This window comes from Mustela lutreola, chromosome 1 (genome assembly GCF_030435805.1).
Source record: "Mustela lutreola isolate mMusLut2 chromosome 1, mMusLut2.pri, whole genome shotgun sequence".
In the NCBI taxonomy this organism is placed as follows: Eukaryota; Metazoa; Chordata; class Mammalia; order Carnivora; family Mustelidae; genus Mustela; species Mustela lutreola.
In genome coordinates, this window is record NC_081290.1 from 29,706,526 (window position 1) to 29,850,704 (window position 144,179).

A 144,179-nucleotide genomic window follows, 5' to 3' on the forward strand; every position below is an offset into this window, starting at 1 on the left:
ATATTATGTATATACATATATACATTTTTTATGAGAAGTTTCTTAAAAATACAAATTTCAGGATTTTACCTACTGAATCTCTGAATCAGATTGTACAGAATTTCTATTTTTAGATCTCCACTAGGTTCTTCTGTTAAATAGGCAGGTTTGGAAATATGGTTCAAAATTAGTAAATCCTATGTTACTTTTCAATGTTTTTATAAAGGCACAAGATTATCTAACATGTTCTTTACGTTAAGCTTCTAATGCTTTTAATGCAAAAAATTGATGATGATAAATTTATTTCTAAAGACCATGGCAGTAAATTCCATGCCTTTATAACAATTTTAAACATTTGTTCTGGGCAGAATAATTTATAGATGCCTTTAACAATAAGAAGGAAGAAACCATTACCAAGTGAAATACTGACTTTAAATAACTAATAATATAGTAATAAAATAAAATATAATTTTCAGAGACTAATGCACAGATGTTCATAATTTTTTGATGGGAAAATATCACTGATATTAATACTATAAAGACCTTTAAGAATCAGCACTATTAATCAAATATTAAATATTAGAGAAATATTTAACATATGCATATATGTTTGGAAATTTGTTCCTTCCCATCTACTCTACTTATAAAATATTTTAATATAAATTTGTTTCTATATTCTTTGCTTTATAATTTGCTTCATAAATTAATTTTTCATTCTCCTGGACTATGCCACCTCCCTGTATATCCAGACAAATATATTCCCCTTTTTTACCCATGAAATTTGACACAATTTCCCTTATAAACTTTCAAGTCTTGTTTTGCTTAAAAAAAAAAATGCAGTATACACGATTCTGAAAGGCTCAACTTGCATCAAATCCTTGTACCATCACTAGTTCTGATGAGAAATCTCTCCTCATATTAACCCTTACATATCCTATCCTATATACCTGTCTGTGACAAGCCTCCAATTCTTAATTGTGTCCTTATTACTTAAATATTGTTCTCATTTCTATAGTATTTACCCTTTTTGATTCAACAGGTACAGTGTGCCCACTATAGCCAGATATTAGGAATATAAAGACAAAAAAGAGAGTCTCTGCCATAGAGATTTTACCATTTAGTGACAAACAACATAATATAAAATAACTGCTATAAATGGAACACAAATACAGTGTAGAAGTACAGAAAAATAGATGTAGATATCTGATGATGATTGCTATGTCATGTGAGATCTGCCCATAAAGATTTTACTTCAATACTGTGAATCAACACATTAGACCTTATTTATTTTCAAGTATTCTTAGAGACTGTAATTTGGACCTTTAACTTTTGCTAAAAATGAGTCAGCCCTTTGTAGAATTTTGTGGTTAGGACCAAAATGACGAGGTCATCAGGCATAGCAATAGAGAAAGGGAAAACTGTAAACTGGGGTGTTTTTCACAACCTCCCACTTTGACAACTCAGCTAGCTTGCAAAAAAAAAATGGCATCCTTGGAAAGGTCCTATTTAATCAACTTATTCCCAGGCCGCTAGTTAAAGCCCTTGGGAAATGGTACCATACCGGGGACTGAGTATTAGTATCTATTATTAAAAAGCTGGGAAATTGTTTAGACGCCTGGGTGGCTCAGTCAGTTCAGTGTCTGCCTTTATCTCAGATATGATCCCAGGGTCCTGCTCAGGAGGGAGTCTGCTTCTCCGCTGCTCCTTCCCCAGCTCTCTCTCTCTCTCTCTCTCTCAAATAAATAAGTAAAATGGATATTAAGGAGGACATGGATTATATGGAGCACTGGATGTTTTACGCAAACAATGAATCATGGAACACTATATCAAAAACTAATGATGTACTGTATGGGGACTAACATAATAAAAAAAGTAAAAAAAAAAAAAGCTGGAAAACTGTAAGTCAGACTATATTTGTTGAATCTATGCTGTTGGTATTAGGCATAACATTCATCCCTGCTGCCATGTTCACTTTATGTTAGAGACAGTCTGTAAGGACCAGGGTGTTTGGGGAAAGAGGCTGAAAGCCAGACAACATATCATCTTGTTCATGTGATAATAAACATCTTATTCTGCTGCAACTACTCCTTTCTGAGCATTCATAGATGGATGAAAAAATATCTTGATATTCTGTGCTCATTCAGAGACATCTACCCAGATAGCTCTTCCATTTCTTCTTTGTCACTATTTTTCCAATGTGTTCCTTCCAATCTCTGATTTTAATCACAACCTATGAATCAGTGTGGGTTCTGCCTCTTACCATCTCTCATTCTAAGGAGAAGAAAAAAAAAAATCAACAGAACAGGTGTACTACTCCTAAATTCTGCCTGCTGGGAGATCTTTTCTTCCCCACTTTATTTGGAGGCACCATGAAGTGAAATGATGGAGCTACTGTTTTCTACTTTGGGGTGCTTCTAGTCAATCCTAGAGAGTCACTTGTAAATAAGGCTTGATTTTTCCTTTGTCACTTACTAGTCATAGGAAACTCCTAATGGGGTTCTAAGGATAATAATCGAGAGAGAGGGGTAATGGAGCTGGATTATGGGCTGTAGATGTCTAAGCCATTTGCTCATGTGACTTAATCTATGGCTTCAGGTTTCACTCAAGTCTGATCTCATGTGCGTTGCTTTCATTTGATGATAGACTTCTGTCCATGCCCAACAATCCAATTGGTGAAGGGTAGCTCAGGTTGTATTATAACTAGGTGGCTCATGGGAAGTGCTCATTCTCTGCTACAGACCAGTAGCAAGTCAGAGTCTACTTCTATCTAAAACAAGATAATGATCTGAAGAGAACGGCATTGCTTTGCTCTAAAATCTTAAAAGTCTACTTTGTGATGCACTAAGAAGAGTTTTTCCATCAGTACCATACACTATCCCTATCTGCTACCATCATTTTGAACATAATTAGATTTGTAGTATCCTTTGGCCCAAGTAGTAAAGCAGCTTATGCAATAATCTAAACTTACTGCTGAATTTTCTCTTTTCTGAGTGCTGATAAAAAATTATAAAAACCCTAATAAAGAACAAACTTTAAGTTTACCTGGCAAATGGGTTGGACTAATAAACCTGAATAAGGAATATGTTGCCTCCAAAATCCAGAGACATTCTCTTCTTTCTTTAATAATAGGAAGAACTTGACACAGCAAATTTACTTTCACCTCCAAAGGGATATCAGAACATGTCCAGGACATTGAAATGCCAGAAATTTCATTTATGTTGTAAGGCCCTTAATTTTTGTCGAATCCTTTATCACCTTCAGTTAGCCTGTGTCTCATTAAGGTGTTTAGAATAGTTCCTTCTTTTTTTACCAGGTCCAGTCATTATGGTGTCATCTATGTAATGGAACAGTATGTTGTCTTATACAATAAAAAAAAAAACTGTTTTTTTGAAGTGCCTTTAGACTAGATGATATCCTCAGGACAGTTGTTAGATTCAGTCCTGAGGTACCTCAGCAACAGTGTATTGCTGACCCTCTGCTAAAAGTCAGAAAATTATATGTTATATATTGTAAATAATATATAATATAATATATTATATATATGTATATATATAATTTTATTATATATACATATATAATAATATAATATAATAATATATATTGTAAATAATGTATATAAATATTATATGTTATATAATGTTTTCACCAATAAAATATCTGCTAAATACCACCTGTCAGGAGATGGAATAATTACCTACTTAGGTATTTTATAATCCACTGTTATTCTTTCACATCTGTCTACCTTTGACATAAGCCATCTAGACAAACTGAATATGTGTGTCTTAAGAAGCACTACTCCTTCACCTTTTAAGTCCTTGATGTGGTAGAAGTGTGGTATTACATCTTATTATGTTGGTAGATAAAGGTAGTTCTATGGCCTTTACTTGTTTTTTTCTCTACTAGCCAAGGAACTAATCTGGTTTTCTGCCAGTCGCTGGGTCCGTGCTCATAACCATGTATTTTATAGCTGGGACAAAATCACATGATGAGTTTAGGTGCACACAGGCCTACTATGGTAACCAAACCGTACATTCAGTTATCTCTATAGATGTCTGTTTACTGGACTACATTACATTTTGGATTTCCAGGAATTGCTTGTCAGTTAGAACTAGGGCCTTAGAGCCTCACTGTCTAGATAGGCAACTTCTACGATACATAGTCACTTTGATAAATGTTGGCCACATTTCTTGGAGGAAGGCTAAGAGGTAGATTTACAGAATAAGTTTTTGTCTGTGTGGTCTTAACCTTTTTCAAGGAATCCAATATCCCCTTTATTAAGAGACTCTGGGTCCAGAAAACTGTCTCAAGAGTAAAAATAGGTTGAGGGGCTTGGACTATCTTGTGGAAACCAAATGATATCTCTCTTCAGCAGACCTAATGTTTTTCTGACTATACAAATCAATAAGATTCTATAGACTGACCATCTGCTTTAGTCCTAAAGATACCATGATCAGTTGACTAACAACAAGGACCTCTACAGATCAAACCATAATGATTACTGTACTGCCTATACTTTCCATTTTTGTAACCATACCAACTTTAATTCTAGTGATTAAGTGTTGTCACTCAGTTCCTGCTGTCCTGGGGTTTTATCATACCCACTGAATATGGGGAATCCTGGAATTCCATTATCCCCATTGGATTTTGGGAATCCAGTTCAATGGCACCATTTGCCACTGTCATCCCCGGCCTACAGGTAATAGCTACCCCAGAATTTTTCTTGGCTGCTGGAGATTCCTTGAGGAATACATTAAGGCTAAGAAAGTGTCCTTGGACAAACTGAGGTGCATAGATTAGAGTTGGTGAGTGGGACAAATCCATGCTAACAACCATTTCTTCCCAAAACTTTGGATACCTATTTTTCAGTATCAAAAATACTGTAACATCATCATTCCTTACCTTTTGGTAAAAGGCTTAATCAACCTTTAAAGCAAACTGCTACAAATACTCTCAGACCCTTGTTTAGCATATTGATGCAAAATCTTTGCTTAGTACATGGGCTCATTTAACACATTTTGACAATCCAACATTATAATCCTTCCACCATAATCCAAAAAACTTAGAACTTATACTTATAAAGACTCCCCAGATTTATGTCAATAAAATAATCCTTTTGGCATGCATGGCACCTCATCACACAGCTAAGAGGAGACTTGAGGGTTGTACATGGTTTTCCAGTATTTACTTGTAGTTGTTATGTTTTTTGCTGAACCAAGGACTATAGTGAGACAATATATGGGGGAAATAAGCATTTGAAGGACCTCTGGACCTTAATGGCCATAAGAAACTATATTATTTTTTAGCTGCTAGTCAAAACGACACAAATAGACAAAATGTGGTCTATAAACTGGATGTTAAGGGAGTTAGGTATTGGATAAGGCCATTCAAAGATGTTCTGGGGCTACTATTTCAATGCCAGTCCTGCCAGCAAGGCATTTCTTAAAAATAAAATATGTTAGACTCTATGAGTAATTGATATAATAAAGCTCCATCAAGACCTTTAGGTTTTTCATTAAATGTCAGGCTTTGATGAATCTCCAAGGGCTGGATCTCTTTCCTGTCAGTGTCTCATATCCTGAACAGGACTATATTCCTTTGAAACATGGCTGCTTGAGGGTCATTCTTCAAAACTCTTTTCCACCTTTGACATTTTTATGGGCTGGCCCTTTAAAATAAAATATGAAAGGTTTTCACAATAATGATGCCCTAGTATGTAGTCACTGAAATAACAGTGTTGGTTAACCCGAGAGGGGAGAGGTGTCTTGGCAGACATAGGGATGATTTCCTTCAAAGCTGAGATCATGACTTATTGGTCATCTAAAAGGCGATACCACATAGCAGGTCAGACACATGGACTCTGGAACCTGAACCTCTAGATTTAAATCTCTGCTCTACCTCTTACTTGTTACGTGATGTGGGGAAGTAAATCTCTAGTGTTTAGTTTCACCACTACAAAGGAATTGTAGTAGTAAATGTCTCCCAGGATTGTTATAGGCTTTCAATAAGTTAAGATATCTAAATAATTTAAGATATCCAATGTTTAGAGAAATACGGGACTGTATCATTTTTAGCTCTTGATATCTTGTACTTCTTTGTCATGTCTTCTTTATTTACCATAATTTTGTATTAATCATCAAATAATAATAATAATAATATCAACAACAAATATTTCTATATTATTTAATGATTTACAAAGAGTAATACTAAAGTTATTTTTTTAACCTTCATATCTATTTTGGTAGGAGTAATTGTCATCTCTATTTTCCAACTAAGAAACCTTAGGTTAGTGAAATAACTGAGAGATGTCATGGCTTGCCAAAAATCACAAAAAATAATGTAGACAGGATTTAAATTCATGTCACCTAATTTTACATTTCATCTTTTTGCAAATATAACTTAATTATGTGATTGGTGATGTTTACAAGATTTATTGATGTAATTCCAACTTTCATGTACTTCCATTCCTTCCTTCCTTCATTTCTTCAGAAAATAGCTCTGATGAGGCAGTATACCAGATAATTGGGGACAGTGAGCAAAAAGAGGAAGAGATAAAATTTTTTGTTATCAAGGAGTGACAGCCTAAATAACAGAAAAAATTAAACAGATGTTTATGGAAAATATGTTTAAAAATGAAGATATATGCAATTTACATTATAGGAAGCTCAACAAAATACTAGCTCCATGAGGGCATGAAACTGATTTGTTTATTACGGCATCTTTAGTACATAGAAGAATGCTCGAAACCCTAGTGCTTAGTGACTATTTCTTAAATCAAATAAATCAGTGAATTATAAAATATAGCAAGTGAAGGAAAGAAGGAAAAGTACTGAGGAAAGAAAGGAAAAGTACCGAGGGAAGGAAAAAAAGGGAAGGAAAAGTACTGCGTGCTATTGGATGGCATAATGGAGGACTTAATTTAAATAGGGGAACTAGGGCTTGCTTGAAAATGTACCAGTTAAGCTGACTGAAAAGAGGACAATAATCAGTTGAAGGGTGAAGGGTGAATGGTGTGATCCAGGTATGGGTAAATCACCTGCAAACCCCAAAGATATCAATGACTCACAACAATGAAAAAACCAAAAAAGGGTCGTTCTGACTGGAACACTTTGAAGAAAGGATAGGGGTACTAAATGGAGTAGGGGAGAAAGGGAAGGACCAGAAGCTAGAGGTTCTCAAAGGCCATAATGCAAATATTACAGTTTTATCCAACACTAGGAAATCACTGAATTATTTGCACAGAACATAATCAATTTATACCAACTGGTGATTATATAAAAAATAAATCAGAGGTTGGTATGATTGGAAATGGAAGATGTTTTAGTAGTCCAAGTAAAAGAGGATGGCTGCTTGGATTAATTGGCAGTAGAAATAGAAGAAGTTGGAAAATGGTAATAACAATTGCAATAATTAAGATTAACTTAAGGCTTACTGTGTGCCCATCCCAGTTCTAAGAGTTTTATATAAGTTGACTAATTTCATTTTTTATGCAATCTTGTGGGAACTCATGGAGGCTTAAGTGGGTAGAAGAATAAATGAAACAAGATGGGATTGGGAGGGAGACAAACCATAAGTGACTCTTAATCTCACAAAACAAACTGAGGGTTGCCGGGGGGAGGGGGTTGGGGAGAAGGGGGTGGGATTATGGACATTGGGGAGGGTATGTGATTTGGTGAGTGCTGTGAAGTGTGTAAACCTGGTGATTCACAGACCTGGGGATAAAAATATATGTATATAAAAAATATATGTTTATAAAAATGAATAAGATTCTTGTTTTTACACAATTAATAGTAGACAAACTTTTTTAAAAAATATTTTACTTACTTGACACAGAGAGAGAGATCACAAGTGGGCAGAGAGAGAGGAGGAAGCAGGCTCCCTGCTGAGCTGAGAGCCTGATGCAGGGCTCGATCCCAGGACCCCGAGATCACAACCTGACCTGAAGGCAGCAGCTTAACCAACTGAGCCACTCAGGCACCCCAATAGTAGACAATCTTAAGTTTGAACAAGGACCTTCTTATTTATGAGACTGTGAGTCACTGCAATCTATTTACACTGAATAGACTGGAGATAAGATCTGGAAAGAGTTCATAATATATTAGATGATGTGTATATCTAGAAAAACTGTGAGGTTTCAGTTTGACTAGTTGGATATACGTGTCTGAAGCCCAGTAAAAATTCCAGACTTACAATGTGATTTGAAGGGAATCATTTCCTTTTTTATTTTTTTAAAGACCATTTATTTATTTATTTATTTATTTGCTTGTTTGTTTGTTTGTTTGTTTTAGAGAGAGTGGGGAGGGGCAGACAGTGAGGGAAAGAAAAAATCTCAAGCAGACTCCCTGTTATGCACAGAGCCTGATGTGGGACTTGATCTCACAACCCTGAGATTATAACTTGAGCTGAAATTGAGTCAGGTGCTTAAAAAACTGTTTAACCAAGTGCCACTTTCCTTTTTTAAAAGTTATATATAGATATAGATATAAATATAAATATAGATATAGATACAGAGCTCGGGAAATAGATGAGTTTGCTGCATGTGAGAGTGTGACGCAAAAAGAAGTTGAACTGATATTTGAGCAACGTTGAGACCAGATAGAACAAACATGTAAAGATGTAAAGAATGTGAAGATATGTAAAGAAGCTTAAAAACAGTTAGCTAAAGATGCATGAGAAAATCCAGGAAAGCATGGTACCATGACATGTATGAGTGTTTTAAGAAGGAGGAAATGGCCCACTGGATCAAATGCTGATGAAAGATCATACAAGCTGACTAAGCAGAACATCTACTGGATCCAGCAAAATAGAGGTATTGGTGTCATGAGGGCAGAAGGCAGACCATAGAGTTTGGTGAGTGATGAATGTTGAAGAAGTAGGGAAGGATGGCTATTAATGGGAGAAAGTGATAACCATGGAAGACAGAGTGGGAAATGACATGGTTAATATGTATAGATGCATATTTTAATGTTATACATGAGCATATTTGCATATGAGTGGGGAAATCAGATAGAATGGAAAATATGGAAGAAACAAGAAAAAGTAGAGATAACCAGCAACGGAAAGCCGTATTAAGAAATTATAATACAGGGGTGCCTGGGTGGCTCAGTGGGTTAAAGCCTCTGCCTTTAGCTCAAGTCATGATCTCAGGATCCTGGGATTGAGCCCTGCATCGGGCTCTCTGCTCAGCAGGGAGCCTGCTTCCCCACCACCCCACCCCCCGCCACCGTGTGCCTCTCTGCTTACTTGTGATCTCTGTCAAATAAATAAATAAGATCTTTATTAAAAAATTACAATACAGAACCAAACAAAAAAAATGGGACGGACTTAGGGTTAGAAGCTATAGATCCATTGCCATCTGCCACCAAGGATCAGCTTCTGAACTCCCTCTCTTGGCTGCATTTCAGAGGCCACATACAGGATTCAGAAGGTTGAACAGATTGACAAGAGTCGGTGCCTTCAGTCTTGAAATCTCTTTGTGCTGGCTCTCTCTTCTGTTTGATTCAAGTAATAACTTGATTATATAAATAAAGATGACTTGATTTGTTAATTTTGATCATATTGATCTATAAATAGAAGTAATTATTTCTCATCGTACCATGGGAAGAAATAAATTAAGCAACAAAATCTAGATTTCTTCTACTTAGAGATGAGCACTTGAGACTGATGGTGTTGAAGAAAGATCCTGTAAGGGCTCCAGAAATATATAAAAAGGATTAAAGCCATTAATGTGTTTATTCATTTGATTTTACATTGAATACTTATTTTTTCTGCAGATACTTATTGTCTATTACTTGCTAGCCACTGATTTGGACAAAGGGGGTGATGAAAATAAATGAAATCTCTGCCTTCATTGTGTTGCACTCTAGGGAGAGAAAGGTGAAGATACACATATTGTAATATGAGGTCTGATAAGCACTATGACTCTCTTTAGTACAAAATTTAAAAGCACAAAACTTAAGGTTTGGATCGCAATCCAGATACTTGCCAAAAAATGGTATTATAATCTATGTTACCCATATTAAGTTGTTGCTTTAAGTAAATAGAGGACTATATGCACATGTAATTTAGAACTGTTAAGTATAATCCTGCTGATACATAGTAAACATTCAGTAGAATTTAACTATTAATATAGGACAGGCTAGTATGGAGTGAATAATCAATAAGGGCTTTGGGGGAAAAGATGAGCCCTAAATTTAACCAGGAAGAATAAAAACCAGGCAAAGGAGGAGCATCTGACAAGACAAAACAAGTATGATACTGAGGAATAAATTTAGGAACCTGTTATTGTCTTGACTGAAGTACAAGTGCTCTGGGAGAACTAGAACAGAATGCTAGTGTCTTCTTGTTTTGGAGAAACCAGGTATCATGATAACGTTGAGGGTGGGGTGAGAACAAGTGTCCCCCAACACTCTCCACTCCCCCTATTAGACTATAGCTACTAGAAATAACTACTTGATGACAAGCATTTTGCTTAGAGCTGGAGTAATGAATTAGATTTGAAACCTACTTTCAGTGAGTTAACCACAATGACCTTTTAAAAATTTTTGTATAAACATATAATGTATTATTTGCCCCAGGGGCACAGGTCTGTGAATCACTAGGTTTACACATTTCACAGCACTCACCATAGCACATACCCTCTCCAATATCCATAACTCAGCCACCCTATCCCTACTCCGCCACCCCCCAGCAGCCCTGTTTGTTTTGTGAGATTAAAAGTCTTTTATGGTTTGTCTCCCTCCCCATCCCATCTTGTTTCATTTTTTTCCTTCCCTACTCCCCACAACCCTCTGCCCTGCCTCTCAAATTCCTCATATCAGGGAGATCATATGATAATTGTCTTTATCTGATTGACTTATTTCCCTCTGCACAATACGCTCTAGGTCCATCCATGCCATTGCAAATGGCAAGATTTCATTTCTTTTGATGGCTGCATAGTATTCCATTGTATATGTAAATACCACATCTTCTTTACCCATTGACATTTTTTAGTAATTTCTAATATACATGTACTGTTTAAAGTGATCCCATATATTAATCCATTTAATCCTTAAAACAAGTCTGTCAGTTAAATATAATTCTTTTTTTAAAAGATTTTTATTTATTTATTTGACACACACACACAGGTCCCAAGTAGGCAAGGAGGCAGGCAGAGAGAGAGGGGGTAGCAGGCTCCCCACTGAGCAGAGAGCCTGATGTGGGGCTCAATCCCAGGACCCTGAGATCATGATCTGAGCTGAAGGCAGAGGCTTAACCCACTGAACCACCTAGGTGCCCCTATCAGCTAAATATAATTCTTATTTCCTTTCTATAAGTGAAGAAACTGAGGCACAAAGTTGTAAATCTTGTTCACCAATTTATCCTTAAGGTCAGGCATCATAATGTCTGAATGTCAGAATTTTTCAATGCATATTTTTAACAAATAAATTAATAATGGCCAGATGAATCATGTCGAAACCTGACTTTTTGGGGGCCAGGGTTGCACATACATAATCAGGTCACTGTCTCACTGGTTATATTATGAGATTATTATAGGACAATGATTCTCAAACTTTCTGATGCCTGATGACTTCCAGAGGTTCTTCCTGAAAATCTTAATTCATTAAGTCTGGACAGAAGCCCATGACTCTGTATTTTTAATAGGGAATCTCAAACACTTTATTCTAAGATAATACCTGAACAAATTCTGGAAGACAGAAATTTCCTGTGCACCATGAGCTGATAGTCATTGCAGCTAGATACAAAATGAGTGATGGTGGTTGTAGCTCACACTACCAAAGGAAGGAGGAGGGGAATTGTGACTTCAAAGACGGTGTAAAGGAATCATCAACTACAGTGGCATCTGGTTACCTATCTCCTTCATACATACTTCAGGGCTTCTCAACTTCATTTCATCTACAATTTGAACTTTGTTACAATTTTAATTCTTTGTTGTAGGACAGCTTTCTTTTGAACTTTAGACTGTGTAGCAGCAACTCTGGACTCTACTCCTGGATGCCAATAGCTTACAACACACCCCCCAATTTGTGACAATGGAAAATATCTCCAGATACTGATAAATAGCTCATGGGGTCAAATGACTGAAGTTGGAAATGACTGCCACAGTGGAAGACAGAGATCTTTCTGCAGTTCCTCACCTATAGCAATTTCTGGCCTCAGAAAGTGGAATTGTGCATGACACCTGATCTGTTTTTTCTTGAGTATTATCTTGTGAGATACTATGCTTGTTTGATTAAGTATAGTATACTTACTCGGCTTTTTCTGGGACTCACAATATATGTCACCTCTCCAATCTGGTTTATTAAAATCAAATGAAACAGAATATTAGGGCCAAGACATGGCTGATATTCAAAATAATTATTCTTTCTTCGGATTCGGGAGGGCCCAGATCCCTTTTACTCAGTTTATGGGGAATTATAATTAACAATAGCAGCAGAATTGGGTCAGTTTTCCAGAAGATATATATTATAGAAAGGAAATTAAAAAAATCAAAGAGATAGAAATAGATAAAATTGCTTGAAAGAAAGGAGTGAGATAAATTTGAAAATATTTCAGCATAAAACTGTAAAAAATCTAGAGTTTGGAAAATACAGGAAATTTCCCAGTCTGGAAATTACTCCAGGCCTTTATCTTCTGTAAGAGTAAATAGGCAACGTGTAATCATGCAAGGGTATATCCTTCACCCTTCCTTCATTAATTTCACTTAACTGTTCTCAGCTTCTTTCAGTTATATATAAGAACAATAAGAGTGAAACCTTGTTAAGAATTTTTGATGGCACTTCCTGGGATGCCTGGGTGGCTCAGTTGGTTAAGCAGCTGCCTTCGGCTCAGGTCATGATCCCAGCGTCCTGGGATCGAGTCCCGCATCGGGCTCCTTGCTCCGCAGGGAGCCTGCTTCTCCCTCTGACTCTGCCTTCCACTCTGTCTGCCTGTGCTCACTCTCACTCTCTCTCTCTTACAAATAAATAAATAAAATCTTAAAAAAAAAAAGAATTTTTGATGGAAGAACTATCGACTACTATTGTATAACACTATGCAGTATCATATCCCCATTAAAATATGCAAAATTCTTACCTAATCTTAGCATAATGCAAAGAGTAACAAGGCAAGTGTTTGCTATTCACTACATACCTCTAGTGAATTAATTTCTAGTTCCCTGGCTAATCAGATCAGTGAATTAGTGTGGGCATCCAATGAAACAGTTAAATAACTATACAAAGCACATTCCTAATTAAAGCAGAAAAAGAAAGTCTACTCAGATTTATATTGACTTCAACTTTTAACTAAATTTATTCACCTCAGAATCTATTATAATGAAACTTTTTTGTTAAATAAATTATTTGGTATGGGTTACCTTGACTAACATGCTTTGTTGAAAAGAATAATGCTGCCTAATTAATGTTTAGTAGGAGAAGAAAACAAGGAGGTCAATACTATTTTCAGAGACTAAAAAGATGGAGAGTTAGTCAGAGAGGAGAGAAAAGCCCGGCACTGCACCGTTATTCTGGGCCAGGAAATATCTGTAACCTTGTTACTGCCATCCAGTTCCTTTAAGTGATTTCAGAAGATAAGGTAGCAACAGTTACCCTACGCTTATGCACAAACACTGTTTCTTCTGCCCTGAATTATTTGCCTGGAGACAAATACTCTCTTTTTATCTGCCTGCTCACCCTGAAACTGGTCAATTGCAAGGGGTTGTGGGGTAACTAATAAGACAACCAAAGACCTCACCTCCAGGTGGCTTCAGTGGGAAGCAGGGATTGAGGAAGGCATAAAGGCAGAAGATGGCTGGGCAGAGACAGCCTGTTTCTACAACCAGCACCACCACTGTCTTGCCTCTACAGTTGTTCAGGCTGCCAGAGGCTTCTGGTTGCCATGGCAACTGTTGGGCTCTGCTGCAAACTCAAAGCAGAGCCTCTGAAGTTAGGTACCAAACACGGGAGCTCAACAAACGGGAAGGCAACTGGAGAGGGAGCAGAGAGCAAGGATTACCCATGTAAGAGGTCTCAGCTCCTGTGGCTAAGAGGACCATTTTAAAATAGAATTTTTCTTTATGTTTCTGTAAAATGAGATAGTTCTTGCCAGGCATTATTCCGGAGCATGATTTAGTGCCCTGAGAGAGGAGACTGCCAATCTTTTCACTCATAAAGGCAGCGGGAGGGGGGTGGAAACGTGATTATCAGGAATGCACCGAGCCCGCTCATTCATTCATTCAATTAGATATTCAGCATCTCCTGAGAGCTCATTTGTGCCGGGCACTGTGCCAGGTACCGGGACTGCAAAGCGAAATGAGACAACGCCCAACACTCACAACTAACAACGAAAATTAACAAAAATTAGCAGAACCATCGTGAGCTGGGGGAAACAGATTAGGTACTGTGTAAGCTTGCCACGCGTCTCTCTGGGAAGGCAGACTCCGAATTCAAACGCGGGAGAAAAAGAGGCAGGGACCCCCGAAATAGTGGCAGGCAGGAGGGAAGGCCAGGGGGGAGAAGGAAGCTTCTTTCCCCAGGGAGGGAATCTGTCAAGGCCACGCAAACGTTTCTCTGAGGCTGAGAGAGAGAAGAGGTTTGTTTTTCTTTTGGGAAAAACGGAGCCCTTTTCCCCACTGGGCTCGATTTCTAGTAGGAGAAGCCCCGCCTCTTTGGGCCGTAGATTGGTCCAACTCTTTTTCAGATAATTTATGCCAGCATCCTCTGTGTCTGATTGGTTCCCCGGCTCAATTCCGCTGGGAGTCGCATCCTACCTGGCTGGGAGGTGTACTGCCGAGCCACACTCATCCCCACCGTACTCTCCTGGCTGGTGCTGAGGTGGAGAAAAAGTCCTCTCTTGGAGAACTGAGCGGCCAAAGCGATCCTGATGGGTTCTTGGAAAGCTTTTCTCTTCTCTCCCTTTCTTCTGTGGAGTCAAAGTAGAGTGGTGAGGCTCATGTTCTTGTTACTGACCCTGCATCTGGGAAACTGGTGAGTAAATTCAAGGACTTAAAACTATTCTTTGGGATCAACCCCCTTCCCCCTCATTTCTTTCTTTTTTGGAAATCATTCTAAGTTAAGTAATTTGCATTTCTCTGGGCACAAGCGCAATATTTTACCATCGTTTTATTTTCTGGTTAGATACACTTATTTTCAGATAGGATGAGATGAGCCTGTGTGTGAAAGCATAGGAGGCAGTTCAGTTTTGGATTTGTTTTGTTTTGCTTTGGCTTGTTTGACTTGACACAGTGGAAACTAGTAAAGGTTCAGTTCCTAGGATGGGGAGTAGAAATGATTTTGGTACTAAATTTAGTCAATGAATGTCATTGATGAACTTTCTGGATAATTCTGCATTTTAAAGAGAAAGTTATTTTAGAGACTTGTTACACAACATGGTATGTATGATGCTTTTCTATAAGTAAATATTGATTTTTCCCTTTATTATTATTATTATTTTGCTCTTCTGGAAAAACCGAAAGTTACATTTGGAGAGAGATTATAAATATGGTTTAAAAACCAGGGTTAAGAGGGTGTTATATTTATGTTAGAGATGACATGTTTATTTTATTGAGCTATCTGAATAATTTTTGAATGTGAGTGTGTGTGTGTGTGTGTGTGTGTGTGTGTGTAAGTGTGTTTGACAGAGAAAGAGAGAGAGACAAAGAGAGAGACATTAGCAACCCCAAGCCTCCAGTTTAACAGGAACAGGATCTGGGCTCCTTTGGCTGTAATATCTTCCAATAAAACTTTGAAATCATTCTGACAGAAAAATAAAATTCCCAGGTATTGCACCTGGATATAAGAGTAGTGGTTGAAAGGAGTTAAAATATATTAAGACACAGACTCTATTATGGTCTTGGACATACTATTCATATCATGTAACTGTGTTTTATATGAATGCACATTTAACATTATATTATTGTATTATGTGATACTGTTTAGAACTCGAGTAAAACGCAATCACTATGCAGATGGAAACATGTCTTTATAACTAGTTGCATCATTACTAAAACAAAATTATTATGATTAATTTTACTACATAGCTAGAGTGAATATTTATCAGCAGATAGAACAACTATATCTTCTCTCCAAAAACAGAAAATGGATTAAAGTATGCTAAGCAATATTAGACTTGCCAGAAAATGTTTTACATATGATTTTTTAAAGTATTACAGTTTTAGTTTATTTACCTTTCTCCCTAGAAACTTAAATTCATTCTGCATGGACACAAACATACTACTGACTAATTATTTCTTGCATATAAGTCATATCATAATCACTTATTTCTTTGAATATAATGTCAAATTATAGAAGATATTTTGGCTGATCATGTGTCAGTGTTTTCATGCATCTTCATAATATTACAAATGAATCTGTATTCTCATAAGTAAAAACAGATTTACCCAGTGGGTTTCTGAAATAACAACCTGTATGCTCCTTTGCCATTATAACTGCAAGTTTCCCTTGGAACCTAATAGACAAGCTGATCACTGAAATATCTAAAACAAACCATTTAAAGAAATAATAAAGTCATAACATCTTTTGGTTTTGAGGATATTTACATTACAATTTCATAATTGGCTCCAGAACTCTCTTCAAGCTGTTCAGAGGTAGTTATGTAGTATAGCTGACACAGATGGGTTCTGGAAGTCTGGAGACATGATCTGTGTCAAGACTCCTTACCCTCTTTAAACATTTAATTCATCTAGAAAATGAAAGGCAATAGATCATTTGTGATTTCTACAAGTTTTCATTATCAATATGTTTTAGATTTGAACTAAAACATAAAACAACTCAATGGTTGCTCTATTGGTTTTTCTTTGCAGTTTTAAAGAGTAAAATTCTAATTAGAATTTCATGTACTTTTTTTTTTTAACCATATGGAAGAGTCCATGAGAGAGAAGTGTTATGCAGTTAAAATAGATAAATAATTGATTTTTATCATAATAGTTTAAGTAATTTGGAATATTCTGGCCAATCAATAAAAGAATATTCAAAAATAAATTTATATGTTTCTGTTATAATTAGCTGTCAGAGCCTCCATGATGAGAGTTTATATCTTCACTTTAAAGTAGTTACAGGTGTGGTGAAGTTCTTACCCTATTAATATTTAGCTGGAGATAACTGGTGTCAACATGGATAAGCCAGTTACATTTATATTTTCATCTCCCTTTCTCCTTGTTTGGAAGGGCCTTTCTTTTAAACTAATCATAAATGGTTCTGTATATGAGACTTCTGTTTTCTTATGTTGGTTTCTAAAATAAATCTTCAAAGTCACCTATTTGGGAATTTACCAAACTGAAATTTGTTATTTCTTATATTTAATCAGAGACAATAGCTTGTTTCCTCACTAGTTTCCATCAAATGCATAGAGGAGAGACACTATTGATTTTTATATTGCTGAAGTATGAAAGCCTATCCTATTGTTGTAACTGAAAGCTGTACTCATGGTTCCTGTGTTTCATTCTCTGTGAGGCTCCATGGCATCTTGAGAAGTTGGTTAAAATTTCTTAGCTAGATTTGGAAAAATCTAATTCTAATCAGATTTTTAAGGAGAGTTGAAAAAGTGCTTAGAGGCTTTAGTTGTTCTAAGAAGTAATTTATGATAAGCTTTGACTAAGCAGTTATATTTGAGAGAGCCCAGGGAAAATAACTTGTTTTTTTCCAAACAATTTCATGAGTCAATAATTGTACAATTTAACAGTCAGTTGCCCAAATGAAAATATTCAAATACACTTCCTTTATAAAATGTATTATTTTCAAGTAATTTCAATAATGTATTTTGTGGAGGTGGTAGTGAATGATTTTTCTTTAGGCATTTAGAGTTTTGACTTAATTTTCTAATAAAACACTGATGCAAACTTGAGGACAAAATTACTGAGTAATGATGTTCCATGACAATAAAATATTCAAAGAACCAAGGGACAAAATTCTTTTGGAACTAAAATGCAAATACTATAATAGAAAAATCCCCTGTGTATATAGTCTTTTAGCTATATCCCTCTTCTATTTTGTTTCATTATATACTATCAGACATACCTCTGCCTAAGCAATAAAAGCAGATGTTAGACTTTTCATTCAATCATGAAATAGGCTAATCTAATATTTTATAGTTATATAAAGGTGATTAGAATTTGTCTAAGAAAATATTAATGATGGCAGGGTCCCAAAGGAGAGGAGACAAGCAAGGTGGAAAAGTGGGGAAAAAAGGCTCTTGAGATGTTATCAAAATATGATAAATGACTATCATGAGAGAAAGAGGAAAGGTGGGCATAAATTAAATGTATGGGCCTCAGGAGGATAATTCACATATACACCAGGTACCACTTGAGAATCCTGGACTTGGCCATTAGAATGTAAATTCTGGTTTTAGCTCCACCATTTCCCACTAGGGTGATTTCAGGAAAATCTTTGAGGCAGAGAGTTCTCATTTGTGAAAATGGAAATGACATTCTCCTTTCCAGCTTGTTTCAAGACCAAGAGAGAAAATTTGTGCCAAGTACATAGCACTTAAAATTTTAACTGAAAAGATATAACAACAGATATTCTGAGAATTACAGTGATTCTAGTATTATTTATACTGGTTAAAATTGTCTCAATTACAGTAAAGTCCTTGAATCCTTATGCATTATTAGACACGTTTTAGATTCCAGAGAGATCATTCATTCTTTTAATCAACAAATATTTCTTGAATACCTGTTACAAGCCATACACAGTGCAACACGCTGGGTTTACAGTGGTGAATAGACTAGACATGAGTACTACCTATATGTCATTTATACTCACTGCCAAGGCCTAGATTATGGTATTACTCAAACCAAAACATCTTGTCGTCACAGTAAGGAAACATACACTCAGAACTCCAAGGTTGAACAGAACTGTCTGCTGTTAGAAAAGATCTCAATCAAGGAAAGAAAATTAGAGAGCCATGAGATTTCTCATCACAGTACCAGAAGACTATGGGGGAAATGTTTCCAAAATTATAAAGATAAATGTTCAACCTAGAACGTTATACTTAGTTAAGTAACCAGTCAAGTATGTAGAGATAATATTGCTTAAATACTGTTCTCCCCATTTTGCAGATGGGAAAGCTGGGGCACAGCAATTTTTAGGAACTCGCTGAACATCTTATTGCTGCTAAATGCTGAATCCGAGACTCAAGTCCATGTGTTTTATGCCCAGAGCCTGCATTCTTTCACACTTCTCAGATTACAAATGCAATATAAGTTACAGCAAATAGCATGACTCTGGATGAATGAGAAAAAAATGAAAAGAGGGATGTTAAGAATAAGGAAAGGAAAGAACAGACGATGTCATTGGTAGAAGCATAGTAAGCATAAAAATCTACTGTGTACCTATCACATAATCTGGAATATTATATGTAGTGCTAAATTAATTATTTTAGGAAAAACTTCAACAAAGTGGAACACTTGATCTAAAAAGAATATCATAGGTTAAAGAGTTAAAAGGAATAATTTGGAATTCAGAGAATTTTTTTTGAGGACTCAGATAGCAACTTATTTTTAAAGATGCTATATAAAATCATGGTTGAATTTATTACACATAGGTATAGCAAACAAACCATAAGTGAATAGGGAAAGCTATGGGGAGGCAGATTTTCTTTCAACACTAAAGGCCTCTAACAAAATAATGGATGTCTTATCACTAGACTTCTTCAAGCAGAAGCTTGTTAGAGTTCTTGTACTCTGTCGGAGGCAGATGAAATTTATGTCTCTTTCTATTTTTAAATATCTCAGAATCTAATTCTATTTGTACTAAAATAGTTTAACCAACTGAAGCCTCATGTTTCAGGAAATAGTCTTAGCTATTAATTCACTCAGTAAACATTTATTGAGCATTAGCATTCATTCAACAAATTTACTCAGTGCCTACTGTGTGTTAAGCAGAGTTCTAACAACTGGAGATGCAGTGGTAAGTAAGACAGAATCGTTTCCTAATAGTGTTTGTGTCCTGAATACGGGGCATATATGTAAGAATATATGCTAGATGCACAGGACAAAGAAGACAGAGTCCCTGTCTCCAGAGAATCTGAACTCTAGTAGTTTATGTTGGTTATAAAATGCTATATTTGCTACTCAGAATTCTAGATGAGCTATAATGGGGACATCAAGGAAGCAGGCATCAGTTGCTACTCTGGGGAAAGACTGAATTCTGTCAGCTGTCTTGTATTAGTGAAGGAGAGACAGATAGATTGGAAAGAGAGAGAACATTACTAGTCTGTGGCCAGCAGTATAGTCTCACAGTTTAATAGGTCTTTTAAAATTGAAAACTGTATTCCTACATCTTCTGAGAGATCCTTTACTCTGGTCATCTAACCTGTGGCATTAAAATAGCAACATCCTGGGTGCCTGGTAGCTCAGTTGGTTGGCTGTCTGCTTTTGGTTCCAGTCATGATCTTGGTGTCCCAGAGATCCAGTTCTCCATGGGGCTCCCTGCTCAGTGGGGGGGGGGGGGGGGTCTGCTTCTCTCTCTGCCCCTCACTCCATGTTCTCTCTCTCGTATGCTCATTCTCTCTGAAATAAATAAATAAAATATCAAAAAATAAATAAATAAAATAGCAACATCCTGTTGTAGTCTGTATCATTTAGTTTAATAGTGAACTTCCAAACTGTAGGAATCCATTTCCTCCCGGATAAAATGTATTTTGAGATTTAAAATTTCTCCTTATTTTTAGACAAAAACATTGAGTAACACAGTAGTAGAGATTGTGCTAGGCATTAAGGAGAGAGAAGCACTCTAACCTGCAACTACCTGGGCATTTCAGAAAGTCTATGATTGGAATATAGTTAATCTAATATAAATAGTTTAATATTTGATCATACCATTTAATATGGTATGATCAGGTGATTTGGTTCTCCAGGTAGCTTTAAGACTGCTAGAATCAGATTCTGGACAAGTTAATATTGGAGTAGATTTCTAGGACTGTTACTTGTGGTTGCACAGTTTGTGAATTGCTTAACCACAGGGACATTACTCAACTCTCACTCATCCTAGTTATGTATAATTATCAAAATAATCTTCCAACACAGGAAGAAGAGTGTTTGGTGTAAAGATTGGCTTTTCCACAAAATAGCCATATTGACTAGAACAAAGTAACCGTATTGGCTAGATTAAATTTAAGTGTTACTCTGACATATATGTTCTATAAACTAATTTGTGGTTCTGTGCAGGTGGTTTATGAGTGTATGTTTGTGTCTGTCATTTCCTTAGTAAGAGTTCTTTTTGAAAAACCTTCAAACTGTCACACCTGGAATGACTAGAAAGATAGTTTTGCTGTTTTTGTTCTATGCATTTGGATTCTCTTCTTTTTAAGTGAATGGGTCTGAAGGTATCCTTATGTCAATGAAAATATTTTAATCTCTCATTTTGTAATCCCAAGACTTAGAATAAAAGCATATTTTTCTGCATTCAAAGGAACTAATTGCCATTTCCTTCTTCAACTTAATTTTAAGATCTTTTAATATGTGTTCTAATTTAATCAGCCTCCACTTTACAAAGTTTTTAGCCCACTTATAGAATTTATCTGATGCATAAGAACATCGAAGGCTTAGAGAATATGAATGTCATGAAGAATTATATTGTTTCTAAGACTAATTTCTGTTCTGTCAAGATCTATATATATAAATTGGAACAATAGAGAATTCAGTGTTTATTTTAATATATTTTCAACCCAGTTGTCATTTTTAATAGACTTAATGAAAATTATGGTTTATTTTCTCTTCTCTAAAATATGTGTTTTTTTTTTTTTTTAATTCTGGCAGGACAAATTTCACCTAACAATTCCCTTTTTCATTAATTTCTGTAAACTCCCTTATTGATTCTTGTACTTAGTTATAATGATTTTAACCTCTAATGTCTGAACTATGGGATTCAAATTAAAACTTCATTAATTCTATAAGCTAATTTGGGGAAAATATATTAACAATCTTGTTTAATAGCCAAAATGTTTACTTTGCCTTTTTTTCTGTTTTTTTATTCTTCATTTATTTTTCACATAAAACTTGTACCTACCTTACTACATTTCCTCTTAGTAATTGTATAAGCCATATTGTTACTGTGAAAAAAAATTTGTTTTTATTTATGAGAGATTGGTTCTGGTTTCAGAAAGGTACTTTCTTTTTTTAATTAATTTTATATTAGATTACCTATAATAATAAATTCTCCTATTAAGGCCAACAGTTACAGTTTTTAGTTATTTATTTCCTTGATTCACTGTAATTTTAGCTGCAAATAGCAAGATGAGATCTAATATTCTTTCCATTTATTCAATGAATATTTTTATTGGACACCTACTATGTGTTAGGCATTGGGCTATGTACTAATGATACCACACTGAAAACCTTAACCCTTGTCTTCGAAGAGCTTAGAGAAGGTCATAAATAAATAAGGTAGTTAATTAAGATACAATGTGATCAGTTTCATGGGAGAGGTAAGCCCTGGACATTTCGGAAACACAAGGTGGAACACATTTACTTAATATTCGGGGCTAGGCTCCCTCTACCTTCCTCAAATTTCCTAAGTATTCACCTCTATGTGTGTTAACTGATGGATCCTATATTCCACTGTGTTAAAAAAAAAAAAAAAATCATCCAATTGAGTGGACTATCATTTCACCTCTCTAAAACTCTGAAAGTTCAGATCTATAATCCTGTCATACTTTTACTTCTTTTGTTTCCCTACTAACTTTTACAAATAATAAAAATGATTCAGAGCTACAACTATAGAAAAAAGGTCTGTACAAAAGAATTTAGCAGCTAGAAATTAAAGGAAAAAAGAAAACAAAATTCTCTTTTTTATTCTTTACTGTGTTTTTCTCAACTTTTAATTTCAGATCTAAAATCAATAGCTCTAACTACTCTTTAAAAGCTAGCTCCTGTAGGCTTTGGCATTAGGGTATCTTCTACTCAGAAACATTAAAAGGGGTATGTTTCTCTTCTAGAACCTGTAGCTTGACTTATGCTTATAGAAACATATCTGGTATTTATAAATAAATACTAATCTTCTATGAGCAACAGCTCATAAATGAGGCCTGGCTTTGGAGTTTCTTCTCCATCATTTAAACAGATGAATGGAAGAGTTTTCCCCAGGTGTCAGAACCAGGACATTTGCAGTCACCTCTATATGAACTATATAAAGTTTGGCTATATAATTTATCTTCCAAATGAGGCCATTTTGTGAGTGAAAGAGGGTGCTATTATTGTTCTAGGACAACAGGTGTAAACCAAAGCCATCCTGGGCAAACCCTGATGAATGTCAAGCTTTTTTTTTATGAAAGATAGTTTATATTAATTGATTGACTTGCTCTATAGACTTATATGATTTTTCTCTAGCTATAAAGATGAATTTTCTTCATAATTATATGGTATAACATACCTTGTTTTACTTAGCCTGTGTTTGTTATTATTAGTTAAAAACGTTTGCTTGTTTTATTAAGAAGAGTAATACGTTCATTAAAGTAATTTTTCACATACAATAACTTATATAAATAGATTGATTTGTGTCATGTCTTAAAATAGCTTAGGCAAAAAAAGACAAACCAACATTGGTGTAGGTGACTCAAAAATTTTCTTTAGTAAATAATTAGTGCTGTCCGTTAAAAAAGCGTGAGAAGCAGAAATGTTGAAGAAGCAGATGCCAAGATGAGTTAGACGTGGAAGAGATTTTTCAGAGAAATGCTGTGTAAGATAAATAGGAGGAAGTGGAAGTAAGCTGAGATGGGCCTCAGATAGTAGTGGTCTGACAGCTCTCGGGTGACTGGGGGGTAGGGAGAGCAGTTTGTGTCAGAGGAGTCTCAGACTCCTGGGCACTTCCAATAAAGTGTTGACCAGGCCAGTGAGAGTTATCTAACAGGAGTTGTCCTTTAGAGAAGCCCCTACCTAGTCCTGCAGGAATGGACAGGTCCTAGGACTGCTTCTATGTTCAGTTATTGCTTCTATGTTCCGTTATTGCTGAAAGCTGCTGGGGGAAACTTGGGTCTGGTGCCCATGCAGTTCGGGTCTGGAAAGTTTGCAGCTGGGATATCAGTTAACTCTGTTCCCATGGAAGAAGTAAGTAGCGAATTTTCAGGGCTGTCACTGTTGTTTTCTTAGCAGAGCATCAAGCTCTGCTTCTCTCCATAAAAGGCTCTATTTAATTATTTAATTTTATGATTAAAAATGTATTTCAGGGGTGCCTGGGTGGCTCAGTCATTAGGCGTCTGCCTTTGGGCTCAGGTCATGATCTCAGAATCCTGGGATCAAGGCCCTCATCGGGCTCTCTGCTCAGCGAGGAGCTGCTTCTCCCTCTCCCACTCCCCCTGCTTGTGTTCCCTCTCTCACTGCATCTCTCTCTGTCCAATAAACAAATAAAAGCTTAAAAAAAAAATGTATTTCAAAATACTATCTGATTTATAAGAAAAGCCAACTCATTTTTAGGTAGACATTAATGACAAATTACCTCCTTTTCATGTACTTATATTATAAAATTCTACAAAAAGATTCTAACACATATTAACATATAGACAAAATTCAATTTTCTGCAGCTCTGCTAGTGTAGAATTCTTAGTGTACTCATTATGCCACTTTTCCATTAAATCTTCAGCCATTTTACATATAGGTTTTGGTAAAAATAAATTGTTGTATGTTATTTTTCATATAACATTAAAATATGAAAATAATTTTCTATTTTTGTAGACTATTCACAAAGTCAGTTAAACATACATCCATAAATCATAGGGTTACACAATTATTTACTTAAACATACTTTTAGTATTTAAAATTTGTGCTATCATAAATAATACTGTGATAAACATCTTTGCATATGATGGTTTTCTTCTTTTTTTTTTTTAGGATTTTATTTATTTATTTGACAGAAATGGACATAGCAAGAGAGGAAACACAAGCAGGGGGGGTGGGAGAGGGAGAAGGAGGCTTCCTGTTGAGCAGGGAGCCAGATGCAGGACTCCAGGACTCTATCCCAGGACCCTGGGATCTTGACGTGAGCCTAAGGCAGATGCTTAATGACTGAGCCACCAAGGCATCCCGCATATGATAGTTTTTCTCTATCATTTGTTTAAATAGTTTTCTCCTTTATTAGAAAATAAGGTAATTTAGATCAGGAATACAACTTGGTCTTTGCGGTACATGATATTACCCTTATAAATGAATTAAAACATTGGATTGAAAGTTAAACACACATGTTATTAAGTCTTTTTCATCAGAGAATGTGTGTGTGATTCCCCCAAATTATTATTCCAACCTTTTGGAATTCAAGGATGGAGATTAGCATCCTATCCACGCACAATCCAAATGTACTAATTACCTACCGTAAGTGTTGCTGTATTCTTATGAATTAGAAAACTCACAGTCCAAGTCCAACCACCTGGATTTTTTATTAAAGATAAAATGAGATGATACTGTGGAAACTCCCTCCCCCCCCAAAAAAAAAATGTGAGAGAGAGAAAACAGCCTTCAAATTAAGTTAATTTTCTCTGTTCTGTTATTTAATAAGGTATATCCTGGAAACCCTATACATCTATTTTTTCTCATCTGTAAATTAGAAATATTAATTTTTATTTCATGGGATTATTCTAGATTAAATGAAATAAAATGTGGAAAGAATGTAGCACACAATTCCTGACACATGGTAAGAAATTAATGGTGCCATATAAGCACTCAGCTTTTGTTAGTAACAATAAAAAAAATCAATCTTTAAAATAACAGTTATTAAAATTTTATACTCAGGGGTCTAAATGCATTTCCATTAATTGTAAAATTAAAATTTTTCAAGTTATTTAAAAGAAATCCTTGAGCATGAGTCAAGAAAGGTCTCAGTGTTACATAAGAATCATACTTCTTTCCCCCAAATGAATGGCCACTCAATGTATATAAACATTACAAGAGTCCTCCAGCCTGTAAAAGATATTAAGACATCAGATAAACTATGTGAATTATTTTTAAATTATAACAAGTACTTTTTCATTACCCAAAATAATACCAATAAGATCTTAATGTAATTAATGAATATTCTGAAGGTAATTTAGAAAGCTTGGAGGGAAGATGCAGAAAAAATTAACTATAATGAGATTTCTTTTCTATTTTTACCAAAAATGAGGACAGTTAGCTTTGTGGTAGCACTGAGATTCTCATCTTAACCTCTGAGCTAGCTGGGGAAAGGGGAATATAAATCACTATGAGCATGCGCTTTTGGATTATCAGGATGTTGTTACTGTTAAAAAATAGAAAAAGCTTTTTATTTTTTTTTTCCCCTGGAAACTTCCATTTAACTACAATCATGTTTCAAAGAAAGATCACTGCTTATATGTGCACTGGCCTGCCTCTAACCACCAGATGTTTCATTCTATAAAACTGGGATTTAAAGCTAAATGGATGCTCTAAAATTTGGGCTGTTGCCAGTGACTTAGCAATTCTAATTAGATAAGATAACTTTCCTGGAGGACATTCCAGCAGGGACTCTTTATACTTCAGTATTTTCAGTGCTTTCGTTTATGAATGAATGCATGTATGTGTATGTATGTATTTTATTATAGGAAATAAATTATTTTAAATAAATCATATAGCTATATTTCTATACTATATATTTTTTAAAGTTAAATATGGCAGGACAATTAATGTAAATAAGCTCTTCATTAAAAACCTGTTAACTTAATGTACCATAAGTGTTCACACATGAATTTAGGTTGTGTACTGTGGTAGTACACTACCCTCGAATCTCAGCAGCTTATGACCCTGAGTGCTGATTTCTCATTCAGGCTACATGTCCCTTATGGGTCAACTGTGGCTCTGTCCATGTTGTCTTCACTCTGGGAGTGAAGTAATGGTGAAATCTTTATGTAGGCTGGTCTTTTGGCAGAAGCACAAGAATGATACGGTGAACTGTGCACTGCCATTAAACCTTCTGATTAGTAGTGATGCATGTCACACATACTCATTAGCCAAAGCAAATCACAGGGCCACACCTGAGTTCAACAGAACAGGGAAATATAATCCTCCACAGCAAGGAAGGAACATTTCAGGTCACATGACCAAGTCAGAAGTCAGTAGAGTGAAAAGTATAATTCTCTGACAAGAAGGAGAGAAGAAATATTGAGAATAATAGCCCACCCCACTATCTGCTGATAATAACTATCCATAGAATTCTATGGAGAAAAATGAGGTAGCAAATACTTTAAGGTAAAGATGTAATTTATAATATTAATTTGTACTCCTTAAGGATAAAAGTGTGGATTTGCAATATATGTATATACCAAATCGTTCTGCTGTAAATCTTAAATTTATAGTATAATATATGCCAATTATATCTTAATAAAACTGGACATTTTTTAAAAAGATTTAATTTACTTAGAGAGAGAGAGCGCGTGCATGTGGGTAGAGGTAGGGGCAGAAGGAGAGGAAGAGAACTATCATGCTTAGCGAAATAAGTCAAGCGGAGAAAGACAACTATCATAACATCTCTCTGATATGAGGAAGTGGAGATGCAATATGGGGGGTTAAGGGGGTAGGAGAAGAATAAATGAAACAAGATGGGATTGGGAGAAAGACAAATCATAAGTGACTCTTAATCTCACAAAACAAACTGAGGGTTGCTGGGGGGAGGGGGGTTGGGAGAAGGGGGGGTGAGGTTATGGACATTGGGGAGGGTATGTGCTATGGTGAGTGCTGTGAAGTGTGTAAACCTGGTGATTCACAGACCTGGGGATAAAAATATATTATATGTTTATAAAAAATAACATATGTATTTATATAATAACATATATATATATAACATATATATATAATTTTTACCCCAGGGGATAAAAATATATTATATGTTTATAAAAAATAAAAAAAAATTAAAATTAAAAAAAAAAAAAAAAGATACTCCCCTCTAAGCTGGGAGCCTGAAGCAGGACTCAATTTCAGGACTCTGAGATCATGACCTGAGCTAAAATCAAGAGTGGGCCGCTTAACTGATTGAGCCACCCAGGCACCCCTGGGGGGGGGGTGGAATTTAAGAAGGATAAAGACAGTGAGCGCTGCATTAGCTAAGATGTTTTATGTGCAAAGCAGAAGAAATCTAAAAGGATACTGTAGAAAAATCAACTCAAGATATTAAATCAAATTTGCATGTTTACTGCTAGAGGGAAGCTTATCTCTGAAACATATACAAATAACTCATATATTTTGGATTTACCTGACTTCACTAATGTAAGTGTTTAGTCTTTGGACCCCTTTTCACTGGGGGACTGAGATGTACTAGAGTAGGTGTTCAGTCTAAGATGATCATACTCATTTGAAGATGGCATTCTTTATGAGGAATAAAGAGAAGAGTAGTTTGCTTTACTTTTGATGAATTGTAGATGAACATCTCTATTGCTGCATTTTCTACCACAGTGCAGAGTTAAGCTGAATCCATATGCTTGTTAAATACAACGGTATAGTGAGAAGCCTTGACTGGAGAGTTAGGACTCGATTCTCAGCTTTGCTAATAAGTGAGTTTGTGAATGGCTAGTTCTCTACTGTCTTCAGTTTTCTCATTTATAAAATAAAGGCAATGGCATTACTTGATTTCTGAAGTCTCACTTCTAGTCATAAAACTTGATAGTCATGCCCCTCTCCATAAAATGTGGCAGGTCAGTCACCCATTCATGATTTGATGACAAGACAATCTCTGACAAATTCTTGGAATGTGATACCTGGGTTCTTCTGAATTGAAAGGAAGAATCATAGATGTGTTCAATACTTTTTCCTTTATTCTTCTTTTTTACACATGCATTTTTAAATATCTCACCAGTTATTACAAATTTTCTTGTATTTATTTACCTTTTATTTTTGTATTTTTGGGTATGGTGGTTTAGAGTCACTATATACAGTTATACAGAGTGTGTACTATACAAATCTATGACTGCCATTCACATTTTCAGTGCCTAATCTCTACCGCCTTTAAAAACAGCTGCGGTGGCCAAGATTTAATTTATTATTTCAATATTATATGTTTCATTTCTTGTATTGAATTCTTAATTTTTGAGTATTATTATAATAGTATGGTTCATAGGAGGAAAGCATTAGCCTTACTGAATGTTATATACTATTAATGCTTGTTCCCATCTTAATATTTCCTAACAGAATTATAGGAATTATGATTATCTAATACTGTGTTTTTCAGTACAGAATTTGGTTGAACTTTTTATCACTCAATTTTTTTTAATTATTTAGTGTTGATAAAGTGGATGACGAAGATGATGAGGATTTAACAGTGAACAAAACCTGGGTCTTGGCACCAAGGATTCATGAAGGAGATATAACACAAATTCTCAACTCATTGCTTCAAGGCTATGACAATAAACTTCGCCCAGATATAGGAGGTAAGTTTGAGTTATGTTGGGATTTTGCTGACCTTATTTTGGTGGAAACCTACTTTACTGATGTTATTTTAATCATACAGTTCATATTCCTTGAGTATCTGATGTATGTCAGAGACTTCTAGGTTTGATAATTATTTAATTGGCACTGTTGAGAAATTCTGTCTGATGTGGGAAGAAAGGCATACAAATATTTCTGAAGTTATTATTTTACAACTGCTACAATAAAGGGTACACCAGCCAAGTTTTGATAAAACTGCCTGAAAAGCTGAGTGGTATTTCATAAAAAAGAATATTTAAAAGGTAAGTTGTGTTCTAATTTTGTACAAATGCAGCACTGTCTTAATTAATTATAAACCTATAATAGTGTAGGTAATCCTACTTTTTTTTCTTAGTCATTTGCATTTATGTATAAGTTTTATAATAATTAACTTCTAAGTCCCCCTAATGACATTAAAAAAAAAACTCAAATTATAAACCAGCCGACATTTTCATTGGGAATGCATTAAATCTATGGTCAATATGGGGAAATTGAAATCATTACCATATTGAATTTTTATTATACTAAATTAATATTCAAATTCATCATATATTTCTTTATTTATGCATTTATTTTTATTGTTTCCTGTGAAGAAGTATTGAATATATTTTACTAGATTTAATTCTATATATTTGGAATTTGTGTTGCAAGGGTAAATAGATTTTTTAAATTTTATTTTCTAATTTTATATTAGCAGTATATAGAAAAGTTATTTTGCATATTTATTTTGTCTACAGGAAACTTGTGAAATTTCTTTCTCACTTTTAATTGTTTATTGTTATATTCTGCTAGATTTTCTACAAAGATAATAACTTATAAATGACTACATTGCAAATAGTGTGTCTCTTTGTAAATAATAAATATTTTGTTTTATTTCCAAAATTATACTTTTTTCATGTCATGTTGCATTGGCTAAGACTGGAGTAAATTTGAATAGCTTTGGGTTTTCCTGATATCAGGGAGAGCAATTCATATTTTACTATTAGGTATGATTGCTATAGGCTTTTTTTTTTTAAGACAATCTTTGTAAATCCTTCTCTTCTTATTTTGCTGGAGTTCTTTTTTCCTTCTTAATGTTTCAAATAATTTCTGTAAATCTATTGAAATAATCATATCAATTATATATTGCCCCGTATTCTGCTTACCATTTGTTCTGTAAGTAACTGTCTGATTTTTAAACCTCAAACCAAATTTTCATTTCCGTAACAAATGGCATTTGGTTGTGATACGGTAACCTTAAAATATATCACTAGTTTCAGTTTGATAATGTTTTGTTTTGGAATTTTACATCTATGTTGATGAAGGACATTAGAGATTTATTTAACTTCCTATAATGTGTTTTTCAGTGTTGGAACCGAGATCATGCTAACTTCTACAAATGAATTGTTTTCCCTCACTTTTCATCTTTGAAAGAGTTTGTGTAAAATGGATGCTATTTCTTCCTTAAATATTTAGAGAATTATATGAAGTTATGCTGGCCTAGAGTTTAATTTGGGGAAGAATTTTTAACAATTTAATTAGTTTAATAATTTTGTAAACAACCTCTTAAGGAATAAAAATTTTCAAATTTGCTAGTTTTAAATTGCTTCATAATAACTTTTGTGATTTTTTGATGTTTTTAGTATCTGAGCATCTGAGCTTTTTACCTCTTTATCATTTCTGATATTAGTAATCTGTTCTTTCATTTATGAGTTAATCTTGAAAGACTTTCTCAATTCTATTAGTGTTATCATAAAATCAAAATTTGGCTTTGTCAATTTTTTCTGTTGAAAAACTTTCTTCTTTTTTTTAAAGATTTATTTGAGAGAGAGAGAAAGATAAAGTGAGCACATGCATGGGAGCAGGGTAGAGGAAGGGAGAGAGAGAATCCACTAGGAAACTACTCAGTGTGGGAGCCCAGCAGGGACGCACCTGAGTGGAAACCATGAGTTGGCCCCTTAACCGACTGAGCTGCCTGAGGGCCCTGAAAAATCTTCTTAAATTTCATTGTTTTACAACATTTGGTTTATTATGCTAATCTAATTTCCTCATATGCAATGGGCTGTTTTCTTAGATTGTTTTAATTATTTAATTTTAAAGTTTAACACTTAGCCTTAATAAAATGGTATCCATACATGGAATTTCCACAAACCCTTTAACCATAATGTTAACATTTTATATAACCATAGAAATCCTAAACTAAATCAAGAAAATAATATCCAGAATACCATTAACTACTCTAGAAACATTATTCAAAATATGGCAGGTGCCTCACTAATGTCTTATCTGTTTCAGAATTTCAACAAAGATCACACAATGTATTTTGTTCTCATGTCTTTTTATTTTCCTCCAATCTGATATAATTTCTATTTTCCTGTATGTTTCATAAACTTGATAACTTTAAAGAGTACTGGCCAGTGGAATGTCTGTCAGTTTGTTTGGTATTTTCATTACTCCGCTGAGTTGATACATTTTTGCTAAGGATAACAAGAACTGATTGTGTGCCCTTTCAGTGTGTTGTATTAGGAGGTATGTGATGTGAACATATCTTATTACTGGTGGTATTAATTTTAACACTTGGTTAGTGTGGTTTCATGTAGGTTTCTCCACTGTAAAGTTATTATTTTTCCCCTTCTAGATTAATACATATGTTATGAGGAGATATAGTCAGGAGCATGGTCAACTACGTAAAAGTTTCTCAGCCCATGTTTGTCCATTAAGCTAGTATCCATCAATGATTATTATCTGTAACAGTATTTATTACTGTGTTGTTTGCCTAGTGGTGACTCATCATCACTCCTTCTGTGCATAATATTTGTAAGTGTACTATAAGGAAGAGCTGTGTTTATCCTCCATTTATTTATCTATTCATTTATACTCAGTATAGACTTACATATATGTTTTACTTTATAGCTTATAATCCATTACTATCATTATTATGTTGCTCAAAATAAATTTGGCACTGAAACTTCCAATAGTTTGGCTTCTGTGTCCCTTCATATGTCTCCATCATTTTCTGATCACATCCTTACTTTTTTTTTTTAAAGATTTTATTTATTTATTTGACAGACAGAGATCACCAGTAGGCAGAGAGGCAGGCAGAGAGAGAGGGAAGCAGGCTCCCTGCCGAGCAGAGAGCCCAATGCGGGGCTCCATCCCAGGACCCTGGGATCACGACCTGAGCTGAAGGCAGTGGCTTTAACTCACTGAGCCACCCAGGCGCCCCACATCCTTACTTTTTAGTTCATAAGATATTCCTGGCTCATCTTGATCCAAGCAGTGAGATTCACCATTTCTCCAAGGTATTGAGAAATCAAGATCAGGGCAGTAGGTATATTCATTAATATTGGGTGTTAGTGCTTCTTAAGCATTTCAAGTGAGGAGAAGTAGAAAATATATGTTCTACAAACACATTCACAATGATCTATATTTCTATCTCTATCCCTTTTTACATGTATTGTAAGCCATGAGTTCATACTGACAGCTCTGCTTCCGAACTAAACACCATGGGATTCATTCTACTGTTTTCTATTTCCTTATTTGTAATTCCTTTTATCAACAGTGAGACACCTGGCTCTGATTTATCCAAAGTATATTTTCTTATTTTTTTCAATTCCAGTAAATATAAAATGGAGTTCTAAAATTTTAACATGCCATTTGACAATGAAAATAAATTAACTGGAATAAAATACTCAAGTACAATTATTTTCATCTTCAGTTTTACAGAATATAATTAAAATATTGTTAACCAACTTAAGTTCTTATCTTTCCTATTTCCTTCAATGGTTATTTTATTCATTTTTAATACAGTTTGGCTCAAGTATCACTGGTTATATTCCACTTTGAGAAGAATTCATCCATGTCTACTTTTAGTACTTGCATGATTTTATTTGTTTATATTTAATTCCCTAATCCATTTGGAGTTATTCTATGGTATGAAGTATGAATCTAATTTTTATCTTTACCAAGTGGCTTTTCTGTTTGCTAAGCATCATTTATGAATGAAATCGATTTTTGCTTTTGTTATTTGAGACACTCACTTTCTCATATATTACATTTTCTTGTGAACTTTGGTTATTCCTGATCTTTCTGTTCCATTCTCTCATCTGTTTTTCTATTTGTCACTACACTATATTAATAATAGAGCTTAAACAGTACATTGAGGCTAAAACATTTTGTATTAATGTCTTGTAAGACTAGTTCCACCTCGTGGTTTCATGTTGTTTTGTTTTTTCCTATCAGTTTTTCTGTTTTGTTGTTGTTGTTTCTTTGTTTTGTTTTCTTCTTTTTGGAGTTTTGGGGGTTTTTTGGAGAGGGAGAGAGAGAGTGGGAGGAGCAGAGAGAGGGAGAGAAAGAATCTTAAGCAGGCTTGACACCCACGGCTGAGCCCCACATGGGGCACCATCTCACAACCCTGAGTCAGATGCTTAACTGACTGAGCCACCCAGAAACCCTAATTTTACATTTTTTCATAAAATATATGGCTTTATTAATAATAAATTTAACTTCATGAAAATACCCACAAAACTGGGACGTCTGGGTGGCTCAGTTGGTTAAGCAGCTGTCTTCAGCTCAGGTCATGATCCCAGCGTCCTGGGATCGAGTCCCACATCAGGCTCCTTGCTCAGCAGGGAGCCTGCTTCTCCCTCTGCCTCTGCCTGCCATTCTGTCTGCCTGTGCTCACTCTCTACCCCTCTCTCTCTCTGATAAATAAATAAAATCTTAAAAAAAAACCCACAAAACTTGTTTGTGTGTTTATTGGGATTGTGTTAAATTTGTAAATTAACTATGGGAGAATCAGAATCTTCATAACATTGTTCATCGAATATGGGAACATGTCTTTGCAATTCTTCATACTTATTTTGTATCTTTCAGGAATATCTTAAAGATTTACTCATACAGGTTTTTCACATTTTTATAATTGAGTCCTAAGTATTTAATTTTTTCCTTTCTATAAAGGGTAGTTTCTCAACTATGTCCTCTACTGGTTATTAGTTTTGTGTATCAATCTTATTGATTTATGAATGCTTATTCTATACCTTACTGCCCTCCTGCTTACTGACCTTTTATGATTTAAGCATTATCTGACTTTTTTTTATCTGACTTTTTGAAATATGCTATCAAGATAATAGATAATTTTTTTCTTTATTCATATGCAACTAATTGATGTCTCTTATCTAATAGAATGTATTAATATCTCTAATATAATATTGAGTAATGGTGGAGATTGTAACTTTACCTTTTTCTAGATCTTAATGAAAATGACTAATGTTTTGTCCTACAAAGATTTACATTAAGAAATCTTCCCTCGGGCGCCTGGGTGGCTCAGTGGGTTAAGCCGCTGCCTTCAGCTCAGGTCATGATCTCAGAGTCCTGGGATCGAGTCCCGCATCGGGCTCTCTGCTCAGCAGAGAGCCTGCTTCCCTCTCTCTCTCTCTCTGCCTGCCTCTCCATCTACTTGTGATTTCTCTCTGTCAAATAAATAAATAAAATCTTTAAAAAAAAAAAAAAGAAATCTTCCCTCAACTTTCTTGATTTTATTTTTATATTTTTAATTTTTATTTATTCTTTTTTGAGTAAAATATTTTTAAAAATATATTTTTTATTTATTTGAGAGAGAGAGAGAACACACAAGCAGAGGGAGCGGCAGGGGCAAAAGGAGAAGCAGACTTCCCACTGAGCAGGCAGCCTGATGCCTGGCTTGATCCCAGACCCTGAGATCGTCATCAAGCCTAAGGCAGCCACTTAATCAACTTAGCCACCCGGGTGCCCCTTGATTTTGTTTTTAAATCAGGAAATTGGTATTAAAATTTGTCAAAGGCATTTTTAGCATTTCTGAAAATAATTATGATTTTTTTTCCTTCTTACATCTATCAATATGGTATATTATATTAATTGAAACAATTTGCATCCTGTAGTATATACTTAATGAGGTGTTGTATTTTGTTTGCTAATGTACTATTTAGTATTTTGCATTGGTATTCATGAATGATATTCATGTTTCATTTTTGTATTTGAGTACTCTCTTCACCTTTCTTAGATATTCTTTTAATAATTGTTTCATGATAGGGAGTTTTCATTTATTCTCAAAGGTCTAGCAATTTATTTAACTTTATTGACAGCTGGTCTTTGGAGATTTGAAAGAATTCCATTTAAAATCATCCAGGTCTCTTGGATTTTTTTTGGAAATAATCGACTTGTTTTCCTATGGAAATTGTTCTTTTTATACTTTATCCTCTGTCAAGATGAATTTTGGTAATCTGTATTTCCTTAAGAAAAATGTCCCTTTTATCTATGTTTTCAAGTTTATTTGCAAAGCAGTCTTCGAAGTAGTCTCTTAGGATTTAAAAAAATTTCTTCTGCTTCAAACTTTACTTCTGCTTTTGTAATTTCTTTTTTTTTTTAAAGATTTTATTTATTTGTTTGACAGACAGAGATCACAAGTAGGCAGAGAGGCAGGCAGAGAAAGGAGGAAGCAGGCTCCCCACTGAGCAGAGCTCCATCCCAGGACCCTGGGATCATGACCTGAGCCAAAGGCAGAGGCTTTAACCCACTGAGCCACCCAGACGCCCCTACTTTTGTAATTTCTTTATATGTTGTATTATTAACCTTTTTTTTTTTGGCCAAGAAAATTAAAATAGTGTTTTCCTCTACTTTGTTAATGTCTCCCAAAGTCCAGAATCCCATTTCTTAATGAGTTCTACCATTTTTTTTTATTAACTTCCTTGTAATTTCTATCTTGTCTTTATTATAATCTTCATTGTATTTTATTCTGTTTTGCTTCTTTATTGTTTTTCTAGTTTTTGAGCTGGGAATTTAATGATTTCTTCTCATTCTAAATTTTTATCGTGTTCCTATCCATTTTTCTTGCTTCTTTTGTAGATTTTGCCTCATAAACGTAGCTGCTTTGTTATTTAGTTTAGAAATATCTTGGTTAATATCTTCATAATTACTTGTGGCTTTAACCATTAAAAAGGAGACCTTAATTGTCACATCTAAAGCTTTTTGACTTAAATTATGTGTCATTGGAAGTATCATTTCCTGCTGCTTCTGATTGTTTCTATTTGTCTGGTATTTTTTTGCCTTCCCCATTAATTTTTTGCCTTCATGAATCGCTTCATTTTAGCTGTGCTTCCTGTATGCACTATATCATTAGGTTTTGTTTTGTGAGATAAAATGAAAACATCTTTTTCTTTTCATGGAGAAATTAATAGCATTTCATTTGTGGATATGACTGATAGGTTTGTTCTCAACACTTCCATAATACTTTAGTTATATTTGCTCTGTTTTTGCTTGAGATATAGATTATTTGGATTTCATTTAATAATACTTTTAGTTTAGTATTTTGAAAGTTTTATGTTTTGTTCTAGTTTTCCTTCATATTTTTAACTTTCCCAATGGCATTAGTCCCTGGTTGTTTTTTTTTTTTTTTAACCTTTTGCTCTTTTGATGATCAGTTGTCATTGGTATCCCTTAAACCCCATCTACTGTGAACAGAACAGTGAGCTTTTTCTATTTTTTCCCTCTCCTTTGCTGTATTATTTTTAGTCAACATATTTTCTGCTTTACAGGAATTCTAACAGTTGTAAATTAGGTTCAGTCTCTTGTTTCAATCTTTGTTTTAGTATTTAATCTGCCTTGACATATGTCAAAATACTCACCATTGGTCTTTTTTCTGAAGTTTTTCCAGTCCTGTCTTAAACTAGTAGCTTTTCCAAAAAGTTTCTATGTCTCAAAAACTTTTTTCCATTGACTTGATGCTTGTAGGACAGATTGGCTACATGTGACTTGTGCTTTCCTTCACTGTTTTCCTTTTATCAGACTATTTCAAAGTTCTTTGCTTGCGTATCATTTTTGAGAAATCTGATGCCAATCCAATTCTTTTGCCCTCATAATTTATTTCATCTTTTCATGCCTGGAGGCCTTTTGAATATTTTTTTCAGTTGAATACTTACACTATACTCATAATACACTAATTATTTCAGAGTTGTTCTTTTTGAGTAACTTTTATTCTAGGTAACTGATGTGTCTTTTAAAAGTGCAATTTCTGGGGCGCCTGGGTGGGCTCCGTGGGTTAAAGCCTCTGCTTTCGGCTCAGGTCATGATCTCAGGGTCCTGGGATCGAGCCCCGCATCGGGCTCTCTGCTCAGCGGGGAGCCTGCTTCCCCCTCTCTCTCTCTGCCTGCCTCTCTGCCTACTTGTGATCTCTGTCTGTCAAATAAATAAATAAAATCTTTTTAAAAATAAATAAATAAATAAATAAATAAACAAATAAATAAATAAAAGTGGGATTTCTTTCTCTTTCCCTCTCTCCTTCTTTGTACCTCCTTCCTTCCTCCCTGTTCTTCCTTCCTTCCTTCCTTCCTTTCTTTCTTTTCCCTCCCTCTCCCTCTCCCCCCTCTCTCTCCCCCTCCTTCCCTCTCCCCTTCCTTCCTTCCTTTCTTCTCTCCACTCTAGTGTTGAATTTTGGTTCTCTTCCATGTGCTTTAGTTTTCTTCTGTGTGGGTTTCAGTGACATGTAAGCTAATCAATCAGAATCTGCCTCCCTCCTGTTTGCCACTTTTCCTCTGAGTTCTCTCTTTATCTCACTTACATTCTTTTGATTTTCCCACTTGCTATTCTTTATTTTTTTAGTGTAATTATTCTTTTTTTGTTGTTGTTTTAGTTTGTTTTCCTAATTCTTTTTTTAAATTAATATAATGTATTATTTACTTCTGTGATTTATCAGTCTTACACAATTCACAGCACTCACCATAGCACATAGTCTCCACAATGTCCATCATCCAGACACTTGATTCCTGCCCTCCCACCCCCCAGCAACTCCGTTTGTTTCCTGAGATTGAGAGTCTCTTATGATTTGTCTCCCTCCCCGGTCCCACCTTATTTCATTTTTTCCCCCTCTCTTCCGCCCATGACCCTCACCCTGCCTCTCAAATTCCTCATACCAGAGAGATCATATGATAGTCTTTCCATGATTGACTTATTTCACTTAGTATAATACCCTCCAGTTCCGTACACATCCTCGCAAATGGCAAGATTTCATTTTTAATGGCTGCGTAGTATTCTATTGTGTTTATTTAGATCCCATTGTTCCTTTCTAACTTTCTTTCTCACTCTCCCCTCCCCCACCAGATATAGGAGCAGGAGCAGGTGACTAAGTCTGCTACCTAAAGACAAGTTTAACTATAGAATGAGAGGCCCATCTTCTATTTTTCTAAGAAGACATTTCCAAAGAAGAAAAAAAAATATATTTAATCAAATATATGTATAAATTGCTTTGTATTATATTAAAATAGATAATTAAATATATATATTAAAATTCTTTTATGTATGTGTATTGAATACTTGATAATGGTTATTGGCCACTGACTACATGAAATATGGTTAGTATGTCTAAGAGAACACATTTTTACTTTAATTTCTATTTAAATTTAAGTAGACATATGTAACATGCATAGTAGCATGGTTAAGTAATAAATTACTTAACTGTTGAAGAGCTCTGTGGAGGCAATTTTTTTTTTCTATCCAGAATTTGTGTTAGTATGGTTTCAGGCTTTGTGTATTAGAATCTATTGGCTAAAGCATTATATTGCACTTAACTTATATATCCAATATGTACCTTTTTATCCATATGTATCCAAATATCTATGTGTCCATATGTAACCTGCAGAAGGAGATGGTGAGTGTTAGTTGATATTTCCTTGTTAGCAAGGCCTGGGAAAAAGTATCTGGACCCAAAGTGGTATATTTGGGTTGAGAAAACTTGCTGTCTATTCTAGGGCAAGAAAAACATATTGGTTATGGTTCTTTCAAAAACTGTGTGTTTTCTATTCTGTTACAATAGAAAAGACTGTTAAACTTACGTTCTAGAATTAGAGATTTTAATTGATCTGAGTTAATTTTTAATTACTCTTAATTAATTAATCTGAATTAATATACAAAAGTGACCCCAAACCTACATAATCTGCTAAAGATATCTTAGAGTAATTTGAATGTCACCTAAGAAAGCATGGTTAAACATAATTATGAAGAAAGTGTTTTTAAAATCTGTTTTATTTTGTATCTTCGGATTAAAAACTGATTACCTATTTCTACAGTTGGCTGTCTTCAATTTTGCCCTAGCTATGCGGATATTGAGTGTGGAAACTTCATTGATCTCACTGCTTTCTTTTTTTAAATTATTTTTTGATTCTTCTTACTGTTCTCTGCATTATCTTTAAGTTGCTCATAATGTCCATTCTTTCTTATATTCACTACCTCCCACGGAGAGTTTATCTTATATTTTGTTGAGATACTTAAAACAAAGTACTTAGAATCACAATGCAGAAAGAGACCTTGCAAAAGGAATCCAGTGTCCTCTCTACCTGCTTTCCATCTCTCAAAAATGTGATTTGTTATGGTAATACTTTTTCCCCATCATTGTTTATCACAAAAAAAAAGGAGATCTTTCATCTCCATATGCATTGAAGAATTAAACATAATCTCTGTCCTTATCCTAAAGATCATTAATGAACCTGGAATGACAATTTCTTTTTAGTGTCCTTTTTTATTTTTGAATGAAATCTGATGTTTTCTTTTTAAAATATTATTAAAATCCTCCAATTGAACAAACTTTGTATTGAGAAAATTACAGAGCTAAGAAAATGTACTCACTCTACCAAGAAGCCTGTATTTAAATGATTTCAGCCACAAGTATTGTTCATAGGATGAATCAATAAAAGGTAATGAGTCATTATTAAGGAACAATGATAGTTTTCTGTTGTTTTCCTCTTTAGTATATATTTTGAAGCATACAGTCTCTAGCTGGTGTTTTAAAATTAATCTGACCTATTTTAGTTTGCTTTTAGGCTTATTTGGGGCTGAAGTTTAAAGAACTAGATGAAATACCAGCAGTCCCAAGTTAAAAAATGGAGTACATAATAATTAAGGACATATTTATAGTTTACAAATATATATTTATTAAGTTATTTATTGAATATCTTCATCAACAGCAATGATCTACATTGCACTCAGTAATGTGATTCTTCTTTTATCCTATCCTATCCTATCCTATCCTATCCCTATCTGTTACTCATGAAATATTTCAATGTGGCTCAGCCCTAATGTAAGAGTTTATATTTCCCTAATGTTATATATTTGTCTCCTGGTTGGTTAAGGAAATATTGGTATTAGGAAACTAGGATAGATGACTCATATCTAAAACATTCTATACTATAAATGTGAAAAGTATGACCTACAAATAAAAAGGCCCCCAGGTATCATTTATTTATCTGCATAGACAGTATTCAATCCTTACTATCATGCAATAAAGAGGTGTTCAGTGTTTGTTGATTTATCAGATGAACAGAAAAAAATCTAATTAAATAAGTCTGGTACGTTACACTTAATTGCTTATAACTGGAAATAAATATACTTACAAATGGAACTAATACACCTATGTTTTTTTATTAATTAGCTTTCATAAAATCCATTCTATAAATCTAGCTAAAACTAGCATAATTATCTGATATTTATTGGCTTCAATTCACAATAAAAAATAAATGACAATTAAAGGAAGTCATCTCAGATGTCATCAGCTTACATTAAATTATAAAGCCTGCTATAAATCATATGACATACTTTTATTTAAGAAATCTATTTGTTGTCTAGCAGATTGAATTACATTGTCATGTACTATGTAGGTCTAGAGACCTATACTTTTGCAAACGAAAGCTATTTTTGACAAATCTTATTTACTTTTCTAGCTAAACAACATATATATATACCATGTAATAAAATCTTTACTCAAAGAAAACCAAACTATGCAAATATTTTAATGTTTTTCTAAGTGTAATTTGTTTTATAATTGCAAAAGGATATATATTTATAATATATTATATATTGTAAAATTATATACTGTTTTTTCAAAATACCTCAAGTTCTCCATTGAATTCTTGCCAGCATGGGTAATCTGCCAGATTGGAAGTTTCGAAGACAGGGGACTTGGGACTGAATAGAGACTCTGACAGGCAGGCTTAACTATGTGTTAGAGGGGGAAGTGTGTCCTTCCAGGTCAAACATGTGTCTGAGTTTTAAGAATGATAAATATTAGTCCAGAAATAAGAAATCAGATACAATTTATAAAGGAGAACTGAGTAAGTGTTACTAAACGTGCCCTTTATTATAGAAACTTTCAATCTACAAGGAGGCTTATATGCTTTTTTTTTGTTTGCATCATCTCTAAATAAATCTCTTTTGAGATATGAATTTTTTTTCATAAAACGGTTTTCTTCTTGTCAACATTGTGAACCCTTTGCACTGACACTTTAATAAGTATTTGCTACATTAATAAATGAACCCCTTATATTCTATTTGGTGGGACAGGGGAATAAAGCAAAATAATATATTTTCATATTTGAAAAATATTTTTACAAATATTTTAACAAATATTTTCAATATTTGTTAAAACAATAAACAAAAAAATCATCATCTAATATGGTGGTACTACAGGTATTCATAAATCGTGTCATTTGATAAACATTTAAAAGGCTGCTCTGCACTACACATTTGACAGACTGTAAACATACTGACATACAGTATATACCATTTAAGATGAACTGGGAAAACACAAATGGTTATATATACAACACAATAGATGAAATCCATAGAAATATCTATACAATATACTCTGTGAAATTTAAATAAAAATGCACCTAAGTTTGGAGCCAACATAAACCACCTAAAGGAATGTTGTTAACAGGGGAGAAAGAAGTAAGAACAAATATTTATGAAGCTCTTCGTAAGAATCAGAATCAGACATGAAGGTAAATGCTTTACAGACATTATCTCCTTTAATCCTCATAACCATGCTTTGAGTCCCATTGGTGCTAGAGCATGCTTATACTGGCTCACGATAGCTACTTATTAGATACTATCCCAACTCTGCATTCAGTGACTTCACATTTGTATCCTTAAACCAGCCATTGTGGGAATATTTACCCATGGGTATCAGCAAAAGCTACACCTCAGGGCTTCCCCCGGATCCACTATGGAAGAAAGGTTGTTGAACAGTTACAAGCACACAACTGATAGGCATTAAGTCGAATTGCATAATCCTTAGATACTAATATTCATTCAAATTCTAAAATCCTAGCATATTGCAGAGAGCAAATTACCTAGAAAATTATTAAATCAATTTCCTTAATTTTAATAAAGGATTTAGATATTTATAACATTTTTATGTTGTATGCTAAAATGTTTTTAGGAGGTGCCTCCTTAGCGCAGTAGGCAGCGCGTCAGTCTCATAAAATGTTTTTAGGGATGCCTGTGTAACTCAGTTGGTTAAGCATCCAACTCTTAATTTCAGCTCAGGTCATGATCTCATGGTCCTGGTATAGAGCCCCAAGTCAGGCTCCACACTTAGCATGGAGTCTGCTCGAAATTCTCCCTCTCCCTCTGCCCCTGCCCTTGCTCATGCTCATTTTTTCTCCCCCTAAAATTAAAAAAATAATAATCTTTAAAAAAATGTCTTTAGTTTAAAATGTTGAATTTTACATACATAATTGACTTGTGAACTGAAATGTTCAAAAGACATTTGTGTTTTTGTAATGGGTGATGTTTCTTCATTTCCTAATGAAGAATATTTTATTATTTAAATGGTAAATGTTATTTATGAAGATCTATTTAAAGCTAAGATTTACTTAACACAACCTCTGATCTTATTTTTTACTATTCTTTATGTTGTTATTTTGCAGTGAGGCCCACTGTAATTGAAACTGATGTTTATGTAAACAGCATTGGACCAGTGGATCCCATAAATATGGTGAGTGATGAGCATTAAAAATAATTGTCTGCCATGGAGTTCTTGAATATATACACCCAATAATAGAATGAATATATGACAAATTCTGATAACTTATCTTGAAAGAATTCAGGGCAACTCTGAAATGACTATATGCCAAGTTCAGGGACCAGGGCTAAAATATCCCTTATCTAGGAACATGTAGCCTTTTACTCCAGTGAGCTGTGTTTGTAGGAACTATGTTAAGGCATGAAAAATTATCACCTGATCCATCAAGAGGAGATCCCTGAAGAAATCTGGAAAGAGATAACTAGAAGGACTGTGGGGAAAATGGAGAAGGAAAAGGGCTTACTGTAAGAGCCAGGGGCATGCACAAGATCATGTAGGAATGCAACAACCTGATAAGATCAGGGGAACTTCCAGTGATAACATGAACATAAATTACAAGTAAGGGAGACTGACAGAATGCTTATGGTCCTTATTAAGGAGATTCTTCTTAGCCATAATAGGAAGTGTGGGTTTTATGAACTGTATCCCCTTAGATGAGAGAAATGATGAAAACTTTTCATCAGGAAGGTATCATAGGTGAATTTATATTTTTAACAGATCACACTTCTAACAGTGTAGAAGATAGACAAGACCATTAAGGGGTTAGAGACACCAGTTAAGTAATTGCTGTAGTCTGGGAAGTAGATCTTCTATTCTGAGGTAATCCCAAATTCATAGTCTGAGATACTAGACTTTAGGGCTTCAACATATGAATTTTAGAGGGATACTGTTCAGCCCCAAACACCATCCAAAGATAATTTTTAAAACTGATTTTCTCTCTTACCTCATTTATTCATTAGTACAACAGTGAAATCATCCCTTTCTTATAGGCCTTAAACTCTTTTTTATCTGAATAGCCATCATGCCTAACAACTGGCTGTGTGTGCTGATTCCTACAGTATTACTGTCAGCCACATTTTTTCTTTTACTTAATATGATGGTCACATGATTGTCATTAACTTTCACAGCTGCCTCATCAACTACTGTACTGATGGCATTTTGGCCACAGCACAACTGCCATCTTTGTCTCCTTGTTGCAAATGAATATGAATTGGCTGTGGAAATAAGTTGAATTTGAGAATCGGAACTGAGGAACTCTCAGGAGAAAGTTAGAGCTACAGCAAATATTTGTCAGAAATTAGCTGAACCTCTTAGAGATGGGAACAACAGTCTTACAGTAAAGAAAGAGAAAAAGGAATAAATATCAGACCTTAAGGAACACATACATTTAAGGACCTGAAAGATGAATCTGAAGTGATAGAAGAATCAGCAACATTGTCAAGAAAATGGAGGTTAAACATTGGCAAAGAAACCAAAGGAAAGGAAAGTTCCCATACATTTTTGAGTATTTGCTCTGCCGCAATTGAATTCCTAAACAAATTGCTGACTTCTGTAAAGATAAAGCATTCTATATAGCTGTGTATGTTAATTTAACATTATGCAAATGTGAGATTTTATAAAGGGATACATCACTAAAAATGCTAATTTTCTCCTTACGATAATGTTAAAATGTTTAATTTCCAATTAACCAATGAAGAAGATAAACCCATTAGAGCTTATAGACATCTACATTTGCTGAATTGTATATGTTTAGTCTTGGGCTCTTGTCTTTAATTTAAATAAATTCATTTAAAAAACATGGTCATTAAAATAAAAAATAGGATTCAAGGCTGTATTAGTATTCCAGAGATTCTTTATCAAGAATGGCCACTGAGAAACTTCTGTGATGATCTTCCTGTATCAAAGTTTCATAGTATCAAAGACTGAGTTTTCCCAGTAGGCAAACTGCACACTTCTAACCTTGGCCAGTGATAGTTTTTTAAAAAGCTAATTAAATGAAATTGCTATTAAAACTAGTGATACTAAAGCACAAACAAGAAAAAAAGACATAGAATACTTGATAGTGTTTATTAAAAGAGAAACCTTGTCTTACTAGGGACAAATAAGGAGCAGTTTACGTAGAAGACTTTTAACTAAACAATGTAGGAAAATTAGAATTCAGCTTTCATAAAATGAACAAAATTACTTTGGATATGAGTATAATCAAGCAAGCAGATTTGAGTATAATTAAGCAACCAAGAGGATAGGTTCCCCTCCCCTTAATAATTAATACAACTTAAGTTACTGGTTAGGAACAAAATTAAGGTATTAGCTTAATGGTTTATTTTCTAAATTAGCCAAAATTTGGCTTCAGGAAAGATGGTTATTTATTTTTAAGCCTGACTACATAAAAATAATTTCTTTTTAGATTACTGATAAGACCTAAAACAAGATTATTCTATAATAAGATGTGCTTTTCTTTACTTTTTTCCAAGGTTAGATTAATGACTTCAGCCTTCATGTCACTATCAAAAAAAAAAGATATTCAATCATTGAACATTGAATAAATGTATAATTTAGTCAATAAATAGATTAATTCTATAGTTTACAATTTGAGAATTTAAATTCAAAATGAGTAACAGATGCATTAATGAGGACTGAACAAGAATAAAGTAATGTTGGGTAAAGGCTGTTCAACTACATGTGCTTTAATTAAAACTCTGGGTTATGTATGAGCACTAAGTAATGTATAGAATTGTTGAATCACTGTATTATACACCTGAAACTAATATAACACTGTATCTTAACTATACTGGACTTTAAATTTTGTAAAAGATAATAGTAAAAAGCAATCTTAAATATAAACAGAAAAAATATACAATCAGAATTGAAGGCAAAGATAATTAATAGAGGTTATTCACCTGGAATTAAAATGTTTTTTAACCTTTTAATTTTGGGGGCTTTGGAGAAATTATGTGATTTTACTCTTTTGGGTAAGCATTTCAAGATAATAAAACAATTGCAGCTTACCCTCTAACTAGCTAAAAGGGGCATAGCAATTCTCTGAGTCAAGTCAAAATCAATAAGGCATCTTGGGAATCCAACATGAATTTATGGGTAACTAAGAAGGCTAAACACAAGGGGAATAAGGGGTACGTGGGTGGCTCACTTAAGAGTCTGATTTTGGCTCAGGTCATATTCTTGGGGTTCTGGGATCGATCCCCACGTTAGGTCTCCTGCTAGGCGGGGTGTCTGCTTGTCCCTCTCCTTCTGCCCTCCCCCTTCCCTACCCCTCATGCTCACTCTCTCCGTTCCTCTGTCTTCTCTCCCCACCAAATAAATAAATAAATAAATAAATAAATGCCTTATATATAAAAAATACATAAGGGAAATACGTACAGAAACAGCAATAGATGAAAATTCCTGGTATAACTTGGAGGAAAGGGCCAAGCAGGCTCTGCATGAGGAGGTAGAAACGGACCAGGCAATTGGGTAGACACTCACCATGATCTCTCTGGAAAATACACTGACCATTGTCACTGTGGACTAGTCCCAGGTCTTCATCTTTGGCAGGTGCACCCCCTGGCAACTCTGTCTTTGGTCTGGCCCCCATGGTGAGTGATACAGACAAGAAGCCCTTCACTGCCATCCTGTATGGCGATGGGCCTGGATACAAGGTGGTAGGCTGTGAGCGAGACAATGTCTCCATGGTGGACTATGCTTACCGCAGTAACCAGGTACAGTCCCCTGTACCATTAGACCTATGACAGGGAGGACGTGGCAGTCTTCACCAAGGGTCCCATGGCACACCTGCTGCACGCCATCCAAAGCAGAACTACATTTCCCCCTGATGGTTAAAATTGGCTTACATCTGTGCCAACCATGACCACTGTGCCTTAGCCAGTTTGGCAGGCAGGCCGTCCCCAGGACCCCTGTTCCTCCAGCTAGCCCTGTTCCCTTTGGGCACACGTTTTTGAGCACCCATGGCCTGGGCACCCTCCAACCTATGACAGATGGCCAGCCTTCCTCTTTCAGCACTGCCCACCGCCTGGGAGCCCACATCTCAAGGGCCAGGTAGGTTGGGGTCTTCATAGCCTATATAGCTGCCAGAAAGAGGACCTAGAAAACCAAAGACTGGTGCCTGCCTCATTCCCTTTTGGAATCCTCCACTGGAGCCAGACCAGTTCCTGCCTCCAATCTCTGCTTCCTTCCTCCGGCCATCTTTGGTCAACAAAGTAGTTTTCTCATGGGTAGGTGGACAACACAGACTGCAGAAATTTTCAAAGCATCTTAATTTTCCAGCAAACGTATTTTACAGACCTGGAGGACCTGGAGCTTCCATGGAACATTCTGGTTCTCCTTTCCCCTCTGGAACCACCAGGCCTCACCAGACTCATGTCCTTACCTTCAGAAGAGACCAAGTCCTTCTCTGCAGGATCGGGGTTTGCTCCCTCACTCATTCCAAGGTCTCCCAGGGCTCCCAGAAAGTGAACTCCTTGGACTGGCGATCCAACCCCGGGTAGCATGGCTGGGAAGAGCAGCCTAGGGAGGCAGACCCTTCCCAGCTCTCAATATGCATGCCCAGTCCTCTCTGAAATGACACTCCTGTTTGGAAGGGGAAAATTATTTTTCTCTTTTTGGTGTTGGTTAAAAGGTGACACAAAACACTTAAATAAAACTTTCCAACAAAACACAACATAACAACAACAACAACAACAACAACAACAAAAAACCTTTCTGAATATTTCCGGCAATAAAAAATAAGGAAGAAAATTACAGGTATAATTTGGACATGGGCTTACTTATAGAAACTGGTACACCCTTATATGGTCCAATATTAAGAGATTACTGATAGGAGCATTTGGAAATCATGGGCCCAGAGAGAGAGAGAAACTCAATGACCTGGATGGATCTAGAAGGTATTATGCTAAGCAAAATAAGTTAGACAGAGAAAGGTAAATACTACATGATTTCACTCACATGTGGAATTTAAGAAATAAAACCAATGAGCAAAGGGGTGGGTGCAGAGAGAGAGAGAGAGAGAGAGGGAGAGAGAGAAGCAAACCAAGACACAGACTCTTAGCTATAGAGAACAAACAAACTGATGGTTATCAAAGAGGAGGAGGAGAGAAGATCAGTGAAATAGGTGATAGGCACCAGGTGTGTATGGAAATGAGTCACTCTGTTGTACACTTGAAACAAATATAGCACTGTATGTTATCTAGCTGGAATTCAATTAAAAACCTGAAAAAAGAATGAGGTCCCAGGTCATGTCTGAAGAATTTACTTTGTATCATTCTAACTACCAGAGTGATACATCACATAGTCCCAGAGTACTGAGCTGAAGTTGAATAGATTCTTCCTGCTTTAAATCGCCATTGGTCTTGGGAACAGGGGCAGAGCAGAGGAATCAGGGCGCCAGTGATGAGGAGCACAACTTATAAAGTAGCTGGGATACCAGCTGGGCTGAATTGCAAAGTAACTATTGGCTGGAGATGACTACAAGGTGTTTAGCAGGACACAAACCCTTAAGTAAACTAGGCAAAAACCAGGACGCTTTCCTCATGGCTAATATAGGCATATTTAAAAATAATCCTCCCTTTCAGAGTCCTTTTACCAGAAAAGGAAAATCCAGATATTCCCTATAAAAGAAAAACAAAACACTCTTTCTTTAAAAAAAAAAAAAAAAAAAAATATATATATATATATATATATATATATATATATTTGTCAGAGATAGAGAGAGGGGGAGAGAGAGAGAGAGAGCACAAGCACGGGGAGGAGTAGGCAGAAGGAGAACAGGCTCCCTGCTGAGCAAGGAGCCCAGGTCCTGGGGCTTGAACCCCAGGTATTGGGACCATGACTTGAGCTGAAGGCAGAGGCTTGACTAACCCTATTGAGGTGTCCCAAAACAAAACACTCTTAAGCGAAAATATACGTAGAACTATAAAAGTCATAAATATGATTCATTATGGAATGGAAATAAAGGATTTCCCAGCCATCAAATTTTGTTCCATTCATTTAAGTGGGTCGACCAAGTATCAAATGTGTGTGTGTGGAGGGGGTGATGTTGAGGGGGTATAGTTAACAATCTGTGTAAAAATGGCGAGGACTGAATTTTAAGTCTTTTTTTACTTTATCTTATCACTCATTTTTGATAATAAACTCCCCAGACATATAACTAGTATTTAAATATTCTAGATATATTGAGAAAGCTGGTGCCCACACAGAGATTTTTCTTTAAAAATTTCTTACACTGCAAGGAACACATTTTTTCAGTGTTTCATGCAATTGGCGCTAATGTTCAACTGGTTTTTCTCCCCCACTGTCTGTCATTCTCTCTCTTTTTTGTCCCTGCTGCTTCAGGATTCAAGGAGAAAATGCCTTGGGCATAGTTCCTACATGTCAAAGAAACCCTGTTTATTTCTTTTACTATATTAACAGGAATTAGTCACTCCTCACCAAGTATGAGACTGAGGACCTTCTCACCAAGTATATTAAATTGAGGAATTATGAAACAGCAAAAGCATGGAAAATACATGTATATATACACTTTTGTATCTGGATAATTAATCTGTATATGCTAATGGAGGGAAGACAAAGAGTTTTTGCTTTCTTGGCTATGATGAATTAAAGTATTTAAAACATGCATTTATATTTAAGGATTTTAAGTTTATTTGATTGGATTGTAGAATATCTTAAGGCTTGTTTCCATGGATTTAATTTTTTTATTTCTGCATATTATGTTAATTCTTTTGGCATTAGATACTCTAAAATCTATTTCTTTTCACAAGCTTCATCTTAAAACAGTGTAAAATTTAGGTATTTTTTGATTCAGCACTAGGAGAGATAAAATTAAAAATTATAAACGAATGAGTGTTATTTTCATCTCTCTTTTTCTTGGATCCAGTATGTTCATTTGCCCCATACAAAGGAAGCTAAAGTTCTAAGATTAGAAAATTAAATTAACCTTTCAATCTCAAAACTTATTAAAATAATTTTATTATTTCTTGATGTAAACAACTACATTTTAATTTTTACTTTGTGATTTTGTTTGTCTTATATTTATTTACTACCTGTATTGTGACAGTTGGTGCATTGGCTGCTAAGTTATAAAAGATATGACCTCCTTCCTTCAGAGAAGCATAAAACCTAAGGGAAGGATGACTAAATAATGCAGATCAGATCAAAACAGAAGGGGAAATGCCAGGAAGAATGCCGTGTACGAACCTATACTTATTTTAAGTTACACATGGTGACCTTATAGTTTTTTTTTCTTAAAAAAAATCATATATGTTTTTCTTCTTAAAAAAGAAATACATGTCCAATATGGGAAAATTAGAAATTCCATTTAGGGGGCTCCTGGGTGGCTCAGTGGGTTAAAGCCTCTGCTTTCGGCTCAGGTCATGATCCCAGGGTCCTGGGATCGAGCCCCATATCGGGCTCTCTGCTCAGCAGGGAGCCTGCTTCCTCCTCTCTCTCTGTCTGCCTCTCTGCCTACTTGTGATCTCTGTCAAATAAATAAATAAATCTTTAAAAAAAAAAAGAAATTCCATTTAGGCCAAAGGAAAAATAAATTATTTAAATTATTGTTACCCAGTGGTAAACATTGTTACTATCATTTTAATATCTTTATGTGCATAGTTTTATCAACGCTCTATTATACATACTAATTTGTAATTTTTTATCTTTCCTTTTATTATATCATGACTCTTATTCCACTTAATTACTTTTTTAAAAAATTATAAAGTATTGCATAATATTAGAAGATATATTTGTACCGTAATATATAAATCATCCATTATTTAACAATTGGAATATTTCCAATTTGTTGTAATTAAAAGTAATGTTATCAAAATCCTTTGGCTACCCATAACTATTGCCTTAGGATATGCATATAAACACCTTTGAGATCTCTGGTACATCTTGGTCAGATTTTGGAGGTGTCTATTTTGAATTCTTTTCTAATGATATGCCTCAAGGTAGAGATTCCCAGGTTAGCTCCAATTTGAGTCCTTTATGAATTACTAAATACAGAATGTTGTAGAATGAGCCCCTATGGCTTGATAAATCTGGCCTCAGGCTAGGCTTAAAAGGGAACGTTCTGGCAGAATGATAGTTGTTTCAACTTGTGACTTTCATATGTGATTAATAGCTGGTTTTAGACTTGCTTTCTTGCCAGCTGCTTCAAGTCACTATTTAATTTTTGATAGTTGACTCAGATACTCTTGATTCTTCTTCTTTTACCCTTTTGCTTGAAATTGTATTCTTTGGGTTATATGGTACCTACCTGAGACTTTCAATACTGAAGCCAAAGTTAATAGACAACTTAATTTTTTTGTACCTTAACATGAAATTTATTTATAGGACGAGAGTGACTAATGTTATTGCTTTGCTAATAATATAAAAAAACATAACAAAACAATAAATGTCTAAGAAAAAGCAGCTTTCCTCATGTACTGGTACTTTGACATGGCCTAAGGTAACTTCAAGGGGTTAATATTACAGGCTTATAGAAGACTACATTCTAAAATTGTGTAGAATCACACATTTTAGTTGAATGCTAAAAAACAAACTTCTCTTAAATACACACACACACACATATTCTCATATGCTGATTAATAGAGGGAGCTTACAATTAGAGAGATGGCAGTCTACATGGTTCAGTTTGAAGGAATGGTACATAAATTTTCCCATCTGTAGATACTGACTGCAAAAAGTGCTTAAATGCCTTGAGGTTCACAGTTAGAGATCTATTATTCTGTATAACAAGGATGTCTCTCTCTCTCTTTTACTTTTTTTTTTTTTTTTTTGCTATACAGAAAACTAATGGATATAATATATAAATGCATTGAGGAAGGGATAGAATCTTGTGAAAAATTCCCAGGCCTTTATAACCCAAACTATATAAGAAAATAACACTTTTTTTCTTTATAAGAAAAATCCAAATTTTCAGTCATCGCTGCAGGAGATTCTGATTCAGTAATTCCTGACAGGGACTTGGAATCAGAATGCTGAAATGGCCTTCAAGGACTTCTAGTCAACCAAGTTTCATGGCCATTTCCTAAAACCATTTTCAACAATCAATTTAGTAGAAATTAAGTGGGATTAAATGAAAGCAACAAAAACACCTATATTTCAGAAGTATTTTTATGAGGAAGGATCATTGAAAGACATCTTGCCCATTTTAGCCTTTATCCTTGTTTATGTTTAAATCATTAAGTGCTGGGTGTTATATGCCAATAATGAATCATGGAACATTATATCAAGAACTAATGATGTACCATATGGTGACTACATAACATAATAAAAAATTAATTTCTAACATTTTATAACATTCTCATGATCAACAATGTTCTCATGATCACCAGACTTTAGAGCTCAGGATGACAGTAATAACGATCTTGCCTTGTGCCTTCATTTTTCCAGTGAGACAGAATAAACTTGGTCAGCATTATATTCTAGAAAATCACAGATTTGGAGCTATGGTAGGATTTCCGGATTCCATCCATCCAGTGTTCTTTACACTGCATCACAACTTCTCACTACAATACCTTCCTTTGATATATCCGGAACCATTTTGTTGATTATCTGACATGTATTTAAAATAGTACATATAATTAAAAGACAATGCCTTTGCTCTCATTCAACGTGTTATTTTTAGATTTTTTTTAGTGGAAGGTATTTTAATAAAATACTGAAGTTTTAGGTCTTAGATTGGCAGTGAATCTGAACTAATATCAATTGCTCTGCAATTTAATTAAAATGTGAAGGAGAAAAGACTTATTTAAATGTCTTAACATTTGATATTTTGTGATTATGGAAATTATGACAAATTTCTATAATAGAAATTCTGCCAATTGTGTGCTAAACCTTGGATTTTCTCATAAGAACCTTCAGCTTTGTGATATGCACAATTATATCCAAATGACTGAGGTAAATACTGGCAGTCAGAGCTTCTAAAGCAGCACAAACAATGCTATTCTAGCAACAGACTGAGTGCCAGAAAATTCATTTTCTGCATTGAGAATATGGACAATGGAAAGAGTCTATAAAGTGGTAATTAATATAAATAATTTAAAACATGAGACATGCCAATTCTCTCTAAATGTATAATTTCCAGATATAATGTTCCATCTTGCTTAGATAAGAAGACTAATTTTAACAAGAAGAAATGTTTCTTTCAGCTTTACTGAGGTAAAATTGACAGGTAAAAGTTGTATATATTTTAGGTGTACCACTTGATGTTTTGATATACATACACCTTGTGAAGTGATAACCATAATTGAACTAATTAACATATCTGTCACCTCACATAGTCCCCTTTTTTCTTTTTCTTTGTGTGTGTATGTGCATGCATGTATGGTGAATGTTCTTAAGATCTAACCTTTTTTTTTTTTTTTAAGATTTTATTTATTTATTTGAGAGAGAGAGAGTGAGGGGGAGAGACAGAAAGAATCTGAAGCAGGTTCCACTCTGAGTAAGGAGACCAACACAGGTCTTAATCCTGCAACCACAAGAACATGACCTGATCTGAAACCGAGAGTCAGATGCCTAACTGACTGAGCCACCCAGGCGTCCTGAGATCTATCCTTTTAACAAATTTCAAGTATACTAATTTTGTGGAATATATTTTTAATACAATGTAACTACAGATACAGGAATACTTGTCACACTAAGACCACAGAACAAAGAATCTAGCTATCTAGGACTGAACCAATCAATGGCAAATATTACCCATGTAGATGGAACTCAGATGTTCATTGGTGATAGGCCTTCTCTAGGAAGCAGAGTCCTCAATTGAGTATCAGTCATGTGTTGTGGAGAATTCCTTACCATGCTTTTAATAGTAACCATGAAGATTATTTCTTTCCAGATGTCATGCTGTGTATTTATAAGTTCCCCAATTAGATTGTAACTTTCTCTCGCAAATTGCAGAGGTAAAAGTATTTGTATAACTCTAGTTTAGATCATAGACCTATGTAACTATGAACTCAGCCATGAATTTATGAGTTTTGGGCCCAATTCTTGAAGATTAGTTCAAATGCATTATAGACAGCAGGGATTAAAATGTATATATCTCCATTTATCCCATAAATAACTATTTATGGTCTTTTATATGCCAGACAATATTTTTAAGAGTTGAGTTTACAGGTCTGATTCTGCTTTTTGTTTGTTTATTCTTTTGTTTTGTTTTTTAGATTCAACATATAAGTGAAATCATATGGCATTTGTCTTTCTCTGTCTTATTTCACTTAGCATAATACCCTCTAGGTCCATCCATATTGTCACAAATGGCAAAATTTCATCCTTTTTATGGCTGGGTAACATTTCATAGTGTGTTGTGTGTTGTGTGATACACACACATATTTCACATCTTCTTTATCCATTCATCTGTCAGTGAATACTTGACCTACTTCTTTATCTTGGCTATTGTAAATAATGTTGCAATAAATATAGGGGTCCATTTATCTTTTCAAATTACTGTTTTCGGTGTGTATGTTTTTGTTTTGTTTTGTTTTGTTTTTAGTAAATACCTAGTAGTGGAATTATTGGATCATATTGTATTTCTATTTTTAATTTTTTGAGGAAGCTCTGTGCTATTTCTAAATTTGTACCAATTTACAATCCCACCAATAGTGCACAAGGGTTGCCAGAGGGGAGGGTTGTAGGGGTTGGGCAAAATGGCTAAGGGCAGGGAGGCAGTGAGAGATACTGTCTTCTGGTTATGGAATGAATAAGACATAGGAATAAAAGGTACAGCATAGGGAATATAGTCAATGGTATTGTAATAGTATTACATGGTGACAGAGGGTAGCTTATACTTGCAGTGATCTGGGTATAACACATAAAGTTGTTGAATCACTATGATATATTCCTGAAACTAATGTGTGTCCATTAGTCTGATATTGTGTGACAATATAATTGACACATAATGTGTCAATTATATTCAAATAAAAAAATAAAAAATAAATAAAAGAAGAATGCTTAGTGAAGAAAAAAAGGAGTTCAGATTATAGTCTTGAAAAAATCAAATACCCTTTGCCCTCATGGAGCTTGCATTCTAGTTGGGAGGCACTATAAAATAAGTAAATATATAACATATGAAGTGGTAATGAATGGATAAAGAAAAATGAGGCAAAGCACATGATAGGAAAAGTCAGGATGGGGGTAAAGTTTTATTTTATGTAGCAGCCAAGGGAAGTATCACTCATTAGGGAACATTTGAATAGAAATCAATAGTGTTAAAGGAGGAAATCAGGCAGATACTGGAGAGTGCTTTGCCAGAGGGAATAGTAGGAGTAAAGGCTCTGAGATAAGAATGTGCATCAGTAGTGTTTGTAGTAAAATTAATAAGGTTAAAAGAGGTAAGAGAAGTTGGTATAATTAGGGTTCAGATCATTTGGAATCCTTAATACACTGAAAGGATATTGAGGTTTTTTTTTTTTTTTTTTTTTTGGCTGAATGAGTATGGGAATGTGATATAAAAGTGTTGATTAGAACAGTATATGACTTAATATTTTCAGTGAGACTATTATCCTTCTGAGTGAAGAATAAACTATACAAAGTGAATTGTGGAAGCAGGGAAACTAGTTACAAATAATTGCAATAATCAAGGAAAAAGCTGATGATGGTGAAACAAATGAGAATTTGTCAGATTTTGTAAGTAACTTGAAAACAGTGATGCCAAGGTATTTTGAAGACCAGAGTGGAATTATAGAGAAAAAGAGGAATCAAGAATGACTCCAAGATTTTTTTACTGAGAACTTGTCATTTAATGAAACAGAGAAGAGAGAGATTTTTTTTTTTTTTTGGAGGATAATGAAGATCAAAGGTTCTATTTCAAAATTATAAGGTTAAGGTGTCTTAGCTATCCAAATGAAAACATTAAGGAGGTGGTCATACATGCATGTTGGGATTTCAGGGGAAGTAGTTGCATTTGGAATATAGCTTTTGCATTCTTCAGACTACATATATGATACTTAGTCATGAGATTGGATGAGATTATCTTGAGAGTGGAGAGAAGGGGACTGTTATTCAATTGAAGCACTGCATTGCATAGCATCTGAAAGAGGCAGGGGAACTAGGAAAGGAGACTGAGAAGGAGTGGCCCCTGAAGTGGGAGAAAAACAAGACTCGGTGTCCCAAGTTTTGAGTGGGCCAAATATTTCATGAAACAAAACTGATTAACTGATACAAATTTTGCAAATGAGCTAATAATATGAATAGTTATAGCTTTCCAGAAGATAGGTAATTTTTATGACTTAAAATCTTGGTATTGAAACTGGCTGTCTCTATACATGAAGAAATTTCCTCAAAAATAAAACTATGTCTATAAAATGTTCATGTCTTCCAGAGGAGTCATTATATGGCTGTGTCTCATAATCTTTGTAAATGGGAATGTTTGCAAAAGCTCTGTTGCCCCATTTAAAAATGATATGAAGTCTTTCCTTCATTATTATGATGATAATATTATAGAATACTTGCTGTGTGTGAAATCATTGTTTTAAGTAATTTATATTAAATATTTGCAAGAATATTATATACTATGGACAACAGGGATTCAAAAGGAGGAAGTGAGCCATAAAGAGCTGGGAAATACACTCAAAGCAACTAAAAATTGTTATATTCAGAATTCAACCCCCCCCCAAGTCTTCCCAATGGTAGCATTCATCTTTAATCACTACACTAAACTGCCCCCTTCTAAATGCATTCTCAACTCATGGACTCAGAGTACTCCAAATTTCCATACTGAAAAAATTTGGACTTCTCTTGACTATATGTTAGGTTCTTCACTTGGGTGCTTTTTCTCCAGCCATTTAAGTTTTTGTCTTTGTGCTTGATGCAGCTATGGTGAATCTAGAAAGCCTTTCTTTGGCCTTCTAGATTGTTTTTTGTTTCTCACTTCAGTTCCCTGTGTTGCAGATGGCACACGCTTCATGTGTGTATTTGTGCCTCTTTCATATCTATCTCAGAAAAGCAGAATGGCATAAACATCCTTTTGATGCCTATGCATTGTAGAATTTCCTAGAATTTTTTCAAGAAATTGTCCTTTCATGTGATACTCAGTATCAATGGGACATAATTTTGATGAAACTTCTCAAGGCACATCTAACTGTGGAAGGTTAAATTCACAAATTTATAAATGCCCAGAGGACCTTATTGTTTAAAATTTGAAGATCTGAAGTAATGGATTTCTCATGGTAGATTGATAGAGATATTATTGACATGCCCAAGACTTTTCTCGTCCTAATATTAGATGCCCTACATGAGGACAGCCACAACTCTTATTATCCTACGAATGGTACAGGGAATAGGCAATATTGTATATTTGATCCCATGCAGTAATTTTAAGGCAGGTAACATTTTGGAATTACTTTGCAAAACATATGACATAAATAAACATAAATCGTATGACTTAATTTGGGAGTCCTTCAATTGAAAGGGGTAAATTGGAAGAGGAGGTGAACCACGAGAGACTATGGACTCTGAAAAACAACCTGAGAGTTTTGAAGGGGCGGGGGGTGGGAGGTTGGGGTACCAGGTGGTGGGTACTGGAGAGGGCACAGATTGCATGGAGCACTGTGTGTGGTGAAAAAATAATGAACACTGTTTTTCTGAAAATAAATTAATTAATAAAAATAATAGAATTCCAAATTTTATTACCTTTATGCAATGCCAAAATTGAATCTGAGAACCTCTTATCAAGTAGATATCTGTATGGGGCAAAAAATGGCAGTCTATGTGTTCTGAAGCATATTTGGCATTTGAAAGGAACAAAATATCTCCTATTGTTATCCCTCTGCATGGATTCTGAATCCATTGGCAAATATGCATAGAAGATAGGCAAACAAACCTATCTAATTAGTGATTAAAGTGGGAATATAGAGTAGGGTTAAGAATCTGGACTCCTGGCTTTGTCAGCACTCCTGTGCACCTACTGACTCCAACTTTCCATTAAGACTTTGAGAGATTATTCTGATCAACCTTGGAGTTAAGAGAATGAAAAACAGACAAAAATTTCTTAACAAATTTATATATATATATATATATATATATATATATATATATATAAAACATTTAGCCAATTGAAAAATATGGAACAGACTTCTCTGAGAGGTAGAGTGACTAAAAATGCAAAATGAAGAGTGTAGATTTACACAGAAACATGAGCAGGGGAAATACGATTCTTCATACCACAAAAATTAGTCATTTTAATTTGTCTAGCAAATACACACATGTATAATTTTTTAAGACTTCCCGAAATGATGAATGTCTATCCCTGCTGTTATATCTCTGTGATGGTCTATTTTATGCATTCAGTTGGCTAAGCTATGGTACCCAGGTATTTGTCTAGAAGTTACCGTGAAGACATTTTTTAGATGTGAAAATCAGTAGACTTTGGGTAAGTCAGCTCGTCCTTTTAAAATGTGGATGGGCTTCATTCAATCGGATAACGCTTTATGAGAAAAGACTGAGGTCCCTCCAGGATAAAGAAATTCTGCCACCAGATTGGTCTCCGACTCAAGACCGAAATAAGGACTCGTCTCTGTTTTTTAGTTGGCTGGCCTTCCCTCCAAGTTTTTGCCTTTGAAGTCCTCACAATTTTCTGAGTCAAAACCTTAAGATAAATTTATTTATTCTGTCTTTCTGTCTGTCTGTCCATCCATCTATCCACCCATCCATCTATCTTGTGGCTTCTATTTCTTTCTTTCTTCTTTTTTTTTAAAGTTTTTATTTATTTATTTGACAGACAGAGATCACAAGTAGGCAGAGAGGCAGGCAGAGAGAGAGGAGGAAGCAGGCTTCCTGCGGAACACAGAGCCCAATGTGGGGCTCGATCCCGGGACCCTGGGATCATGACCTGAGCCGAAGGCAGAGGCTTTAACCCACTCAGCCACCCAGGTGCCCCTTATGGCTTCTATTTCTCTGGAGAACCCTGACTGAAACAGGTTCATAAGAATTGCTCCCACCCCAGATTTTAGGTTACTTGTTATATACATCTAGAATCTAATTCTATTTTCTCTAGTGTATTATAAACTTTTTGAGGACTGGGAATTTTTAAAATTTGAATCCTTTGTAAGGTTTAGCTGTGATTATTTAAGTTTGATGTTTTACTCTTTCAAGTTGTATATTGAATATTATAGAATGAATATCTAATAGGAAATGCATGATTAAGTATAGTACATAAAATGAACACATAAAATATTAAGACTTTCAGTTCAGCAATACAGGAGATGGAGCTCTATCTAGGTTCCAGAGTCAATATGGGTAATTGGTAATTTTAGATAATTGTTTTCAAAAACTCTTCTAGATTTAGAATTTTCTATGTATCGGAGGAATGCACATTCCCTGATGGTCAGAAAACACACTATTCCTTTCATTACCTATGACTTACATTCTTTTTACCCATTATGCCCTACATTTTACCACCTGTTCTTCCTCCCCACTTCTATTATTTGACCCCGGCATTTATCTGAATTTCATATATCCTTCAGGGTTCAGGCTAAATACAACTTCTGTCATAAAGTCTTCCTAAAGTTTCCTCTACTGTTTCTATTTCTCTTTAACTGTACCTTTCCTAGGTTTTATTAATTTCTAATTTTTATTTTATATTTAGTGTATTTATAACAGGTAGAATCCACTTTCATCTTTGTAAACCCAGAATGACAAAGAAGTAACTTAAACACTGAAAAATATTTGTTAAAAAGTTAATTGATGAGTGTACATGATGCTATGTTCTTTTGGAAATTTCCATTTAGAGACATAAAACTTAAGATCCCAAAAGTTTGGTAACTGAATCCAGGATTCATGTCTACTTTTTAAATATCTCTCAGTGTTTTTCTGGATGAATTCAATGGTTTATACTGATAAATCATGTTTGTTCCTTATCTCTTTTTCTATTTGAAAAATAGAATAATACCACGATTTTACTTACCATATTCTGTTAGTATCAAGAACCAGCGCTTTTATAATAACTGAGCAAAGCGGAACAGCCACTTATGCCCTTTTACCACTAACGTGTTTGTACTGTGGGTTAGCTGTGCCTGTACCCTTTCTTTATATATCCGTAGCCTTAGTATCTAATGTACTCTAAACCATTATTTGGCCCAGCATGCTATTTTGTGCACGGGAATAGCTAGTTTAGGAGAAATTAATGCCATGGTGTGAAGACCAGATCAGGATTAAACAAATTTCATTATGAGATTATGCACTTATCTTAATTCCTTAGGCAGGTCTGCATTTTGTGTAAAGTTTCCATTAGTAGAAAGACAATAATATTGAATTAACTAGTTCTATTAAATGTGAGACATGTACATGATTGCAAGTTTAACCATGTAGTAAGAAGACTATGGGACACACATTCGTCAACTATGTTTTGATTTGATGAGGAGTTTGTGCACCTTCGAGTATTTCAGAGTCTCCCGCACGAAAACAAGCCCTTGGCCTTGTCCAGCTATCAGACCAACAAGGCCAAGCATGACGAGCTGGCGTATTTCTAGCTCCCACGCCGAGTGGAGCCCGTCCATGTGTTTCTGTCCACTGTGAACACATCTGGGATCAAAAGCAAATGTCGTTTCTCCATGGGGCCACTTGGGGGTTGGGGGGGAGTATCACGCACCTCTCTTGCGTCCCTGCCTTTCGTCCCTGCCTTTGTCTCTTCCTGCCTTTTGGTGGGAGAGACAGAACACTGTCACTGATCTTAATTACTTTCAAAGACGGCTTATATTCTCTTTAAATACATATTTTTAAATCTTCATGAACTTAATAAAAAAAAAATCACACAGATATTATACATTTATGTGCCAGAAGCCTTAGAAATCACCTCATGACAATGTTGATCTATTGTGACAATTATTTCACTTTTAATATGCAGCAAAGAATAGGTGGGGGTTAGTCCATGTCCATATTGGAAAACTTCAAAGGCTACTTGGTGGTTCCATAAATCCTGTTTTTTTTTTTTTTTTAAGATTTTATTTATTTATTTGTCAGAGAGAGAACGAGTGAGAGCGAGCATAGGCAGACAGAGTGGAAGGCAGAGTCAGAGGGAGAAGCAGGCTCCCTGCAGAGCAAGGAGCCCGATGTGGAACTCGATCCCAGGACGCTGGGATCATGACCTGAGCCGACGGCAGCTGCTTAACCAACTGAGCCACCCAGGCGTCCCGATAAATCCTGGTTTTAATTAAAGTAAAATGATAAAGTCTTTATGTAGTTCAGATGCTAATATTCTAAATAATAATATATATTTACATTAAAGCTAAAACTTTAGCTTTAGAAATCAAGATGACTCATTTCTTCACCTTTATTCACTCATGCTGTTTTCTCAGCTAACTAGCAAGAAAACAAAGTATCATAACGTACATTGGAACTTGAATGTTAAATGCCCTGGTCCTTATTGCAAAATGCTTATACTGGACGCCATGGTACTTATTGTCCTAAGTGAAGACTCCCTTTCATGTTTCCTTTGCTTATTTCTTATACAGATAATTATAACCTCTAAAGAAGTACATGAGGAACAATAGCACAGTTTGAGCATTTTCTGGAAGTTACACTAATACAAATGAGTAAATGAAATTGGATTTTTCGATTACATATAAAGCAGCACAAACTTTAATGACCTTCTTATCTCAGTGAAGCACTTATTAAGGATTAGCAATTTAAAAGAGCTTGGAAGTATTAGCATCTGCAAAGGGTTTAGGAAGGTTGGATTATCAAGAACATGCTCTATATCTTTCTCTTCTTGGTCCTAGGTTGAGGCAATAATTATGGGTAGGGAAATTTTCCCGTTTCCCCCAAGACTCTGCTCAGAGTTTGCTCTGTAGAAATCATAACTCTTTCAATGGAGATTAACACTTTATCAACAGGTATTCTAAGAAAGATCCTATCAGCTGCTAAGCAGGATTCTACTTGCTAAACCCCACTCATATACATGTTAGTTCACTCTCGAGTGCAGCCTTTAATGTCCTTTTAGTTAGGAACAGGGCAGCCAAGCATACCTATCAGGTAGCATGATGTTCCTTTACCAACCAAAGTTGGATCTTTGCCAAGACATAATTCTAGCAGTTATGTAAGCCACATCCTTTATCTTAAGCAGTTTCTACTGTTTGATTTCATACAAAAGTACAAAGTAATTCTGCCACATAAAGTTATTAAATAGTCTTTTTAGGATCCACTGTAGAATGAGTATAAGGCTTCCTTCTATTTGCATTTACTATTAAAACCAGAAAGTGTGTCACTAACAGAGGTTACACTGCTAGATTCTGAATGGTTTTTTAGATAAATTATGATTTATTTCAAAGAAAAGACATCTGGCCTGAGAAGCAGGACGTAAAAATAAGGGTTAAAGATAACTGTTGTAAAGCTGTCCAAGGATTTTCCACAAGATTCAGTGAGAAAGTACACCCGTGATATTTTATGAGGGTACATTGGCTCACCTAAATGCATGTCCAATCCACTAATGTTACTAAATAAGATGATTAAGTATTTACAGAATAAGTATACTTCATCATTATGTCTTATGAGATATGTTTTGCAGTATGACTCAGCTTGAATTATGAACAAGACTTTCAGCAAGTTGTTGGCAATGGAATGTATAGAGCTTACCTGGTTGCAAAGTACCTTCAGCCTCTATTCCACAGCACAGTTTGATTCTATGCCATTCCATACTAAGTTGGAAAGAACTAACTTTTAGTCATCTCTCTCCCTAAATTATTCTGGCAATCAAGACTATTTCAGGAGGGGATCACGATGCAAGTGTTTCTGTGTTTAAGGACTTTGTGTCATGTTCAATGACACAAAGTAGAGGCTAAATATATGGAGAGATTACTGAATAATCACATGTTACATTATAATATGGACATATTATTCATAGTAGTTTATCTATATTGCTTAACCCCTTTATAAGCACATCTCATACTCAACTACATAATGTCTAGGGCTTTGTTGGGTTTTAAATAATTATTAATATGTATATGCATTTCCCGAATTGCAACACTGTTCAACCAAAACAGATAAGATGATGGTGTTTAAAGATACAAACCTGAAATAAGTACTTACTACTGTTAAGCAATGCAGAATGCAAAAAAAAAAAAAACCTTATTTGCAAAATAAGTATTTACTACTTATAAGTAGTAAGTAAGCCATGGAGATCTAATGCACAGGAGAGATGAATATAGACAGTAATATACCATAATTATGTAATGTGATAAATATTGCTATGATGGCAATCAGACTACAGTATATAAATGTATCAAAGTAGCTTTAGGTATGCTGTATGCTGTACACCTTAAATTACATAATGTTACATGTCAAATTTATTCAATAAATAAAGAAAAAGAAAAAGAACAAAACACACAAAAGAAGTTTTTCCTTTCCAGTCTCTATTTTTTCTTTATTCCATTTTCTCTTATTCTAGTCCTGTAAATTACAATTATAAATATCCTGCTTGGAAATTAGGGTTTGACACAACTTCCATATTAACAAGTTGACCCCAGTCTGTTTATTATTTTCCTTACCTTTCTTTATTCATTTGTCAAACTCCCAATTACACTTCCATTTTTTTTTTTTTAAGATTTTACTTATTTATTTGACAGAGAGAGATCACAAGTAAGCAGAGAGGCAGGCAGAGAGAGAGGAAGGGATGCAGGCTCCCTGCTGAGCAGAGAGCCTGATGCGGGACTCAATCAGAGGACCCTGAGATCATGACCTGAGCTGAAGGCAGCGGCTTAACCCACTGAGCCACCCAGGTGCCCTACACTTCCATTTCTTACACTGAGTATGTCCACCCATGTAAATTGGTCAGTTGCTGGCACTGTATCAGGAGTGAGCAACCGATCTCTCCCACCAGAAGTAACTTATATCATACTCATAGTTTTCAATTTACTCTTTTATTTCTCTTAATATCACAGTTATATACATATTCTATAATCACTTTCCTCAATAGCATTGGTAATTACTGCATTCTTATCCATTAATTTTATTAAATCAAGTTTAATGCTTATAATATGGCAAGATTTTGTCAGCGTATAAAAGTAGATAATACCTAATCACTTCCTTGAAGCTTCTCTCATTACTGCACAATTTCCTCTTTACAGTTACTTGCTGATAATGGGTACAGCCTGTGCTCTAAGCCTGGTACCCATCGGGCCCCACTAGGACCACCATTATATGTGGTTGTTGTGGATGTGGATTTGCGATTCAGTCTGTGTGGTGACTCAGTCTCCTTATCATCTGCTTATTTAACTCTATGATGTGGGGAGAATTATTTTACTTCTGTATTGCTCAATAAATGTGATTTTATTTTTTTTAAGATTTTATTTATTTATTTGAGAGAGAGACAGTGAGAGAGAGCATGAGCGAGGAGAAGGTCAGAGAGAGAAGCAGAATTCCCGTGGAGCTGGGAGCCCAATGCGGGACTCGATCCCGGGACTCCAGGATCATGACCTGAGCCGAAGGCAGTCATCTAACCAACTGAGCCACCCAGGTGTCCCAAATATGATTTTAAAATAAAGATTATAGCAATACTTATTTCACAGGGTTGTAAGTAAGGTTTTAAGGATGGGATTCATGCAAAGTTTAACATAGTGCTTGGAATGTTATACACATTTAATAAGGGTGTGTGGGTGTGGGTGTGTGTGTGTGATTTGTTTGAAATATTTGAAGACAGTGAATCCACATACTTGTAATTGATTTTTTGGATAAAAGACAATATAAGGTATTTTAGATAATTTGGTAAGCATTTGCATGTTGATTCTGTACTTATTTGTGATTTTTTTAAAGCTTTAGCTCCATGTAAATATCACAAAATTAATATAATTGTTGACATTAAGGTAATTTGTTTTTATATCTAGTGACTATATCTCATGTATTATAAAATCTTGAGTAAAATTTACAGTGTGACTGGGAAGCAGTTATATAAGTAATATAAGTAATAACCTAGTTATTAGTAAGAGTTTTGAATTTTATTTATATGTCTCAGGTAAAAAATTAAAGAGGAAGGCTAAGATAATGCCATACTTTTTTTTTTTTGAAAGGACTGAGTTTAAGAGTTATTTACTTACAGAAACTTTATAATGTAAAAATTTAAATGTCTGAAGAAAACATCTAGAATAGTGACTTTACTATTATAGGTTGTTACCCTTCTTTTTATCTTTCAGGAATACACAATAGATATAATTTTTGCCCAAACCTGGTTTGACAGTCGTTTAAAATTCAACAGTACCATGAAAGTGCTTATGCTTAACAGCAATATGGTAGGGAAAATTTGGATTCCTGACACGTTCTTCAGAAACTCAAGAAAATCTGATGCACATTGGATAACAACTCCTAATCGTCTGCTTCGAATTTGGAATGATGGACGAGTTCTATATACTCTAAGGTAATATTATGGAAAAAAATGTAGTTGCTCTAATTTATTTTCCATACTAATACTTGATCAACTCACAAATTTTCCTTTTTCAGTTTTACAAAGAAAGAAATGTTGAGTTCCTTTCATACACTAAAATCTAAAATGGTAGAATATTTTGGAAACTTTCTTTTTTAAGCTCAGAGTACCTGGTATATGAAAGGCACTAAAAGCAAAGGGGAAAAAAAAAAAAACCAACAAAAAACCTCTTGATATCCTTCTCTTCTGAAACATAAGAGAGTGTGGTGTGAACATTATGTGTTCTAATCCATAATACAAATGGTTGACTGAGATTTTCTCTAGGAGCCAATCCTGCTATAAAATTCAATAATGTAGTAAAACATTCTTAAGAAAGGATTAAATGAAGATTCAATTTTATTTGACTCATTGTCTTGAACATATCATTATGTCCTTATCAAGAATCATCCTAATCTTATTAAGAATCATCCTTAATGGAAAGAAGTTTATGAAAATTTAATGGAAAACAATCACCATCCTTAACCATGTATGCTCTGTTAATTGCATGTGTATGTTTGTTGTGATCCTGAAGTATAAAATTTAAACTGTAAACAGAAATTGTATAGTGGCAGCTTAGTTGGCTGGAGAGGAAAATCTTAAAATTTTCTTACTTGTGAATGCTATAACATTACCACTTAAAACTTCGAAACATTACAATTATTATTATTTTCTAATATATCACAGTTTGTTATTAGAGACCAAAATAATTCTTGAAAATTAGACAAATGATTTTTAATGCTTTAAACTATTTCCTATTATTTAATATTTACTTTTTTCATTTGAATAGATTGACAATTAATGCAGAATGTTACCTTCAGCTTCATAACTTTCCCATGGATGAACATTCCTGTCCACTGGAATTTTCAAGCTGTAAGTGACAAAATATGTGATAATTTTATAGAATTTTAGCTTTAGATTCTGTTTATTTAAAAGCATAAAATAGGGGCACCTGGGTGGCTCAGTGAGTTAAAGCCTCTGCCTTCAGCTCAGGTCATGATCTCAGGGTCCTGAAATCGAACCCCGCATCGGGCTCTCTGCTCAGCGGGGAGCTTGCTTCCCCCTCTCATTCTCTGCCTCTCTGCCTGCTTGTGATCTCTGTCTGTCAAATAATAAATAAACTCTTTATAAAAAAAGTGTAAAATAAAATGAGACAAAATATAACATATATTTTTAAGGAGTATGGATTATGTTCGTCTCTCAAATAAAATAATTACAAATGACCTATTTTTCTTGCTTTTAAATTAAAAAGTGACAATAAATTCATATATTTTTAATTATATCATCTTACAAATTTTGGGTTTATCCGCGTATCTTTTTCCTATTTTGATTAAATAAAGTAGTCCTGAAGATAGGTTTGTGTTCAAATGTTTTAACACTGCTATGAATAGAATATTGATTCAAATTTTATTCATCTCCCTGAGGCAAGATTTATCTTTATTACATTGGATTTTAAAATATGTTTCAAAGATTGGTTTGGTGAATAATATTTACTACACGAATAGCAAACCTTTGCAAAGACTTTAATGAATTGGAAAAGCCTAGGTAGAAATAAGCTTATTTTATTCAAAAGAAAGATTGAAACACAGAGAAATGATTAGAACTAAATAATTTGAATATAAAAAGTATTTTGTTCCAAGAAAATAATTATTATCTTTCTGTATGAATATCAATTTTATTTCATATTTAGTAACATTTACATATATTTTTATAAAAATGTTTTTCTAGATAATATATAATTGAACAAGTCTTGAAACCATGTAAAATGAGTTTAAAAAGTGTTGCTGCCTATATCCACAAATTACTATTTTCATTCTATTGAAACTTGACTTTTTCATATATCACATTCTACTGTTTATTCACTATATATTTTGTGTATTTACGAGTCAAATAATATTATCCTCGAGTATTATCCTACTTAATCATTTACAAAATTCCCAATTATTTCTTGTTGTTTCTATTAATGATTGTCTTGACTTTTCTTAAGGATTTTTGTCTCGTTAAAATGTCCTTTTAAATTTATAATCTATCTCACTGCTTTAATTTTCTAACATTAACTTCTCAATGAATAAAACACCCAAATCATAACAAAGACTTGATTAACCCAAGCACTCAAGGAATAGTTGAAATGCAAATATTTGAAAATGGAGTGATTATTATACTTGCCTCCTAGACACCAAGACTAAATTCTTTTTTTTAATAACATAAATCTTGTCCCCCTTTTTTTTTTAAGATTCTATTTATTTATTTGACAGAGAGAGATCACAAGTGGGCAGAGAGGCAGACAGAGAGAGAGAGAGAGAGGAGGAAGCAGGCTCCCTGCTGAGCAGAGAGCACGATGTGGGACTCGGTCCCAGGACCCCGAGATCATGACCTGAGCCGAAAGCAGCGGCTTAACCCACTCAGCCACCCAGGTGCCCACCATGACTAAATTCTTAGTGTGATAGTTCTTTGGCTTTGATTGTCATTGCTAGAAATTAATAATCTGCTCCTGTGAATGTAATTGGTTATCACTAACATAAACATAATAATCATAGCTAACTTTTCAGATATTTAACACAGATCCAGCTGAGAATTAAGGTTTCTATACCTAATACTTCACAACAAATATATTCAAAAGATTTCAATACAACCCCATTTTAAAAGTCAACATCATGAAATTTAGAATAGAAAAATAACGAGCTATTTTTATTTGTGCCCATACTCCGATATAGTATGATGATATTCTATTGCATTGATAAAGATAATCTAAAGAATACAAAATATGGAAAAGCAGGATGGTTAGAGCCCTATGAAACAAAAAGAAGATGTGAAAAAAGAAAAGAGGGAACAGATTTTTAATAAGTTAGAGGAGAGATGTACTATTTCATTGAATGGCTGATGAGGTGATCCTGGTACAAAGTGATATAATGTTTTGGAAATGTTTTAAGTTGATAGTGAATTCTGTTTCTATAATGTGATAGACCAATACTTTTGTTGAAAACAATTTAAAACTGTATGTTATTAAAAAATCTTCTCAAAAACATAGAAGTGAAATCCCCAGGAAGATATTGAAGCATAAAAATGAAGCCAGAAAGGTTATAGCCAATTTTGACCCAAGGACATTTGCCAAACAAGGTAAATTTGAGCTGTGACTTTGACAGCCTTGTGGATTAGAGTTCTAATAGAACATAATTTCTACATACAACTGGGTTACAAAGGCTGGATGCTTAGGGTAACATGAAGAAGCATCCTCTCCTATATACACAGATGTGTATACACACACATACACACACAAAACCACTAATGTCTAAAAGAAAAGTTGACTCTGCAATAAGCAAACTAGGGTGAAGTAACTCCTTGAGAGGATATAATTACAAACCCACACTCACATGAATTTGCAGCCCAAATTTCATTCACTTGATTACTCTGAAAAATCCTTGTGGATTTTTTTGAAATGTGGCAGGAAAAAATTATTTTTTTTTGAGAGAAGTCACCTCCATTCTAAGAAACTTCCAAGATGAAAAAACATTTTCAACACAAATAATAATGATCTTGTATTCAGGATATAAAACTAATTCAGACTGAAAAAGAGAGAGAGAGAGAGAAAACCCAATAAAGGGATATGTGATTCAACAAGCAGTTCTCCAAAGAGGAAACCTAGGAATCCAATAAACATATGAAAAAATTACTAGGTTTCATTCACAATCAGAAGAAATGTGAAATAAAATATGCTTACAGACCAGTAAAAATATCTATATCAAGTTAAATAAGAATTGAACCCAAGTATACTTTCATACTCTGGCTACTGAGAAAATTTATTGATATACTCTTTATGAAAAGAAGGTTGGAACTGTCTCATAAATTATTATGAGATGATAGAAATTATATGTAACCCATGACCCCAGCTATTCCATACATATATATATATATATATATATATATATATATGCCAAAGAAATTTGCATGCATGAATTTTGTGAGTATGTATAGTAATGTTACTAGTAGTAATGTTATTATTGACCAATAAGAAACATTATAGGTGTCTACACCAATAAAATAGATAAATTTGAGAACATCTTTATAATGGAAAAAATTTACTAAAGCTATATACTTCAGCATGAGTGACTATTACAAATATATCAAAATAAGTAAAATATAAATTAATACATCTTGTATGGCAACAATCTAGAATTCAAATAGAATGTAAAATAAACTATGGTTCAGAAATGCATATCAGAAAATCAATAACAGAAACACAAGGGAAGGATTTCACAGAAATCAAGTTAGTGGTTACCTCTATTTATGAGATGGAATTTTATATCAGAGTGAACACTGAGTTTCCCTAGACACTAACATGATACTATTTTTTTTTAGTTAAGTGGAGTTACATGGATTATCATTATTTAATCATTATATGATTTTTCAAACTATTTTATGCCATGTTTTATGCCATGTTTTCTATATTTGATATAACTATAATATAAAAATGAATTTGGAATGATGTTGGTATTGAAGCAGTAAAAGATTTGAATCTTGGTAATCTATATATTTTTATTTTAATTTTTACCTAGATGGGTACCCTAAAAATGAAATTGAGTATAAGTGGAAAAAACCTTCTGTAGAAGTGGCTGATCCTAAATACTGGAGATTATATCAGTTTGCATTTGTAGGGTTACGGAACTCAACTGAAATTTCTCACACGATCTCTGGTAAGAAGGAAATGCCAATCAATGAATGATTTTTTATTTAAATCTATAGGTTTGAATCTATATTTTTATGTATTTTAATAGCAAAAATAAAACTTCTTTCTTCCAGGGGATTATGTTATCATGACAATTTTTTTTGACCTGAGCAGACGAATGGGATATTTCACTATTCAAACCTACATTCCATGTATCCTGACCGTTGTTCTTTCTTGGGTATCTTTTTGGATCAATAAAGATGCAGTACCGGCAAGAACATCACTTGGTATGATATGAATATTATGCTATAGTATCATGGGACTGTTAAAACATTTTAGTGTGAAGAAAGTTCATCATTGAATATGTTACAATATTTCTCTACATTACAATCAAGCAAAAATTTACAAGTACTCTAGAGCTTTATAAAATGTTGAAATGACTATATGACAAACAAGCAGGAAGTAGAATCACAAAGAATTTAAAATTTTCCTGCTAATGGAGTTCAAAGGAAACATAAACACTCAGCAGGAATTAATAAACAAAACCCATACATAATCCCTGAATCTCAATTTGGTCTATATTTTTAATCACTGTTCATCAATATTTGATTATATTTTTTAGCTGACTCACTGATAGCCAGCATTTATTGACCAATGTGTGTTTAGAAGGCTTTGAAATCTCCTGCTCTTACAATGGTGCTAATCAACAGTGAACTTTTCTAAAGGGCAAGTCACTGTAAGGGGCAAGAAACTTCTGGGCTTCTGTAATCTATAAAATGTGTAATTAGTCTATGAATATTTTGAGAGTTGTCTGCACAATAACACTGATTAAGAGGGCAATTTGTAATTCATACTTGAAAAAATAAACTTTTGGTTTCTTTCTTTAGCAATCAATTGCAATAATCAAAACCATATAAGAAAATGTGTCTAATTACTGTGCGTTTGTTTAAAAGAAAATAACTTCCATTTATGTATTGATATACAAAGATAACTTATTGATCAATTTCATTCCCAAGATAAGTGCAAGACATGAATCACACTGGTGAATAACTCCGTTTAATAAATACAGTAAAAAGCAAATCATATAGAAGTAGCAAGATAAAGCCTGAGGCACCCAGCTCTATATTTGAAAATGCAGTCCCTTGGGGGGTCTAAAGAGAAGTGTACTTACAGCTAGTGAATAAAATGTACTCAATACCTGAGTTTTGTTTCCTATTTAAACTATTATTATTTCAAATTATTTATGTTCCAATGTAAATAAATTATTTCAGATTCTTTGTATGATACTATGAGTATGACTTGAATATTATATTTTTGTTTTTGAACATTATTGTCATATTTTCCCAAAGAAAATTCGAATAGATTATTTCTACCATGATATTTGTATGAAGCCAGAAACCATGCTATCTTATCTTCAAAGGGAATAGCCAGTTGCAGAATTATATTGTTATATGAATTAATATTTTTTAATATTAGCATATCAATATTTATTTAGATAAGTCATAGCCGGATCTAACTTAAAGAATATCTCTTACAGTTTTGCACCCTATGTATCTGGAGCTCAAAAATTTTTAAGCAAGTATATGCACACAAATACAAACATGAATATATATGTCATGGAAGTACAATTTCCAGAGATTATTTATTCCACATTGTGTTTTAGCAAACATCTGCCAAATTTTTTTTTATGAAGCAGGCAGTGTTCTAAGTGCTTCAGTGTTAACAGTGAACAGTAGCTATAAAATCCCCATGTTCATGGCATTTATGTTTTAGTGGGATGTGCAGGTAATGTACAAGTATAAAGAGCATATAACATCAGTGAGTAATAAAGGCTATGAAAAGAAAGCAAAATAAATGGCAAGAGAATGGCAGGAGATTGTGAATGTGAATATGATGTTTGCTATTTTATCCTGTGGAGTCAGGCTACACCTCTTTGAGGAGGTAGCAGAGACCCAGTATAACATGGGAGCTAGCTTGGTGGATATGTGGTAGAAAGATAGGTCAGACAGGGAGAACCACCGGGTCCTAAAATGGGATCTTCCCTGCCATCATGCTTGAAGGTCAGAAAAAAGACAGCTATGGCTAGAACTGACTATAAAGAAGAGAAAAATGAAATTGGAGATATGGCTAATGGTTAGATCATGTAGGTTTAGTAGGTTACTTTATGGACTTTGGATTTTATTTTCAATGTGACATGTAGGATTTTGAGCAGGAAATATACATGAATCTGCTTAATAACACAAAATTTTCTTATTATCATGGATTCAAAGATATTTTAAGAGGAAATCCACCAATTTTTAAGCTAACACTGTGATAATAATTACTAAATTAAAAAAAAGTCTGAAAGCTAAATTCTGCTCTAGTTTTCATTGTTTTATGAATAGGAATGTAATAGTATTTTAATAAAGTGAAATTTAATGCAGTCATTGATACTGAAATCAAAACACACATTATCTTTACGTGATTTTTTAGTAAATTGGGACATAAGTATGGAAGCCAGGAATACATTTGGAAATCTACTTTTGTCTGACTGTGACAATGTTATGATTTAGTAAGTTGCCAGAAAAAAAAAGAGCATTAGGTGAGGAAGAAGAAAGACTTGTTTATTCATGGAGATCATTTAGCAGTTACCATATGCCTAGCCTTTATCATTTTGGTTTAAAAATAATTGAAGCAAAAATTGTCAGAGACAACAGGGAAAAAAGAAATCTGTAATCATATTTGGATATTTTAACATCCTTTTTCATTACGGATAGAAAAAGCACATGGAAGAAAATCAATGAAAATGTAGAAAATCTGAATGAAATTATCAACTACTTGACCTGATTGATATTTATAGAAGACTACACCTAACTACAGAATATACCGTATTTTCAAGTTCATATGGAGCATTAACCTAGATCTCAATAAAATTTAAAAGACCAAAATTTTCCAGAGTATATTTTCTGACCAAAATGGAAGTAAATTAAGAATTAATATAAATAGGAGCATATGGGTTGCTCAAGCCATTGAGTATTCGACTCTTGATTTTGGGTTATGTCACAATCTCAGGATTGTGGCACCCATGCCCCAAGTCAGGCTTTGTGGTGGGGGCATGGAGCCTGCTTAGGATTTTCTCAATGCCTCAATCTCTCTCACTCTTTCTCTCTTGCCCCCTTTCTAAAAATTAAAAAACAATTATTAATATAAACAATATAGATAAGAATGACCTTATCTAGTTGGAAATTTTAAAATGACCCTTTAGATAACCCTTGGGTCAAACTGGAAATTAAAAATATTCCTAAATTTTAAGTAATTAGAATTTAATATGTAAATATTTGTGAGATGCAACTAAAACATTGCTTAGAGGGGAAATTATAGCTTTACAATGCTAATATTAGAAAGGAAGATATAAAACTAATATTCTAAGTATCTACCTTAAAATCTAATAAATAAAATGAATATCTTATGTATAAATGTCTTATAAGAACTAAGCAAGATATTGCTGTGTCCACAGGTATAACAGAGGAGTTAAGAAACTTCCTTAAGGTCATAGAGCTAATAGATAAAAGAGTCAGAATTTGAACTTAAATTTGTCACCATGACTCCCAATACATCATACCCCTGTCTTCACTTTTTTTCAATCCTACGTGATGATACAAGTAAAAAGACAAGTGCATAAGAGGAATTATTAGGGAATGTTTCAAAGGAGACATGAAGATAAAGGTAGTATTGCCTTCACTATATTAAAGAGACCCTTTCTTTTTTTTTTTCATCATTGATGTTGCCACGGTATAAATAATTGGCCAAATTAGGAAGAGTTTTGCATTACATTAAATACTTTTTGAAGAGTACATAATTCCATTCATGGAGCTATATTTGGTGGACCTAGAATGAGAATTACAGCAGTTTAGGTAAGGAGAGATGTGTCCTGTACAGCTGTGATTTAGGAGTATCAAGATTAGCAGTTGTAAGTACCATAAGAAAGAGAAACAAGGACGTATACAAAGATACATACACAGGGCTGAGGCCCAGGGAGATACCCAATTTATATGCCAGATTCTTTAAAATATAAAGATTTTCCCTGTGCTTTTTTTTTTTTTTTTTTTTTAGCCATTGACATAAGCTAGCCAGTATTTTTTGCTTAAACTTTGAGATTTAAAAAAAAAAAAAATAGTGCTAATTCAAGTTACTGCATATGGAAACACTGTAGTTTAGATTAATTTTAACTATGTGTGGTAGAAAACCTCAAATCACTGTAACTTATTAGGTAGAAGAGTATTTGTTTTTCATGTGAGAAGTCCCGAGGTATGTAGTCAAAAGGCGATTTCAGTGTGGGGGACTCAGGTTCCCTCCAGTTTTCTGCTGGTGTTGTGGATGATTTTAATTCTCATGATTATATAATGTTCTAAGATGGCTGTCGGTGCCCTGGCCATTGCATTCCATGGAGAAAGCTATGAGGAAGAAGGAAAGCCAGGCATTTTCCATCTCTTTAATGCCATCTTTTATTTTTATTGAAATACAATTGACATTGTATTAGTTCTAGGAGTATAACCTAATGTTTCAATATTTGTATATGTTGCAAAATGACCAGCACCAAAAGTCTAGTTAACATACATAGTCACAAAATTTATTTTCCTGGGATAAGAACTTTGGAGATCTACTCTCAGCAACTTATAAATATACAACACAACCTTATTAACTGTCATCGCCATGCTTTTTGCATTACCTCCCCATGACTTATCTACTTTACAATTGGAAATTTGAAACTTTTGATGCCCTTTTTGCATTTTTAATGCCATCTGTTGGACACTGTTTACACTCTTGACTTAATTCTCCTTGGCTAGATCTCAGCCTGTGTCCACACATAGCTGAGCAAAGGTGGCAAAGAAGTTCTTCCATTTATCCTCATGCCAGCTAAAAATTGGAGAGTCTCTTGCTATGAAGAATGGAAAAATGAGTGTGCAGAGTCAGCGACTTGTAGTCCACAAATGTAGATGATTAAAACTCATTGCAGACACAAAGATCACATCGAAAGTAAGGTAGCTATGGTTACCAATCATTTTTTCTGTAAATCACGGGTAATCATATCCTTTTGTTTCCATTGTTTCTTTCTACTCCCAACATTGCCAAATCAGATGGAAGAATAAAAATGGGTTGCTATGTTTTATTTTGTATCTTCCCCCTCCCTCCACAGGTATCACTACAGTTCTGACTATGACAACTCTGAGCACAATCGCCAGGAAGTCCTTACCTAAGGTTTCTTATGTGACTGCGATGGATCTCTTTGTTTCTGTTTGTTTCATTTTTGTTTTTGCAGCCTTGATGGAATATGGCACTTTGCATTATTTTACCAGCAACAAAAAAGTAAAGACCACTAGAGACAAAAAGCAAAAGAATAAAAGCTCGGTATGTTAAAAATCTCTATTTTTATAAACAGCAACTTACTATTTGAAATACTGTTTTGAGTACTCATGTTCTACTTGCTTAGACCAATAGGGATTCTTGAGATACTCTAACAAAAGCCAAATCGCATTAAGATGAAGCTGGAGGTTTCTTTCTTTCTCTCCTTCCTTCCTTTTTTATTATGTTATGTTAGTCACCATACAGTGCATCTGTAGATTTGATGTAGTGTTCTGAGATTCATTGTTTGCATATAACACCCAATGCTCCATGCAATACTTGCCCTCTTTAATACCCATTGTTTGCATGGAACACCAGGTGTTCCCTGCAATACATGTCCTCACCAGGCCAAACCATCCCCCCAACACCTTCCCCTCTGAAACCCTCAGTTTGTTTTTGAAGTCCACAGTCTCTCATGGTTTATCTCCCCCTCCAATTTTTCCCCTTCATTTTTCCCTTCCTTTTCCTAATGTCTTCCCTGTTATTCCTTATGTTCCACAAAGAAGTGGAACCATATGATAATTGACTTTCTCTGCTTGACTTATTTTACTCAGCATAAGATTTTAATGACTATTCTGTCATTGCCCACCAGGAAAAATATATATTAATACTTCCCCTTCGAAAAGACTCTTGGGTCCCCTTTCAAAGAGTGGTTTCTTACGCTGTGATTTTTCCTCAATGGTAGATTCTTTGTACCTAAAACAATTATTTAAGATCTCTCTTTGATTCTATTTTGCTTCTTAGGATTTGGGTACTAACAACAGGTGGCCCAAAACATTGCTTCATTTTTAGAGTTAAAGAACCCTCTTTAATATTAGTATTCAGCTGCGTTTGAAAGCCATAGCTAAAAAGTGTTTTTGGTTTGTATGTATTTCTGTGCCCTTACTCCCCCTTCCCTATCCTATATCTACTTCAACATGTATAACATCAAATTGATATATTAGAGTTGGTTCTATTAATTCTAAGATACTTAAGTGTTGGGTGATCGATTATAAATTCATATCTAATGGCAATTACAACAACCTGAAAATAATATCCAACACTTCCTGAGTATACCAGGTGTTTTACCTGCATGATTTCATTTGTGCTCTTATGAGTACAAGTTCAGTAATTTGCACAAGGACAGTCTGAGGAAGTGAAAAATCCAAGACTCATACCAAGGCCTTTTCTGGTGCCTGACGTTTGTAATCCTTCCTTTATATTCCTGTTCTCAAAAGACTCAGAAAAGCAAACATCTGTTTTTCAATATTGACCAAAATGGCACTTTATTGATGATTCCAGCAAATGTTTTCAAAGCAGATTTGTTCCCAAATTCCTCAATAAATGAGAACTATATACAACAGCTATGCTTGGTGGCAAGCTTGTAAGCCTGCCATAGAGCGTATATAATAAAGCATGGAATTTTCCGTATTATCTCCTAATTTAGTAAGTTCTAGGATGTGATGCTTTCCATCCCTCCTCCCATTTTTCATTAATTTCTTTATAAAACTTTGACATATTCTTAAATCATATTTTACTTTCCATGTTATATTCCAAGGACCAAACCCTATGTGCATTAGCTTTTGGTTTCCCAGAGTATTCCAAGAGGACAGGGCACATTGCTGGCAGTACACATTTGATAGCTTACATTGCAGAATTAGCCTGTGACTCTCTCAGTTTATCCTATTTTAGTTTATCTGTGGGACATATTGTAGCCCCTGAAGGGACAAACCATCTGAGGGCAATGATGTCAATTTGAATATCCATTTGCTACGTTTTTAAGTAAAAATAAATTCAAATAAAAATAAAAATTCAGGTTTTCTACTGTTTTCCTTTAATCAAAGCAAAGTACCCTCCCTGAATTTTCCATTTCATGATTTACTCCTCCATAGCTATTGAAAATTTTACTTCTAGAAGTTGTGAATAAAATCAGGAAATCTACAAGCTCATACAGATTCTATGATTTCATTCTAGGAATATATAATGTACATATTATTATTATATTATCAAAGACACTCAACCAAGTGTCTATTCTGGGACTATAGCTGATCAGTTTGACTGTCACATTTACTCAGAAACCTTAAACATTGGAGTACAAACCTTAAAATTATGATGTTTTTTAATCTTTCATTCACCAAATATTTATTAAGGACACCCGTGTCCTACACAATGTTCTAGAATAGTTATTTAAGAAAAAAAAAGTTATATTAAGTATTTAAAATTTAGCATCAAGCCCAGGAAGCAAACAGTAAAGATAAAAAAAATATGGAATAAAAAATAAATATGAGCTTTGAAAAACTAAATTTCAAACATCCAAAGTTAAATTGGTACATATAACCGACTACCTGGGTACAAAAAAGTATTTTCTTTAGAGCCAAAATAAAGTTCTATAGTCTTTCCTTTCTGTTCAGTTATGTGATTTATGAGTTCTTTAAATACTAAATGACGTTTTGATTGAAAAACTGAAATCAGTAATCAAATCTGACTCCCTGCTCGGTTCAGTGTTCAACCATCTGGTCTTGTTAATCAAGTAAATCAGAATGCACTTTTATGAAGAATAAACAGCTCTGCTTGTTGTCTCAAGTGCTCTAGTTAATGATTGGTAGAATCTGCATTTTCTTCTGCTAGCCAGGACAATCAAACACACAAGTCTTGAAGGTTCTTGTTTTGGCACGCTTTCTTTCTTTTTGTTCCTTTTATTTTTATTTTTGTTTTGTTATGTTAGTCACCAGACAGTGGTACATCACTAGTTTTTGATGTAGTGTCCCATGATTCATTGTTTGTGTCTAACACCCATTGCTCTACGCAATACTTGCCCTCCTTAATACCCGTCACAGGGCCAACCCATCCCCCCACCCCCTCCCCTCTCAAACCCTCTGCTTCTCAGAGTCCAGAGTGCCTCGTGGTTCATCTTCCTTTCAAATGTTTCTTTGTTGTTGTTGTTCTTCTTCTTTCTGTTTTCTTCCTCTTCCTCTTGTTTCTTCCCTAACCCTTCCCCCCTCCCTCCTCCTTCTTCTTCCTCTTCTCCTCCTCTCTTTCTTCCTTCCATGTCCACATTTTCTTTCTTAAGCTCAAAATCCTGAATACTTTAAAACCTAGCATTTCCTCCTTTTGTTCTCTAGATAGCGTATGGCAGTAAGTCAGAAAAAAAAAGACCTTGACTAGAGTCACTGGAAGATCGACATGTCTTCATTAAGCCACACCAAAATCAACTTCTTGAGGTCTGACTGCTTAACTGAGGATCCCAGAAGATTCCAATTTATTTTAAAAAGAGATAATATTTGGCTGTGTCCCAATTTAGGTTTTGAGCTTCCATGAATCCTTTTAAAAACACAAATTAATAAAAATGCTTTTTTACCTTACTGTGCATGTGATATATTAGACCCTTTTCTTCCTCTTTGCCTCACTCTCTATCTCCCCCCTTACCTCCCACCTTCCTTCCGTTGATCCTTCTTTCCAGATCTTTCTCTTTGTTTTGTATTGTGAATATCAATGATGTTTTCATTTGGTCCATATTTCCACCCCATCTAATACATATTATTGTGTTTTTATTTATACTTGTTAAGAATATGATTCAATTGTGTTTATGTCAATACCTTTTTTTTTTTAAATCTAAGAAGTTAAGAAAGTTAAAGGATGAAATCAAGACTATGAAACAGATAAAGGTCATAGAAATGTAATTGTGATAAGCTACTCATTATTAATTAAAAAGTAGTCATGTTGAGACTAGAATATTCCTCCCGTAGATGATTAGGAGTCTCAGAAAATCATGTTATACATACCTATATCAGGGTCCTGTTTTAATCCATTTGAGGACAGACTGACTTATTGTATTCTCTCAATTTAGTTAAAGTGTACAATGATGGAAATTTATTTCACTAACCATGGACAAGGCACTTTGGAGAGGAAAAAAAAAAAAAACCACACACACAAACACACACACACAAAACAATAGTATGTGTTTGTTTGTTTGTTAGCTTTCATCAATCTTTAAATCCAGTTATGGAAAAATATACTATACATAAAGTACAATACAAGTTAAAAATCAGAAGTAAACAAAGATACTATAGGGGAATTAGTTCAATTACATGACTGGTTTCATACTTTTTCAGAAGGAAAATATTTTCTACAGTGAATATAAATTATAAAAGAAACTTTTTAGGGTTGCCTGGGTGGTTCAGTCGGTTAAGGGTCTGTCTTTGGCTCAGGTCATGGTCCCAGGATCCTGGGATAGAGGTCTATGTCAGGCTCTCAGCTCAGCAGGAGCCTGCTTCTCCCTCTCCCTCTGCCTGCTGCTACCCCTGCTTGTGTGCACATGTTCTTTGTCTCCTCTGTCAAATAAATAAATATTTGGGAAAAAAAAACCCTATTATATATATATATATATTTTTTTTTTTTTTTCACTTCACTCTTTGTCTTCATGTTTTTCTTTTGTATTGTTAGTTTACCTTGGAAGTTCTCTGTAATTTTTCACCAGTAGGCCCTGCAAGCTTGGCCTGTAACTGTTGAGTGTGCAACTGTCACATTTCATTCTCATGCGTGTGGATGGGATGTGTGACATCTTACTGCTTCCAGACATACACACATACATTCTAAGTGATGATGAGGATATCACTAGAACATTCCAATATCAGCTTCATAAGCCCTAATCCTCCCTGGAGAGGCATGAATTTATCTGTTTATTTATTTTTAGAATTACGGAGTTCTAAACATAAGTAGACTCTGACCTGTCGGCATCGCTTCTTTATATGCACAGATGAGCAGTGGTTCAAACAGCAATAGCTCTTCTGGAGATAGACGTTTAACTAACGTCATGTTTTCCATCCTGTTTATCATCCCCATTCATCCTGCATTACAGTGTTTCTGAAGTGTCTTGGGTGGGAACAATAGCTCCCACAGTCAAGTTTCCATTTTCTCTGAGAAACAAACTGAGGGTTTTAAAAGGGAGGGGGTTGAGGGGTTGGGTAAGCCTGGTGGTAGGTAGTAAGGAGGGCATGTATTGCATGCAGCACTGGGGGTGGTGCACAAACAATGGATTTTGGATCACTGAAAAAAATTAAATTAAAAATAAATGGAGATTAAAAAGATAAAAAAAGTTTCCATTTTCTGAGCCTCTTTTGAAATGTGGCTTCCTGAAATGTTGGCCTATTTTCACCTGTTCTTTGTCTTTCAAAGACAGTACAAATTCTGACATGCTATTGGCTGCTCAAAGTCCACTTCCTCTCTGTTTTTAACACTGATGTGGATTTTGTAGTTTTTGAAATCCCAACTGATACTTCAATGGAATTTTATAAAAGTGGAGTGGATAAAACCTGTGCTCAGGCTTGCATTCTCCCATACAAAGTTTTAAATGGGAAATTAATAACAGAAATATTAGTCAGCATTTCATAATATTGGTAACATGACCTAATAATGTTTGATATTAATGTTACTAATATTTAATAACATTGATGATATTAGTATATGATACAACTAATAATTACAATATACAAACATACACAAATATGCATACATAATTATTTTCTTTACTACTTAATTAACATAAATATTTTCTTTGCTACTTAATATTTCTTCAGCATTAGTGTATCTTGGTGCTTGAAATATATTTTGTATATTTAAATCTATTACTAGTATATAAATAATGTAGTATTTATTCTCGCTTTCAAATAATAAATAAATAAATCTTTAAAAAAATAGAGGTGGGGGGCAGCGGGGTGACTTAGTAGGTTTCTGTCCAATTTCTGCTCAGATCATAGTCTTAGAGGCTGAGGCTCATGTTGGGCTCTGTGCTGGCAGGGAATCTGCTTGAGACGCTCTTTTTCTCTATATCCCTCTGCCCCTAGTGCCCCTTCAAATAATAAATAAATAAACCTTTAATATATAAATAATATAGTATATAACATATAGCCAGACAAATATATCTTTAATAATGTGAATGGGATCAGTTTCTCAAAATGTTAAATTCATTTATATTCCTAGTGACTTTTTTTTCAATGCTTGCTATTTTGGGGGGGCAATAGGAGTTTTACTTGAGAAATGAAACAGTTGCACTTCAGATAAATAAGGTTTGGAATATGTATATTCTTCTGATTACTCTGTCATTAGTGGTCACCAGGTCATTATCTGTGTGTCAAATAAAATATTTTATTTTATTGCTACTGCGTCAGCTCAGGACATTTTTCTCAACACCTATGAAGTTATATTTCTATTCACATCCACCATTCATTAAAGTGTAGCTTCTTTCACTTTATGAACTTGTGGTGTTTTGAAGGGAAAGCAGGAAACTGGAAAATTGTCAATTGGAAGTGTCACTGAAATAGAAGCTCTCCCTGATTTTGATCACCAGAGATTAGTCCAGTTTTAAAATGAACCACTCACAGTTTTTCTCCACCTTCGGACACTCTAATATTAGTTTAATCATCTTCCTCATGCACAACTGATATCTTCCAACAAACCCACCATCTTTTTATTTATGGCAGTGCTAAGTGATATATGGAACGCATTTTGTGCCGTATAACCTTGAAATTGCCAACTAACAAGCTTGTATTTCAATCAATTTTCACTCGGATTAGCATTTGAACATATGCTATTTAAGTATTAAGTGACAAGGAACTGAAATCAAATTTGCCTCATTTTGTACATGATTTTAGTGTTCCACTAAAATTTCGGAGTCTAGTCAAGTATCCCCAAGTGTCAAGCTCAAAACATATGTCATTAACATTTAATAATATATTACTTCTGCTTTTTATAATACATCCAGGCACGTAGAGTAATGAATTTATTTGTGTTTAGGATGTATTCCTTATCTTCAGGCTGCACATTTTGTTTCTATTATTGTGACTTGTGTGATGCATTTATCTTTTAAAATATCACTAAATATGATTATTGGCTTCTTTGACATTGACTGAATTTTAATATTTAGTGGTTTGGATTTGAAACAAAATGGATTTAAATATAGACACAAATTTTTTTAAATTATTTTTTGTGTTTAATTTTTAAAAACTTTTCCATACAATGTTTAATTTTCATGGCCTTGAAATTTCTTTATTTTAAAATTCAGGATAAACAATGTTGCAGATATTTTCATTAGGAAGAATTTAAAGTCAGGTTAAAATAATTTTAATAATCTCAGCATTATATTTAGTGATTAGATAAAAAGCCACCAATTATAACAAGTTGTAATATTCACATTTTTTTGTATTTTTTTATTTTATTTTTTCAGTGTTCCAAAATTCATTGTTTATGCAGCACACCCAGTGATCCATGCAATACTTGCCCTCCATAATACCTACCACCAGGCTCATACAACCCCTACCCTCAGTTTGTTTCTGAGTCCACCGTCTTTCATGGGTTGTCTCCCCCTCCGATTTCCCCCATCTCATTTCTCCTCTCCATTTCCCAATGTCTTCGGTGTTATTCCTTATGCTCCACAAATAAGTGAAACCATATGGTAATTGACTCTCTCTGCTTGACTTATTTCACTCAGCATAATCTCTTCCAGTCCTGTCCATGTTGATAAAAAGTTGAGTATTCATCCTTTCTGATGGAGGCATAATACCCCATTGTATATATGGACCATATCTTAAGATTCACATTCTAAAATAACCCCTAAAATATGCAGGAATTCTGAAGGAAGTGTTACTAAAGCTACAGTCTTTAATAATGTTTTAATTGCCATTTTTTCGAGAGTTCATTAATTTTTTTTCCTCCAGTAGCATTTTTTATGAGGTCCAGATTGTTATTGTTCCTTGTTTAAGATTGTATTTTATACCAAATGGTAGTATTTCTTCTTCAGGCATCAACACTGTCAATGACAATGAAAATGACAAAAAGATTACCTATGATGAATACTTGCTATGTTTAAAATGTTTTGCTTTCTGCTTTATGTACATCATCTCATTTAATTATCTAATGGATCTATGTATTACTGTGACTTTTGTAAAGGAGAAGACACAGGGATAAAATGAAGAGCACTAACATTTTCTGTTCAGAGCAACATAGCTTTCCTGGCCAGAGCTGGGATTTCTGTCCAAGACTGACTGACTCCAAAGTGATTTCTTTAGCGTTTCATGGTATCCTAGACTTGCTTGATTTCTAAATATTTTTTAACGTATTTTTATTATATAAGTATTATTCAGAACCTGGTATCATAAAAAGTTAATTTGATACGTGTCTCAAATAATCCTGATAATAATAACTATTATAACTGGGCAAGATGGAGCAGTTATCTTTCAAATAAGCCCTGAAATTTACTCATCACAGCCATCACAAAGATTAGGTGTTAATATAATTCTAGCTGTGAGTATAGTTATATTGGTAGAAAAAGTCAAATTAGAACACAGTTGTTCTCAAACCTGAGTTTTTAACTCCTGCATATTCTGTCTCCAAAATATGATGCCTTATCCACTGTTACAAACCCAACCCATGTGTTTTTTATTCATTCACAGCTCCTCAGAGCTATTCTGCATTATGAAAATGTCATCTTTGCTATTTGTTCTCATTATCACTAAAATAAATAAATTACATAATATAATAATGGCAGACAGATACTTATAGCATTGTGAATGTTTCAGTGTCAAATAGAGAAATATAGACTTTATTTTTGTTTTAGAATTAGATTCATGATTAACAATATTTTGGTAGGTCGATTTTCTAAAGCTATAAAATGTATTGCATATATGAGGGTTTTTTTTTGTGTGGTCTTTGTAAGTTATGTCTTACAAAGTAAATTATAATCTAAAAACACATTAGGATTGAATACGTCTTTGATTTCTGTAAACTAAGATTATTTTTATTGCATATCAGTCTTTTAGGGTTTGCCTCGAGGAGACAAATTGATCTTTATTATATTTTTTTCCTCAAAACTCATTTATTATTTTACTCAGATGTCCCCTGGACTCCATCCTGGATCCACTCTGATTCCAATGAATAACATTTCTCTGCCCCATGGAGAAGAGGATTATGGGTATCAGTGTTTGGAGGGCAAAGATTGTGCCAGCTTCTTCTGTTGCTTTGAAGACTGCAGAACGGGGTCATGGAGGGAAGGAAGGATACACATACGCATTGCTAAAATTGACTCCTATTCTCGAATATTTTTCCCAACAGCTTTTGCCCTGTTCAATCTGGTTTATTGGGTTGGCTATCTTTACTTATAAGTTCTATTTACCAGGTAAAAATCGTAAGAAGTTTAACTAAATCCAATATAATCTATTGCATTTCAGTAATATGAAGTTTAAATTTAAAATGCAGAGAAACCAATGGTTAAAATGTAAAAGCATTGTAACTATTCTACCGATTTATAGGTAAATAAAGTAGTAGCTTTCATTTTAATTTACTTAAGTATATGTAAAAGAGATTAGTTGCAGAATTAAGTATAGTAAAATACTATTATATATTTTTACTTTAATCTTATTTATTTTACTTGTATCCCATTAGGATTTTGAATTCATAAGTTCTGTGATTCATATTTTAAAGATGGAATACTTTAATAACTTTAGTAATATTTTATTTAAATATAATCTATCGTTGTTTGTAATGGGAACTTAACCTTGTGCCTAATGTTATGTAGTAATTTTTTGCTTAGAAAATGTTGTTATTTTGATTTTTTTTCTTAGTTTTTATTTGTATGCCCTGTTTAGAATAGAGCTAATTAAAACCATAAAGCCAAGATTTCCTGGCATTTATATCCAGATGTTTTACTCCCAAGAACAAATTAAATTAGAATAAAAGACCAATTATTACCTTATTAAAAGACCAATTTTTATCTGTATTTTAATCGAATCCATTTCCTGACACAATATTAAATAGTATTGTAGTTACTTCAGTTTTGGTGATTTACAAACTAGGATGAAAACCACCAAAGTAATTTATATTTTAAATATAGATGAAAAAGAAGTTACATTTAACCATTTTATTCCCTGACTCACAGTATTTATGAAATATGAAGAAGTTAACACTGAAATATTTAGACCTACCAACACTGAAATTAAATACAGAAAGAATTGATTTTTTTTTTTTTTTTGCTCTACAAAAGTGTTATGTTCCCTAAATTGAAAAAAAAAAAAAAAAGAAGAACAGTGCTTGTATTCACTCATTGTGGGAAAAGAATTATTATCTAGCAAATTGAGTAACCATTCATATTGAGGATATGGTCTTAAATATGTACTATTAATAATTGCCAGACTAAAAGCGTCCTAGAAATATAGTTTTAGGTGTGTGTCACATGTTGTCTTTGCCAGCTCCTACACTGTCCATTTTATATCTATGTTGTAAATTGTTATGATGTTCTCTTAGAAAAAAAAATGAAAGCAGGCTCAAAGATCACATTAAAAGTGGAGTTCTGTTCGAGGTCCCTCTGAGGAACATGAGTGCCGCAGCTTTCTACACTCTTAGAGACAGGAGCAGAGAAAGGCACACTGTTGTGTAAAGCCTGTTGTTTGGTAGTTTCCTAAATGCTTCTTTCCTTACGAGGAGAGTTAAATTTAGACTTTAATCACTACATTCCTGTAAATAGTTAAACCCATCTGTTGTTTATAAGAACTCCACATTCATTCACCACCACCTAATTTTTTGGGAAATCACCAAAGTGATCTCGGAGATAACCTTTAAAAATTGTTTCCATTGCCAAGAGCAAGTATGAGGATAAGAAGTTTTGTGTTCAAACTCATCTTATGGTATGTGAGCTAGCTTATGAGCTAGCACCTGTGCATTTGATACTAGTTTTTAATGCAGTAGTCCCCCACATGATTAGTGAATACATGAATGAGGCTCTGGCATGGTTATGCTTATCTTTATAGAATATATAGGGTTTTTAAAAAATCTAAATACATTTCATTGTGCATTCCTCAGCTATGTCAGATTTTTTTTTTACTTTGATTATAAACTTTTCTGAAAAAAATGTAAGCATGAATTGAGTGATAATGCCCCAATATCCACCGACACTACTTTTTTTGAATGGAGAGCCAAATCAAACTTTGGCCATGTATATATTCACTTAGAAATTATTCATGCATTCATTTTTATAACTGAGTATTGATGGATATTCATAATGTGAAGATTGCTTTATGGATAAATGGAAAATGAAGTATCCATGAAAATAAAACACATCACTAAAATGTATTATGGCTATTTCCATGTTCTAAGCTATAACCTGTTCATTTTCATGCAGGAAATTTTAATTCTGAGATTCTTCAACTAAGCATGACTGTATTTTAAAATACTTTAAAATGCTTAATATAAATAGCTTTGATTTTCTCATTGGTGTTCCATTAACTTGGCTTTAAATGTTGGCAATATTAACAAGTGGAAATAAAATTAATAAAAATATGAAAGATGCTTTACTACATACATTCATTGTATAGATCATCAAAACAAGCACTTTGTTTACAAAGCAAGTGAAATTTTAAACAGCTTTATTTAAATATGTAGGTCAGAAAGAGAGGGATACAAATCATAGTATTTCTAAAAATAAGAATAAAAAGGTGATGATATGGATAGACTCTCTTTATAAGAAATCAAATCGAACTTATTTTTAAAGGGAATACAGTCTAATTCCTGTCCCTCTCTTCTTCCAAGAAGTTTTACCATATTAAGAAACAACTTTTTAAAAAATCCTCCTTTCAGAGTTTTATCTGAATTTATTGGACTCACTGGAATTTGTGCTTCTTAGCTGCTTTAAGTGGTTTCAACACTAACAGACCAAAGAAGTGGATATAAAGGTTAGGAAAGATAAATGGAGCAGAAGGATTTAGAATCATCTGGGAAAACGTTAATTCATAGATTAATCCTTTAAATATGTGACCAAGATCTACAAGTTCTGACAAGGGAAATTGTGACTGGAACAATTTTATTCTCCTGAGTTTACAATTGCAATAAATAAAATAATATTTTATTTATTCTTGAATTGCATAGAAAAACTTAGGCACACTTGAAATTAATTCCTAAAATGCCAAGTAGTTTCTGAGGGAAAAAAAGAAGAAAAAAATACAGGCAGAAAGACAAAAAAGAAAAAAAGAAAAGAAAAGAAAAAAAACATAAAACAAACAAGCAAAAAAAAAAAAAAAAAAAAAAACCCAAAAACTTAGCCTCCCTGAGAATTTGGTAGAGAAAGGACAAATTCCTCAGTAAATCTAACTAAGTATGAAGTTTTAATGAAATAGAAATCAATTTATTGGAAGTTTTTTAAGTTAAAGACAAAGCTTTCTTTAAGGACTTACTAAAACTGATCAACTATAGGCTAAAACACAGTAAATGTGTGTAACTATACACTCACCAGGTTGTTTTTTCCTTTAGTGTTCCCATATCTGACATTAATTTATAGTCTTAGCATATGCTACAATTTTGCTGAACTGAGGGTTGCATGTTTGCCAATGATGTAGCATCAAAAAGAATGATTGATAGCACTCTCACCTCAAAAGACCCATACTTGTAAAACGTGAAATTGTATTCCAAGTCAATATGCTTTGTTTTGTTTTAAAAGATTTTATGTATTCATTTGAGAGAGAGAGAGCAAATGAGAGAGAGAGCACAAATGGAGGAAGGGGCTCAGAGAGGGGGAGAAGCAGACTAGCCACTGAGCAGGGACCCTGAGGAGGGGTAGATCCTGGGACACCAGATCATGACCTGAGCTGAAAGCTAATGCTTAAGGTGCCCCCCCCAGTCAATATATTACAACAAAATATACTTGTACTTTGGTTACACAAAAGGAGAGTTGGATAGGATCCCTTGCTCAAGTAAAATTTAGATTAATAACCAATAATTGAATAAGCACCTAATAAATGAATAAACATACATATAAAATTATCAAACTACTATACCAGGGCCCATTTGCGCTTGGAAAATTTCCTGTAGCAAGATACCACATTGTCAATTATTTCCTTGATCTTACTTACCACTGGAATTGAAGTGATTCAATGGATATCTGATGAGTTAACATTTGTCCCACCAAAAACATTTTTGAAGATAATTTCTGACCAAGGTATTTTTCTTTACATCATCAAATTTACTTCTCAATGCCTTTCCACATGAAGACCAGAGATCCTTGGTGCGATTTTTCTATTGGTCATTGTTTTTCACTCTTATGAAGCCCTTGACAAGCCACTCTAAAGTCAAAGAAACCATTACCAAGGCACTGTCAAAAGCACTCCAAATGGGTATGCCTGGGTGGCATGGTGGGTTAAGCATCCTACTCTTAGTTTTAGCTCAGATTGTGATCTCAGGGTGGAAAAGTCCACATTCTGAGTAGGACTCAGTGCTCGGTGTGGAGTCTTCTTCTGTCCCTCTTTGCCCTTCCTTCTCTCTCTCTCTCAAAATGAATCTATAAATCTTTAAAAGAAAAAAAAAGATTCCAAATGGAGTTTCCAAACACTATTGTTCATATTGCTCTAGTAAATATAATGTTAGTTCTGCCTTTTTTTTTTCTTTGCATTTTGAAAAAAAAAAATAACCTAATACAAAATATTTATGCAGCACTTTCTATGGATAGAGTACAGCAAGGGATATATAAAGATGAACTCTCAAGAAACATATAATGAGAGGGTTAGTTATACAATCTATGGGAGGGAGGCTAACTCTGGGAAAGTTTCTACAGATGGAAGCCTGAGAATTCAATATGTCACCAGGTGAGGTTAAGTAGAGATCACACTTCCAGTTGAATAAACAGCTTGAATAAAGAAACAGAAGCATGGGCACAAATAAAATTTCCATTTTAATTGAAAGTTAAGATGCATACAGAGGCAATTAAAGATGAGACAAATAAAGATAGGTCAAGCCCTATGGTAAAAAGGCAAGAATACAAACCACAGAGGGCTAGGTGATATTCTGAATTCATGGAGAGTTCAGAAACTACTTAAGTAGAAAAGAGCCATTATGAATACTGCAGAACTTTCCTCTTATTTGTGTGTGTGATAATTTCCTGAAATACAAATCATCAATCAGGTCTTTCCAGATTATTATTATTATTATTTATTATTATTATTATTATTAAAATATGTTTTTCATTAAAAGGACTTTCTTATCAAATAATTTTCTTTCTTTCTAACTGAGAAAGGAAAAAAAAATAATGTATTTGGACAAAGGAGGGAGAAAAACTGGCAAAAGAATTAGGCTGCTGTAGGACCAGAAAAATCCAGGAAGTTGACTTAGAGTCTCAATTTCTGAAATATTTGTCTCAAAATATGGAAGTTAATTTTTATTTGTGGACCATAAAATGTACCTGGATCATGAATAGTTTGAATCTGTGAATAGATAAGATTAAGCCTATGAAAACTGTAAGGCAGTTAAACACAAAGGTCTAATTTAACAGAATTTAAAGATAAGGCTGACCTAAATGGAAATAGTTTGGAACTTGATAAGTCACTGTAATAACAGCTATTTGCTTCTATTAAGTGTATCCAGTCACTTCATATAATAAAGTCTTATGGCTTGTGATTGTAATGGCTTCTGTTGTCTGCTTCTGCCTTATCATTTTGGGGAGCCTTTTGTGAGTATGTGGCAAAGGTATCTCGACTTTTCAAAGTATTCTGTATTTTCATGATTCTAAGTACAAAATAAAGTCAATAACTTGTAATGGAAAAAAAAAAGTGTTACATTCTCTTAAATGTGTTTTTTTAAAAATAGTTTTCTACAGATATGCCCCTTTATTGTTTCACAGTATATAATCATGACTAGCATTGAAGTTAGTTTCTGATCAATGTTGCTTCACATTTTTTTCAATGAAGTAAATAAATGTAAGGTTTCTCTTTGATAGATCTGAAAACGAACTGAATTATAAAAAGGTAGGTAAGGATAGTTCATATTTATGCATGATTTTCACTACAAAGACTATGAATTTCTGGATTATTCGAACAACCTGTGACTTCATCCTACTATGAACTGCCAGATACTCTTCCCCAAGTGAGTCAATGAAACCAATATTTATTCAATGATTAGTACCCAGGCCATTCCAAATACTCTATACCACGAAAGGGTCTTATTTAGTTTGAGGAAATAGTGACAGAGAATTAAAAGCCAGAAAATCAAGAGTCTTTTCTGCTTCACCCTTGCAGTTCTCTGTTTTCTGCCACCGTGGCAGAGGTCTTAAAAACAAAGTTTAGAAGTTTTCCTTCAGGTCCAATGCTGTTTCTATAAAATACTAAAGATGATGAATATTTAATGTTTATTGAGCACCTGCCATCGTCTGGAACTTTAAGCATTTTATATTAATAATACAGTTTTCAGAGCAAAGAGCTCTATTTAACAGATGGGGAAACCAAGGCTCAGTATATTAGAATCATTCTCTAAGCTCATATGACTGTAACCTGAAATTAAATTTAGAGACACTTATCTTTCAATTACTACTCTAATGACAAAATGATTGTTCATATTCTAACACTAGAACAGATTTCCTTCACAAAAGAGAAATTTAGACCTAAAACACAACCTACTCAGTTCTGTTTAAAACACAAAAATACTCGAATCAAAAGTCAAGATGGCGGAGAAGTAGCAAGCTGAGACTGCTTCAGCTAGCCGGAGATCAGCTAGATAGCTTATCTAAAGATTGCAAACACCTGAAAATCCATCGGCAGATCGAAGAGAAGAAGAACAGCAATTCTGGAAACAGAAAAACAACCACTTTCTGAAAGGTAGGACCGGCGGAGAAGTGAATCCAAAGCGATGGGAAGATAGACCCCGGGGGGAGGGGCCGGCTCCCGGCAAGCGGCGGAGCAACCGCGCACAAAATCAGGACTTTTAAAAGTCTGTTCCGCTGAGGGACATCGCTCCAGAGGCTAAACCGGGGCGAAGCCCACGCGGGGTCAGCGTGGCCTCAGGTCCCGCAGGGTCACAGAAGGATCGGGGGTGTCTGAGTGTCGCAGAGCTTGCGGGTATTGGAACGGGAAAGCCGGCTACAGAGACAGAGCCGACAGTAAGCTCGCAGCTCCGTGTTACCTTGAACCGGTCGCAGGCTTGGTGAGCTCGGAGCGCGGCCGGAGGTCAGGCAGACGGGAGTAACTGGGCGCTGTTCTCTGAGGGCGCACTGAGGAGTGGGGCCCTGGGCTCTCGGCTCCTCCGGGCCGGAGACCAGGAGGCCGCCATTTGTATTCCCGTCCTCCGGAACTCTACGGAAAGCGCTCAGGGAACAAAAACTCCTGAAAGCAAACCCGAGCGGATTACTCACCCCGGCCCCGGGTAAGGGCGGTGTAATTCCGCCTGGGGCAAAGACACTTGAGAATCACTATAACAGGCCCCTCCCCCAGAAGATCAACAAGAAATCCAGCCGAGACCAAGTTCACCTACCAAGGAGTGCGGTTTCAATACCAAGGAGAGCAGCAGAATTCCAGAGGAGGAGAAAGCCAAGCACGGAACTCATGGCTTTTTTCCTGTGATTTTTTTTAGTCTTGCAGTTAATTTAATTTTTTCTTTTTCATTTTTTTTTTTTTCTCGCCTTCGGGTAAAATTTTTTTTTAACTGTTACCTTTTTCTTTTTTAACGATTTTTTACTAGTTTATCTAATATATATATATATTTTTTTACATTTTTCTTAGGTGTTTTCTTTCTTTAAAAATATTGTTTTCTTTTCTTTTTTTTTTTTTCTTTTTTCTTTCTTCCTTTTTGAACCTCTTTTTATCCCCTTTCTCCCCACTCACGATTTTGGATCTCTTCTAATTTGGTTAAAGCATATTTTCCTGGGGTTGTTGCCACCCTTTTAGTATTTTACTTGCCCCTTCATATACTCTTCTCTGGACAAAATGACAAGACGGAAAAATTCAACACAAAAAAAAGAACAAGAGGCAGTACCGAAGGCTAGGGACCTAATCAATACAGACATCGGTAATATGTCAGATCTAGAGTTCAGAATGACAATTCTCAAGGTTCTAGCCGGGCTCGAAAAAGGCATGGAAGATATGAGAGAAACCCTCTCGAGAGATATAAAAGCCCTTTCTGGAGAAATAAAAGAACTAAAATCTAACCAAGGTGAAATCAAAAAAGCTATTAATGAGGTGCAATCAAAAATGGAGGCTCTAACTGCTAGGATAAATGAAGCAGAAGAAAGAATTAGTGATATAGAAGACCAAATGACAGAGAATAAAGAAGCTGAGCAAAAGAGGGACAAACAGCTACTGGACCACGAGGGGAGAATTCGAGAGATAAGTGACACCATAAGACGAAACAACATTAGAATAATTGGGATTCCAGAAGAAGAAGAAAGTGAGAGGGGAGCAGAAGGTATACTGGAGAGAATTATTGGGGAGAATTTCCCCAATATGGCAAAGGGAACGAGCATCAAAATTCAGGAGGTTCAGAGAATGCCCCTCAAAATCAATAAGAATAGGCCCACACCCCGTCACCTAATAGTAAAATTTACAAGTCTCAATGACAAAGAGAAAATCCTGAAAGCAGCCCGGGAAAAGAAGTCTGTAACATACAATGGTAAAAGTATTAGATTGGCAGCTGACTTATCCACAGAGACCTGGCAGGCCAGAAAGAGCTGGCATGATATTTTCAGAGCACTAAACGAGAAAAACATGCAGCCAAGAATACTATATCCAGCTAGGCTATCATTGAAAATAGAAGGAGAGATTAAAAGCTTCCAGGACAAACAACAACTGAAAGAATTTGCAAATACCAAACCAGCTCTACAGGAAATATTGAAAGGGGTCCTCTAAGCAAAGAGAGAGCCTACAAGTGGTAGATCAGAAAGGAACAGAGACCTATACAGTAACAGTCACCTTACAGGCAATACAATGGCACTAAATTCATATCTCTCAATAGTTACCCTGAATGTGAATGGGCTAAATGCCCCTGTCAAAAGACACAGGGTATCAGAATGGATAAAAAAACAAAACCCATCTATATGTTGCCTCCCAGAAACACATTTTAAGCCCGAAGACACCTCCAGATTTAAAGTGAGGGGGTGGAAAAGAATTTACCATGCTAATGGACATCAGAAGAAAGCAGGAGTGGCAATCCTTGTATCAGATCAATTAGATTTTAAGCCAAAGACTATAATAAGAGATGAGGAAGGACACTATATCATACTCAAAGGGTCTGTCCAACAAGAAGATTTAACAATTTTAAATATCTATGCCCCCAATGTGGGAGCAGCCAACTATATAAACCAATTAATAACAAAATCAAAGAAACACATCAACAACAATACAATAATAGTAGGGGACTTTAACACTCCCCTCACTGAAATGGACAGGTCATCCAAGCAAAAGATCAGCAAGGAAATAAAGGCCTTAAACGACACACTGGACCAGATGGACATCACAGATATATTCAGAATATTTCATCCCAAAGCAACAGAATACACATTCTTCTCTAGTGCACATGGAACATTCTCCAGAATAGATCACATCCTCGGTCCTAAATCAGGACTCAACCGGTATCAAAGATTGGGATCATTCCCTGCATATTTTCAGACCACAATGCTCTAAAGCTAGAACTCAACCACAAAAGGAAGTTTGGAAAGAACCCAAATACATGGAGACTAAACAGTATCCTTCTAAAGAATGAATGGGTCAACCGGGAAATTAAAGAAGAATTGAAAAAAATCATGGAAACAAATGATAATGAAAATACAACGGTTCAAAATCTGTGGGACACAACAAAGGCAGTCCTGAGAGGAAAATATATAGCGGTACAAGCCTTTCTCAAGAAACAAGAAAGGTCTCAGGTACACAACCTAACCCTACACCTAAAGGAGCTGGAGAAAGAACAAGAAAGAAACCCTAAGCCCAGCAGGAGAAGAGAAATCATAAAGATCAGAGCAGAAATCAATGAAATAGAAACCAAAAAAACAATAGAACAAATCAACGAAACTAGGAGCTGGTTCTTTGAAAGAATTAATAAAATTGATAAACCCCTGGCCCGACTTATCAAAAAGAAAAGAGAAAGGACCCAAATAAATAAAATCATGAATGAAAGAGGAGAGATCACAACTAACACCAAAGAAATACAAACTATTATAAGAACATACTATGAGCAACTCTACGGCAATAAATTTGACAATCTGGAAGAAATGGATGCATTCCTAGAAACATATAAACTACCACAACTGAACCAGGAAGAAATAGAAAGCCTGAACAGACCCATAACCAGTAAGGAGATTGAAACAGTCATTAAAAATCTCCAAACAAACAAAAGCCCAGGGCCAGACGGCTTCCCGGGGGAATTCTACCAAACATTTAAAGAAGAACTAATTCCTATTCTCCTGAAACTGTTCCAAAAAATAGAAATGGAAGGAAAACTTCCAAACTCATTTTATGAGGCCAGCATCACCTTGATCCCAAAACCAGACAAGGATCCCACCAAAAAAGAGAGCTATAGACCGATATCCTTGATGAACACAGATGCGAAAATACTCAACAAAATACTAGCCAATAGGATTCAACAGTACATTAAAAAGATTATTCACCACGACCAAGTGGGATTTATTCCAGGGCTGCAAGGTTGGTTCAACATCCGCAAATCAGTCAATGTGATACAACACATCAATAAAAGAAAGAACAAGAACCATATGATACTCTCAATAGATGCTGAAAAAGCATTTGACAAAGTACAGCATCCCTTCCTGATCAAAACTCTTCAAAGTGTAGGGATAGAGGGCACATACCTCAATATCATCAAAGCCATCTATGAAAAACCCACCGCAAATATCATTCTCAATGGAGAAAAACTGAAAGCTTTTCCGCTAAGGTCAGGAACACGGCAGGGATGTCCATTATCACCACTGCTATTCAACATCGTACTAGAGGTCCTAGCCTCAGCAATCAGACAACAAAAGGAAATTAAAGGCATCCAAATCGGCAAAGAAGAAGTCAAATTATCACTCTTCGCAGATGATATGATACTATATGTGGAAAACCCAAAAGACTCCACTCCAAAACTGCTAGAACTTATACAGGAATTCAGTAAAGTGTCAGGATATAAAATCAATGCACAGAAATCAGTTGCATTTCTCTACACCAACAGCAAGACAGAAGAAAGAGATATTAAGGAGTCAATCCCATTTACAATTGCATCCAAAACCATAAGATACCTAGGAATAAACCTAACCAAAGAGACACAGAATCTATACTCAGAAAACTATAAAGTACTCATGAAAGAAATTGAGGAAGACACAAAGAAATGGAAAAATGTTCCATGCTCCTGGATTGGAAGAATAAATATTGTGAAAATGTCTATGCTACCTAAAGCAATCTACACATTTAATGCAATTCCTATCAAAGTACCATCCATCTTTTTCAAAGAAATGGAACAAATAATGCTAAAATTTATATGGAACCAGAAAAGACCTCGAATAGCCAAAGGGATATTGAAAAAGAAAGCCAACGTTGGTGGCATCACAATTCCGGACTTCAAGCTCTATTACAAAGCTGTCATCCTCAAGACAGCATGGTACTGGCACAAAAACAGACACATAGATCAATGGAACAGAATAGAGAGCCCAGAAATAGACCCTCAAATCTATGGTCAACTAATCTTCGACAAAGCAGGAAAGAATGTCCAATGGAAAAAAGACAGCCTTTTCAATAAATGGTGCTGGGAAAATTGGACAGCCACATGCAGAAAAATGAAATTGGACCATTTCCTTACACCACACACAAAAATAGACTCAAAATGGATGAAGGATCTCAATGTACGAAAGGAATCCATCAAAATCCTTGAGGAGAACACGGGCAGCAACCTCTTCGACCTCTGCCGCAGCAACATCTTCCTAGGAACAACGCAAAAGGGAAGGGAAGCAAGGGAAAAAATGAACTACTGGGATTTCATCAAGATCAAAAGTTTTTGCACAGCAAAGGAAACAGTTAACAAAATCAAAAGACAACTGACAGAATGGGAGAAGATATTTGCAAACGACATATCAGATAAAGGACTAGTGTCCAGAATCTATAAAGAACTTAGCAAACTCAACACCCAAAGAACAAATAATCCAATCAAGAAATGGGCAGAAGACATGAACAGACATTTCTGCAAAGAAGACATCCAGATGGCCAACAGACACATGAAAAAGTGCTCCATATCACTCGGCATCAGGGAAATACAAATCAAAACCACAATGAGATATCACCTCACACCAGTCAGAATGGCTAAAATCAACAAATCAGGAAATGACAGATGCTGGCGAGGATGCGGAGAAAGGGGAACCCTCCTACACTGTTGGTGGGAATGCAAGCTGGTGCAGCCACTCTGGAAAACAGCATGGAGGTTCCTCAAAATGTTGAAAATAGAACTGCCCTATGACCCAGCAATTGCACTATTGGGTATTTACCCTAAAGATACAAACGTGGTGATCCAAAGGGGCACGTGCACCCGAATGTTTATAGCAGCAATGTCCACAATAGCCAAACTATGGAAAGAACCTAGATGTCCATCAACAGATGAATGGATCAAGAAGATGTGGTATATATACACAATGGAATACTATGCAGCCATCAAAAGAAATGAAATCTTGCCATTTGCAACAACATGGATGGAACTAGAGCGTATCATGCTTAGCGAAATAAGTCAAGCAGAGAAAGACAACTATCATATGATCTCCCTGATATGAGGAAGTGGTGATACAACATGGAGGCTTAAGTGGGTAGAAGAAGAATAAATGAAACAAGATGGGATTGGGAGGGAGACAAACCATAAGTGACTCTTAATCTCACGAAACAAACTGAGGGTTGCCGGGGGGAGGGGGTTTGGGAGAAGGGGGTGGGATTATGGACATTGGGGAGGGTATGTGATTTGGTGAGTGCTGTGAAGTGTGTAAACCTGGTGATTCACAGACCTGTACCCCTGGGGATAAAAATATATGTTTATAAAAAATAAAAAAATAAAAAAAAAAAAATTTGAAAAAAAAAAAAAAAAAAAAACCACAAAAATACTCTTTTAGTAAGAACATGATCTCTACCAGCTAATTTCAAATGTGGACTTCATTTTAGTTGAAATGTTTTAAATATGTACTAAAAGTGTTCTGGAAAATTCTCCTGCCATCCAATCAAATATAATACAGACTGTTGACTTTCTAGAAAAGGAATTGGCACATTATGGCTACAACATTAGTGATTTGAACACAGCCAGTCACATTCATGTATGTATTGTCTGTGGTTTCTTTTGCACTATAATAGAGTAGGTACAACAAAAATCAAATGGCCCATAACGGTTAAATATTTTTCTCTGGCACTTTGGAGAGAAAGTTTGCCAACTTATATTTGGGATAACTTTACTTGTGACATTTAGAAAGGTGTCAGAGCTTTAAAAATTTATTTTATTAATTTTTTATTTTAATTTTTAAAACGATTTTATTTATTTATTTATTTGAGAGAGAAAGCAAAAGCTGGGGTAGGGGCAGAGGGAGAGGCAGGCTCTCCACAGAGCAGGGAGCCAGACTTGGGGCTGGATCTCAGGACCCTGGGATCATGACCTGAGCCAAAAGCAGATGCTTAACTGTTTGTGCCACCCAAGCTCCCGTTTTTAAATTTTAATTTAAAAGGAAAAGATCTTAGTTAAAAAGAGTTTTATGTGAAACAATGCACTAAATTACTCTTCACTGTACTTTATAGTTTCAGCCCCTCTCAAAGAGACATTAACTGAGGCTAATTCTTTTATGTAGAATTTGTAAAAAAAAAAAAAAAAAAAAATTGTTAATACATTTTATTAATGAAAATATACACTTCCTCAAAATTATTTCAATGTTATTTGAAGTAGATAAAGTAGATTAATCTAGAGAGAAGATTGCTGTTGCCACTAAAATTGACACAAGATGCTTTAAGTAAAAGAAAATGATTAATGCAAATATTAAAGCAATTTTAATATTTTCCCCCGTGAGAAAACAAGTATGTTTCCTCATTAAAATTGTTTATGTCAAAATAAAATCTTGCTTTTAACATTTTTCACAGTATTAAAATCTAAGCAGCCCTTTCTGAATAATTTCACTGGAATAAATATTTAATTTACCGTGCACATTACTCATGTACTTTCCCTCTGCATTTCAGGATGTGCACTTCAATTATTAAAATTTACATTTCAAATAGTCACCAAAAGTAGTTTGTAAAGAATTGTACACTCTGAATAAAATCAGAACACTTCTTTAAGATAATACTATATAAGAAGTAACTTAGTCATGATATACTCATCATTTAGCATAAACCAAATTTCTGAAAATTGATTCAAGTATACTACTAATGTTTCTTATATTCAAACTAAAATTTAGACTTTACTATTTTTAGCTTCTAACCTTCAACTTAGTGTGCTAACATTTCAATTCTTCATTCTTACTTGTCTTTTTAAAAGATTTTACTCATAATAAAAATTTTGAAAACCTCCTTTTGCATTGATATAAATAATTAATATTAATATACTGTTTTACTACACAAGTATTCTTATATTAATGATCTTAGCTGACCATTAGCAAAATCTATGGGAAATGAAAGACCAATAGTAAGCACTCCATTTGACAAATAAAGACAACAGTGAATGAGACAGTGGGGGAGACCTAGTAAACATCTTACATTAAGGTCAAAGCTTTTTCTTATAAATTCTTGTTTCGAGTGTAAACTCTTGGATGTTAAGGCATGTTATAAAAGAATCTGAACCATTTGCACAACATGCATAATCCCTCTCATCTTCCTTAACTCTGGTCCCCTTTTTGTGAGAAAATGTATTTTCACCTCAGTGTTTCTGATGTGTTTTCCAGTCATGATCCCAGAAAGAGAATAATGGGATATTTGAATTGTGTGATTTGAGAAGGGTTTAATAAAAGAACATTTTATGAATAGATAAGAGTTAGAAAAAACCCCAAGCATCTTCTACAATCCTGAAACTAATTACAGAAGAAGTAGCAGGTGCTAAAGGACCAAGGGGAAGGGAAGAGGCAAAAAGCTAGAAAAAAAGCTGTTGGCCAAAGGACATTTGACAGGCACTGTGACCTTTAGCAGAAGGGCACTGGCATCTCACGGCAACTCTGCTGGAGGGAATCTGTAGAGTAAATATCTCACCAACATCTCTTCCCTTCTTTCCCTTTGCTTCCCTTTGCTCATCATTGGCAAACCCTACTGAAAGCCAGAGGTCAAGGGAGACTTTGATCTAATCCTTACAGTCAGTTTTCTGGGACACAGAGCAGAGAGCAGACTGCTAGAGAGAGTTGGAGGAGAAATGGAACATACTCAGAATAATATTTGAGAGCACTACTGGGAGATTCAGAAATGCTTACAATTAATGCACCTTAAGGTCATATATTTATTTTCTATCTACCTAGAAAATAAGAGTTAGAAGCACGCAGGCAGTTCTGAGTTCTGTAGTTCCTACTGCAGGGTCAATAGCCATGACTGGACCAAGATGCCTTGGCAAGCTTGACCCATGCATCAAAGAAGGTTCTCCATTTCTCCAGCTCCATTTTCTCTGTTATTGGCAGGTAAAATTTTTGGCACAGTGGTGCAGTGAATTTCTAAGTATATATTTGTTCTAAAACTCAAGGACTAATTTGCTAGATTTTTTTTTAACGGACACTTGTTGCCAAAGTTCCAGTGAATATTAGTGTTGTTCTTTTTCTTTGTCTCCACTGTACAATATTTTTATCTTGACAGTTTGAATGAATGAAAAGGAGCTGGGCCAAGAAAGGTAAAATCTGAGCCTAGCTTTTCCTTTCTTGCTAAGATCACAATGAATATGACATACTTTCTGAGTTTGATAATTGTTATAAAGCAGAATAAAATAGTATATACACTGAGATTTTACTATGTGCCCAGAATTATTTATAAAATTCAATCATGAATGAAGGTTGAGCATTAAAATGTATCAGTAGTATTGGCTGGCTCTGCAACTGAACATTTATGATTCAACATGAACACACCTTAATTCAATTCTAATTTAACCACTTTTGACAATTGCAAGTGGCACATTGAATAACTATGGTGGGACTAACAACCATGTTCTTCTATGAGGACTTGGAAAATAGAATGGCTTCTGAGAATGAAAAATGAGTGGGCAATAACAAATACTAGGACAATAAAAAAGTAATACAGCCAGCACATAATGTTCATTTGATATTGTCTTAGGAGCTTTATTCATAGTAACTAGCCTAATCCTTACATTATCCCAAGAATTAGCTTGTATTATTATCCTAATTCACATAAATGGAAACTGAGGCACAGGGTAGTTGAGATACTTGCTCAGAGACACAGAGAAAATGAGTGGTACAGCTGGGATTAGACCCAGGCATCCCAACCTAGATCCAGTCCTCTCTACACACTACAAAACTGTTTCTCTAGACATCTAAGTTCCACACACCCAGCCTAATGCCTAAAGTATTACTATAAGTGCATTTCATCTGGAGTCACTGACATTGAAGGATAGAATCAGCAAGACATGCATGTCCAGAATGGGATTAAAAGCAGAAGATTTCATTAAGGGTCTAAAAATCTGGAGAAACAAGATTATTTGTATGGATCTATGTAACTGGAGAGTCAAAGGCCACAGGTTAATTGTTCTCACATAAAACTACAAGGATGCAGGGGTAGATAAAAAAAGCAATTTTCATCATTTTATTAATTAAAATTATTTCTATAATGACCCAATAATACTATCCATATCCAAAAGAAATGAGAGCAGGATCTCAAATGGATTATTTGCACACTCTTGTTTATTGCAGCACTATTCACAATAGCTAAAAGGTGGAAGCAGCTCAATGACTGTGGACAGATGAATGGATAAAGAAAACATAGTATATACATACAACGGAATCTGATTCAGCTTTTAAAAAGAAATAAATTATGTGGCATGCTACAACATGGAGGAAACATGACAATATGTTAAGTGAAATAAGCCGGCCACCAGAAGATAAGTACTGCAGATTCCATTAATATGAGGTATCTAAGGTGGTCAGATTCGCAGAAACAACAAATTGAATGGTGGTTGTCATGGGATGGTAGAAATGGGAAGTTGTTTAATCGGCATAGAATTTTGATTTTGCAAGCTGTAAAAGTTTTAGAGATCTGTTGCAAAATAATATAAATATAATTAACACTTGAAATGGACACTTAAAAAATGGTTAAACTGGCAAGTTTTATACTCTGTGTTTTCCCACCATATTAAATATGTACCTATTAGTAGATAGGTAGATGAAAGAATGATTGATAGGTGATGAATAGATAACTAGATGATAAGTTGCTTCTCAAATCTTCCTTTCAGAGTGGATATAAAAGGGTGGCATCTGGAACAGTCATTATATTTAGGAAAATTGTAACTCTTGTTGTGTAGTAAAAACAAACAAAATGAAAACAAACAAACAAAAAAAGGGCTTTGGAATTATGTGGAATTGGAACCAAATCTTAGCCTGCCCTTATTTTTGTGTGACCACACACACAAATTTCTTATACTTATAAGCCTTTCTGTTTTGGATGGGACGGAAAAAGATCATGCTGAGTGAAATAAGTCAAGCAGAGAGAGTCAATTATCATACGGTTTCACTTACTTGTGGAGCATAAGGAATAACATGGAAGACACTGGGAGATGGAGAGAAGTGAATTGGGGGAAATCAGAGGAGGGGGAGACAAACCATGAGAGATTGTGGACTCTGAGAAACAAACTGAGGGTTTTGGAGGGGAAAGCAGTGGGAGGTTGGGTGAGCCTGGTAGTGAGTATTAAGGAGGGCACATATTGCATGGAGCACTGGATGTGGCGCATAAACAGTGAATTTTGGAATACTGAAAAAAAATCAAATCAAATCAAATTAAAACAAATAAAAATTGATTGCTTTATTTAATTGATTTAATAAAGATATTTTAATTGATTTAATAAAGATAACTTTTATAGAAACTTTTGGCATCTTTCAGATGACCCAAAATTATTAATATCTGCTCTGATGATTATGTGAGGGGAAAGAGTTATGAAAAGGAGATTTCCTGGAGTGCCTGGGTGGCTCAGTCATTAAGTGTCTGCCTTTGGCTCTGGTCATGATCCCAGAGTCCTGGGATCGAGCCCAGCATCGGGCTCTCTGCTCAGCAGGAAGCCTGTTTTCCTTCTCCTTCTCTCCCTGCTTGTGTTCCTTTTCTGGCTCTCTCTTTGTCAAATAAGTAAATAAAATCTTTAAAAAAAAAGGAAGAAAAGGAGATTTCCTGAAATAATGACTTTCTGATCCAGGGTGGTAACAGGAAGCTGCATTGTATAGCAGTTGAAAATGTGACTCTGTTAGTTACTGACCATATGACACTGGGGAAACTACTTCACCCTGCCAACCACCCTCATCTCAGCTGTAAATCATGGATGACAATAAATGCAATGACTCCATAGAATGTGTAGTAGACAACGTGAAGTGAATGCCGAAAAGAATATTCACAGCTCCTTTCTTCCCCCAGCCTTGCTCTCCTATAGATCCAAAAGAAGAAAATAAATATTTGTCTCCTCATGTTTTTCAAAAATAATTTAAAGGTGACCATGTGATCCAATCCCCATTAATTAAGTGCAAGAAATTACTTGAGAGTTCCTTCCAGCAAACTTTTCATTTCCTTGTTAAGAATTATATGAAGCTGATGTATACCTTCAGTCCCTAGATCCGTCAGCTTTGGGTCTTTCCCTTCTTCCCCCCTCAAATTTAGACACATGACCTGGAGGTATAAAAGTTGATGCATAGGAAGATCAGGATTTACAGCATTGCTGAGTTGTCTAATAAGCCTTAAACGGCTTATCCCAGGATTTCTGGTCTTTACGAGTTAAATAATAGGTCTCTATTTTTAAAGACACTGTACAGGCATATTGCAAGCATTAAACGAAGCAACGGAAGGAAAGCACTTAACACAGTGACTTGCCTGCAGCAAGTTATTATTGACAGACATGTGTGCTTAGTTGAATATGCCTCTCATGACACTTGTATTTCATATTCTATGATGCAGAATATATGCTAGAAGAAGAATGCATTAGTATCAATCTCCATGTGAGCCACAATTCAATATTTTTATCACTTCCTTAACTTTTACCAATCAATACGTAATTGTAAGAGGCCAATTATATTATAGGTTTCCCTAGTTTGTTTTTTTTTAAACAGGAAATACATCGTTTTTCCAATATATTCTGACTGATTTGTTGAACAGTAAGGAAAGTAGACATTCAAGAATGCATACAAATATACTGTGAGGACTTTCAAAGGGTTTGCAAAAATATCATTTTTGGTAAGGATTTCACTGTTGCCTTAAAAAAAAAATTGTACGTGCATCTGGTTTGGACCATTTTAATGAGCCTAAAATATCTTGGGGGGAGTACAGTGTGTATACCATATGTTGAAGACTTAGTCCATTGATTAGTTTATTGAGCCATGCTGACTTCCTAGTATAAAGCTGATTCATTTTGTGATTCATCATAGGAAAGCTAATAAGTTGAAATGCTTCTTTGACTATTCTGAAAAATGTGTTTCCTAATGGCCTTTAAATGGTATGGTTTTCAACCATGACCCTAAGCTATCAAGATGAAAATTAAAATAACATTTAAACTAAGATGAAACATGCAATGGAGTAATGATGTGACTGGCTCTTTGCAAGTCCTGTATAAAGCAAATTATGCTTCCAGAGTCCCATTATTTACTGTATCAGTAGCAAGGTAGATTGTGTTTTTCAGAAATGGCTGCAACAACACTGCCAAATGCACATGTCCTTTTTACAATGTGACTTTGAGTTTCCTCCAATTAAGAGGCAGAACTTATGTTATTTCTTTATAATCTGGAAAGGCTTGTAATTCTAATGGAAGTAATGATACAAGCATTCCAATGTAATACAATTTTTTCCTAGTTCTCTTGGGGTATTCGGTCCTACAACCTAGCTAGTATACTCTGAGGAAGCCCAAAATAGCTACACAGAGAAATCACAGAGAGAGATAATATGTAGGTGTTCTTAGCCATTAGGCCAACCAAAGTCCCAGCTGACAGAATCAAACTACTCAACAAGTGAGTGAAGATATCCCCAGATTAATTCCAGTCCTCAGGCACTGAATTGCCTCTAACCATTTAATCTTCCCTGAGGCCCCAGACACAGGGGAATCAAGACAAATCATCCCCATTATGCCATATCTGAGTTCTTAATCTATAAAAACTGAGAGCATACCAACAGTAGTGTTTCGTGCACTAAGTTTTAATGTATTTTAGGCAGTAATAGTAACTACTGCAACTTTCTTTCTTTAGAAATGAAGGAATGTTGAGTGATAGAACCTAGGATTTTTTAGTGATAATAATGTTACTACCTATATATTTATTCTATATCTTAATTTAAATATATATCTCTCTGCATTCATGAAACTCACATTTATTCAGATACATATCTTAATTTAAATGCCTTCTAGGCCAAGGGGGTTATTTAAATGTACAATTTCTGAAGCAGCCTGCCCAAGATTGGTATTAGTAGATAGAGTAGCAAACTGAAAAGCATATATCCTAAATAAGGTACTTAAATTAATAAGTGTTTCAATAGTCTGGGAAAACACATACACCTGTTGTTTCTACCTTCATGATTTATTTGTCTCTAGTTCCACTGTGCGTTCATAGACACAATCTCTTCATTGTCTCTGGAACTCTTAAATTGGCTCAATATTCTGATGTTTCCCCTTTCACTCTTATTAATTGCAATCTGATATCCACACAACTTGAGGTATGTTTATTAATATAAATTCATTCAGTTACTCATTTACTATAAAGTCATATAACATACGGCCTTGCCAACATCATAAGGTTGTCTAGTGTCATTCCAAAGACCCTAGGATGTTAATAACTAAGAACTTTGTCAAAATTTATCATTTTTGCTTAGACTATTCTTTCCCTTATAGTCTGCTTTGTTGTCCCTTTCTTATATTTTATATCTAAGCTTAATTGTAATCTAAAGGAGTCATCCTTTGATTACTCTATAAATGTGCAACCCCCCACAATTATTCTCTGTTCTCAATATCTGACTGACCTGAGTCCCATTTATTCACTTTGAAACATTTATCATAAGCAGTAAATTTTATAAATATGTACACAAATACTGATCTATTGCTTAATTGATCGTCTATTTTCTATGTTGTAAACTTCAGAAAGACAAGGTCCAAAATGGCTGCCACATAAGAGGAAATTAATAACTATTTTTTGAAAAAAAGTATTGAAATAATGGTTCAAAGACAGAAAAGCTAAATTATACCCTGATCATAAGGCAACAAATGTGTAAAAAACTTCCTTTAAAACGTATGGAATGCAAGATATAATTAATCAAGTAAATGGACAGTATTTAATGTATCATTACCAACAAGAAAAAAAGAAAATGATTGAATAAAAAATCAATCAAATAATATAACAAATGCAAGAAAAAACAAGATGGAGGAAAATGACAAAGACAGAAAATTATAAATTGATAACATGACATGAACTGAGTGGATTAACACAGGCAAGCAATTAAAAAGTAAAGAAGAAAAAGCATTGATAAAACATGTGAGAAAAAAAAGATAATTCGTAATCAATTTTGGAAATGTAAGAGAGATAAAACATAAGATAAAGAAAGACTTGAGACATCTAAAGTACTTTGTACAATCACACAACAGTAACAAGGCAACAAGAATGCCCAAGATTGACATGGAAGTACTAACTATCATAATAACAATGTGAATCAAGAAGAAAAGGCACTGGAGCCAGAGAAATGTAACAAGGAATTATTTTACATTTCAAGGAATAGACTAGAAATAATTTTTTTAAATTTCTCCATTTGAATTTTCCACAAAATTTATTTAAAATCTAGGAAAAAGGAGGAACTAAGAAAACTACAAGCCTGTTACATAGGTGTTGGTAATACCTTTTATATGAAATTCTAGCAGACATAATTCCATGACTGACAGATTATTACTGGCTATGTATCACCAGGATCTTCTGAGATGAAAATCCGAAAGGGTTGTGATTACCAATACCTCACAGAAATCATGAAGACATGGATTAAATACATTATGAAACATTCTTTATATTTTCTTATTATAGAGATGTGTATGTATATACATATACATATATTACACATTATTTCATTTAATTTCTAGAGTTTCCCTATGTTATTATTATTATTATTATTATTTTAGAATTTTATTTATTTGTCAGAGAGAGAGAGAACACAAGCAGGGGCAATAGCAGGCAGAGGGAGAAACAGGCTCCTCACTGAGCAAGGAGCTTGACGTGGGATTCGATCCCAGTGCTCTAGAATCATGACGAGCTGAAGGCAGGCACTTAACCAACTAAGCCATCCAGACATCCTTTCTTATGTTATTTTAAAATGAGGTAGTGAAGGAGCACCTGAGTGGCACAGTCTATTAAGCAACCAACTCTTGATTTAAGCTCAGGTCATGATCTCTGTCAGGGTCCTGAGATGGAGCCCCAGATTGGGCTCCTCCCTCAACAGGTTTCTCTCTCTCCCTCTCATCCTTTCTCTGTCTCTCAAATAAATAAGTAAAGTATTTTTAAAAATTTAAAAAAGTAAAATGATACCGGGGAGCTTGCTTCTCCCTCTCCCACAGCTTGTGTTCCCTCTCTTGCTGTCTCTTTCTGTCAAATAAATAAAATCTTCAAAAAAATTTTTAAAAATTTTTAAAAAGTAAAATGATTTAGTGAAGGTTTTGGTAGTAGAGTTATCTGCTCAGGTAACATTTTTGGTAAATGACAGAGTAAGACTTGAAGTTAGATTAGCCTGGCTAATGATAATGCATGTTTGTGTGTGTGCTTCCTTCTTTCACAGTTTGATATAGAGAAAAATGAAAGAAACGTGGTTACCTTTATAAAAAGTAAAATAAGTTAACAATTAAGACACAGAAACACTAGGAACAGTGGCTCTCAATGTAAAATATTGTATACATAATGGATTATGTTCTCAAATGGTATTGTTTTAGAACAATATTTTATTTCCATATTGCTGAAATACCACAGATACAAACATATTCACATTCCCAATGTGCTTTAATAGGTAAAAGAAGTGAAGTGAAACTAATAAAGTGAAGACAATTTGTCCTCAGGATTGATGAGAGCACCTATAAATGAAATAAGACTTTTAAAAGCCATAATAAATAAATAAATAAATAACTTAAGCTCTTCTAGTAAACTGAAAAAATGGAATCATCAGCTTGTTTGTGATAATTGCAAAGTGCTCAAAAAATCTTGCTATTGTTTTGTTTTGTTTTGTTTTTTAAGATTTTATTTATTTATTTGACAGTGAGAGATCGCAAGTAGGCAGAGAGGCAGACAGTGAGAGAGGGGGAAGCAGGCTCCCCACTGAGCAGAGAGCGTGATGCAGGGCTCAATCCCAGGACCCTGAGATCATGACCTGAGCTGAAGGCAGAGGCTTAACCCACTGAGCCACCCAGACGCCCCAAGAATCTTGCTATTGTTTTAATGCCTATTCAGATTAATTGGAATCTAAATATGATTTCTTTCACAATGGCTTTCAATGGTTATAGGATACCCCAAACAAACAAGCAAAAACCTGGACTTAACTTTCTTCTTTTGCCTCCACCAACTTTTCCATGAATCACTTCTAATTTTCAATTCTACTAAATGAAGAAATTCTTCATAAAATATTCAACATTGAATTTTGATGGATATATACTCAGAAGTATGTAGACAATTTTCTGTTGGAAAGATTTTGTTATGTTTGTTTGTTTTGTGAAATGCTGACTGTATTTCTAATGTTAATCATTTAACATATAGTACAACTAGTGTTTCCATATACACTGGGAAAACATGTGCAATTAGAGTCAAATAGACCACTATTCACCTCCTATTACCCAATCACTTTAAATAAACCACTTGAGTTTTCCATTTACTAGTTCCAGAACTATTAGATACCATTCAAGCGTTTTGAGTATCATCTTGAACATCTGAATCAAAGTCCTTCCAATATATGAAAAACCATGTGTTATTCATTTCTGTTTCAGAAACTTTTTCTGGACGCAGCATGATATCTATTAGTCTTGAGAATTAGTATAGAAACACTTGGAGTCATAAGACCTAACCTTAGAAATTAAGAACCATCAAGCAATTTCAAATTCAGTTGATGTTGTTAAGAGTAACACTATAGCCTCATCTCACCAGAGAGTCAATAACTTATTTCTATTACTGGTTCCAAACTACAGGAATATTTATCTAACTTTTTAAATGTGACCTTCTTGAAGTAATGTATGTGACGTGGTAGGGTGGCACATGTAAATGTATGGAGGGATGGTTGGGTTCTCCAGGAAGGAGAAAGCTATGATGGGATAATGTACGCAAGAGATTTATTGGGTGTGATGCCAAAGGAATTACCATTACCATATCTACCTTGCATGATTTTTTTTAAAAAAATAAACTTGTATATGTTGTAATTAAATGGTATATTTGTACACCTAGGTTATCAGGTTTTTTTTTTATTTTAAGGCTATCCATTTTTTAATATGTAAATGATACACATAACACCTTCTTCACTAAATGTATCTCATTCCTAGGCAGTGTTTGGTGCCATTCCTTTCAATTCAACAAGAGAGAACAGATCTTACCTCTGGAAGGCCTCTGTTAAACACTCACATTCAAACACCTTTTCATAATGATGGAAGTTTTTCAGAGTTTCGTCACTGGCTTCTTTCCACTGGCATGGATACGTTTAATCGGAGCTGCAATATCTACTTGCTTTTTGTGTTTTTTACTGTTTACAGGGCACCCTGCAGGGAACTTTATTTCATTTGCTCTTCATATGTGAAAAGTAGCTAAAGACTATCACTAACCCTACTGCGCAGTTAAGAAAACAAGAACTAATTATTTTCTGGAATTTAGAAAAGTAGTTACTGAAGACCAAAGATTTGAAACATTTCAGAGCTAATTCCAGAGTTCTTTCTACCACAGCACCATTCCCTTCTGATTAGTGACTTTGCGCTTTGGCCAGCCCAGATAATTTAGCCTTGTGGGATGTGAGGAAAGAGACAAAGGGTTCTGTCTGAGAGAAGAGACAGGGCCCACAAGAGCAAATCTCCTTCAGATAAAGGACTATCCGAGATCATTCTTAGGGGTAGCAAGGAAGCAAAGTGGAGGAGAGCTGAAGGTATTGAGAAGTGGAAAAGGAAGACTACAAACTTGCCTAGGTACCGTGGACCTATTACCACATAAGCAATCCAATACATTTCACCAAAAAATTCTACAAATCTAATATTGTAATAAAGATAATGAAGGATCGAGTAGTCATAATACATGTCATTTTAAACTACACCAACTTATTTGATTCCTGAAATAAAATAGTGTTTTGACATTTAGTTTTAGAGCTAAGAAAATTGGAATTCAGAGAAGTTCGCTGACTTCGGTAGACTGCCTCGCTACCAAGTTCCAGAGCTGAAAGCAGAACCATCTTTTTATACCTATCCCCATTTAATCTTCTCTATATAAATCTCAGTGAACTATACTTGTCCTGTGTAGGATATTTTGGTCTTTTGAGTCTTAACAACCACATTAAAAATGGAATTAAGAATAATGTTTAAATAATATTATAATTCTTTTGAAACATGAAGTACTGAGTAAAAGCTAAGTAATCTTAATAGACACATTTCATTTTTCATAATGATGCATAAGTAATTTTTTCTACATATCTAGAATAAAAATGAACTGGCTTTAACTGAATTTTGGTATTTTGTCTTTCTAAGAGAATCTTAGAACATGTTATATGTTCAGTAATGACAAATTTTTATGTAGATTAAATTTTGTTTATCAATTATAGTGCTAAACAAGCAATAGAAATAAGTTTGAGAAAATTAAATATAGTCATACTCAAGTAATTTGTACAAAACCAAGTTTTAATGGCTTACCATTAATTCATTGGGTATATAATTATTAATAATGCTGTTAGAAAGAATTAGCAGGAGAAAGATCTTAGTGAGTAAATTATGATTTATTTATAATTTTTTTTTTTGCCAAGGCATCAGTGGGAACATATAAGCATTAACAGAAGGCCAGAGCAGTATTTTCCTATAAAAAATAGTGCTTATGGAATTTTTGGAATAATTAACTGAACTTCAAGAAATGTTGAAATCATAATATATTTCAAATGTAGAAAAATACCTTGATAAAATTTAATCTACACAATGTTACTAAATTATATTGAGTTTGTTCTGATAAAACAATATAAACAAATAGATGATTGACACTGTCAAGAGCTCAGCTGAACTGAGAAAGAGAACAGAGCCACTGGTGTTGGAATAGTCCATTCAAACAACAAACCAAAAATAAAAATTTAAAGGCTTTAATTACTTACTGCTATAATTTAAGTAAGAGTATAAAGGGGGAAAAATTGTCAATCCCCCACTCTGTTTCCCCATCCCAACAGCACATCAGTCCAGTGCCAGGTGACTGGACAAAGACAAAGACATAAGTGTTGGGTTGGCTCACTGTTGAGGAAGTCTTGAACAAAAGGAACTGGCAATTTTATGTACTTTGGGGTTCAAAGGAGACCAGAGAAAAAGGTTAGGGGCAGAAAAGTACTGGGTCAACCTGAGTAAGAGTGCCATGAGGTTTTCTTCTTCCTTCCCTTATAAGGTGGTCTCAACAGAGGCAGAGGAAGACCTCTGCCCTAGATCTCAAGATATAGACATAAGGAAAGAAAGTCCTAGAGTTAGTAATGCCAATACGAGAAGAGCATGACCAGACAGCAGGGCCCTGAACTCTTGACTTCAACTCCCTCCAGAAACTGCAGTACAGTGGCTGTACCCCAAATCTATATGGGGACAGCAGCCTTCCCCATAAGGTCTGCCATGTAGAGACTTTGTAATTGCCCATGGTTGGGCCTGAAAAAATTACCCTTATGTTTATAGACAGAAACCAAACTCCTCACACATAGTTCTCTCTTTCTCTCTGTGGAGGCAAGATACATTCCATTTCTTTTTAATTCTTAAAATAAATAAATAAATAAATAAATAAATAAATAAATAAATAAATGACAAGTCATAATGAGTGTAAAAACAAATGATTCCTTTATTTTCAAGACATATCCTTATTTTTCAATTGTTGCAAGTGTAAGACTTGATAGGCGGATGAAAGAACTTGTGTTCTTGTGTTCTGCTTTGAAGGTATAGGAGTTTATACTTAGATTTTAACTGTTAGAATATTTTCTTTACTAAGTCACTCACTTCCTAAGAGATTTCATCCAGGAAACAGTCTAAATGTTAATGGCTGACCAATTCATATGTCTTCCTTGAACTCTATAGTCAGCTGCCAAATCATCATCTTTCCTTGGTTCTTCATTAGAAGTCATAAGCCTGACCCAATTTCTTGAATTCCATTTCCTTAAACATGGTCCCTCTTTTGTCTTCTCCATGTTCACAGGAGATAACTGCATCCTTCTGGTTAGTTGCACAGGCTAAATGCCTTGGGTTTGTGCCTGACCAAACACTTAGCTTAAGCACAAATCTTGCTGGTTCTTCCTGAAGAATTTTTCAAAATTCTTATGGCTACTTCCCATCACTTCCAAAGCTCTCTCCATGGTGACAAGTCACCATCATGTCTTGCCTGGCTTGAACAGACGCTTCATCTGCATCCTCTCTATTCTCCACACCACAGTCAGAACGATCCTTTTGAAATGTAAGTAATCAGATCATTGTAATCTTCTGCTTGAAATGTTTTAATGGCTTCTCATCTCTTTCAAGGGAAAATCCAAAATCTGTAAAATGAGCTATGAAATTACATGGACTGACCTGGTACTATGTTCCAGACTATGTACTTTCTGTCCCTTCTGTCCCTTCCTCATTCTCTCCATTTCAGCTCCAATGTGCTCAAATACAAGACACATACTCCAGGCCATACTTTGTACTTGCTATTTCTTCTGCCTAAAAAGTCCTCTTTCTGATATCTTCATAATTAGTGTCCTCACTTTCTTCAAGTCACTGTTCACATGTCACCTGATGAAAGAGGCCTTCCCTGACCTACATAAAATAACTACTTATTTTCCCCCTCTCCACTGCAGTTGGTAATGCTTCATTCTGTTTAATTTTTCTCCTTGATTTTTCATAACAATGGTGGATTAAATCCAATGAGTATTCCCTGATTGTTTTTTCCTAAATATTTTATTGAAATATTACCAAGGTTAATTATTTCTTACATAGGATTTTTAACATATAAAACTATAATGTTACAAACCAGAACTGGTGTTCAACAAATCCTTTTGAATTTATGTTCTTTTAGTATTCATTTTAAGTAAGATGAAGCCTGTTCTAATTTCCTTGACAGTCAATATATGGGGCTAGAGTTTACCAAATGTTTTTATGTTAAAAAAAAAAAGAATTATAATAGGAAAAGTAATTTGTGAGGCATTTTGTTCAATTGAAACAAACTCCTTAAACATTGTTAATCATTATGTCTTTCACTTGGCCATTTATATAGGCAGAAACTTTCACTTTGTTCCTTCTATATACATCAGGCTCTAGGTTAATTCTCTTATATGTAGTAAATGAATAAATAAATAAATAAATAAAGCTTAGCTCTTGCTTTTATCTTTTTCAGAATGTGAAATGTCCAATCTAATTATAATTGTGATCTAATCAACAATGCAGGTCCTGATAGACCATCCTTATGTGTCAATACCACTTAAAATGACTTCATATTTTATTATCTTCGTAGAAGCTGATTGTCTTTAATTTTCCAAAGATTCTGATTTATCAGCAATTCAGACAGCATTTCCTAATTCCACATCAGTGAAATTTGATATTAACATTTATATTTCTCCCTTGAAAAAAACTGCTTTGGGTCATTTAAAAGAAGACTAATTTGTTCTTGCAATATCTTGCTAAGTTAATTGACATAATTTTTTCTACCTACATCTTTTACAAGATAGGTACATTCATATTTCAAGAAACTAAACTTACACAGTATCTGCTGTAATTCTTAAATTATGAAGAACAGAAATATTCATGCTGTTTTTTCCCCTCCCCCAAAGAAGTGCAAATGTATATCCAGTTGGCTCTGGATATACATACACTAATGGAAAATGTTTGTATTTTCTTTGCAAATCAGATTTTCCATTATTTAAAGCAGTGTTGAGTCCTAACAATTATTATTACATGATATTGGTTATTATGAGCCACAAGTTAGATGTTAGAACATGTAGATTAGCTGTTTTTTATAACACATGTTCTAGTTATAGAGATCTATTTTTAAATATCTTGATGTCTGACTTCCCAACTCCAGGAAAGACAAGGAAATCTGGTAAATCAAAGAATGATCTAGCAATTCTTATAAACTATCCATACTGAGATAAGATTTTTTTTCCTATTTGTCAGTTTATGACTGTAGCATCAAAAATTATCTTAAATTAGATTTTTTAAAAGATTTTATTTATTTATTTGACAGAGAAATAGAGAGCACAAGTAGGCAGAGTGGCAGGCAGAGAGAAGCCGGTTCCCTGCTGAGTAAGGAGCCTGATGCAGTTATTGATCGCAGGAGTCTGGGATCATGACCTGAGCCCGAGACAGCTGCTTAACTGAACGAGCCACACAGGTGCCCCTCAAATTAGGCTTTCAAGTAGTGATGAAACAAATGTCCATTATGACAGGATACCTGCCTACACAAAACTTTAAATCATATCAAAATATTGCCACATGAATTTCTGTTTCTATAACTAACTTCTAGTTTCTAATCTCAAGTCAAAACTATCTCCTAGGCTCATGATGCATACTTGCATTTTCCCAGAAACTAAGAAGGAAACAAGAGATATTAAAAAGAAAAGAAAAGGAAATGCCCTTAATTATAAAAACTTAAAATTTTGTTAGTTATTATGACAAAATCATCTGGCATGTCATTAATTACTTTAGAATGTGAAAATTATGTGATGTTTTTAGTCAGTATAATAAAAAATGTTCAACTTGGGGAAAGTAATTGATAAATTCAAAATGTGGCTATGAATTTTTCTTATAAGATTAGTATTATTTCTGATAGGTTTCCTTATTGCTTCCTTGTCTTTTCCTTAATTTTCATCAACTTAGCAAATATAACCAATTAAAAAAAAATAAAGCAGAGGAAAAGTACTTTATATCTGGTAGTTAGGAAAGAAATATCTTAACAAAACAACTATTTAAAGATTTTATTTATTTATCAGAGGGGGGGGGGGAGAGAGCAAGCACAGGCAGACAGAATGGCAAGCAGAGGCAGAGGGAGAAGCAGGCTCCCTGCTGAGCAAGGAGCCTGATGTGGGACTCGATCCCAGGGCGTTGGGATCATGACCTGAGCTGAAGGCAGCTGCTTAACCAACTGAGCCACCCAGGCGTCCCTTAACAAAACAACTATTAAAAAAAGAAGAGAAATAGAATCTATAGGTAAAATACCAATCTTATATTTTAATGTTACCAACAGTTTGCTGAAATACAAAAATAAAAATTGAGAAAGAACATATGGTACTTCAGAACTCTTCAAGAAAAGAGTTGAAGATTCTGAAGATTAGAGACAGAAGTAGAGAATACTACTCGATTTATAATTGGCTAAAATATTGCTAAGAATTGTAACTCACATGAAATTCAGCATTGTTAACTCAGCATTTTGGGGGGGGGGGAAGAAAAGAAAAGCCAGCAACACTGCATCCAGACTTTTAACATATCTTTTCTATAAAACCTCCTTTTATATTTGTGTGAACTACACTTGGTCATTATCACTCCTGGTTTCACTTACAAAGAATTAAGCCAAAGGTAATGTAGAAAAACATAGTATGAAAAATTTTCCTGAGTTGAATTTATTTATTTTTTCTTTGAAAGACAGAAAGAGAGAGAGAGAGAGAAAACATGAGCTGGGAGAGGTGAAATGGAGAGAGAATTTTAACCAGACTCCATGCCCAAGAGGGAGCCTGATGCCGGGCTTGATCTCATGACTCTGAGATCATGACCTGAGTTGAAATCAAGGCTCATTTGCTTAACTAGTTGACTGAGCCACCCATGCAACACCTAAATTTATTCTTACTATATTGGTTGCAAAAACTAGTGATTTTTTTGGACCACATCGGTCTTTGGCAATTATTAGTTGGCATTCTACTATAAAAAAGAGCTTTTCCCTCCTCCCTGAATTTATTTGTTTCCTTGGTTTTTAGTGTTAACATGTGATTTATGAATTCTTTCATGCTTGTTGTGGCTTTTTTTTAATTCATTGACCAAATCTCTTCTCATTTATTTTCATACATCCTTGGGTAGTAGCAAACTACTCATTTAAAAAACTATGAAGAAGTAAATCCCTTAAAATATTTAGCATACAGTATATAAGAGAAAATATCATTCTTCTCAGTTATTTTTAATTTTATAAGAAAATACTCCCCATGTAACTTTAGTTGTATCTGGCCCCTTGACAGCACAGGGTTTAAGAATGCTAATGTCCTGTCAACTCAAAAATATGAATAAAATTTTTGACTCACCAAAAGTTTACCTACTAATAGCCTACTGTTGACCTGAAGTTTTGTTGATAACAAAGTTAACCAACACTTTTATGCATTGGTACAACAAAGTAAGCTAGATAAAATAAAATGTTATTAAGAAAATCAAAAAGAGAAAATATGTTTAAATGACAAAAGTTATCCCTTGATGCTGATAATGCTAAGTAAATACAGTAAGGTTTTTCTTTCCCTAGTCTGTATTTATGTGTCTTTTCTTCCATAAAATAAACACTGGCTCCCAACAATATCAATGTATTTGCTCATTTGCTCAATCCTACAATACACATGGCACAATTCCTGTTTCTATATTTTTTTAAAGTAGGCTCCATGACCAACATGGGACTTGAACTCATGACCCTAAAATCAAGAATCAGAGGCTCTACAGACTGAGCCAGGCAGGCACCCCTCCTATTTCTATATTCTAAAATAATATAGAAGCAATGGAATTACAGTCACCATGAGTACACCTCACAGCTTGTTTTCTAAATAAGTATTTTACTTATTTGTGTTTTTTTAAAAAATCTGTATAATAAGTGCACTACCCAGGTCAAACCCTTGTTGTTCAAGGATCGCCTGTGTATGTATGTGTGAGTGTGTATAAATACTATAAATAGTACACACACACACACACATATATATATCTTATCTTCCTGTACATCTCTGCTCCTTGTAGTACTTGTTTAAAATACTCATTATGTTTTAATCCATAACTGTCATTATTTATTTTGAAGATTTCCTTTTCCAGCTTTGGTCAGTGGGAAATTCGTCAAGTTGGTTCTTGTGTCATTTGCACATGACCCCTCATTTTTGAGTGATTGTGTACTTTCTGGCTCAGTAAGATATTCTAGAATTATCTTGTAATCAGCCATTAACCTAAGTACTCCTGCTTGGTGTTTATTGAGGAGCAGTATCTACAAGACAAGCTGTGAGGTATACTCACTGGGAGTACTTCCATTGCTACTATATTCTTTTGGAATATAGAAACAAATGAAACCATGTTGTATTACAGGACTGAGCAAATGAACAAACACAGGTATTGTTGGGAACCAGGATTCTTACTATGGAAGAAAAGACAAATACAGAACATAACACAGAAAGAAAATAATTTTACTGTATTTGGTTGTCATTATTGCATAAAATTATAATTTTTTTATCATTTGAATGTATTCTATTTCTCTGAAGAAGACTTTAACTTTTGAACTCATTTTGGTTTTCTTGACTAATGGACTATTCTTTTCATTTCCATTCCCATTGGCATGAATGCAATTTTTGCAAGTGTTTTTTAACAGAATACTATTTCCACAATATGTGTTAGAGTTGAGTAAAGTTTGTAGTCATTAAGGTTGGAAAACACTATGTTCTGGATCTCTTTTCTCAGGATAGATAATGCATAACAGAATTTTAAACTCCTAAGAAATCCATCAGCAAAGGAACCTGTTTAATCAGTTTTCTTAAACTATTTGATCACAGAATTCTTTTCCACTTTTGAAAAGGGAAAATCTAATCAAATTAGTATTACACAGAATACATTTGGAGAATCTTCTTCTAGGTCATTTCTACAGAAAGATGTTTCCCAGTTTGTTGATGGGGCCCTTAAGCAGCAGGGGCAAAGCTAGAGGAAACAGATTTTCACATGTGAAAACTGTACAGAAGGATTCTTTATTGCCTTGAGAAAGGAGACATCCAAGGATAAATTCTTCTGATGATATGCAAAGGCAAATTTAGGCAGTCTGCTGGTGAGGATCTTCACTGCCTTCAGATTATAGCTTGTAGGTGATGGCTCAGTATGTATTAGGCAATCCAAGTCAGTGACTTAATGATCATTTATACAAGTCTCTTTTTAACACCAAATACAGGGAACAAATAAATTGTTGCCTCCTCAGTCTTCAAGAATTTGTCTTCCTTATGTAATAGCAAAAATTCAAGCATAAGAAGACTTGGAATTACAGTATGCAAAATGTTACTATATGTGTGAGAGCAAAATGTTACTATATGTATGAGAGCTCCATTTACTACACATCTACCTCCATTGTCAAAAAATTTATGTCAGCCTTGAATGAACAAAGAGTAGTTGGAAATGTAGAAATTGAAGTTAGTTTATGTAATATAATTTTTGCTGAAAACTATGCTCATGATTATATTATACAAATTAAAACTCAGAGAAACTCTTTGCAGACCCTACATAGATATATAATTTCTTTTGGTAGAAATGACGAGCCAGTTCAAGCCACTAATTTTTTTTTCTTTTTTTTTCTTAAGATTATTTATTTATTTATTTATTTTTCAGAGAGAGAGAGAGAGAGAGAGAGAGCGAGCGAGCACACAAGCAGGAAGAGTGGCAGGCAGAGGTAGAGAGAGAAGCAGGCTCCCTGTGGAGTAAAAAGCCCAATGTGGGATTCGATCCCAGGATACTGGGATCATGACCTGAGGTGAAAGCAGCAGCTTAACCGACTGAGCCACCCAGGTGTCTCTTCAAGCCACTAACTCTTAAAACTGCATACTATTTTTAGTAAATGAGAGAATACACAATTTATATGATTTTCTTCTTTTACTATTTTTCTCCTGGTTTTATATAAAGAAATTGGAAGCATATAAAAGTAGCATAAATTGACTTTTCAAATTTCTCTCATGTCTTAATTAACACCAAAGCTCTAAAGTTATCTTAAATGAAATTCATCGATATATGTATTTTTGCATGATTTTTATACTACCTCTATTTAATATAGGTGACACTGTCTCTTCAGTTCAAAACCAATTTTTTTACTCACTCTACAAATATTCACTGAGCCCTATTTGCTGGATACAATTTTAGAGGTTGAAAATATAAAAGTGAAGAATGCATGGGTTCTGCCATCAAGTTGCTTACAGTTTAAAAAGAAGACAGGCATGTAATGAGATATTTGAGTGAACAGCACAAGAGGAGCCCTAAAAAAAAAAAAAATGAGTGAAAAAATATAGTGAATAAAACTTTATGGGATATGGGGAATAAATATATCAATTATCTCTAATGTTTATATACATTAATGCTTTTCTGAACTAATTTTCATCAAGAACTTCACCTTTAATCCTCAGGGTAAAATTCCATGAAGATAGGGGCAGAATGAGTTCTAACATTCAGGAAAAACACTAATATGTGAAATAGAAAGTTTTGGAAACAGAAAAATACCATTTTATTTCCCTATGTTAAATTCAGCATGATGGCAAAGAGGATGCCTTCTTGGTAAAGGAAGAAAGGAACCTTAATCAGTATTGTGACTCAGCATGTAGCATCATTTTCACATTTATTCAGTCCTGGTTCAGAACAGGGTCGATAAGGCAGAAGATGCCATAGACTCCCAACTCAGTTGTTATGGCAGTAAGAAGAAGTAGTTGGATTATCAGATTCTTAAAGATCTTTGAAGTTAACGATTTTATATATCTGGTCATAACAGAATGAGTAGGTACAGGGCAGATTGCAAAAGAGGCACCTCAGAGTGGAGGTGGGCCCTGTAGATCACTAAACCAAAGAAATACTGACAACCAGGTGAAAAGAAAAGTGTATGGACCTCCTGTGGGGAAAGGCCATAAATGATGGGGAGGGTAGCAACAGAGTTGGGGAATGTTGTGTAAGAATGGGAAGGCTAACTGAGAACTTTTATCCAGTTCTTTCTCCATTCCCACCACGAAGGGCAGGAACCTGGTTCTCCTTTCAGGTATTATTAAAAAATGCTTGCTCTGATTTTCCATGTGGTAATACAGAAAAGCCAAACACCTACATCAAATCTCTTCTTCTTGATAGACTGCAAGCACACAATCAACCTGGTGAGAGCACTTTCTCTGGACAGGGTAACAGGTCTTTCTTTTTTGCTTAGATGAAAGGTTCCTGGGCTAAGGGGAAAATAGTCCCCAAATCTGAATGAATTCACTTTGGTGTGACATTTGTGCATAAAGTAGAAGGAAAGAGTGTTCATGTGGTTTGGGGTTTTCTGATAAAAATTTCACACTGTTCTAGTGTGTTGGTTTCCCCTAGGAATCTTCACAACTGAGCCTGTGTGAAGCAGTTCCCACCAGACATCCACTTTATTAGCTTTCCTACTTCTCTTGTGGCTGCTTTTTTATTTGTTTTTCTTTCAAACTCTTCTAGTTTAGACCATCATAGCTATGTGGTAAGTCAGATTTCCATTGCACCACTCTCTGAATGCCCCTGGTGGGAATGAGATGCTCCTTTCATTGTAGTCCATGAGCTGAACACTCTGGGGTGAATTTTTGCATTGGAAAGATAATGGGAGTCCATACAACTCAACATTTCTATTTGCTAGAAGATGAACCTGAGGCTCAAGAGGATAAAGTGAAATTGCCTTCCCTTCCTCGGTGACCCTAGTGACTTAAAACTGCCACTATTTCTTCTCTTCTTCACTATGCCACCTAGTTAGTGTTATCATTGCCTTTAGACTTGCCTTTTACAGTCCAATCTCCACATTGATAAATGAGTGATCATTCAAAAATATATTCTTCGCAATGATGTCATAAAATCCCTAAGGTTTACCATTGCCTTAAAGTAACCTCTAACTCCATTACAAGACTGTGACTCATCTGACCACTTCTGATTTTCTGCTTGAACTCTTATCTCTCCTTCTCAAGGGCTGTTCACTACCCATTACTGACCTCAACATGCTCTTGCGTGCCTCTGGACTTTGCAAATGCTATTCTCTTGTTCTAAATGGACTTCTACTTTTCCCTTAAATCTAGCTCCTACAGATTAGAGGTCAGAACTTGAATGCCACTAATAGCTCCTGCATACTGCCTTAGTTCCTTACATATACCAACCCCTTTTCCAGATACCACTTAGCAACTATAATATGTATTGTAAATACTTTTAAAAATGTATGTTTATCCACTGTACTATGAACTCCATTGGGGCAGGGCTTTTATTCGTTCTTGTTAATTTCCATAAGCTCTGCAAGTAGTACAGTGTTTAGCACATTAAAGACTTGCCATAATTGCTTATAAAAGAAAGGCAATACTGGAATTGAATCTTTCTACTTTTCAGGCTAATGTACTTTTCACTACTCCATATTTTTTAATCTCACTTGAATCACCTGTAATTCCACATGAGCTTATGTCCCAGCTTTATGTATAACCTTTCAGTCCACTGTAATTGCAGCTTAGAGGACTGCCTACTGTTCTCTAAAGAGTCACCTCATTTGAAACTTTGTTCCTCTACTGCCTCTTCAATCTGGTGAAATCCTGTTAATAGATTACCACTTTAATGAACCCTTCCCTGAATCCCCAGGTTGACAGTCTTATGAATCTACTATATTTTCATTGTACTTGGCACACACCTCCATGGTAGTGTTTCCTGTATGTATTTGGCACATACATCCAGGATGACATTTCCTATATTTTTATATGCCTGTCACCATAAAAACTTCAACATTCATGTATTTAGGATAGTGATTTACTTTTCAATGTCAATATTTATCACAAGGTCTGATGCTAATTATATTCAATGAATACTTGTTGAATAAATAACAAAATGGGTATAATATTTTATCTGTTTCTTATCCCTTTATTTCTTACACATAAGAGAGGAGAAGCACCCACATAGTAGAATGCAAGACACATACATTTAACATCAGAATACCCAGGGTTTCAGTTTTACCATTTATGTGTTCAAGTTACCTAAGGACACTTATCTTACTTTTCTGAATTTCAATTTATGATTAATAAAATGATCTGAAAATCAATAATTTAATATATAAATAAAGTTCAAAATTAAGATATTTACAGAGAATCCATAGTGACCATTTTGAAAATAAATACAATTTTTTAAACAGTGACATGATATTCAGATGTTATTATTAAAAACATATGGATTAAAAATGAGATCTGATGGAGAAGCTCAGATGCTGGCTTAGTAGGAGGACCCTAATCTTGCCTTGTCTCTCAAACACAGCTAGATAACTATCAAATTATTCTAAATACTCAAGAAATAGACCTGAGGACTGATAGAATACACTGCACAACTGGAGGGAGAGAAGAAGCTACATAGAGGAAGGTAGGAATTGTGGAGACATGGTTTGGGGGAGAAACAGATCATGGATGCTACAAAGGAGAAGGAATCCTGGTCCTAGAGCAAAGCAAGAGAGAGAGCAGCACATGGCAATATGCACAAGGAGGATGCTTTCTTAAAGCCATTGGGAAGATAGGAAAATGAGATGGGCTGATTTTCATGAATTTTTGCAACCAGTAGGGCTCAAAGACTGGAGTTTTAGAGGTCCCTGGCTTGGCTGGGGTGGGGACCTGAGGATACTGCCCTCTTCTTGGAGAGAAGGCACACAAGCAAACAAGCAAACCTGGGCAGATAGTGAGATCTGAGAATTGCCTAAGGCACACATCTAGAGACTTTACTTTTTTAGAGGGCATCTGTGAGAGGTAGCATTGCCTCTCTAGGGACAAAGGAGCTAGCAAACAGTATTTCCTTCTCCTGCCCCTCAGTTTAGGCACAGAAACACCTACTGAGCACAGCTAACCTGGAAACTGGTTATGTAGCTTGCTTTTCTCCAAAGTCCATGCCCCTGCACTCTGGTATGACTGCCCTCCTGGGTCAAACCTGCATTGGTCCTAACATGACAAGACCATCCACCAGTAGACCAGTGCAAGTCCCCACCACACCAGATCCCTAATGTCTGAAGTTTTTAAAGTCTGCTGGCTTGGCTGGAATGAGCCCAAAGTGCACAACACTGCTCCAGGCAGGCAAGCAACCTGGAGACAGAGATTGAAAGTAGTGATCTGACAAATATCTAGGATGCCTGAGGGCAAATTATTTGCTCTTCTGAAAAGGCTTCCCTGAGAGCAGCAAGCACAGACTATCTTCTCCAGGGACAAAGGAGCTGCTGGAACCATTTCTCTCCCCCACTCCTGGCATAAACCAAGTTCAGCAAATAACACAGAACCATCAGTGGTGGCCTCACATCCTTACATCATGTGCATCTCCCTTGTCCTCTGCTAGTACTGCTTTACTTGGGAAAGTGTACCTAAGGACCAGCACAAAGGGCTTCATCTCCAGAAGATCAGCACCAATCCCCCATACGGTGTATATGGTCTATACACCATAGAGTTCTGCAAAGCTTCAGTTCTAGTGGAAACAGCATCAAGTCTCATTTAATAAACAGACTAGGGGCTCTTGGGTGGCTCAGTCAGTTAAGTGTCTGCCTTTAACTCAGGCCATAAGCCCAGGGACCCGAGATCAAGCCCGGCATTGAGCTTCCTATTCAGTGAGGAGGCTGCTTCTCCCTCTCGGAATGCCTCTCCTCACACCTCTCACTTGTGCATGTGTGCACATTCTCTCTCTCTCTCTCTCTATATATATATATATATATATATATATATATATATATATATATATCACACTCTGGGCAAGGCTGGGCAAGGTCCAAATATGACCCTCGGCAAGTAAGGAGAACCTCAGCAGATGGCTGACCTGAGGGTTAGAGCAACCAATACACAGCAACAGAGTGCACACAGCACACATCAAAGACACTTCCTGAAACACCAGGCCCTGAACATTATTATATGACCTCTTCTTCTTAAAGCCATTACTCTCAGGAACAGAAAAAACAATGGATTTTCTAACACATAGAATAAGACAGAGACCTAGACCAAACAACAAGATGAAGGAGTTCATCCCAAAATAAAGAACAAGAAAAGGTCATGGCCCGGGATCTTATTGAAACAAGTATAAGAAATACGCCTGATGGAGAATTTAAATAAATAGTCATAAGGATACTTGTTGGGCTTGAGTAAAACATGGGAGACTTCAAAAAGGCCCTTACCACAGAGATAAAAGAGCTAAAAAACAATCAGGCAGAAATGGAAAATGCAATAACCAAGATTTGAAACTGACTGGATGTAATGACCACAAGGTTGGAAGAAGCCTGGGAATGAATATGTGATATAGAAGATAGATTTATGGAAAATAATGAAGCTGAGCAAAAGAGAAAAAGCATGGATCATGAGAGTAGACTTAGGAAACTCAGTGACTTCATGAAATATAATAACATTTGTATCACAGGAGTCCCAGAAGATGAAAGATAAAAGGGTACAGAATGTATATTTGAGGAAATAATAGCTGAAAACTTCACTAATCTGTGGAAGGAAGCAGATATCCAAATCCAGGAGCAACAGAGAACTCCTATCAAAATCAACAAAAGCAGGCCAACACTACAACATATTTTAGATAAATTTCCAAAATATAGTGATAAAGAAAAAAAATCCTAAAGGCAGCAAGACAATAGAAGTCTCTAACTTACAAGGGAAGACCCCTATGTTTAACAGCAGATATATCCACAGAAACTTGAAAAGAGAGAGTGGTATAATATATTCAATGTGCTAAATAGGAAAGATTTGCAGCCAAGAATACTACCCAGCAAGGCTGTCATTCAGAATAGGAGTAGAGATAAAGACTTTCCCATACAAATACAAACTAAAGGACTTAATGACCACTGAACCAGCCCTGAAAGAAATATTAAAGGGGACTCTTTGAGTGGGAAAGAAAAATCAAAGTGACAAAGACTAGAAAGGACCAGAGAAAATCTCCAAAAACAATGACAAAACAAGTAATATAATGGCAGTAAATACATACCTATCAGTAATTTCTCTGAATGTAAATGGACTAAATTCTCCAATCAAAAGACTTAGTGTGCCAGAATGGATTAAAAACAAAAAAAAACAAAAACAAAAAAAAAAAAAAGAAAGAAAGAAAGAAAGAAAGAAAGAAAGAAAGAAAGAAAATAAGTTCCATCTGTATACTGCTTATAAGAGACTCATTTTAGACATAAAACACCTGCAGATTGAAAGTGAGGTAAAGGAGAATATTTACCATGCAAATGGATGTCAAAAGAAAGCTGAGGTAGCAATCCTTATATCAGACAAACTAGATTTTAAACCCAAGGCTGTAACAAGAGATGAAGAAGGGTAGCATATCATAATAAAAGGGTCTATCCAACAAGAAGATCTAACAATTGTAAATACTTATGTCCCCAACTTGGGATCATCTAAATACATAAAAAATTAATGACAAACATAAAAGAACCATGAATAATACAACAGTAGTGGCAGACCTTAATACCCCCACTTACATCAATGGACAGATCATCTAAGCAGAAAATCAACAAGGAAACTATGGCTTTGATTTACACACTGGACCAGATGAACTTAACAGATATATTCAGAACATTTCATCATAAAGTAGCAGAGTACACATTCTTTACAAGTATACATGGGACATTCTCCAGAATAGGTTAAATACTAGATCACAGATCAGGCCTCAACAAGTACAAAAAAATTGAGATCATACCATGCATCTTTTCTGATTACAACACTATGAAACTTGCAGTCATCACCAGAAAAAAATTGGAGAGATCACAAATACACAGAAGTTAAAGAATATCCTGCTAAAGATGAATGGGTCAATCAGAAATTAAAGAAGAAATTAAAAACAAATACATGGAAACAAATGGAAATGAAAACACAATGGCCCAAAACCTTGGGATGCAGCAAAAGCAGTTCTAAGAAGGAAAAACATATCAATACAGATCTACCTCAAGAAGCAAGAAAAGTCTCCAACACCTCTGTGGCTTAGTAGGTTAAGCCTCTGCTCAGGTCATGATCCCAGGGTCCTGGGATAGAGCCCCACATTGCATCGGGCTCTCTGCTCGGCAGGGGGCCTGCTTCCCCTTCTCTCTCTCTCTGCCTGCTTCTGACTACTTGTGATTCCTCTCTCTGTCAAATAAATAAATAAAATCTTAAAAAAAAAAGAAAGAAAGAAGAAAAATCTCAAATAAACAAGCTAACCTTACAACTAAAGGAGCTAAAAAAAGAACAACAAAAGAAACCTAAAGCCAGCCAAAGAAGGGAAATTAGATTAGAAATTAGATTAGAGCAGAAATAAGTGATAGGGAAATTGAAAAAAGAGCAAAACAGATCAATGAAACCAGGAACTGGTTCTTTGAAAAAAATCATAAAAATGATAAATCCCTAGCAAGATTTTTCAGAAAGAAAAGAGATAGGACCCAAATAAACAGAATCACAAATGAGTGTTATTTACCACAGCACCTAGCCTCAGCAATCAGACAACAAAAAGAAATAAAAGGCATTCAAATCTGCAAAGAAGAAGTCAAACTTTCACTATTTTCAGTGAGATGATAGTCTATATAGAAAACCCAAAAAACCCCACCAAAAAATTGATATACAAATTCAGTAAAGTTGCAGAACACAAAATCAATTGCCTTTTTTTTTTTTCTTTGAGAGAAAAAGAGCACAAGTGGTGGCGGGGCAGTGTGGGGGAAGGAGCAGAAAGAGAGGGAGACAGAGAATCTTAGGTTCCATGGCCAGCATGGCCATGACACAGGGCTGGATCACATGACCCTGAGACCATGACCTGAGCCAAAATCAAGAGTCCCATGCTTAACCAACTGAGCCACCCAGGGTACCTCCGTTGTATTTCTACATACCAATAATGAAGCATTAGAAAGAGAAATTGGAAATTGATTCTATTTACAATTGCACCGAAATCCTTAAGATACCTAGGAATATACCTAACCAGAGAGGTAAAATATTTGTATTCTAAAAACTCTAAAACACTCATGAAATAATTGAGGATGACACATAAAAAAATAGAAAAACATTCCATGCTCATGGATTAGAAGATCAAATGGTTAAAATGTTTATACTCCACAAAGCAATCTACACATTTAATGCAATCTCTATCAAAGTAATACCAGCATTTTTCACAGAGCTTGAATCACCCTAAACTTTGTATGGGACCACTTTGGAACTGAATAGCCAAAGCAACCTTGAAAAAGAAAACCAAAGCTGGAGGCAGTTATAATGCTCTGGACAGTATGGTACTGGCTCAGAAACAGACACATAGATCAATGGTACAGAACAGAAAACCCAGAAATAGACCCACAGCTATATGGTCAACTAATCTTTGACAAAGCAGGAAAGAATATCCAATGGAAAAAAAGAAAGTCACTTCAAGAAATGACTTGGGAAAGTCTAGATAGCAACATGTAAAATAATGAAACTGGACTACTCTTATATGATACAAAAAAAAAAAATTCAAAATGATGAAGACCTAAATGTAAGACAGGAGCCCATCAAAATCCTAGAGCAGAGCACAGGCGGTAACCTCTTTGACCTTGGCTGCAGCAACCTCTTGCAAGATGCATCTCTAAAGGCAAGGGAAACAAAAATAAACTATTGGGACTTCATCAAGATAAAAGGTTTTATGCATAGCGAAGGAATCAATCAACAAAATTAAAGACAGCCTTTGGGATGGAAGGTGATATTTCCAATAATATATCTGATAAAGGGTTAGTATCCAATATCTATAAAGAACTGATCAAACTCAGCACCCTCAAAACAATCTAGTTAAGAATTAGGCAGAAGAAATGAATAGACATTTTTCCAAAGAAGACATCCAGATGGCTAACAGACATGAAAAGATGCTCAACATCACTCATCATCAGGAAATACAAATCAAACTACGAGATATCACCCCACACCAGTTAGAATGGCTAAAATAAACAATACAGAAAATAACAGATGTTGGCAGGGATGCAGAGAAAGGGGAACCCTCTTACACTGTTGGTGGGAAGGCAAACTGGTACAGCCACTTTGGAAAATAGTATGGAGATTCCTCAAAGAGTTAAAAATAGGCTTACTCTATGGAGCGCCTGAGTGGCTCGGTTGGTTGAACGCCTACCTTCAGCTCAGGTCATGATCCTGGAGTGCTGGGATTGAGCCCTATGTCGGGCTCCCAGCTGGCGGGGACTCTCCTTTTCCCTCTGCTCCCCACCCTTCTCATGTTCTGTCTCTCTCACTTGCTCTCTCAAATAAATAAATAAAATCTTTTAAAAAAATGTTAAAAAAATAGAGTCATCTTATGACCCAGCAAGTGTACTACTAGGTATTTATTCCAAAAAGTACAAGAATACTGATTTGAAGGGACACATGCACCCTGCTGTTTATAGCAGAATTATCATCACTGGCCAGATTATGGAAAGAATCCAAATGTCTATCAACTGATGAATGGTTAAAGAAGAGATAGTATATACACAATGAACTATTACTCAGACATTTTGATGTCTTTCTCTCAGCCATGTATCTATATGAGCATAGCACATAGTCTACCCTTAGAGACTTCTTTTCTAAACTAATAATTCCCCATAAGCATTTCATATTTTTCCAAAATACATTTTAATAATTGAAATTAAACTAACATATTTAACAGTTACTTGTGTACTTTTATATTGTTTCAAAAAATTCACAGTTACAAATTATGTTACACTATTATTTTGCCTAAAATTATTGTAACCTAAAAACAAAATTACAAAATGTATTTTTTTAGGTCAAATAATAAAAATATTTTAATTTACATGATAAGTTTTGCCAGAATGATTTCCAAAATGGCAATATAAATGCAAGAATGTTTTTAAGTGTAAACTTCCTGCATAATGTGTTCTTATATTTTCCTGTATCTATGCTACTTTAGAAGATAAAAAAGTATTTTATTGTTTTCAATATATATTTGTTTGCTTACTAGTGAAATTTGTATTTCCCATAATCAATGTATTTTCTTTTCTTTGAGTTATCTTTTAATAGATTTGTGAGAAAAATTAGTATAACTGATTATCACCATATTTATTGCAAACAGTTTTTCTAGTTTGTTCTTCATGTTGGCTTATGATATCAAATTTTATTCTGAGTGCTTATATTATCACTCTTACATGTGTTTTTTCTGAATAACCCATGCAATTACCACTGTTATTCTTACTTTAGATATCAGGAATCTGATGCACAGATAAATAATCTGCAATGATAAGTTAGAATTCTCAGTAGGTAGTGTGGCTTCAAAATCTATACTGTTCAGCAGTATATCACCCTGTCTCAAGACCCAAATTAAAAAGAAAAAAATGTGAGCACCTGGGTGGCCTAATTGGTTAAGTGTCTGACTTTGGCTCAGGTCATGATCCCAGAGTCCTGGGATTGAGCCCCACATTGGACTCCCCGCTTGCTGGGAAGCCTGCTTCTCCCTCTCCTTCAGTCTCTCTCCCCACTCATTTTCTCTCTCTAATAAATAAATCTTTTTAAAAAGTTATTATTTTAAAAAAGAGTTATTTCATCTTACAATTTGCTACCATTCTTGAGGTTGGTCAGAAAACTGTTAATTTTTTTTTTTTCCTGAGTAGTAAACTATGTGGTTCCACCAGTTTGGATTGTTACAAGTTGATACATAACACAACAAATATTTGAATCCCAAATTCTGAGCTCTATTAGTCCCAGATGTCCATATGAAATCACTAAGAATTCACACGACTGCAATCACTTAAAAGACTGTAGAAAAGCAATATTTTCATCAGATTTGGGGAATATGAAAAAAAATCTCTTCTAAATTCACCATGCCCTCCAATTTCATATACGGATCTGGCTGTGGTAAAGTGAAACTGTGCTTGTTCAAAACGACCTGCTGAAATCTTGTTTGACTTTTATTTTCTCAGGAGTGGAATTCAAAAATATCAACTATGTATTTTTTGAAATATCATTATTCATAAATATTGGATTTATTATTTCATAGAGATTCTCTGACTTCCCATGAGTTGCCTGAGAAATTATTTGCAATCTTGAGATAGCAAGTACTGTGTAAACATCAAACAATTTGATTTAATAGATAATATAGTGGCAGAATAATTTATAATGCACATTAAATAAACAAATGAGTGCATAAAATAAATCTTGCAGCTTGAATTTTTGTACATGAAACAAAGGCTATATAACTACATCAGCATAAAAGACACTACTTACAGCTTTCTAACTGAAAATGAAAAAAAGCACAAAATCCATCCTGATTATTGAAAATTCTGACCTTCGTTTTGAATAAAAAGGACAAACTGCGTTAAGCAATACAATGTGGAAAAGAATCTGTCGTGTTATTTTCCTTCATAGCATGACAAGATGGGCATTGTGTTCTATGACCAGTGGTAATGTCCACCACAAGAGATGTCAGAAGGAGATTTTGTTATGAAATTTCAACTCTAAAGCCCTGGTTAGTGGGATGCCTGGGTGGCAGAGTTAGTTGAGTGATTGTCTCTTGGTTTTGGTACATGTCACAATCTCAGGATCCTGAGTTTAAGCCCTGGGTGGACTCTGTGTTCAGCAGGGAGTCTGCCTGAGATTCTTTTTGTCCCTCTTCCTCTCCCCCACTAAAATAAATAAATAAATCTTTAAAGCCTTGATTAGCATATTCACAGATAAAATCAATTGCTTAGATTGGCTAGCTTTAAGGAAACCCACAGGAAACAGTAAATATTATTCTCCACTATTATCAATAATGTAATCCCTGAATGAATATTATTACCATGCATTATACTTGTTTTGTTATTGTATTTTAATATAAAACTGTTCTGATTATTTTCTCTTATACAGTATATGGCACTGTGGTATACAATGACATCATATATAACTTGTATTGAGCACTTAATATGTAACAAATTTAATTCTTGCAGCAATCCTTAGTGATAAGTAGTGCTAGTATCTACTTGGAGAGAAATTAAGATATGCCCATAACACTTTTTGTTGATCCAAAAACATAATATTCAACTTTAAAACCTATAATTACTGCTGTATTTGTTTTCATCATTGCTATCACTCCACAATTAGTACTTGACACATATTAAAGACACATATGATAAATTTAAATACTGTCAGATTTATGCAGTGAGGAAATTTCAAAACCAAGGTCTAATTTCTTAATAAAAACGAAGAATAAGAGGAGATAAAGGGTCTGTTAATAATGACATGTTTTATACAGTACAAAACAACATTTTATTATTATATATTATTGAAGTGACTCAAAGGGAAGGACCTGGAGTTTTATGTCCTTCCAGTACTCAGGACAATAAATATTCTCATCAGAAAAAAACAAAACACTGCTTATTATAATTACAACTCAAGACATAAACATATTCACTCACTGTCATATACTCTGTTTTAATTAACAGAGTTCTGTTGGGGTTGCTAATCTTTGATAATTGAAAAGAAAATAGCAAACACATTTACACAGACGATTTGTCATGTTAACATGCAGACACCCAATCACAATTTAGTATGGGAATCAGGCAGGCAGGAAAAGGAAGTTGCTTGGGAGTTGATATGGCCAAGATTTGAGCAACTGACAAGAGAGGGGCCCAGAACACTGCACCCTGAGATATGGAATACATAAGCGTTGGTCTGATTCACACCCACTAAATATCTGAGGGCACTGGTCTGGCAGGGGGCACCTATCCATCATAGGCATTTCTAAGCATAAATGGGGGAGATCATGAGACTAAGTCTCACTGAGATCGTAGTGAATAGAGTCTTCTCAACCATGGAAAAAATACTGATGAGGATTTTAACAAGTTGTTATAGCTCCTGACAAGCTCAGGATGAAATGAGGGCATAATCAAAATGCTCTGGCAGAAATCTCTTCATGCAGATTTTGTACACTTGGCAGAGAGAGGGGAATGGGGAGCTATTGAATTCAGGCCTGGGGCCTCACTTTAACCATTTTAGATAATGGGCTTGAGACAGAAAACAAAACGCTGACTCTATCCGTTGCATCCAAAGGCTTCTAATACGCTACCAGGGTCATTGTTAGTTGCCTGGGGACAGAAAGCAACTACATAGGCATCTGTCAGGCTTCATTAATTGGGCAACTCAGCACAGGCATGAAGAGAAAGAGATCATAAAGCATTATGATTACATTTGTTATTGGTGAAATAGTTATCACTGAATCCCTAGGAAAGAATAAGCTCTTAAATATGCATGTGAAATCCACCAGTAAGAGAGGAGTGAGAATCTGATTATAATATCTATTCATTCACTCAACAGATAATAACTGAGAATCGAAGTGTCAGACCTGTTTCTAGGTGCTAGTGTTAAAACTATTAAAAAATACTACAAGCTTACACTCCAGAATTTCCCTTTCCCTTTCTACACACTAAAAAATAGCTTATTTTACAATCAAAAGTTTTGTATGTGTATATTGTTGTGGTAAGACCGAGAAACATTGAATTTTGATGAGTGTCTTTACTTGATTTTCTTGAAGGTTTTAAGATATTGTTCTCTAGATACATGATCAAATGCAAATTTTGTTAAGGATTTGTACAAAAATTTATTCTAACTAACTGTGGTAAGTTGTCATAAAAAAGCCTGAATACAGTTGAAGTTACTAAAATAGCAGAGTTGTTTTATTTAGACCTCAGTAGAGAATTTTAGTTCATCATGCGCTTCCATTCATGGACTCTATCATCATCAATCTTTACAAGCCTTCTCTCATATGATATATTATATTTTATTTATTTCTTGCATTTTATTTTATTTTATACCCATCCTCCCCGTAAATAGATTCTCATGTTCATATATCACCAGGAAATTACATAGATCTTTTGAAAAACAGGCAATATTGTTGGGAATATGTGCATGTTTAAATACGTCTTAAAATAGATAATAAAGTCTTAAGAATTATTCAGCCTTGAAAATGGTTTTCAGGGATACCTAGGTGGCTCATTTGGTTAAGCATCTACCTTTGGCTCAGGTCATGATCTCCCGGTCCTGGGATCAAGTCCCAGGTTGGCCTTACTGCTCAGCAGGGCATCTGCTTCTCTCTCTCTCTCTCCCCCTCTACCCCCAAATCCTACTCATTCTCTCTCTCTCTCTCTCTAAAATAAATAAATAAAATCTTTAAAAAAGTTTTCATATACTGACTTACTTAATTCTTACAATGATTTTATTGTGTAAATACTATCATTTTTTATTTTATTTACAGATAAGGAGATAACAGATAAGAGCTAATTTACAGATAAGAGCTAACAAGAACAAGAGCTCACACAGCTAACAAGAAATTGTACCCAGATAATGTGGCTATTGAATCTGGAAGTTTTAACCTACCTTTATGTACACTGCCTCTATATGTGTTGTATTTTGATGTAGATCTATTTTCCATAACTTGATTTTCCACTTGACACTACATTTATAAGATCTGTCCCCAAGAGTGTAAAAATGCTCTTCATTGTTTCCAACGACTACTGCTGCATACCATTCTATAATACATACTAACTACATTTTATGTAACTTTTTCTTGTTAGAGATACCTGGATTATTTCCAACTCTGCTTCTACAAACAATAATGCAGTAAACATTCTACAAAATTCTCTTTTGAGGCTTGATTGTACAGTTTGTATGTGGAGTATAATTGCTGGGTCATTCTATACATGCATGTTAAATTTTACTACATCCTATTAAAGTACTCTCCAAAATTCTTATACCAGTTTTCATTGCAAGAGGAATGCAGCCAGATCACTATCTTGTTATCTACTATACAACCCTTGATATTTATCATAGGGTTTGCCAGTTTGCCAGTCTGATTAAAGGTATATCCCTATGGTCTTGCCATTTCTCTTTGCCAGAGGAGTTAATTGTCTTTTCATATAGCTTTAGCCATTGGGGTTTTGTTCTGTAAATTAATCCTGTTCTTTGTCCATTTTTTCTAATGTATTGAACTGTGGTTTCTTGTTGATTTGAAGTAGTTTCTTGGATATATTTTATATTAATGTAGAAATCTTTTAAAGACTTTTGAAGTCCTTTTTTTTTTTTTAAGTAGCAGTTTTGGCATTAACAATCACAAATCACTGATGTCCTTAGTGGAACTAAGAAATTCAGTGATAATCACAGATTATCATGACTGAAACACAAAGAATAACGACAAGGACAGCAAATCCACAACACAGTGTTAGTGAAAATGGACTAACGTACTGCATCCGAAGGTTTACTAAGCATAACAACCCAGAGAAATAGGTGTTGCTAGCCCCATTTTTATGATGATTAAACTGAAACTTGGAACAGTTATTTATCCATGGGATTGGTAATCGAAGGCCAGTAAAATTTGGGCAAAGTTAGAAGTAGTGGCTCCCCATCTTCACTTTTATCAACAGAACAAGTGATTCTGAGGGATTAGTTCTTTACTAACACTTTAGAAAGACTGTCTTTCTGAATCCTGGATCTGTCAGATTTTGTGACTGTGGCTTTATACGCAGAGGAGAAAAAAAATGATTGAAGCATAAGTAAGGGAGAAATCCAGAACTGTTTGCCGATTGTCGTCGCTCTCTCTAAAGCTATAAATGCCCAAGTAGCTCTTGGTCCACCTATAAAGAGAAAGGTACTTTGGTAAAATATAATTGCAAGCAAAATCTTCTGTTAATCTGGAAAACCTGTCCACAAATATAGTAGAGAAAGAAAACAGTTTATTACTGAATGAGCATTCAATCAGAATGTGATGTGCTTGAGAGACAGTCTGCTCAGATTGCAAAGATAAAAAAGGAAAGTTATCTTTTCATATAGTCAAGAAGATATAACCTATTGCATATGTGTTTTCAATGTAAACAATAGCTAATCTTCTAGTAAAAGGGCTTGACCACATCAAGAACACACTTAGTGTGATAATGTGTGATTACCTGGTGATTAGGGTGACCACCTATGCTAGTGAATTGGCTTTACTCTAAGGAAAAATAAACATTCTATATCCCTGTAACAGAAGACAGTTTTGTAATATGAAGCCAGCTGAAATTAATCTCCTGTCCTCCCACAGAAACTGCGAGACCTGGATCCTATCTTTCTTGGATGTTTACATTCCCAGGTCCTTGAGAAAGCAATCCCTGTGCATTCATACAGCTAACAAAACTCTTCCTTAACTTTTAAAATGATTTACATACATTCATGAGAGAGAAATAATTTACAATTACAAATTTTCTTAAGCAAAGTGTCAAAAAAAAAAAAAAAAAAAAAAAGAAAAAAGGCAGTAGAGGGGGAGGGAAATCTTTCCCGTCATTTTAAACAAGGAGAGAATAAGGCCTCTTCTTTTTAATTTGTATTGAATTTGTATTGCTTTTATAGGTGCTCATGTATTCTGCAGTTAATACTTGCGGATACTACAGTGTCTGATGTCTTTTGTCCCATGGTAATTTTAGGTTAACAACAAGTTTTTAGGGTAAAATAAGGCATAAGCTTTGATAAAGTGTTTTGAATGTATTAAAACAATTAGTTCCCACTTCAACCTAGGAGAGCAATACTATTACTGTTCCCTTTTATAGATGAGCAAGAGCACGTAGAGGCACAAAAATGAATTAATAACTCCAGGTAGCCTGGTTCTGGAGTCTAGATAATTAGCCACTCTTCATACCCTAGAATCTCTTTCACCTATATTTATCTCTCTCCTCACTTCCTTATATCTTACTCCTTTCTTTAAGACCACTTTGGTGATGTTTTAATTCTGCAAAACACTAATGGTTTCCTTTTAGACTCATATAAGCTTAATTTTCCAAAGAAACCAGACTACTACTCTGACAGCAAATGACTGTTAGTTATTTTGAGTATTTGGAATTTATGCCTCATTAATTCCTGCTCAATAAAACAGAAATATATAATGCCTTAAGACAGAGGATACAAAATCAAAAAGCACTTGCCTCATTGTCTTTGTTTCTTTTCATCAAAAAGTATATAGGATGTCTTGTAGAGTACCTGGGTGGCTCAGTCAGTTAAACATCTGACTCCTGATTTCAACTCAGATGATAGGGTTCTGGGATCAACCTTAGGTGATCCACAGTGTGGAGCCTGCTTAAGATTCTTTCCACCCTCCTCTGCCCTTCCCCATTTGTGTGTTCATGTGTGCACTCTATCTCTCTCGAAAAATCTGAAATAGTCTATTATATTTCTATTAAAGTGATTGTTTTTTGGTATAAGATGGTCATGTCTATGAATATATAAATACCAAAGCAAAAATCTTGCCTGCCAGAAATATGTTACCTTATTAAATCTCTCAGATAAAGTAAGTATAAGTATTGGGCTAAACACAGAATAGTTGAGGAGGATAAGGTCTTGGCCTTCCGACATTTACACCTTAATGGGCAAGGTGGATCCATTAACTTTCCAAGCAGTGTAACCATTACAAAATCTCTTTTGCATTCATTATCTCATTTGATCTTCATTGTAACTAGTGCTGGAGGTCTTATTTTAATTTTCACTTTGCAGGTAAAGGAATTGAGGCTCAGAAAGGTTAATTGATTTGCTCAAATTTACACTCTAAATGAGAGGGTGAAACCAGAACATTTTCCTAAATCTTATGCTCATTCCACTCCTCAACAGTAGCTTAATTTTCTAAATACTGCCCTTTAAAACATAAAACCAAGATTTCTAAAATTAACCATTAAATCAATATATTTTTTTAATTTTTTATAAACATATATTTTTATCCCCAGGGGTACAGGTCTGTGAATCGCCAGGTTTACGCACTTCACAGCACCTTAAATCAATATTTTATTAAACAATATTTTGATTTGTTTCTAAAATTTAGCTTGGAGAATGTAGTGGACAGCTCTTGTTTTGTACTACGCAGCATTCATTTTACCCATATTCTGGTAGCTGCATTCTTCTTTTCATCAGGGCAAAATCCCTAGCTATTCCATGACCTTAGGGTTTGCAGCAAACACTGTTGCTCCAATCCTTTTGAGTTTCTTTGTGTCCCTGCCCAGGTTCCACTTGCATTTGCTTCCAGTGGCCAGAGTATAAGACTTCTCTTCAGAGGACAGCCCTTAGGACCCTGGACAGCTCCACGCGCGCGCGCGTGCGCACACACCCCCACTCGCCCTCATACCCAGCTCTGACCTCATACACAGGAGGTCTGGAGCTTCTGTTTACTTGTGTCCAGGAATTGAAAAGTGTAGGAGTAAATTGCAAGAAAGATTAAAGACGTATCTTTGTGGATAGTGCCTCAAACACACTCTGTCTGGACTCTGTCTGAAATCACACCCTTGCTTTGTTTCCTTCCTATCCCCATCCTCCTTTCTGGTTTCGTATAGTATTGCCTTAGTCGCCTACAGAGGGAACATTGATTTCAGGGTCAGCTTCTAGAAAATCATATGACCTAGCCCTAAGACAATTGGTGACTCACATTCTCCTGTTATACATTTGTGTTGAAGGTTGGTATCCAGTTTAAATCAATGAGATACAATAAGATTTTCATGGTAACTGTATTGGAAAGAACATTGCCTCTTCCTAAGGGAATTGAAGCTGAAAGAATATAAAGCTTTGACCTCCTACAGCTAGTTTTTCTAAGCCTGTTAGAGAGCACAGGCATGGCATGAAGAGTCAAGTTAAGCCAAGTGGTGAGGAGAAAGCAGATGCTTAAGAATGTCATTTATGCCAGTACATCAAGCTGTGCCTGAAGGCAGCCCTCTACCTCTGGACTTCTCAGTTACATGATCCAAAAAATTTCTTTTTTTGTTTCTGCCAGATTGGCACAAATTCTCCGAAGAATAAAGAGCTACTTTTTTTCTTAAGGGAGAGATTCTAAATGCTCTTTACTTCTTTTTTTTTTTTTTTTTTTTTTTACATTTTTATTTAAACAGCTCCTTCTTATAGAGAAAACTGAGATACATTTTTCAATTGTAATAAAAGAGTGTTGACTCCTCTTTTTCTCAGCAATAAAAAAATAGAAACCTCAAAACCATTCTGTGTACTCAAATTTTAGATCCACATATTTAAAGGTAAAGAACAAGTCACTGCCTTCTTTAGCTATTAGTACAAATGTTTTCCAGCAAAATAAAACACTGCCTCTGAATTTTTTTTTTTTTTTTTTGCTAATAAAAATCCCATCTTTGGCAGTAAAACCAGTTCTAAAGTTAATGCAGCACAAATGACTTTTTTCACTAAATTAACCCAAAGTTTTATATACAGTGTTTTAAGAACTATACTATCAATTATTATTTTAAAATGTTGAGAGACAAGGGTGGTGGTATGAATAATTCTAAAAGTATTATATCCACACCAAAAAGAAATAATGATATTATTATTATTATTTATTACTATTACTATTACTATTACTATTATTACTAATTACAAGCAATACATAACTGAGAGTATAGGCTCTGGAGTGATATGTGTTCTGTAATGGTATAAAAATTCTGACAGAGTCTAGCTATCTACTTGTTCAGTTTTGGGGAAGCATAACTACTCTGAGATTGAATAACCTTAACTGTAAAATGGGAATTATGATGATATTTATGTATTTAAATTTTCTGAAGGATAAGGAGATAACATATGTCCAAATTCTTAGCACAATGTTGGCCATATAGTAAAAATTTAAAATTAGCAATTGTCACTGTTTCCAGGGGGAAAATAATTTGTTAACATTTATTTCTACATAGTTTTTTAAAAAATACTTTTCTACCACAAAAATAATTCTCATTCTTAGTAAAAGACTCACATAGCTAAAAGTAAAATATATTACTTCAGCCCATATCTCTGGAGAGGTTCTTCTTGCCATATGTACAGTGGTCAAAGTAAGAGAAACTGTGTGATAGGCTTTTAGGAGGTATGTAAGAAGTGTTTATTGAATTAATGAATGCCTCTTCAACACGAAGTTGCGATTTGTAACATCAAAAAGGTGTGAAAATTCAATTTTAGCCAATCAGCTATTTGCTCTTTTTATATGACACATCTGAATAATAAACTTTTAATGAATGTTTTAGTTTCTTTTACATTATTGACCAATATATGCAATTGTTAATAATAAAATATGGGCAAAAATCATAACTAACCATTGCAGTATTACAAAGCTTTGAAAATTATGAGTTTTGAGGGTTGCTAGAGGGGAGGTAGGTGGTGGGATGGGGTATCTGGGTGATGGACATAGAAGGGTATGTATTGTAATGAGCACTGGTATTATATAAGACCGATGAATAACAGACCTGTATCTCTGAAACAAATAATGTATTATATGTTAATTAATTGAATTTAAATAAAAAAAATCTTTAAAAAATTATGAAAGTTTTAAATATATTAGCCCATTTAACTCAAAATATCCATTTGAGAGGTAGTATTATTCCCATGTCATAAATTAATAAACTGAGGCTTATAGAAATAAAATAAACTGAATCGAGTTATGAAGTTGAGATACTAAGTCTGCCACTTGACTCTAAATCTCATTTTTTCAGAAATATTTCACCATTTTGAGTTACTCATGGGATCTGTGATAAAAGCTTTTGAAGGAAAATTTGGTGATTAAACTTTTGATGAGCAAGTGCAGGAGGGATCTCTGCATAATCTAAATCCAACCAAACCTAATATATAGCATATCTAGGGTAGAGCCAAAGACAATGCCTTTATTTTCAGGGAGTATGGTAAAAAGTGTTCTCACCTTCATAGTGCTCTCCTAGGAGGAATTCACCAGATTGGTATAAATTAGGCCAAATCCTGCCAGTTATTTTAGCTGACAAAATTTAATAGAAGAAATGGTAACCAGGAATTGGTTTTTAAAAATAAAAATTGGGGCACCTGGGGCACCTGGGTGGCTCGGTTGGTTAAGCAACCGCCTTTGGCTCAGGTCATGGTCCCAGAGTCCCAGGATGGAGTCCCGCATCAGGCTCCCAGCTCCATGGGGAGTGTGCTTCTCCCTCTGACCTTCTCGCCTCTCATGCTCTCTCTCACTGTCTCTCAAATAAATAAATAAAAATCTTAAAAAAAAAAATTGGGGCACCTGGGTGACTCAGTCAGTTAAGTATCTGTCTTCAGCTCAGGTCACGATTCCTGGGTCCTGGGATCAAGTCCCATATTGTGTTCCCTGCTCACTGGAGAGTCTGTTTCTTCCCTGGCGCCCCCAAATTGTGCATTCTCTCTCTCTCTCTCTCTCTTTCTTTCTTGCAAAGATAAATTTTAGAAAACCTTAAAAAGGATAAAAAATTATAAAATTGTTAAAAGTGGAAATGGAACGCTATGGCAGTGGTTATCAAATTATGGTCCTAGGGATGACTAAGACCATTTCAGGAGGTCTGTGAGATGTAAAAATATATATATTACTAAGGCATGATTTGCTTTTTTTCACTCTCACTCTTGTCCCCATGAGTGAAGTTTTTCTGAAGACTATGTAATGTAATGACATCATCACTGATGATTAACAAAATATGTGTTGTGTATTGTTTTCCAGAATTGCTAGTTAATAAGTTTGGAAATAATTACATATGTACATATTTAAATATTATCTGTTTGTTCTTTATTGTATTCTGTCTAGGATACCTATGATCATACCTGCTATAATCTCTGTAACATCCTTATCGTCCAATAAATTGTTATTTTGAAATCCAAAAATATTCCTTATGCATATATGTAAGTAGCAATGAAGTACACTCTCTTACTTTGTTTTGCAATTTTTTTTATTTTTCCAAAATACTTCCATGAATTTTCAAATTTCATATGTATCTGTTATTATTTTAGATTTTACAATATTTTACATAATTAAATTTTTAAAGATTTTCTCTTTTTTTATAATTAAGAATGAATCATTGATTTATAAAAGGAGTTTCAAAGACCTGCTTTCTCAACATACAGTGTACCTTACTCTTAACTATAACAAACAAAATGTTGGTAAAGAGGGGAGGTGGGTGGGGGATGGGTTAAGTAGGTGGTGAGGATTAAGGAGAACACTTGAAATGAGCACAGGGTGTTTATGGAAGTGTTAGATCACTGACAATACACTGATATGACCTGAAACTGATATTATACTGTATGGTAACTAACTAAAATTTAAATAAAAACCTAAAAGAAAGCTAATACCAGGAAAGTTGACTTTAGAACAAAATATACTCCAATGATAAAGATAGCACATAGTAATAAAAGAGTCAATTCATCAAGAAGACCAAATAATTTTAATATAAATGCATCAAATAACAGAGTTTGAAGTATACAAGGCAAAAACTGAAATACAAATAATTTCACAATTATAGTTAGAGATTTCTTTTTTTTTTTTTTTTAAGATTTTATTTATTTGACAGAAAGAGAGATCACAAGTAGGCAGAGAGGCAGGCAGAGAGAGAGGGAGAAGCAGGCTCCCTGTTGAGCAGAGAGCCTGACGTGAGGCTGCATTCCAGGACCCTGAGATCATGACCTGAGCTAAAGGCAGAGGCTTAACCCACTGACCCACCCAGGCGCTCCTATAGTTGGAGATTTCAATATACCTCTTTTTGTAATTAATCTTTTAAAGTACCAAAAAAAAAAACCCTTTCTTTATTAATAATCACAAAAAAATTGTAAAGAAACTCTTGGTCAAATGTTAAGTAGATAAGTAAGGCATGGGGCGTCCATACAGAGGAATGCTGTGTAATGCAAAGGAATGAGGTACTGATATATGCAACAACATCGTTGATGTTGGTTGCTTTCTGCTAAGTAAGGAAGCCAAACACAAAAACTGCATGCTGTATAATTCTATTTACATGGCATCTGAAAATGCAAGTGGAGACAGCCTATCAGTTCCTAGACAAGGAATTCACCTTAAAATGGGACAAAGGAACATACTGGGGTGAAAGAAATGCTCTATACATTAATGTGGTAGTATTGACATGACATGTATGTTATGCCCCAATAACAGGTCCATGATTGAAGGAGCAAGACTGATACAAAGAGAAGGTCAAGCAAAGATATATTTTGCACCAAGCATCAAGAATCAAACTGACCGGCCAGGGCTGCACCTCTTACAGAGAGGGTGACCCTGCTCTCCTTTACGGACTAGCTTTTAAGCGCAGAGGCCATGTGGTTGGGCCTGGCCACGTACAGGTGGCCAATAAAATTCTAACACACAGAGAAAACTGCACAGTGTTGCTTGGTGACCAATTGAATTACAATTTCACCTAGGTTAGGACTGGTGCCCAAAAGGCTCCCAAAGGGCAGGGCCCATACTCCTTGGTAGCTAGGGAGACAGTATGCAACCCCCCACTGATCGATGTCTCCACCTGGCCTGACCCATCCTTGTATTTGTGCTTTGTTACCTGAGGCTGGTTTCCGGGACTTGTTTTTAACTAAGTCCCCTGGGGGGAGGGGAGCAGGGACAGTTTAAGGGTTAAACAACAAGGTTATTGTTTAACCTTAATGGAAGCCTCTGGCTAAAATATAAAAATATAAAATAGGTCCTTACAATGTACATTTGTAAAAACCTCTCAAACTATTTAAAAGAAGTGGACTGTTGTGATACATACACAGACATGTTTAACTAAACCTGACTTTAAACAAAATTTTTAAGATAAAAGAACTAAGTAGCAAGTTACTTCTATTCAAGAGTCTCTGCTCTTTTTCTGTAAAGTAAAGATAATAAAAATATGTAACTTTGATCAGTGTGACGGCTCTGGCCCGCGATAAGCATGAAGTCAACATTAGCTACTTTTCTTGTTATTATTTTCATAAAAGATATATATATTACAAGTCTTATAAATGTATACATCTTTTAACTGACACATCAAAAAAGAAAGAAAATCAGTTAATTTTTTTTTCCTCTACATAATGGAAATAAATAAAATCTACTGGTTTAACAAGAATTTTCAAAGTCTAGTGTTTACTTCTTTGTTTTTAAAAAAAATTATCTATCTATCTAAATTATATATATAACAATTATCTATCTAAATTATATATATAACAACATATATTGTTTTTCCTTTCTGTTTTGATGTAATCTATACAATGGAATATTTTTAAAGCATTTAGCATGAATGTATGGAAGAATATTCAGACTTGTCAATATGTACCTTATATATTTTAAATCAAAGAATCAACTTAAAATTGTATTTATAGTAAGGTCTCATGTTTGTAAAAATGAATAATACATATGAATAGAAAATTATATCTGGAAAGAGAAACTCCAAAATTTTAATATTGGCCAATTCTGGGTTGCAAGATACTAGTATTATTTCAACTTTTATCTTAATAATATTGTTGGGCACCTTGGATGCACAGTCAGTTAAGCCTCCAACTCTTGGTTTCAGCTCAGGTCCTGATCTCAGGGCTGTGGGATCTACCCCTGTGTCAGGCTCTGCAGAGTCTGCTTGGAATTCTCTCTCCTTCTCCTGCTCCCTCTTTTACTGTCACTCCCGCTCATGCTTTCTGTCTCTCTCAAAATAAATAAATAAATCTTTAAAAAATCATATTGTCTGTTTTTCATACCATTACTGTGTTTTACTTTTCAAATAAAAAACAAAATTTTGTTTTATAAAGAAAAAAAACAAAATTTAACAAACAAACAAACATGGCTAGGGTTGCACATGCTCATCTTAGCTAGAAAACATGTATAAGCAAGCAGAAATTTGTTACATTTCCCTAATTGATGTCATTCATTATTTGTATATGGAAGACTTTCTGAAAACCATCTATCTCTCAGAGTGTAAGTATGGGTTAAAAAGAACACTTTTCCAAACATTCCAGAGCAGCCTAGGTCAGAAACCACGGTTTAAAGCCATGCCTCCAGAAAGACACAGTTTAAATAATTTAGAATCCACAACTCTATATTTTTCAGTACATAGTTTAGAAAGAGTATATGGGCCATTTCTCTAAAGGGAGAAATAAATAAAATCTCTCTCTTTAACAAGAGTTTCAAAATCTTCTGTTCAGTTTCTTAGATTTCTTTGTTGTTTTATTTGTTTAATTTACCTCTTCTAGTTCTAGTTCTAAAAATTCAGAGTAGAGAGAACATTAAAGGTGAGGCATATAGCAAAATGACTACAAGTAACTCAAGAGCTTTGGTCTTTGATACAGAAGACGTGAGTCTAGAGATGCCTAGGTGGCTCAGTGGGTTAAGCCTCTGCTTTTGGCTTGGGTCATGCTCTCAGGGTCCTGGGATTGAGCCCTGCATCGGGCTCTCCACTCACCAGAGAGCCTGCTTCCCACTACCTGCCCCCTCGCACCTCCCTCTCTGTCTACTTGTAATTTCTGTCAAAAAAATAAATAAAATCTAAAAAAAAAAAAAGAAGAAGAAGAAGAAGAAGAAGACCTGGGTCTAGTTGAATCTGAACTTGGGAAGCTATGTCTTCAAAAGACACTTAATTGCCTTATATAATAATTGACTTTAGAATTAAGTGAATGCCAAGGTCTCTTTAGTCCCTAAAATTACATTTTATACATTTATAGTTAAATGCCAATGGTTAAAAATAAATATTCTCCAGCACCAGTGAGATGAATATGTCAAAATTAACCTCAACTGGAGGAAATTGAGAGGCACTAAAAATAGGGTTGCAGAAGATTCAAGAGCCAGATCTTGATACTCAACACTGGTTACAGGAACAACAAGAAAACAAAACACATGCTGCCCAGTGGCTTTCCATAGTTCGCAATCCATTATGTTAAGGAGCTTGAAGTACATCTGATGTGCAACAAATCTCCCTGTGCAGAGATTGCTCACAATGTCTCCTCCAAGAACTGCAAAGCCATTGTGGAAAGAGCAGCCACTATCAGAGTCACCAATCCCAAAGCCAGGCTGTGCAGTGAGGAAAATGAATATGTGA

The 144,179-nt window shown here is 34.8% G+C and overlaps 1 protein-coding gene across 2 annotated transcripts; it reads left to right on the forward strand.

Moving 5' to 3' along the window:
* Window positions 1-14,157: 14,157 nt before the first annotated feature.
* GABRG1 (gamma-aminobutyric acid type A receptor subunit gamma1) lies at window positions 14,158-89,984 on the forward strand. Of its 2 annotated transcripts, none has more exons than XM_059162306.1 (9): window positions 14,158-14,939; window positions 29,162-29,310; window positions 43,060-43,127; window positions 65,132-65,352; window positions 66,185-66,267; window positions 69,948-70,085; window positions 70,192-70,344; window positions 75,357-75,445; window positions 84,304-89,984. In XM_059162306.1, the coding sequence occupies exons 1-9, from the start codon at window positions 14,836-14,838 to the stop codon at window positions 84,571-84,573; spliced, it is 1,275 nt and encodes a 424-aa protein (XP_059018289.1). In that variant the 5' UTR covers window positions 14,158-14,835; the 3' UTR covers window positions 84,574-89,984. The 2 variants fall into 2 exon arrangements, with proteins under 2 accessions (XP_059018289.1, XP_059018279.1); XM_059162296.1 differs by having other exon boundaries at window positions 14,159-14,939; window positions 75,234-75,445.
* The last annotated feature ends 54,195 nt before the right edge of the window (window positions 89,985-144,179 follow it).

Bases quoted from the DNA above. Each gene is read 5' to 3' on its own strand.
- GABRG1 (XM_059162296.1), top strand. From the start codon at position 14,836: ATGGGTTCTTGGAAAGCTTTTCTCTTCTCTCCCTTTCTTCTGTGGAGT. The intron at 65,353-66,184 runs GTAATATTATGG...TCATTTGAATAG, and splicing joins CGAGTTCTATATACTCTAAG to ATTGACAATTAATGCAGAAT. The intron at 70,345-75,233 runs GTATGATATGAA...CTCCCTCCACAG, and splicing joins ACCGGCAAGAACATCACTTG to GTATCACTACAGTTCTGACT.